Source organism: Schistocerca nitens, chromosome 9 (genome assembly GCF_023898315.1).
Source record: "Schistocerca nitens isolate TAMUIC-IGC-003100 chromosome 9, iqSchNite1.1, whole genome shotgun sequence".
Taxonomy (NCBI): Eukaryota; Metazoa; Arthropoda; class Insecta; order Orthoptera; family Acrididae; genus Schistocerca; species Schistocerca nitens.
Window position 1 is genome coordinate 35174577 of NC_064622.1, and position 144179 is coordinate 35318755.

General features: G+C 43.8%; 1 protein-coding gene across 1 annotated transcript; it reads left to right on the plus strand.

Annotated features, from left to right (window-relative positions):
• Window positions 1-2956: 2956 nt before the first annotated feature.
• LOC126203543 (U-reduvitoxin-Pr21-like) lies at window positions 2957-120429 on the plus strand. Its single transcript, XM_049937867.1, has 4 exons — window positions 2957-3071; window positions 45694-45813; window positions 61439-61624; window positions 116902-120429. The coding sequence occupies exons 1-4, from the start codon at window positions 2957-2959 to the stop codon at window positions 117033-117035; spliced, it is 555 nt and encodes a 184-aa protein (XP_049793824.1). The 3' UTR covers window positions 117036-120429.
• Window positions 120430-144179: the final 23750 nt, after the last annotated feature.

Genomic DNA, 144179 nt, shown 5'->3' on the forward strand with positions numbered 1-144179 from the left:
TCGAACATAATACGTGTTCCAAGTTTCTACAACTGATCGACGTTAGAGATATAGGTCTAAAGTTCTGCAGATTTGTTCGACGTCCCTTCTTGAAAACGGGGATGACCGGATCCCTTTTCCAATCCTTTGAGACGCTACCCTCTTCTAGAGTCCTACGGTACACCGCTGCAAAAAGGGGGGAAGTTCCTTCGCGTACTCTGTGTAAAATCGAACTGGTATCCCATCAGGTCCAGCGGCCTTTCCTCTTTTGAATGATTTTAATTGTTTTTCTATCCCTCTGTCATCTATTTCGATATCTACTATTTTGTCATCTGTGCGACAATCTAGAGAAGAAACTACAATGCAGTCTTCGTCTGTGAAACAGCTTTGGAAAAAGACATTTAGTATTTGGTATCTCGTTCGTTAGTAGAGGAAGAATGGGTAGCTTTGAGGAATGAAATTATGAAGGCAGCAGAGGATCAAGTAGGTAAAAAGAGAAGGGCTAGTAGATATCCTTGGGTAACAGAAGAGATACTGAATTTAACTGATGAAAGAAGAAAATACAAAAATGCAGGAAGTGAAGCAGGCAAAAAGGAATACAAACGTCTCAAAAATGAGATCGACAGGAAGTGCAAAATGGCTAAGCAGGGATGGCTAGAGGACAAATGTAAGGATGTACAGGCTTATCTCACTAGGGGTAAGATAGATACTGCCTACAGGAAAATTAAAGAGACCTTTGGAGATAAGAGAACCACTTGTATGAACATCAAGAGCTCAGATGGAAACCCAGTTCTAAGCAAAGAAGGAAAAGCAGAAAGGTGGAAGGAGTATATAGAGGGTCTATACAAGGGCGATGTTCTTGAGGACAATATTATGGAAATGGAAGAGGAGGTAGATGAAGATGAAATGGGAGATATGATACTGCGTGAAAAGTTTGACAGAGCACTGAAAGACCTGAGTCGAAACAAGGCTCAGGGAGTAGACAACATTCCATTAGAACTACTGAAAGCCCTGGGAGAGCCAGTCCTGACAAAACTCTACCATCTGGTGAGCAAGATGTATGAGACAGGCGAAATTCCCTCAGACTTCAAGAAGAATATAATAATTGCAATCCCAAAGAAAGCAGGTGTGAACAGATGTGAAAATTACCGAACTATCAGTTTAATAAGTCACAGCTGCAAAATACTAACCCGAATTCTTTACAGACGAATGGAAAAACGAGTAGAAGCCGACCTCGGGGATGATCAGTTTGGATTCCGTAGAAATGTTGGAACACGTGAGGCAATACTGACCCTACGAGCCGGCCGTGGTGGTCTCGCGGTTCTAGGCGCTCAGTCCGGAACCGCGCGACTGCTACGGTCGCAGGTTCGAATCCTGCCTCGGGCATGGATGTGTGTGATGTCCTTAGGTTAGTTATGTTTAAGTAGTTCTAAGTTCTAAGGGACTGATGACCACAGATGTTAAGTCCCATAGTGCTCAGAGCCACTTGAACCATTTTGACCCTACGACTTATCTTGGAAGATAGATTAAGGAAAGGCAAACCTACGTTTCTACCATTTGTAGATTTAGAGAACGCTTTTGACAATGTTGACTGGAATACTCTCTTTCAAATTCTAAAGGTGGCAGGGGAAATACAGGGAGCGAAAGGCTATTTACAATTTGTACAGAAAGCAGATGGCAGTTATAAGATTCGAGGGGCACGAAAGGGAAGCAGTGGTTGGGAAGGGAGTGAGATTGGGTTGTAGCCTCTCCCCGATGTTATTCAATCTGTATATCGAGCAAGTAGTAAAGAAAGCAAAAGAAAAATCGGAGTAGGTATTAAAATCCACGGAGAAGAAATAAAAACTTTGAGGTTCGCCGATGACATTGTAATTCCGTCAGAGACAGCAAAGGACTTGGAAGAGCAGTTGAACGGAATGGACAGTGTCTTGAAAGGAGGGTATAAGATGAACATCAACAAAAGCAAAACGAGGATAATGGAATGTAGTCGAATTAAGTCATGTGATGCTGAGGGAATTAGATTAGGAAACGAGACACTTAAAGTAGTAAAGGAGTGTTGCTATTTGGGGAGCAAAATAACTGATGATGGTCGAAGTAGAGAGGATATAAAATGTAGACTGGCATTGGCAAGGAAAGCGTTTCTGAAGAAGAGAAACTTGTTAACATCGAGTATAGATGTAAGTGTTAGGGAGTCGTTTCTGAAAATATTTGTATGGAGTGTAGTCATGTATGGAAGTGAAAAATAGACGATAAATAGTTTGGACAAGAAGAGAATAGAAGATTTCGAAATGTGGTGCTACAGAAGAATGCTGAAGATTAGATGGGTAGATCACATAACTAATGAGGAGGTATTGAATAGAATTGGGGACAAGAGGAGTTTGTGGCACAACTTGACTAGAAGAAGGAATCGGTTGGTAGGACATGTTCTGAGGCATCAAGGGATCACCAATTTAGTACTGTAGAGCAGCGTGGAGGTTAAAAATCGTATAGGGAGACCAAGAGATGAATACACTAAGCAGATTCAGAAGGATGTAGGCTGCAGTATGTACTCGGAAATGAAGCAGCTTGCACAGGATAGAGTAGCATGGAGAGCTGCATCAAACCATTCTCAGGACTGAAGACCACGACTTCAACAACATCTAGTTCGCTAATCATTACGGTTCCTATCCAGCTTGCCTACCACGACAGTTGCCACACTGCTCTGTAGCCCAACTTTCCTTACCGTTGTGCACGAATTCGTACAGAACGCCACCGAAAACAGAGTGCAATGGTCGCAGGGTTGCGCAGCGCTGGGTACCGTCGCACCGCAGTAGGTGAAGGGCGGCGTTTGGCGCAGTGGTCCAGCCGGCAGGTGCGGCGTGCGGTTGCCATGGCGACGCCCGGCTGTCCCGGGGCCGCTATCGACTGGGGGTCACGTGGTGGCGCGCCGGCCCTCAAGTAGGGCGGCCGGGCCTCTGGGCGGCCAGTCCAGCCAGAGATGAGCCGGGGCGCGCGCTGCGTGCCGCAGCTGCCGCTGCTGCTGCTGCTGCTGTCGCTGTCCCTGCTGCTGGTCACTGCGCTGGCGTCCGCCGACACCGCTGGGCAGACGCAAGGTGAGCGCACTGCCGGTTGCCGGTGTTTGCCTCCACAGCCAGTGTCTAGTGCTCGACGCACAGTAGGAAGGAACTCATTGACTGGAATGGAATTCTCTTTATTGATGAGTACTGCTCTACAACCATCGAAGATGTGTCTAGAGACACAACGGACAGTACCATTGCGGCGGCGCGGTTCCTTCCCTCCCTTTACGACGAACCTGCACCTACCTGTGAACATTGTCTCAGCAGATCATCAGCGGGAAAGCCGAGTGAAACATACTGTACTTCGACGTGAAACAGGCTGCAATTAAAGTCACTAATCTACGTTTCGGGAGAAAGTTTCACGCGAAATGAAAGGTTGGAAATTTTGTACTCAATTAATATATTCTGAAACTTAGGTGAACAAGTATCACTGCCAAGCCCGTGCTAGTCTTAACACAGTCACTCGCAATCCCTTTCACTCACGTTAGCAAGTTTCTGGTGTTGCATTTCCCGAAAACGTAATAGCTACAGAAATACGGATTGTTTTTGATTGAGAATGCTCGACAAATTTTAAGTCTATAGGTACCTAATGCAGTCACAGTTTTCAGCCACCGACCTGCTCAATACGCCACGCTGAATTTATGTCTTTTCTCGTCACAAAATTCACTTAAAAATTCCGAAATTTCTACTCACCCCATAGGAATAATTATGCCGTCACTTTACAACACTTTTGGTGTATGAAACACTGCAGGATCCGGGAACTTATCATTTCCATCGGAACTACTACTACACACATCCGAACTGTTTCATGGCTAGGCTTCAACTCTTTTCTAGAATACTCTAAGCCTTCTCTACCAGCAGAGAAAGGCGCGCGAAGAATATTGCTTTACCATTGATCAGTTTACTCAACAGCCAATAGCAAAACAACATTCTCCCGCGTCAATCGGCGCTTTCCATCAATAACCAATCGCAAAACAGTAAACCTAACGACTGCACTTTTTACCGACGTAATCATCTAATATGCTGAAATTTTGTTTATGCATAAAGTTATTTTTCTCTGCCTCGTGATGACCGAGTGTTTTGTGATGTCCTTAGGTTAGTTAGGTTTAAGTAGTTCTAAGTTCTAGGGGACTGATGACCATAAATGTTAAGTCCCATAGTGTTCAGAGCCATTTGAACCATTTGAACCATAAAGTTATTTACTATTGTTATTTATACCTGAATCAACTTTCCCTTTACCATAAACTTACTTTACAAATCTATTCTACAAAAATCCCCTTTGTCCACACCCACACTTCTTCAGAAATGTTCCCACACTAAATTCCACTACATAACTCGTTAAACAATTATCTTCATATTAACACGCATCATTCTTACTCCTAAAACACATTTACAACATTTTACATACACAAAAAGACGTAATAACACTTTATGAAAATACTAGAACAGTTTATGAAAAACATTCTATTACTCTAGTGCACTCCAGTAGGCACAGTCGAACCTAAATCACAGTCCCCTATCCAGTACTGTCCTCTATCGGGTGATACATAAACTACGTGCGCGTCCGGTCTCGCGTCACCATCTGTCACTATCCAGCTCTGAGACACATCTCCCACTTAACCGCCTCCAAGATAGGATCTGTAAACGGCGCTACGCCTCAGGGGCATACCAACCTGACTGTTGCCCGGCATACGGCCCGACAAGCACGAGTGATGGTCTGGGGTGCTAGTTGTTTTCATAGCAGGAACCCTTTAGTTGTCATTCGCTGCATCCTTGGAAAGAATGGTTCGTCCATGATGTTCTACACCCTTTTTTGTTACCCTTCATGGCAAGTTACCCTGGATTTATATTTCAGCAATGCCCGCCCGTACACGGCGAGAGTTTGAAATGCTTGTCTTTGTGCTTGTCAAATCCTACCTTGGCCAGGTGCCCCAACCAGCCAGGGTTTTAAATTATCTAACGCGCTAACTGGACAGAATCTGGCATGTCTTAAGGACATCCAACACTTCTATCAATTAATGCCAAGCCAAATAACTGCTTGCAAAATGGCCAAAAGTAGACCAACGCGTTGTGGAGCTCTTTCTCTTTCTCTTTGTTTATCTGTACATGTACATCACATCTACTGATCTCCGTCACATTCGGACAATTGCTTCCTTCTGTGTCTTTTTTTCTCTTGGGGACTATTGAGCCTGGAGACTGATTCGCTGTGAAACATTCTAAAGCCAAGATCGCATAAATATTTCTTTATTTACAACAATCCGTTCCGACAGACTTTGCTGTCATTTTCGTGTCTTCAAAAAATTACCGTACAGAATATGTTCATTTTGAGTTGGACCTCACGGCAAATCGTTATGTAGATTAAACTTATCAAATTATACGAAGCTCTCTCTTAAATAAAACATTTAAAATCAAGTGGCGCCTAGTAGGCGTGGGCATATACATATCCGCAAGCCTTTACAGAATGTCTTTACGTCATAAAAAAACGTTATACAATTCAACACATAGTAGCACACCTGCTAACGTTAGCCGAACGTGTTCCAACCACTGAAGTTCACGTTAGACAGGTATAACGTACAACCCCAGACTAATCTGTCCTCTTTAGGCATCTTAATCTCTATATCTCTCCATAACTATTGCAACCTACTGCAGCCAATCTTTGGCCTCTCTCTTTAGTTCCTCTCTCACCTCATCTGAATGTGTCCATTCAACCGATCTATTTTTCTCCTCAAATGCATACACAACCTCTACGTCAGTTAACTCCGATTTACCCGTCTAATCTTCAGCATTTTTCTGCAGCAACTAATTTCTGCAATAGAGTGAGCTTCGTGAGGCCAACTAGCACAGCTTCTGAAAACATTGCTCTTGCGAAACCCAACTCGCGCTTTCCTCACGTGACGCCCTGAAAGCCACGAAACGAGTCGGTCAGGTGGGTGCAGTATTTCTTTACTTTCAAAAAACATTTGACTCGGTGGCACACCGACGCACATTAATAAATGTCCCAGGAGAAACAAAATTTGTGACTAGATTATTTCTCGGCACAGAGGGCGCAGATTCTTATATCAGATGGAAAATCATCGACAGAAATACGAAATGTGTACAAAAACAAACCGAACTTCAGCCATACTACATTAACTGCTTATTGTACAACAGTTGAAGCACTGTCCCCCTCAAAACAGTCCACTCTAATGACAATACACGTTTCCCATCGTTTCTTCCACTTTTCTAAAGCCTCCTGGAACGCATTTCTGGGACGGCATGCTGGATTCTCGTCACATTGCTCTGAATCTCCTGTATGGTCTGGAAACGACGCCCTTTCAAGGTGGATTCGAGTTTGGGAAACAGGAAAAATTTTACTGAGGCGAAGTCCGGAGAATACAGTGGATGGGGCTGAACGTAAACGTGAGGTTTTACTAGATACATGCGGAAATGGGGTGACGCGTGGGTCTGGGACAGCCAAGTCTCGTTTTCCCACACGTCAGGCCTTTTTCTGTGCATAGCATCTCTCATGTGCGCTAGGATTCGTCAGCAATTTCCGGTATGATTTCATCCAGTCACTATACAAACTTTCTCGAGATGGTCATCATTCTTTGATGTGGAGGGTCGTCCAGACGTTGGATCGTCACCAGCCGACATTTTTGCTCTGTTGAAAACGATTGAACCACTCATAGCATTGCGCTCGTCCCATACAGTTCTCCCAGTATGCTTGCCTAAGAAAGGTTTGTCAGATTTGTGGCAAAACTTCACACACACGCAAACAAACACAAACACACTTTGTTCTTCAAGCTCTTTCTTATCACTTTGACAGCATTGCCCAAACTTGCTCTATCGCGCTCCCTCTTATAGCTGATACGCTATTTCAAAAGTTCAGTTTTATTTTGAACCGACCTCTAAGAAGTAACTTCAGCATGCCCTAGAGAGTGTTGGGACCCATGCAGTTCATACTGTGCGCCAGTCATCTAGTCGAGAATACTGACATTCACCTGTCACTTTTCCCGCGTCTTACAGTCATATACAGGGTGGTGAAAATAAAAGTGGCCCTGGGAACAGAGTTCCAGGGTAAAATGAAACACTTTAGAGGAAAGGAAATGTAGAACTCACTATAGCAGATGTTAAAAGCGACCACCATTCATCTCTTGGCACTTCTGGACCCTGATCAGCAAGCTGCTGAGGGCGGATCGAAGCTAGACTGCTGCAGTCTCATCCGAAACGATCTGCTGAAATCCTTGAAGACTATGAGGGTTGTTGCGATACACGTTAGACCTGAGCCCTCCCCCCCCCCCCCCCCCAACACGAAGTAATCGCACACTGACAGATCTGGTGCCCTGGGTGGCCAGCTAGGGCCGCGACCGGGCTGACCTCTGCTAACACCTCTATTAGGCGTGAGGATTTTGTAAATGTGCTCCAAGGTTAAGCCGGCTGTATGGCCGATGGCTCCATCCTGTTGTAAGTAACTGTAGATCTTTCCTTTCTCCGTTAATGCTGCCGCAAATGATTTCATAATGTTGGCAACGTAATGCTCCGACGTCAGAGTCTGATGAAAGAAGAAGGGACCCGTAATGCGGAATGAAGACACTGCACACCAAACCTCAATCCTCTGATCTTGCAGTGGTGTTTCGTGGATGTTATGCGGATTCTCTGCTGCTCAGAACATGTGATAGCATGTGATATTGTTAGTTGACACAACCAATCAGGTGAAACTAGGCTTTATCAGACATAATGAACAGATCACGTCGAAGCCGTTCATTGTTATCTCAGCGAACAGCCGCCTCCACAACTGGATGAGCTGAGGAGCATCTGCTGGTTTTGATGCGTGAACAACAGACACTTGGTAGGGATACAGTGCAGGTCCAGGTGGAGTATTCGTCCTCATGGTCGATGTGGTATGCCTGTCTCTTTCGACAGGAGTCGGGTTGACTTGGTAGGACTCTGAAGCATTTTCTGGTGAACTGCAACCTCGGTGTGCGGGCACGTTTCAGGATATTTTTCTGACTTTTTTTTACTTTTATCCTGTCTGACTCCATTTTTGGACTAAGCATTGCATGGCACCCTTTGCGCTTTGACACCATTAAACTTCTCAGCAGGCAACTGACCACACCGTTTACACGATTTTGTTGTCACGTAACTTCCCACAACGAACACCCGCTGCTCCGCTGTGAATACCATCTTCCCCTTTGCACAGCCCGCACTACACTCTGAACTGGTGTGGATCACGTGGCTATTCAACACATGTTATGCGTGTCACCGGTTGTGGTTACATGCATGCATTCACGTCCAATCGTATGCGCTCGACCGGGCTACTTTTATTTGCTCCACTCTGTACGATGAAATGTTTGCTTGAAACAGTTGCACAAATATCCAGTGAGATCTTGTTAAGGTACCAAAGCTGTGTAAAGATTGGCAGCTTGCTTCACATGTGCAGAAACGTATTTTTGTGCACTGCACAAAACGCGGAGAAGCAGTACCCTATGACTACATTATCAGTACGTCACAATTAGAATCAGTCAACCCTCATTTAACTCTTTGTGGGGATATGGAATTGAACTAGGATATTGGCTCGGGCCTTGGTAAAGCAGCTGGCAGAGTTATGTTTATTGAAAGGACACTGGGAAAATGAAGTGAGTAAACAAAAGAGACTAAAAAACTCTTGTGCGTCTGGTATTACTGACGTGCGTGGATAATGAGTGCATACAAAAAACGGCAGCAGCAGTGGTCAGAAACGTTTTTGACTTATGGATGAGCACCGCGAAAAAAAAAAGAAAATACTAGTTGGCCGTCGTTTGAAGACAGACCCCAGTTATTCAACGAAAACTTACTCACATGCGAGATACGGTATTAAGTGAACAATGTGGGATATGCTACCGTTCCCTAAGTTTTGCATACAGAAGAACCGCGAAGGCAAGGTCAGGCTCATTGTGGAGCGCGCTGATGAGTTTAAACAGTCGTATGCCAGTGGAAGGGACGGCGCTCTAACACGGAGTGCAGTGCGAAGTACCATTTAGCCTGCACTACATAGTCGTCTGTAGAGTATGTATTCAAATGTGGATATCAAAAGGTGTTTTTCTCCTCTTGTTTTCTTTCCCCTTTTCTTTACCGTCCGCTTTTCACTTCTGTATATCGGTACTCTCCAGAGAAACACTTCCATCTACACGTACTTGATAACTCTGCGATCCAGAATTAGGTATGTGTTGGCGGCTTCATCGAACTACCTTCAAGCTATTTCTCTAACGCCGGCCGGAGTAGCCGAGCAGTTCCAGGCGCTACAGTCTGGAACTGCGCGACCACTACGGTCGCAGGTTCGAATCCTACCTCGGGCATGGATGTCCTTAGGTTGGTTAGGTTTAAGTAGTTCTAAGTTCTAGGGGACTGATGACCTCAGAAGTTAAGTCCCATAGTGCTCGGAGCCATTTGATTTTTTTTTATTTCTCTAACTTTCCGGAACAAACAAAAACTTCCGTGAGAGTTCTGATTCATTCATTTCATTACAATGATCATTTCTCACTACGTAGGTGCACACCAATGAAATATTTTCACTCTGTGAGGAGAAAGCTGCTGATTGAAATTTCTCGAGAAGATCCTACTGCAGCGAAAAACGCCTTTCTTTTAATGATTGCCACTTCAATTTGGCTATCATATCCATGACACTCTCTCCCCTATTTCGGGATAACTGACTTCTTTGAACTTTTTCGATGCCCCCCGTCAGTCCCATCTGATGCGGATCCCACACCGTACAGCAGTACTCCAGAAGACGGCGGACAAGCGTAGTATAAGCAGTCTATTTATTAGGCCTGTTGGATTTTCTAAGTGTTCTGCCGAGTCTCCTTTCGCAGTCTTTGGTTTGCTTTCCGCACAACATTATCAATGTGATCGTTCCAATTTAAGTGATTCGTAACTGTAATCCCTAACTATTTAGTTTAATATACGGCCTTTAGATTTGTGTGATTTATCGTGTATCCGAAATTTAGCGGATTTCTTTTAGCAATTGTGTGGACAGCTTTGCACTTTTCGTTATTTAGAGTCAATTGCCACATTTCGGAAAATGTGGTGTCTTGTCTAAATCACCTTGCAATTAGTTTTGATCATCTGATGACTTTACAGAACGGTAAATGACAGAATCATCTGCAAACACTCTAAGAGGCTGCTCAGATTGTCATCTAAATCGTTTACACGGATCAGGAACAGCAGAGGGCGTAAAACACTTCCTTGGGGAACGCCAGATATTACTTCTGTTTAAATCGTTGGCTTGCCGTCTATGAGTACGAATTGTGGCCTTTTCGACAGGAAATCTCGAATCCAGTTACACAGTTGAAGCTATAGTCCACAGGCATGCAATTTCATTAGAAGGCTCTTGTAAGTAACGGTGTCAAAAGCCTTCTGGAATTCTAAAAATATGGAATCAACTTGAGATCCCCTGTCGACAGCAGCCATTACTTCGTGAGTATAAAGAGCCAGTTGTGTTTCACAATAACGATATTTTCTGAATCTGTTTGGCTGTTCATCAATGAATCGTTTTCTTCGAGGAAATTCAGGATGTTTGAACACAGTAAATGTTCCAAAATTCTACTGCAAATCGCTAACGTATGTGCTGTAATTCAGCTGCCGGCCGCGGTGACCAAGCGGTTCTAGGCGCTTCTGTCCGGAACCGCGCGCCCTCTACGGTCGGAGGTTCGAATCCTGCCTCGGGCATGGATGTGTGTGATGTCCTTAGGTTAGTTAGGTTTAAGTAGTTCTAAGTTCTATGGGCCTGATGACCTCAGATGTTAAGTCCCATAGTGCTCAGAGCCATTTGAACCATTTTGTAATTCAGCGTAATACTCGTATTTCCTTTCTGTAGTGTTGGCATGACTTGTTCAAACTTTCCAGTCTTTAGGTACGGATCTCTGGACGAGCAAACGGTTTTGTATGATTGATAAGTGTGGAGCTATTTTATTAGTGTACTCTGAAAGGAATGGTATACAAACTTGACCTGAGGCCTTTATTGAGTTAAGCTGCTTCGCTACAGTGAGGATATATATTCTACGTTACTCATGTTGGCAGTTGTTCTTGTTTATAATTCTGGAATATTTACTTCGTCTCCTTTCTTTCTTTTTTTCAGAAAAGACTCCCCAACACTCAAACTTAAATTATATGTTAAAATATTTCTTTGAAAAAACTCTTATTTTTGCTATTGCTTATTAACATCTTATTTTCTCTCTACTTTGCTGTCCAAATATCAACACTTATCTACTCGTTTTACTGACTCTTTTCGTGATCTATTTCCCTCAGATTTGTCTTGCTTAAGGTGAATCCACTCTGTTACCTTCGTTTTGTTGATGTTCATCTCATAAACTCTATTCGTGAGACTATCAAGTTCCGTTTATGCTGCAAGCCCTTCGTGAGTGTAGAGGTCTTCATATCATATAAGACCTAAAACTCAGCATACAGTGTTAGACAAGCAGATTACTTTACGTAAACGTTGTTTCGCAACAGGAAAACGGATATAAGGCATCTGCAGCACATGAGTTCGTGAGGTTATCTCCAGGCCACAAGAAAAACTAAAAATACGTCCAGTGCGGTCTGTGTTCGCTTTACGGCGTCATAGTTTACAAACATTTCGGATGTCCTTCAGAAGCATCAGCGGTACAGTGTGCAAAGGAAGTCCACGCCAGTCGAGCAACATCTCAGTGCCCTGGGTAGGGAAACCGGATGACTGGACGTGTGAACTTTCGGAAAGCTACTGAGTCAATACGAAATAAACGTCTCTTAAGGAAAATGTGTTCCTATGAAGTTGTTAGCCAGGATTCCATACGAAAAGAAAATGTCCTGTCGGACTGGACGCAAGGAGTTATGCTATACGGACAGTCATCTACAGACGCTGAACTAACTTCTAAGGTGCTCTAGCAGGTGGGAATACGTGCTTATCATGTTATACCGCATGGCTATAATGAAACGTTCCCTGTTGAACACGTTATAACGAGGGAACTAATTACCGTAAGAGTACCAAACTTGGTAGCATTAATGTCCAGAGTATGGGGTGCATGATTTCCATGCGTCGCAGCGCCACCATCCAGTTCCAGCTACGGCCACCAGGTGCCGTGATCAGTCATCGTGATTCACAGTCCCACACACCTGACCACTCGCAGTGCACTTGTTGACGTGTCAACATGAGCTTGGACAAAAGGAGCGGGGCATTATTGGTGAAGCTCTATAATGAAAACCACAGTAATACTGCAGCTTTACTTCGAGAATATCGCCGTCTGAAGGGATTACGGAAGGCTCCTATTTCTCCACTTGCTGTGTGAAGCACAATGAAGAAGTTCGAATCAACTGGAGAACAGGGCGTCTCTCCGGGAAGAGGCCGATGACCGGTTGCGCCAAAGACGGTTGAGGAAATCGCTGTTTCGGTAGCAGACAACGCTGCGCGCAATTCCCGATCGTCAGGCAGTGCACGTGCTGTGTCACGACAGTTGAACATCCCGTGGTCCACTGTACGGAAGATGCTTCGAACCATTCTCAAATGGTATTCGTATAAGATCCATATCGTGCAGCAGATTGCACCACAGGACGCACAACGACGTGTTGACTTCGCTCTTCACTTTCTCGCAAGGATTGAAGTTGACGGGGGCTGGTCCTGCACCATCCTATGGGCAGACGAAGCTTATTTTTCTCTGACAGATAAGGTGAACACGCAGAAATGGCGAGTGTGGGTGTCTTTACCTCCAGTCAAATGGTTCAAATGGCTCTGAGCACTATGGGACTCAACATCTTAGGTCATAAGTCCCCTAGAACTTAGAACTACTTAAACCTAACTAACCTAAGGACATCACACACACCCATGCCCGAGGCAGGATTCGAACCTGCGACCGTAGCAGTCCCGCGGTTCCGGACTGCAGCGCCAGAACCGCTAGACCACCGCGGCCGGCACCTCCAGTCACTGTGCATGAAGTTCCTCTGCATGATGAACGTGTCACCGTATGGTGTGGATTCACGGCTTCATCATTGCCCCATTCTATTTTGAACTGGTTGGCGCTCAAGGACCAAAGACGTGCAGTGTAACTGGCCAGTGTTACTGCGATGTGCGGCGCCAGCATATCATTCCCGCCCTACGAGATACGCTACGAACTCAACGGTTTTCACGCAAGATGGGGCCCCACCGCACATCGCTCGTGAAGTTCACCTGCTCCTCCGAAACAGATTTGCAAATCATCGAATTATCAGGCGATCATTTCCAGATGATTGGCCGGCACGATCACCTGATCTCACTCCATGTGATTTCTGGTCGTGGAGCTATCTGAAGGGCAGCGTTTACCAGGTAGATATTCACACATGTGCTGATCTGAAGCGCAGCATACCAAGAGAAATAGCCAGCATACCTATGGACATGCTTCGTTCTGCTGTGCAGAATGCAAACCTGCGCCTTCAGACCCTTCTGGACACTGACGGGCGCCATATTTAGCACCTTTCGTGGCAGTAATGGTACCGGTATGTAATGGTACGATGTAGCGTAGCAGCGCATCAGAATTGTTTCAGTCGAATTGATTCTGCATTACTTAATGCTGCCAAGTTTGGTACTTGTACGGTAATTAGCGTCCGTGTTATAACATGTTAAATAAGCAAAGTTCAATTATAACCACCCGGAACATGAAAGACCTGGCGAATGATATTAATACCGATGTCAGGCTTTGCACAGATGATGCAGTCATCTACTAGAAAAATTTGTACGCAATAACTTTTAGTATTATCCTGTTATATCTCGACAAAACATTATTATGGGGCTAATACTAGAATTTAACTCTTAATCTATCGAAATGAGAAGTTGTGTCTATCACGAAATGATTGACTGTGGTATTGCTTGTGCGTAACTGGGTCTGACACATCATACAAATAGTTGGGAGTAACGATGTGTAGAGATATAAAGCACCGTACTAAGAGCATATAGATTCAAGAGAAGGTAGGACACTAAAAAAAAAACTAAGCTTGTCCACAAGAAAGATTGCGGACGAAACACTTCGACGACCCGTGTATGAATAGTGCTGAGGGGTATAGGTCTCATATCTGCTCTGATATGGAACATCGATAGCAGACAAAGAAGGGCGGTGTGGTGTGGATCGCCTCATGCGGGAGCGTCTAACAGAAATGATGAAAAATTTTGACATGGATATTCGAAGAAAGACACCGTACTTCTCACGGGATGCTGTTTTAATAACTTAAAGAACCGTATTTCATTACAAAACAACGAAAGTTCTCCAACGCCCTATGTATCTGCCCCGTAGGGACAGTATACGTAAAATCAGGCAAATAACATCTAGCACTGAGACGTATAAGCTGTCGTCCCCGCTTCACCCGTAACGGGGCAAGACGGGAAGTAACCACGCTACATGACACGATACGTAATACTCTCTTTTACACTTTCATTGTGATTGTCATAGTACGCAGGATATACGATAATTAAGGGCGAAAACTGACGCCGCTGAAAGTATACGATAGTAAAAACGAAATTGTTCCAAATGTTCGCGAATATGTGGTTAGGACAACCATCAGTCACCCTCTAAACAGTCTGGGAAGCTACTTTTGTGTTACTTTCCCTCCACGTTTAAACGGTTCTGTTTAATCATCATTTTGTTGACTAATACTGACAAGACAAACGAAGTATCTGTGTAGCTATATTCTTATGTATTACTTCAAAGAATATTCTTTGCATGGTGTGGAAGCTTGCTTTCTCTTTTTGCACAGTACCTATTGTAATCCCCTGTTTGCTTTGCATTAAGAAGCGTCGTAACCTTGTGAAAGTCGCAGGTTCTCAACACGACACGTCTGATACTTTGTGACAACCCGTGTTACCAGTGTTACGAAATTACTGAAATGAGGGGCACCGCATCATTCCCGTTCTCACATGCGAGAGCCAGGAAGACATGGAAACATAAAATCCACTTGTGAAATGATTTGTCCGATATGCGATTTTGGCGAGGCGCAACCACTCGGCAAGAGCGCTGAGCGATAGCATATAAATGGGATACGTCTCGAACATTCGTTATAGGTGGTTTAATAACGCTGCTGACAGTTCAGTTTGTACAGAGAGAGGTCAGCTGACGTATCGTCGGAAACCGTGTCGTAAGGAAGTCCACGCAAACTCAGCGGGATATGTATGAAGAAGCAAAATAGGCGCTTCATTATCGTACTAGACATTTCGTCATTTTACAGAAAATCACGAGAATTTAAAACAAGTATCCGAACTCCGGTGCTCCCTACCCCGATTCCTTGCCTACATCTGCGCCTGTGAGAACAGCACTCACTCTATTTGACTTCATGTCGAAGCATTCAGTGTAGTCAAAAAAATGGTTCAAATGGCTCTGAGCACTATGGGACTTAACATCTTAGGTCATCAGTCCTCTAGAACTTGGAACTACTTAAACCTAACTAACCTAAGGACATCACACACATCCATACCCGAGGCAGGATTCGAACCTGCGACCGTAGCAGTCCCGCAGTTCCGGACTGCAGCGCCTAGAACCGCACGGCCACCACGGCCGGCTCAGTGTAGTCACTTTCGATTCATTTGGTTTTAGTCATTGTTGTTTCGTTTACTCGCGATAATATAACTCACATCTTTTTATTTTTTAGCATAAATACTGATACAGGTCGACAGCAGTTATCTGGATCTCATGCTGGGAAATGGATTAATGTTCCTTATAAAAGCCACTTGGAAATTAAAACAGTGTGATGTTATGAAAGTGTAATATTAAATTGCAGTCAGTTCCTCAACAGGCGTGGCTCCAACTTTGACACATGATGAGCGAGATGTTTGGAATTTCATCTAGAACACTGACGCAAAGACTGGTGACCAGAAACTACACGCCACCACCTCTGCTCCCCTGGCCGGTCAAATACTGACTGTGAAAGTTTCATCCATCACCAGTATTCGAACCGGCGTACTTCCGAATCGAGCTCCAGCGCACAGGCGAGCGTTAGCGACCTCGTCTACGGCGGCGAGAGAATCTTAGTTTACAGTATAATTAATAAATGTAGCCAAAACGCAAATATAATCTGTTACAAAGTTCACCTACGGAGAAGTAGCAATTGCCGAGTAGAAATTAGTCCAGTTTGTTTTTAGAACTGATTTCATTGTGTGATAGCTCATGTGTTTTTAACTCGTGAGGAACGTTTATGACCGCATACTGTGCTTCATTCTGTGAGCAAGTAAGTTTAACTCGAGTAGTGGCGGCAGTCAGCGGTCCTTTGAAGCTGCTGTTGGAAAGCGTAGTTCTTGAACAGTTGCCTACACTGGAGTTGCTCAGAAACGTATTCCACATGAGTGGTAATATGCAACATAATCCAGCTTTCTTACGCTATCGTCACCAGACGAAGAGTATATGTCTCTCATGGAAAGCGTTTCGAAAAATCGATATTATTTCATCCTCACTTCTTTTTCTATGCGTCTGTTCTTGGGGTGGACTCAGCTGAGTTACGAGCAAGCAGTTTACTAAGTTCTCCCCAATTAAAAATCTGGCGGCAACGTGGGGTCTCTAAATAGCAATACAACCAGTACTCTTATAGAGAATGATTGTCGCTAAACAACTTGGCAGACATCTACGTCTATACTCTGTAAATCACTGCCTAGTGTATTGCAGAGTAGTGCTTATTGTACCATATAATGCGGTTTATTCCTCTACCGTTTCTTCCTCTACCATTCACGAATGTAGCGTGGGAAGTATGGAAGAATGAGTGCTTATACTGCGATAGTGTGCTGAAGACCACAACAACAACAACTGCGATAGTGTAAGCTGGTAGTAGAATTAAGGGGTGGGAAATGCTTTTACAGAATAGTGGTGGTGCGTTCAGATACCATCACCGACCAGGATTTGCTTTATAATGCTCCTGCACAACTGTTCCAACTATACCTCCACGACTGTGCTCTATCGCACAACTGATGCACGCACAAGTTAAATCTTACTCTAATTATTTACACTGAACTGATGACGGAGAGGGAAAACCAAAGCTTTAAGAATATTCACATAAAAATTCTGTAAATATTACATTTCAGCATGCCAACGTGGATTCGAGGGACATTTGACGTGCCTCATTTGCTGTACATGATTTCATGAATCTTTAAAGGCACGTCAAATGATTCTCTAATATATTTTATTTCTTACTTCATGACAAATCATTTCACGAAACGTTTGACCACACTTTTTCAGTTTTTTATTTATGTACTTAATCATATATGCACATACCTTGTTTTCACGATTCGCTTTTTAATCATTATTTCACGGGTTATGCATGTAGTGGCTCGTTTCTTAAGTGAACAGTTTTGTCACTTCTGGTACCACGGAATCTGAGGAAATAACTGCTACGTTTGTACGCTACATATAAAGCGAGAGGGTCACAGTTCTCCGTATTCAAAGGTAGTCGCTAACTTTCGCATGAGGCTGGTATTTTGTTAGGGTTCACTTCTTCGGTAGATAAAGTAGCTGTCGCTGATCTTAACAGCCCAGTCCTAAGACGGCCAGAGTATGTGATGAACCACCGACAACTGAGTGCTTTGGTACGTCAGCTTTCAACGAATTCTTAGAACTACTTTAACAACCAATCACGACGGCAAAACCTGAGAATTTTAAATAAAGATTTTGAGCTCTAGCAGCCGAAAACTTCCAGTGTAAATATGACTCTTCCTTCTGCTTTAAGGCTGTAGCAAATATCCTACTGATCAGACGATCACGGGTAATAATAACACCGAGTGAATCGTGTAACGGGTGCTGCAATCTTCATGATCGGGAAAGTAGCTAAAAGAATAAGCAAGCGGATGAAGAACCAACACAGTGACTGAATAAGTCTTCCGGAGACTGGAAAGAACCTAAAGCCACGAAGTATGGTACGGATATCCATTTCGACATCACAGACGTATGAAAATTATGTCGAGATGCGAAGGGTTATTCAAAAAACGGAAATATTTCAATACCGCATACACCTCTACATTTTTTCTTTATTCGTTGTACGACTGCACTGTTTGGGTCTTCAGTCATTGTCAAGTGTCTGTACAGCATTTTGTTTGTTTTGGTCATCAATCTTTTGATTGGTTTGATGGGACCCGGTAAGAATTCCCCTCCTGAGCCAACGTCTTCATCTCAGAGTCGCACTTGTAGCCTACGTCCTCACTTATCAGCTGGTCTCTTTCTTCCGCTACAGTTTTTGCGCTGTAGTACCATGGAAGACATTCGGTGATGTCTCAATAGATGACCGATCATCCGCTCCTCTCTCCTTGTCAGTGTTCACCATAAGTTTCTTTCGTCATCGATTCTGCGTAGAATCTCCGCATTCCTTACCTTATCAGTCCAACTAATATTCTTAGCACCACATCTCAAATGCTTCCATTGTCTTCTGACCTGATTTCCCCACAGTTCATATTTCATTACCGTATAATGCAGTGCTCCAAACGTACATTTTCGGAAACTTCTTCAAATGGTTCAAATGGCTCTGAGCACTATGGGACTTAACATCTGAGGTCATCATCCCCTAGAACGTAGGACTACTTAAACCTAACTAACCTAAGGACATTACACACATCTATGTCCGAGGCAGGATTCGAACCTGCGACCGTAGCGGTAGCGCGGTTCCACACTGAAGCTCCTAGAACCGCTCGGCCACAGCGGCCGGCTGTAATTTCTTCCTCAAATTAAGGCCTGTGATTAATGGTAGTAGGCATCCCTTGGCCAGGAACGCCGTTTCTGCTAGAGCTAATCTGAGGGTGGTGTAGGGGTGCCGGCACGGTAGCTCAGCGTGTTCGGTCAGAGGGTTATCTCCCTCTGTAATAAAAAAAACTGAGTTAATGGATCAACGATGAACTGAAATGGGTGTCTTACGACGTCCGCCCCGAGCAGATGCAACGGACAAAAGCGAACAAAATGAGTTTTTTTTTAAAAAAAAAACTGGGTTGCGTCTTTGATTGATAATCAAAAATGTATTCCGTCACGGGTTCGCATCCTGCCGCTGATTAAATTTTGATAAATAATCAGCATTGGCGGCCGAAGACTTCCGGCATAAGAAGTCAAAGAGGACGGAGGAGCGGACAGAGGTTCAGGGACTCTCTTGTCCTAGGGGTGGGAAATTGCCCCTAAGGGCGGAAGAATCAGCAGTGACCAACGGCATGAAAATGCAGAAGGCAGTGGAAACCACTGCATTAAAGACACGTAACGTGTACTCACATTACATGTGGCTTGTAATTGAAGAAGTGTTATGATGATCTCTCCATTGACAAAAGATTCGGGAATAGTCCCCCATTAGATCTCCGGGAGGGGACTGCCAAAGGGGAGGTTACCATGAGAAAAAGATTGAATAAGCAACGGAAGGATAGCGTTCTACGAGTCGGGGCGTGGAATGTCAGAAGCTTGAACGTGGTAGGAAAACTAGAAAATTTGAAGAGGGAAATGCAAAGGCTCAGTCTAGATATAGTACGGGTCAGTGAAGTGAAGCGGAAAGAAGACAAGGATATCTGGTCAGATGAGTATAGGGTAATATCAACAGCAGCAGAAAATGGTATAGCAGAAGTAGGATTAGTTATGAATAGGAAGGTAGGGCAGAAAGTGTGTTACTGTGAACAGTTTAGTGACAGCGTTGTCCGTATCAGAATCGACAGCAAACCACCATCGACAGCGATAGTTCAGGTACACATGCCGACGTCGCAAGCTGAAGATGAGAGATAGAGAAAGTGAATTAGGATATTGAAAGGGTAATATAGTATATAAAGGGGGATAAAAATGTAATACTCATGGTGGACTGGGATGCAGTTGCAGGGTAAGGAGTAGAAGAAAAAGTTACAGGAGAATTTGGGCTTGGGAAAAGGAATGAGAGAGGAGAAACACTAATTGAGTTCTGCAACAAGTTTCAACTAATAATAGCGAATACCCTGTTCAACACTCACAGGAGGGGGAGGTGTACTTGGAAAAGGCCGGGAGAAACGGGAAGATATGTTAGATTACATCATGGTCAGACAGATTCCGAAATCAGATACTGGATTGTAAGGAGCAGGTATAGAGTCAGATCACAATATAGTAGTGACGAAGAGTAGGCTCAAGTTCAAGACATTAGTCAGGAAGAATCAATACGCAAAGAAGTGGGATACGGAAGACTAAGGAATGATGACAAACGCTTGAAGTTCTCTAAGGATATAGATACAACAATAAGGAATAGCTCAGTAGGCAGTACAGTTGAAGATGAATGGACGTCTCTGAAAAGGACCATCACAGAAGTTGGGAAGGAAAACGTAGGCACAAAGAAGGTAACTGCGAAGAAACCATGGGTAACAGAAGAAATACTTCAATTGATCGGTGAAAGGAGGAAGTACAAAAAGGGTCCGGGAAACTCAGGAATACTGAAATACAAGTCACTGAGGAATGAAATAAATTGGAGGTGCAGTGAAGCTAAGACGAAATGGCTGCAAGGAAAATGTGAAGACATCGAAAAAGAAATGATTATCGGAATGACAGATTCAGCTCACAGGAAAGTCAAAACAGCCTTCGGTGACATTAAAAGCAAGTGTGACAACATTAAGAGTGCAACGGGAATTCCCTGTTAAATTTAAATGCAGAGAAGGTAGCGGATAGGTGGAAAGAATACACTGAAAGTCTTTATGACAGGAAAGATTTGTCTGATCTGATAGAAGAAGAAACAGGAGTCGATTTAGAAGAGATACGGGATCCAGTATTAGAATCAGAATTTAAAAGAGCTTTGGAGAACTTAAGAACAAATAAGGCAGAAGGTATAGATAACATTTCATCAGAATTTCTAAAATCATTGGGGGAAGTGGCAAAAACGACTATTCACGTTGGTGTGAGGAAGGTATAAGTCTGACGACATACCATCTGGTTTTCGGAAAAGCATTATCCACACAATTCCGAAGACGCAAGAGCTGAAAAGCGCGACAATTATCGCTTAACAGCTCATGCATCCAAATTGCTTACAAGAATAATATACAGAAGAACGGTAAAGAAAATTGAGGATGAGCTAGATGACGATCAGTTTGGCCTTAGGAAAGGTAAAGGCACGAGAGAGGCAATTCTGACATTGCGGTTAATAATGGAAGCAAGACTAAAGAAAATTCAAGACACGTTAATAGGATTTGTCGACCTGGTAGAAGCATTCGACAATGTAAAATGGTGCAAGATCTTCGTAATTCTGAAAACGGTAGGGGCAATCGATAGGGAGAAACGGGTAATATACAATATGTACAACATCCAAGAGGGAATAATAAGAGTGGACGGCCAAGAACGAAGTGATCGTATTAGAAAGGGTGTAAGACAAAGATGTAGCCTTTCACCCCTATTGTTCAGTCTCTACATCGAGGAAGCAATGATGGAAATAAAAGAAAGGTTCAGGAGTGGAATTGAAATTCAAGGTGAAAGGATATCAGTGATACGTTTCGCTGATGACATTGCTATCCTGAGTGAAAGTGAAGAAGAATTAAATGATCTGCTGAACGGAATGAAGAGTCTAATGAGTACACAGTATGGATTGAGAGTAAATCGAAGAAACACGAAGGTAATGAGAAGTAGTAGGAATTAGATCAGCGAGAAATTTAACATCAGGATTGCTGGTTACGAAGTAGATGATGTTAAGGAATTCTGCTACCTAGTCAGTAAAATAACCAATGACGGACGGAGCAAGGAGGACATCAAAAGCAGACTAGCACTGGCAAAAAGTTCATTCCTGGCCAAGAGAAGTCTACTAATATGAAATATCGGCAATAATTTCAGGAAGAATTTTCTGAGACTGTACGTCTGGAGTACAGCATTTTATGGTAGTGGAACATGGACTGTGGGAAACCAGAACAGAAGAGAATCAAAGCAATTGAGATGTAGTGCTACAGACGAATGTTGAAAACCAGGCGGACTGATAAAGTAAGGAATGAGGAGGTTCTGCACAGAATCGGAGAGGAAAGGAATATGTGGAAAACACTGATAAGGAGAAGGGACAGGATGATAAGACATCTGTTAAGACATCAAGGAATGACAGTACTAGAGGGAACTGTAAAGGGCACAAACGGTAGAGGAAGACGGAGATTGGAATGCATCTATCAAATAATTGAGGACGTAGGTTGCAGGTGCTACTCTGAGATGAAGGGGTTAGCACAGGAGAGGAATTCGTAGCGAGCCACATCAAACTAGTCAGAAGAATGATACCCCAAAAAAAGTGTTTCTGTACGTGTGTCTGTCAGGTGGAAAGGGACACCACAGTATGCTTCGTTTGGTCTTCTGGCATTCACCATATTTTTGTTGTGTAAACTCCTCATACGTCTGTGGAAAACGAATGTCTTTTGGGAAGACAGTTGGCCAAATGATTCTAGTTAGTGCCTGAAGCACCATATCTCAAATGATTCTATTCTCTTCTATTGTGCTTCTCCCACAGAGCATGCTTTATTACCATAGAACGCTGTGAAGCAGACAAACATTCTCAGAAATTTCTTCCTCAAATCAAGGTCTATGTTCGATACTAGTAGACTTCTCTTCGCCAGAAATGCCCTTTTTCCAGGGCTAGTCTGCTTCTGATGTCCTCATCTACATCTACATCTACAAATATACTCGCTAGCCACCAAGCGGTGAGTCGCGGAGGGCACAATTTGCACTACTTTCATATTAAGTCATGTTAAGTACGATAGTTCATAGCGCCATTTGAATTTGAACAGATAAAATGCCAGAAGGTAGCTTACATTTAGCTTTAGCAGTAAGTGCGTTAAAATCTATTCTAATAAAATACAGGGCGCCAATGAATTAAAGAAGGCCAGAGAGCGCTGAATAAATAATGCGTCAGACAGGTAGGTTATAGAAAAATTTGACAGAAAGTAATGTGCATAAACAAGACAGCCACGATACTCCGTAACGCAGCGAGTAGACAACAAAATTACACCACTGGCCATTAAAATTGCTACACCACGAAGATGACGTGCTACAGACGCGAAATTTAACCGACAGGAAGAAGATGCTGTGATATGCAAATTATTAGCTTTTCAGAGCATTCACACAAGGTTGGCGCCGGTGGCGACACCTACAACGTGCTGACATGAGGAAAGTTTCCAACCGATTTCTCATACACAAACAGCACTTGACCGGCGTTGCCTGGTGAAATGTTGTTGTGATGCCTCGTGTAAGGAGGAGAAATGCGTACCATCACGTTGCCGACATTGATAAAGGTCGGATTTTAGCCTACCGCGATTGCGGTTTATCGTATCGCGACATTGCTGCTCTCGTTGGTCGAGATCCAATGACTGTTAGCAGAAGATGAAATCGGTTGGTTCAGGGAGGGTAATCCGGAACGCCGTGCTGGATCCCAACGGCCTCGTATCACTAGCAGTCGAGATGACAGGCATCTTATCCGCATGGCTGTAACGGATCGTGCAGCCACGTCTCGATCCCTGAGTCAACAGATGGACACGTTTGCAAGACAACAACCATCTGCACGAACAGTTCGACGACGTTTGCAGCAGCATGGACTATCAGCTCGGGGTCCATGGCTGCGGTTACTCTTGACGCTGAATCACGGACAGGAGCGCCTGTGATGGTGTACTCAACGACGAACCTGGGTGCACGAATGGCAAAACGTCATTTTTTCGGATGAATACAGGTTCTGTTTACAGCATCATGATGGTCGCATCCGTGTTTGGCGACATCGCGATGAACGCACATTGGTAGCGTGCATTCGTCATCGCCATATTGGGGTATCACCCGGCGTGATGGTATGGGGTGCCATTGGTTACACGACTCGGTCACCTCTTCTTCGCATTGACGGCACTTTGAGCAGTGGACTTTACATTTCAGATATGTTACGACCCGTGGCTGTACCCTTCATTCGATCCCTGCGAAACCCTACATTTCAGAACAGCAAATCGAGAGCAACGGCCAAAAACACTAGCAAGACATGAAAGGAACCTGGATGCAGTGGATAACACCACAGTTAAGAATCAAGCTACTGCCTGTTACAAAAAAGAGTCACCGTGAAGTCGGCTATACAGACACAGAGTGGTTCCCCGAATACTCTCGCTTCCTCCAGCGATAGAATAGCTGTCAGTTAACCTCCAGCCGACGTGAATTGTCCAATTACACTCTCCAGGCTAGGCAGCCGCCTTCCACTTTTGTGCGGCCAAACAGAGCGTTCACAGGTCCTCGGAAGTCCTGGAACCTCCAACTGCCAACACCGCTGTCAGCAACTCGCTTCCACATCGTTAGCTCAGCACGCTCCTGTATCCCTATCCGTCACTGCTTATGCGCCATCTTACGGATAGGGATCCTACACTTCCCCAGTAATGGGCCAGAGACAATGACAGAGCAGATACAATCAATACTTGAGCGCCTAGGGTGTTGCGTGAACGTGACACGAACATTTACCAGAAACATGTCGTGAGGTACTGATGTTAGCATGAATCTGTCGGTTTCTAGTGCCACTGGAACAAAATTTTCCACACAAAGACTCATCACTACTACTGATAGCAAAAAATGGTTCAAATGCCTCTAAGCACTGTGGGACTTAACATCTGAGGTCATCAGTCCCCTAGACTTAGAACTACTTAAACGTAACTAACCTAAGGACATCACACAAATCCATGCCCGAGGCAGGATTCGAACCTGCGACCGTAGCACCAGCGCGGTTCCGGACTGAAGCGCCTAGGAGCGCTCGGCCACAGCGGGCGGCTTAGTAATAGCACTGTACCTGGTGTGACATACATTTTGATCTGTACCTCGCAAGCCATCTCATGTTATGCAGTGGAGTTGAATGAGCACCTCGGTAACACATCCACACCTACTAAACGAAATGCGATTCTCTTCTTCAAAAAACGGTTCGAATGGTTCTGATCACTATGGGACTTAACGTCCGAGGTCATCAGCCCCGTAGAACTTAGAACTACTTCAGCCTAACTAACCTAAGGAAATCACACACATCCATGCCCGAGGCAGGATTCGAACCTGCGACCGTTCACCAGCGCAGTCCCGGAGTGAAGCGCCTAGAACCGCTCGGCCATTCCGGCCAGCTTCTCTTCTTCGACAGGAAATTTTGTGTTGTGGGCATCCACTGCTGTGCAATCGAACCACGATGAACAAGACTGCTTAAGCTGTACGATAAATCTTTGCATTATTTCTGATCCATATCTGGATCAGAAATAAAAATTTATTATACAACTGAAGCTGTCTTATTCGTCATAGTTCTCTTCTTTGGGTCTACTACATAGATTATATACGGCAAGGGTCGCAGAATGGCGAGAAATACTGAAGTATTGGTCAAACGAGGGTTATGTAAACTGTCTCATTTGTGAGAATTATTCAAATGAATCTCAGTCGCTTCTGCCTTTCCGAGAATTAGTTTCATGTGGTCGTCCCACTTTAAATCTCTCTTTTCACATGCTCAGAAATATTTAATCTCCATTGGAGAGTTTCCACATGTCAGCACGTTGTAGGTGTCGTCACCTGCGCCAACCTTGTGTGAATGCACTGAAAAGCTAATCATTTGCATATCACAGCATCTTCTTCATGTCGGTTAAATTTAGCGTCTGTAGCACGTTATCTTCGTGGTGTAGAAATTTTAATGGCCAGAAGTGTATTAGATTACAGAAAACCTTTGTGTAGGAAGTATAATGCAGACAAATTTTGTACTGGATACGTTGTAGCTGGAGGCCACGGTTTTCGAGTTATTCAAGACGAACGCATTTGAAGGTTACTTTGTACGTTTTTCTCGAATAAGACGATAACTACAGCCTGTAGTGAAAGCGTACCCCACTACAATATTTAATTAAATTAAATTTCCTACAGAAGGTCCATTTTTCTGTAGGTGTAACAGTTTGCTCATAGCGAGCGAGAGAATATGAAAATCATGCTTGTGGTGTTTAAAGACGATGCACCTTGCGCAAAACCCATCGTTAAGTGCAGCCGTGTATATTGTGGACGACTATAGCGCTGATACATTTTCTTGCGATGCAACCATTTGAAGAGTTTTCTCCTTTAAGACTCGTATCAGTTCCTTCGTTACAGCCACTGGTGAGTCGGGAAACGTATTGTCATGAGAGCAGGCGCGTGTATCAGCCAGGGAAGAAACGTAACAGTCACCAGTTCGCCCAGGGACTGAGAAGTTGGAAATTTGTTAGGAGGGAGAAATGGGTGTAGGGACGGTATCCTCACACGTGACGCAGGACAGACGACAGATCTCACGGTAATCAGAAACGTAACAGGAGAGATCACGGCTTAGGCGTAGCATTGCGTCCTAAACCGGGAACTCGCGAATTCGTTTTTTATGACGGGCCATTAGCAGCAATAAAAGGGCGACGGCAAGTGAGCCATTACAGCCGGCGCGGGTAGGACGGGTAGTGCAGCGGGCGCTGCCTCTGGACGTAGTCCTGCCCCCCGGTCAGGACTATTCTGGGACTGACGGTGACGCTCACACGTGAGTCACTCCGACTGTCCCTCGAGAACTGTGTCCGCAGCAGCCATCTGCGGTCACCAAAACCTCACCACCTCTACAACAAGACTAGACGATTGCACTGTGCTGCAGCTTCAGGCAGTTTGCTGTTCTGTAGAATAGTTGCCTGCAGACCGAGGGTTTATTTGCTTTCATTCGGTGCGGTTGTAGGTTGTCGTGTCCACAATGAAAAGTAGAATCCTTGAGCTACACTACTGGCCATTGAAATTGCTACACCACGAAGATGACGTGCTACAGACGCGAAGTTTAACCGACAGGAAGATGATGCTGTGATATGCAAATGATTAGCTTTTCAGAGCATTCACACAAGGTTGGCGCCGGTGGCGACACCTACAACGTGCTGACATGAGGAAAGTTTCCAACCGATTTCTCATACACAAACAGCACTTGACCGGCGTTGCCTGGTTAAACGTTGTTGTGATGCCTCGTGTAAGGAGGAGAAATGCGTACCATCACGTTGCCGACATTGATAAAGGTCGGATTTTAGCCTACCGCGATTGCGGTTTATCGTATCGCGACATTGCTGCTCTCGTTGGTCGAGATCCAATGACTGTTAGCAGAATATGGAATCGGTTGGTTCAGGAGGGTAATCCGGAACGCCGTGCTGGATCCCAACGGCCTCGTATCACTAGCAGTCGAGATGACAGGCATCTTATCCTCATGGCTGTAACGGATCGTGCAGCCACGTCTCGATCCCTGAGTCAAGAGATGGGGACGTTTGCAAGACAACAACCATATGCACGAACAGTTCGAAGACGTTTGCAGCAGCATGGACTATCAGCCCGGAGACCATGGCTGCGGTTACGTTTGACGCTGAATCACAGACAGGAGCGCCTGCGATGGTGTACTCAACGACGAACCTGGGTGCGCGAATGGAAAAACCTCATTTTTTTCGGACGAATCCAGGTTCTATTTACAGCATCATGATGGTTGCATCCGTGTTTGGCGACATCGCCGTGAATGCACATTGGAAGCGTGTATTCGTCATCGCCATACTGGCGTATCAGCCGGTGTGATGGTATGGGATGCCATTGGTTACACGTCTCGGTCACCTCGTGTTCGCATTGACGGCACTTTGAACAGTGGACGTTACATTTCAGATGTGTCAAGACCCGTGGCTCTACCCTTCATTCGATCCCTGCGAAACCTTACATTTCAGCAGGATAATGCACGACCGCACGTTGCAGGTCCTGTACGGCCTTTCTGCATACAGAAAATGTTCGACTGCTGCCCTGGCCAGCACATTCTCCAGATCTCTCACCAACTGAAAACGTCTGGTCATTGGTGGCTCCTCACAATACGCCAGTCACTACTCTTGATGAACTGTGGTGTTGTGTTGAAGCTGCATGTACACGCCATCCAAGCTCTGTTTCACTCAATGCCCAGGCGTATCAAGACCGTTATTACGGCCAGAGATGGTTGTTCTTGGAACTGATTTCTCGGAATCTATGCACCCAAATTGCGTGAAAGTGTAATCATATGTCAGTTCTAGTATAATATATTTGTCCAATGAATACCCGTTTATCATCTGCATTTCATCTTGGTGTAGCAATTTTAGTTGCCAGTAGTGTAAATACGGTCCCCTATTATCTGATATTTATTCTTGGTTCTTACTAGTTTTTGGTAAATATCTTAATTAAAGCAGTAATACGGCAGCCCTTCATTTGCATTCAATATGCACGTGGATGGACATATAGGCTCAGAAACTAAGTTAACGTCTTGCTTCCCTGTTTTTAATCTTGCGTAATTTTATTCTTCTTTGCAATAACGTGGTAGTTTAGTGGCGTACGCTTCTCAGACAGACACTCGACGGATGTATGTTATTGAAGTTTCTTAGATTATAACCACATTTTTTACAGTGTCTACGGTTCTTTTTGCCGTAGTGCCTCATCCCCTGCACTATTCGCCCCAATGCTCTGACGTTTATTGTTTGTTGACGACTTCCCCTCCCCTTGGGGTTGGGTTATGTGACAACGAACATTGGGGGTCTCTCCGCGTGAATATCAATGTGACTGCAAGTAGTTTTATTTAGGTGTACTCTTAATTGCAGCACTTATTCAATATTTTCATGCGAGAGATATTCTGAAAGTAAGGAACGATAGGTCGGGAAAAGGAAACCACTGTGAAAATCAAAACAGTTTTATTTGCAACACTTAACTACTGCTTCCAGCTACTTATCTCCATAGACGTTTGTCATAGCGTTGTACCAACATTCCAATACCCTTGTTACAGAAGGCAGCCACCAGTGCTTTCCGCCAATTCTCTACTCTGGTCTACAGCTCGTTGTCTGTGCAAAAATGTTGTCTTCATAGCCAGCGGTTGGTGTGAGCACAGATGAAACTGAGAGGGAGAAAATTACGGGCTTTATTGTGGGTAATCAAACATTTCCAACTGAAAACGATTCAGGAGCATCTTCATTGCCCCTGCAGAATGCGGCTGAGAATTGTCTTGAAGAAGAAAACGCACGACAGTTATGTAACGTTGGCTGCATAGCTTCAGGCGAAAGTACTCACCAGACCCTCGTACTTGGCGGGAGACACTATTGTTCTAGGTGTCTTTATGTGCTCCTCGTGTACTCAGCACTAATAAGAACGACGTAACGCGATCGACGAGCATAGGAGAGACACTGCCCAAATCACCTGTGCAAAACTTCATCGGATTTTCACTGTCGTTCCATTTCGCGACCGATCGATCCTTACTTTCCGACTAACCCTCGTTTGTATGTTACAAGGATGCTTTCTTTCATACAGGATGAAAAGTATTTAAACCGACAAACTCTGGGAGGTTGTAGGGGACATCAAAACAAATATTTTTTCCTTAATGCCATTTTTTCCTATGAGGATTATTTAAATCGGAGGAGGCCGTACTACGCTCTTCGGTTGTTAGAGGCTGTATTGCGATCTTCAGTTGTTAGAGGGCGTGTTACGCTCTTCAGTTGTAGGCAACAGCTGTCCATCAGTGCAGCAGTGCATTGTCTCTGTTTACTAATGGAGCGATACACCTGGAGTGAGTACACTGGTATGGTTGGTGTGTACTACATAGCGCACCACAGCGGACGAGCTGCACAGCGGGTTTGTCAACAACAATATCCTAATCGCCGTATTCCGCATCATACAACCTTTGCTGCTGTGTACCAACTTCTGCGTCATTTAGCAGTTTACCTGGAACAGTCCTTCGAGAGCAATTATTACGTCCACTTCACTTACAGAGTGTTCACAACCTGGAACCAGTTGATTATCCACCCCTGTGGTACCTGGAGCCGTGTGAAATGCATCCTAGATTTCCATCCTCTGTGTTGTTTACCGATGAAGCAACGTTCGGGCGTGAAGGAGTCTTCACCACGCACAATTCGCATGTTTGGAGTGAGGATATCCCACATGTCACAGTTGCTAGCGCTCATCAAATGCGGTTCTGCGTTAATGTGTAGGTCACTGTTGTTGGGGACTGTTTAATTGGGCCGTATCTGCTACCTAGGCCATTAAGTGGCAGGCACTATTACAAATTTCTCGCCAGAGCATTGTCAGAATTGCTGGAAGACGTCCCACTCCCAACAAGACAACGCATGTGGTTCCAACATGACGGGGAGCCGGCACATTTCAGTCGTCGTGTGAGTCGATTCCTGGACCGACGGTTCCCAGAAACGTGGATTGGCAGAGGTGGTCCTGTACCATAGCCTGCTCGATCCCCAGATATGTCCCCTCTGGACATTTTTGTGTGGGTACAGATGCGCAACCTTGTTTACGCAACTCCTGTTGCATCAGAAGAGGATCTGGTTGCCCGGATAGTAGTAGCAGCAGGAACAATTCAGGATACTCCTGGGGTTTTCGCCCATGTTAGACAGAACACGATCAGACGGTGTAACTTTTGTTTACGTGTCAATGGAGGCATTTTTGAAAATCTTCTGTAATTGAAATTGGGTTGTGTCAATGAGTTGTCTAGTGGTCATAAAAATGGAAAGTGTTTGTTGGTTTAATTAATTTGCCGCCAGAGAAATCTTCCTCTACCAATTTAAATACTCCTCATAGGAAAGAATGACATTAGGGAAAAATTATTTGTTTTGATGTCCCCTACAACCTCCCAGAGTCTGTCGGTTTAAATACTTTTCACCCTGTATGTAGAGCCATCTGTTGATGCTGCCTTAACACAGTGAAACGAGTGTCAAAAAATTATCATTTAACAGCTGTTTGCGGTTTATTCAAGTTTGTATCACTGACGCTTGTCTGGTTACACCGCCAAATCCCGGGTGATCGGCACAGGTTGGCTCTTGCGAAAGACTTCGCGCTCTTTCACTATCCGTCGTAAGGACATGGTGGTTGGGTGCCGCTCCCTTGTACGGAAAGCGACCTAGTCCTGGAAGAGCTGCCGCCGCCGCCGTGGTAGGTGAGAAGCAGCTGTGTGCGCACCGCGTGACTCCGCAATCAATATGGTTCCAGGGCGACGCGGCAGGGCCCAGGGGCAACACGGCGCCAACACACTGCCAGGCCCGCTCGCTTCATTCATTCCTCCATTCACACACTGTGTTTCGTGATTTCCACCAGCAAGAAGAGCGAGGCAATTTCTACTTTACTTTCAAAGTTGATTCAATGAGGAAGATGGTACTGCAGTTCCTCTATTAAATCGTCGCATGAACCTCAAAATGACAGATATGCTGTCAAGTGACTGCGATCTAGAAAATCGATTGAAATTGATCAACAGAGAAAAGGTGAGCGGGATACCTACACGATTCTTCATGAAGCATGCCTAAGAATGTACTCCTCTTCTAGCAGCAGCGTACAGTAGGCCGTTCGAGGATCGTACGTGTACACCAGTTTGTTTGGCTCTTCAGCGTATAATCCATATACCATAACGAGTTGCGTCTAATAAGAAAGAAACATCAAAAGTACATTACCTAACTAAACGAGTAATACAGTATATCTCTCGTTTTTGTTTAACTTTACTTGAGTGTTCCGGACATACTAGATTAATTAGTGGCCCTCGAACACAGGAGGAACAGAGCCGATGAGTTTACGAAAGCACTGTCACTCTTTGTACTACAGCAGCATCTTATTTCCTTGACTAAACAGTTAAGCACGCTCTTCCTTTCACAACTAAACAGTTGAGCCCGTTCTTCATTTCACTAGCTGTAGGCTCTTTTAACACAGACATGGACATCCATGCAGACTAAAAGACTGAAGTTGCTCCTATATGGACATCCTAGCTTCTAGTTACTTCGCTGTTAACAGTTTCGCGTGGTTGTCATGCTGCTGTCGCTCCTTTTTGCCCAGAGAGTCTTTCGGAAAAGCGCAGTCTGTCGTATTCTTTTACTTCACTGAAGATATTACAATCCGATCACTCAGTTAAGAGATTTTCTATTTTTCTGACTTAACACTATTACTGTTAAATTGTCCTAAAACAAATAAATGTTATGCAATTACAGTTTCAAATTTGGTACACTTGAAATTATCTGACCAAAATTGTATCCATTTATTCAGTGAAAGTATCGTTGGTAAGATTGTTCTAAATTAATTATTCAGCAAACCTCCATCTGACTGCGTCTGTGAACTTGTCTCTTGCACACATTCATTTTGCCAGAAATGCAACATGTATTTGACTCAGCAATAAAATTTAAGAGAATAATGGCATTAAGATGGTACTGGAAAATTAGCTTTTGGGCCTGATGTTTACTTGGTTCTTTCATTGGTGGGTAACTGTACTCTACTACTCATTTTCATATTCAATTTAAGCAAAGTATTTGGATTATGATTCAGGCTCTTAGATTTAAACACAGTGTTGATCTCAATATATATATTGTTAAAATTTTAAGTCATACACAAAACCTACCGTAGCACGAAATACTCTTACAAAAATTTTACCAAACGCTTACTGTGTCAAACCTTGGACATACAAATCCTAAGTCTGAATATTATCTAACAAAACCAATTTTAAATCATTATATATCTTCTCTCATTTACGTGCTAAGATTTGGTCTGGGGCAGCGAGCGCGACCTACCTTACAGCTGTCACCACACGTCTGCTTTCTCTGGGCACCTACCTGCGACCCCTCGGTTTTTACTGCGTGTGCCCAGCTCTCTTAACCAACAAAGAACCTCCTACTCAAAGAAATTATACTCGTTCCACCTTGCTGTTGGCAACTACCGACTATTTTCTGCAGCTACCCTGATCAGACCTTAGCACATACCTTTCACACTGATTCTGTTGTTTGCCAAATGTGTTAGAGGGCATGAAACCAGTGCATACACTAGCACTTGGTAGACATTCCTGAACTGGTTGAGTGGACCAATTTCCGACCTGTTCCGTTGCATATCGATATGAGATGGAACTAAATGTGAGAACTGTGTAGTGAAGGCGAGTGGTCGACTTCGGTATATAGGGAGAATTAGGAAAGAGTGGTTCACCTGTAAAGGAGACCGCATATGTAGGACGCTGGTGTGGTCTGTTCTTGAGTACTGCTCGAGTGTCTGGGATCAGTACCACCTCGGATTGAAGGAAGTCATCGAAACATGTTGACTGGAATACTCTCTTTCAAATTCTGAAGGTGGCAGGAGTAACATACAGGGAGCGAAAGGCTATTTACAATTTGTACAGAAAGCAGATGGCAGTTATAAGAGTCGAGGGACATGAAAGGGAAGCAGTGGTTGGGAAGGGAGTGAGACAGGCTTGTAGCCTATTCCCGATGTTATTCAATCTGTATATTGAGCAAGGAAACAAAAGAAAAATTCGGAGTAGGTATTAAAATCCATGGAGGAGAAATAAAAACTTTGAGGTTCACCGATGACATTGTAGTTCTGTCAAAGACAGCAAAGGACTTAGAACAATAGTTGAACGGAATGGACAGTGTCTTGAAAGGAAGGTATAAGATGAACATCAACAAAAGTAAAACGAGGATAACGGAATGTAGTCGAATTAAGTCGGGTGATGCTGAGGGAATTAGATTAGGAAATGAGGCACTTAAAGTAGTAAATGAGTTTTGCTATTTGGGGAGAAAAATAACTGATGATGGTCGAAGTAGAGAGGTTATAAAATGTAGACTGGCAATGGCAAGAAAAGCGTTTCTGAAGAAGAGAAATTTGTTAATATCCAGTATAGATTTAAGTGTCAGGAAGTCGTTTCTGAAAGTATTTTTATGGAGTGTAGCCATGTATGGAAGTGAAACATGGACGATAAATAGTTTAGACAAGAAGAGAATAGAAGCTTTCGAAATGTGGTGCTACAGGAGAATGCTGAAGATTAGATGGGTAGATCACATAACTAATGAGGAGGTATTGAATAGAATTGGGGAGGAGTTTGTGGCACAACTTGACAAGAAGAATGGACCGGTTGGTAGGACATGTTCTGAGGCATCAAGGGATCACCAATTTAGTATTGGAGGGCAGCGGGGAGGGTAAAAATCGTAGAGGGAGACCAAGAGATGAATACACTAAGCAAATTCAGAAGGATGTAGGCTGCAGTAGGTACTGGGAGATGAAGAAGCTTGCACAGGATAGAGTAGAATGGAGAGCTGCATCAAACCAGTCTGAGGACTGAAGACCACAACAACAACAACATCGAAACAATTCAGAGGCGAGCTGCTAGATTTGTTGTCGGTAGTTTCGAACAACACTTAAGTGTTACGGAGATGTTTCAGGAACGCAAATGGGAATCATTGGAGGGAAGGCAAAGTTTTTCGAGGAACGCTGTTGAGAAAATTTAGAGTATGGGCATTTGAAGATAAAATACTGGAAACTGGGGCTCATACCGAGGCATATAGAGAGTCGTCTTCCCTCGCTATATCTGCGAGTCGAATAGGAAAGGAAATGACTTGTAATGGTACAGGGTACCCTCCACCAAACACCGTACGGTGGCTTGGGGGGGATCTAGGTAGATGCAGTTGTAGAAGACATTTGATGAAAATTTTATTTACGTAGGTTTCTGTTTCATTACATGACTGCTTACCATTAAGACTGCTGAGTACCAAGCGTGAGTGCATCAATGAGGTACTGTGTGGTAAAATGCAGTACGTAGCAAACTGACTCTCGTTCTCGAGGACTCGGTTTCGAATTGTCTATCCAGAATATACGTTTAGAGTTAGGTCGTTTTCCATGAGGCGAATAGTGGAAACGTTCCTGTGTAAAGGACGGAATTTCCTCACCAACCGTTGCCCATCATCTCTGTCTACACTCATGTATCCCCAAGATACTGCCCAATGCGTGACGGAGAGTATTTCATCCCTACATTACCATTTTTGGTCCTATGCTATTCGCCTATTGAGCGAGGGAAAAAGGACAGTCTACATGCCTATGTATGCACCCTAATATCTCTTGCCTTATTCTCATCATCTCTACATGAGTTATACGAAGATGACGTCAGAATGGTCCCAGTCTTCTCTAAATTAACATGTTCGTGCGAGATGATGGCCTTCACCTGACGAACTTTATTCTACTCGCCGCCTTGCATTTGCTGACGGAGAAACTGGCTGTCTCACAACAACACCAAATGGCTGAGTGCTGCCAATACCGGATTTCTACACAGGAGCCAGCAACATGGCATGTTCGAGTCCACGCTCCTGTTTAACACTCGTGTGCCTTTGGATGCTGACACCTAGCAAGCAGGGGGAAGAGACCGGCCGACCACACGAGTACCGACACCAGGTAAATCGCGGATGGGTTATCAAGGGTCTCGTAGGATTATGAGTGCGACCGTGTGCCTCCACCAGCAAGCCCGTAATGGCCGCACCTGCTCGCCGGCATTCGGCATCGATGCCAGGCTCACTATCTTCTTCTGCGACCGCAACAATTGATTTCATTCTATGGACGCCACCTAGAATTCAGCACGCAGCTGAATGAGTCACAGACGAAGCTGGTGCGAAATAACGATGACCTGTAAACATTGTGTATAAATGACTGAACTCTAATAATATTTTACTGGCGTCGTTGAAACTTCACGAGTTCCCAACAGCTGACCGGACTGCACGCAGAGATGTCTCCTCTCGGCCCTGTGCAGCTTTTTAGGTACCCATTCATATATTGTCGATGTCGATGTGAGATGCTATAGACCAGGGCTTAACAACTGGCCGGTTTTGAGCGCGAGTACTCGCGTCTGCTCACGTACGTGCTCGCGAGCAGGTGCAAGGTCGCGGAGTAGGGAGGGAGGGGAAATGCGCGCACACGTTTGAATGTGATCTCGCGTTCTTAGCAGATTTAACTAGCCATCTGAATGCTTTGAACATTTTACTACAAGGTAAAGATCTGCTAATTACTCATTTCGTAGATCGAATACGAGATTTTAAAATGAAATTGACACTTTGGGTGAGTCAGCTGGAAACAGGAAACCTAGCTGATTTTCCTAAATTATCATCCATGCAAGATGTTCACAAAGACTGTGAACGTTATTCACATAGTTTAGTTGATCAGCGCTTTCAAGATCTGACAGCACTAGACAGTGATTTTGATCTGTTCTCTCCATATTCAGCGAATATTTAAGAGATTCGTCCTGAGCTGCAGCAAGAAATTATTGACCTGCAGTGTGACAGAGAATACAGAGACAAATTTCAGAACGAGAAAAACATTTTGGAATTCTACAGACACTTCCCTCAGGATAGATTTCCTCGTTTGCACAAACTGGCGACTACAATAATATCAATGTTCGGTTCCACGTATGTTTGTGAGCAACTGTTCTCTGCAATGAAATGTAACAAGACGCGCTTGAGAAACGCGTTGTCTGATCGAAATTTAAACTGCACGCTGCGCCTCAAATGCACAAGAACAATTACTCCGAACATAGACGCAATTGTAAAGGGCCAAAAGTACAAGTTAACCGAGAATCCCACACTTCAGTGACACCTCTTATTGTGAAACAGTTCACAAATTAATGCGAATGTAGAGGCATACACTAAGCTAATAAAATAATGTGGCACGTGTACGTTCTCCTTTATTTGTTTCATTTGTCGCAGTAATAATTCGTGAGTGATATCCCTGCAGGTGAGCGCGGATTTACATTGACTGGCGGCAGCTGTTGTGTGCCCCACGTGACTCTCCCCACTCTCCGCTCTGATCCCGTAGTGGGGGTAGCGTGCTCGCGCTGCTCCGTACTCGCGCCTTGCTGCTCACAGCTTGCTCCGCGAGCACGTATGTTGTGAAGCCCTGCTATGGACTGTCGCTACTGTTACTGTAACCCTGTACCATCAGGTTATTTCTGCTTTTTATAGGTATTATAAGTTTTCACCTTCAGTGTGAGATTCTATTTATTACATCAAACGGCAATTTCTTCCAAATCATCATACACGCCCTTACGATTTTCAGACGAAAATTCGTTTGAAGCTTATTTCGTGAGATATTTGGCCCGGTCACGATCAATGGACCACCCTGTATGTTGACGAACGTTAGCGTTGTTGTCAAACTGTGACTGGTTATCGACTACCAGTTTCACAGCAGACTAAATACACTACACTGTGAATCTGTTGTCAGCATGCCCCACCCTTTAAAAAGCCACCCTGAACGAGAATCTACATCGGGTACCTCTTATAATCCCCCACGCATGCTTCTACGCAACGAACACTTTCTTTTTCGAAGGAACAGTTGCTCCAGAAAATGATGCCAGAAGACACTACTGAGTAAAAAATTCCCTGTCTGACGAATAAAGCTAAACACCCAGAAGACACGATTGGCTGTCAGTATACCTTCGTACACGTACACACCGTCAATGGGTATGTAAGTGGTTAGAACTGCAAGTCTTGTGATAACATAACGACCATGAGAGTGCGTGGATGTCGTTGGTGGTTAGTATTCTGGGGCGTGAACAGCGCCAGATGGTAAGTGTTTGCTGTGAAGGACACGGAGTTGCTGCGTACTCGTGTGAAACAGCATTATCAGCACCTGACAGAGTTTCTTGGTCTCCATTTGGCTGGCTTCTCGAATCAAGCATTATCCAAATTTGTGGCCAGCGGTTATACTGCGTGAGGAAGTGAGGAGATCGAAACTCCTCGCCGAGGTTCCAGTCGATCACGTTCGACCAACAACAGGAAGGATTGCCGTATTGTGCACCAAGCACGTTGTAACCCCTTCACAACTGCACCTGTCTTTCATGAACAAGCAATATATTCCCTGCAGCCGGACTGTGGAAATACCGTTCAGTGCGAAAGCTGTCATTAACACCGCAACACTATCGGCTGTGATTGCAGTGCTGCCGTGACCAGGAAGCACGGACTGTTGATGAATGGCGTCGCTTTGTGTGCGGCTATGAATCGCGGTTCTGTGCTACGCTGGATGACCGTCGTTGGCGAGTTAGGAGACGATCTAGGGAGAGGCTCCAATCTGTCAGTGTCTTGGAGATGAGCAGTGGTTCTAGTCTCGGCCTTATGTCGTGGGGAGCCCTCGGGCATGACTTCAGCTCACGGCTAGTGGTGATTAAGGGGACTCTGACGACACAATGGCGAGTTAACAGACACTCGGAGTGCTCTTATGTCAATCTCATGCAACAGTATATTGGTGCCATTTTTCAACAGGACAATACTCGTCCACATTTGGCACATGTGTCAATGAACTGTCTACCAATGTTTAGATACTCCCTCAGCCACGAAGATGCCAGTCCGAGGTAGAAAATGCGTTGCGCTTGATCGGGAGTCAAGTTCTTCTCAATGCCAGTATCCAGGATCAGTTTGACCAGTTATATTAGTTATGGGCCACTTTGCCTCAGGATAGGGTACAACGGTTTTATGACGTGTTTTACAAACGAATCAGTGCATCCAGGCCAGAATGGGTGTAATGTGATGCTGATCAGTGGGTTTATATTGTCTAGTTCTTTGTAAATTTGGCTCGATTTTGTAATTACTGAAATAAATTCACACACCCTACTCAACCTGAAAAGTTTCATTTTTATCCTGCTTCGACTTTTATGTCAGGCACTCTACGATAAGCAAGAGACGCGAGGAACGTGCTTCTTTTGGAAAAACAGGTACTTCTGCTTCCCTGGCCTACGACTTTGTCTGACATGTCTGGCATATGACTGGGCTACAGCTTATCCTTTGCGGTCTTCCATAAAAACAGTGCAGATTCCTTGTGGTCTTACAGGATTCTGGGACCGTGCCCTGTACCACTTTCATTCGATACCGCGACTTTTTGAAGCTATGATCGGTGTTTAAAGTCCTCATCATTTGTTTTTTCCCTCCAGTCATGTATGTGTTGTACCAATTTATCAGTAAGCTTTACTGACAGTCAGTAGAATTGCTCTGGCTGACACGTCACGCAGTGAGTTGCCTTATGGATACACTAGTACCTACGTGTACAAAGCCCTGAGCTAGCGCCGGCTGATCTCTGAGACAAGTTATAACTGATGTTGCCTGTCGTTTACTAAAAATAACTTCATTAATATGTAGTGGCGTTACTGGTTGCCGGCAGCTGTGGCCGAGCGGTTCTAGGCGCTACAGTCTGGAACCGCGCGACCGCTACGGTCCCAGGTTCGAATCCTGCCTCGGGCATGGGTGTGTGTGATGTCCTCAGATTAGTTAGGTTTAAGTAGTTCTAAGTTCTAGAGGACTGATGACATCAGAAGTTAAGTCCCATAGTGCTCAGAACAATTGAACCATTTCGAACCTCCCTCGTGCGTGGGTTTGTGGGTGTTGTCCTTAGCGTAATTTAGTTTAAGTTAGATTAAGCAGTGTGTAAGCTTAGGGACCGATAACCTCAGACGTTTGGTCCCATAGGACCTTACCACAAATTTACAAATTTTTCGTTAAAGTGACCCCACGTTTCTTCTATGAGAAAACGGTTTTTTTCCCAATAAGACAAGTATCAACGGTAGTCTGAAGCCATCTGCAGTGCCACAGACTATCAGCATTGTTGCAGCTCCACTTGTCACGACGGCAAAGACAGGTACGTGGGCAGTGGTGAATTCTATGTCAATATTGGGCACAGGAGTAACCCAATGTAGTCTTTTCAGATTTGTACTGCTTCCGCGTACAGGGTCACGATGTAGCAGTCCATGAGCTGAGGCTACGAGGAGAAGGAACGGTGTCTGTTTGCGTACATCACTTCAGTACGGGCTTAGTGTGTGCCATAATGGTGTGCGGTGGCGTTTACCCCATATAATCACCTTTGATTCACATAGCCGATTAGCCGATAACTTAGGCAACAGCTGTTAAATTCCAGTTTTTTTTTTTTTAAAAGAAAGGCCAGTATCTTTGATTTACCTCTCTGAAGTTGTGGCCTATCAATGTAATTCGACATGTTGTTATATGTGATGTCCTGACCCACATCGATTAGGAATATGTCCGACTATTGACCTGGTCAGCACTTTCTTCACATGTCTCACCTACCGAAGACGTGTGCTCGTGGGTTACGAAGAGACTATCACGCACTCACTCGTTATCCACTATCAATAACCATCTGCGGAATACAGGTTAAGTGGTGCGATATGACGCAACCACGTGAGTTACTGAACTGTCCCCCTCTTTTATAAATAAAAATATAACACGAAAATGTGAAACCACCTGGAGGCTAATCTGTCTATAGACGTGCATTGATTTAGGATTAATTTTCAAACAGGTTAAATACAGCCCAAAAACAATCACGAACACAAGAGAAAGGACAGGTGGTTCAAGTGGCTCTGAGCACTATGGAGCTTAACATCTGAGGTCATCAGTCCCCTAGAACTTAGAACTACTTAAACCTAACTAAGCGAAGGACATCACACACATCCATGCCCGAGGCAGGATTCGAACCTGCGGCCGTAGCAGTTGCGCGGTTCCTGACTGAAGCGCCTAGAACCGCTCGCCCACCCGGGCCGGAAGAGAAAGGACAAAATTACGTTGAAAGTCGGGAGTGAATAGAAACATAAGCTAGAGACAACAACTTTAAATTTCCCATCATATAAGTAGCTGTGGGCAAAAAGCATTGATAACTACACAACCCGAGGCTTCAAGTTATACCAACAGCGGTCATCTGCCACGCCGTGAACACGCTGATTACATGAAAAGTATTCACAATTGCGAACAAAGACAAAAATCAACTGCAGAATGGAATGACGACAACGGAAGTATCTGCCGGACGGGGCTCGAACCCGGATTTCCCGGTTATTGCGAGCGGTCGCCTTACCACTTGGCTACCCGTGCACGACTCACGGCCAGACCCGAACTTCCATAAGTCGTCAACCAGGTGTCTACGACCTGTATTCGTACATCCATTATGTATATTCCCGTACAGGTCAGACGCTGTACTTGAAAGTGGCTAGCCCGGTATCGGCAGAGAAATATGATATGCTCTGATTACAGGTACAGGGAAACTTCTGAAAGAAGGAACATATATAACAACAAAAATAATCATTTCATTAAGTCCGAGATCGGGATTGTAACATACTGCCAATAAGTATTACTAAAATTATTTTCGTAAGTAAGAAAACATTAAAAGCTAACTAAAAAAAATACTTTCGTCATCAGTGAATGGCGCCGCGAAGTAACTCGGCAATTACTTCACTTAAAATGGCAACACACACTCCAGCAGTAAGTGTCCAATTACAAACCATTAGTGAACGGTTGCTGTGATAAGCACATGCGCCAATGACTGCAAATATAACGTCATTAAACAAGAGTCAATTTTCGTTGAATTCGGCTCGCTTAAGACAACCCACTAAAACTGGAAATCAGACAAAAGGTTTAAAAGGAACTTTACACAAACATGAAAATAAAATACTTTTTTGAAGGGCAAGAAACACATTGATGTACGAAATTAACATACCTCTAGTAAAGCAGAGTGCTGTTAGAAGAAGGGCAAAACACACTCAGCAATTAAAGCCCAGTCAATGAACAGGGTTTGCAGATGCCCGCCTGCATCATGCCGAAACAAAGCTGAATTCTGTCGACCCACATGTTATAACTTTCCATCAGCACATAGCGCCTTTGTAATGTGGCACCAACTAAAGTCGCTTAGCATTGACTGTATTCCATTTTTGGCGATCCAGAAAATCCCCACCGCCCAGTTGGTTACAATGGCCAGGTCGATCGGCTGCAACAAAGAAATTCGTAGACGCTGTATCTCCATGTAAGGCCGTACACGACGGCTTAACGCCACACCGTTGCTTGCTTTCCACTCTTGTGCACTGCAAGTTTTAAGACCATACCACCTCGTGACTGGCGTAAACTCAGCTTCGACGAAGCACTGCAATCTGCTCAGTGGCAAACCATCACATTCCCTTGCTCGTCCCTGATTGTCTACACCTGTCTGCGCTTTCTTCCTGTAAGCTTCGGTGCTGCAAGTGCGCGAGCGATATATCGCATATCGATAGCAGGACTCTCTGCAACTGACCACAGACCGTCTCATTATCAAAGCTCGGTTTGCCTCGTTTCTCAGTTACCCCCAAATCACTCACATGTTTCATCATGTACCATTCCAACTACTATGGTTACTCAAATTGGCTAAAATATAATAAGTTTTTTGCTTGGTCATCTTCTGCAACAGCTGTTAAAATCAGTTGTTATTGGTTGTTTCCTTTTGAGTTTACTGTCCTTTAATATGTCGAACGAAGTCTTTCACATCAACCGCTGCTAGCAGGAGGGAAGAAGCAGTGGTTTGGAGAATCTGTAGAGAAACACCGTAAACAAAACAGTGTTTTTAATTTAAGGCAATCAAAAATGTACAAACATATGGATCCAAAAATCTCGGGTGAACAGCCTGGTATGAGTGTGCATAGGACACAATATTTCGGCAGTCGACCACGTTGCCGTCATCAGGTGCGCTGATGTACTGAACGGCGGTGTATGTATAGGACAATCCCCCTCGCGCTCCTCCCTCAGTAGGTGCGGTCCGCGCCCCGCGCGCGGTCGATGTATAGCGTCCGTTCTCCCGCCGTCTGGGCGCTGCGTCCTAGGTCTTCTCGTTCAGGAGGGTCTGCCGGCACCGCTCTCGTTATTCTTCCCTCCTGCCCCGAAGTCGGTACACTCTGGGAAATATCCTTTTTCTTCTAAATCAGGTTGATCGCGGGTTCCCACGCCTTGCCAAGGATGTAACCGCTGTCACGATTTAGTTGTGGCTCCCTTACTCTGATCTCTACGGCTTCTTTGATGACACAGTCCCAGTATTTGGAAGTCTGTGTCAGGACTTTGGTTTGGTCATAATCCGTGCTGTGGAGTTCCGACAGGCAATGCTCAGCGATGGCCGACTTACTGGGCTGTTGCAGTCTAGTGTGCCGTTGACGTTCTCGGCATCGGTCCTCAATGGTACGAATGGTCTGCCCTATGTATACACTCCCGCATTGGCAAGGTATCTGATAAACCCCTGATTTTCGTAGACCAAGGTTGTCCTTGACACTACCGAGAAGGCTCTTGGTTTTGGTTAGAGGACAGAAGATGGTTTTCACTTGGTGTTTACGTAAAATGCTTCCAATTTTTCCGGATAAGGCCCCACGAAACGGAATAATAGCCAAGGCCGCCTCCTCCTGAGGTTCATCCTCAGTTACTACCCGTGCTGCAGGTGTGGGATGTAGAGCCTTCCGAATTTGCGCTTCATTGTAACCGTTCGTCCGAAACACGGTCTTCAGATGGTCCAGTTCTTGCTGGAGACTGTCCGTGTCGGAGATGGTGTGAGCTCTGTGTACAAGAGTGTTGAGCACGCCGTTCTTTTGTGCCGGGTGGTGGCAACTATCCGCATGTAGGTACAAATCGGTGTGCGTCTTCTCCCTTTACACGCTGTGGCCCAAAGTGCCGTCAGCTCGTCTTCTAATCAAAACATCTAGGAAAAGGAGCATCCCATCCGTTTTGATCTGCATGGTGAACTTAATATTGTCGTGTCTGGAGATGAGATGTGTGAGGAAGTCTCCCAGTTTATCTCTTCCACGTGGCCAGATAACGAAGGTATCATCCACATATCTAAAGAACCAGATGGGTTTTAGATGTGCTGATTCAAGAGCTTCCTCCTCGAAATGTTCCATGTACATATTTGCGACAACGGGTGAGAGAGGACTGCCCATGGCTGCTCCTTCTGTCTGCTCGTAGTATTCACCATCAAATAATAAGTAAGCTGATGTCAGAACATGTCTGGAAAAGTTGGTGGTCTGTTCGTCAAATTTCTTGCTGATGACTTCCAAGGATTCTACTAACGGAACTTCAGCGAATAGAGATACCACGTCGAAGCTCACCAGTATGTCAGATTCCTTAAGCGTTACGTTGTTGATGCATCCCAGGAAATCCACGGAGTTACGGGTATGGTGTGTACATCGCTCAACGTAAGGGCTAAGCAGTTGTTTGAGGTGCTTGGCGAGAAGATACGTTGGGGCACCAATATTGCTGACAATGGGACGTAACGGAATCGATTCGTTGTGCACCTTCGGCAGTCCGTAAAGTCTAGGAGGAACAGCAGCGCTCGGGCGTAGCTTCTTGGTAATCTCGTCAGGGAAGCCGGAATCCTTGAGAAGCGCCAGAGTCGCCTCTCGACCCTCTTGGTAGCATCGGTGTCAATCTTGCGGTATGCGCTGTCAACAAGTAGGCCCCACATCTTCTCAGCATAATCCTGGTTCAAATGGCTCTGAGCACTATGAGACTTTACTTCTGAGGTCATCAGTCCCCTAGAACTTAGAGCTACTTAAACCTAACCAACCTAAGGACATCACACACATCCATGCCCGAGGCAGGATTCGAACCTGTGACCGTAGCGGTCCCGCGGTTCCAGACTGTAGCGCCTAGAACCGCTCGGCCACTCCGGCCGGCACATAATCCTGTCGGGATAGGATAACTGTTGCGTTGCCCTTGTCTGCAGGGAGCGGTAGGGGGTTTTTTCCTATATATAAATGGCGCCGGCCCGCCGCCGGTCAATGCATCAGCGCACCTGATGATGGCAACGTGGTCGATTGCCGAAATATTGTGTCCTATGCACACTCATACCAGGCTGTTCACCCGAGATTTATTTCGTCATGAAATACGCCTGGAGAAACTGAAGACTCACATCATAAATATCCAGTTTGCAGATTAGCCACGGAAGATGATTCATAAATAAAAGCGAAAAGCGTCTTGTCTAAAATTCTCTTTAATTAAATTGCAGTAGCCTCGAGACGGAAAAACAAATTATAACTAACAAGGGAACCTCCCCATCTCACCCCCCTCAGATTTAGTTATAAGTTGGCACAGTGGATAGGCCTTCAAAAACTGAACACAGATCAATCGAGAAAACAGGAAGAAGTTGTGTGGAACTATGGAAAAAATAAGCAAAATATACAAACTGAGTAGTCCAATGTGCAACGTAAGGAACATCAAGGAGCGTCTGAGGTTAGGAGCCCCGTGGTCCCGTGGTTAGCGTGAGCAGCTGCGGAAAGAGAGGTCCTTGGTTCAATTCTTCCTTCCAGCGAAAATTTGAGTTCTTATTTTCAGACAATTATTATGTGTCCCTCCGTCCGTCTGATGCGACTGTGAAACTGTAGCTTTCATTTGTTGCAGTTTATGTGTCAAACTCTTATATTTTCATCACCTTTTTGGGAGTGATTATCACATCCACAAGAAAACCTAAATCGGCAAGGTAGAAGAATCTTTTTACCCATTCGCCAAGTGTACAAGTTGGGTGGATCGACAACATATTCCTGTCATGTGACGCACATGCCGTCACCAGTGTCTTATACAATATATCTGACGTGTTTTCCTGTGGAGGAATCGGTAGACCTTGCGACCAAATATTTTCGGTTCCCATTGGAGACACACGTTCTGTCGTCTACTAATCTTACGGTTTTTCGGTTCGGTCACAAAACACGGACACTAAACTTATTACAGTGAACAGAGACGTCAATCAACAAACGGGTTGATCACAACTTTGCGAAAATAAGAGAAATAAACTTTTCACTCGAGGGAAGATTTCTCGTTTCGCAGCTGCTCACGCTGACCACACAACCACGGCGCTGCTGAGCTCAGAGTATCCTTGATGTTGCCTATCTTGCACATAGACTATTCAGTTTGTATATTTTGCTTATTTTTTTCATAGTTCCACACAACTTCTTTCTGTTTTCTGGATTGATCTGTGTTCAGATTTTCAAGGCCTATCCACTGTGCCAACTTATAACTAAATCTGAGGGGGGTGCGATGGGGAGGTTCCGTTGTAAGTAAAATATCATTGTTTGTTACCCTCTTGGTGTCATAGTTTTAGTGGCCAGCAGTGTATTCATAATAAACATTAAAATTGTGAGATTTGCCAGCACGAGCACGCACGCACGAGAGCTCGGTTTTGGCGCGCGGTCATGTGAGGTGAGGGAGGGTCGGCAGCTGGTGAAGCCGGAGGGCATGTTGCAGCGTGGCGGTGCGCGCCGGGCGAGGCCTTCCTCACGGACGACCAGTGCGCGGTGTGCATCTGTGGCCGCGACGGCGACCGCAGCACCGCCTTCTGCGCGCGCCGCCGCTGCCACAACGACGGTACGCAAGCCGGCGCCAGCTGCCGCGGCGCATGCAGCAGAGGGGCCCCGGGCGAGCTGAGCTCTTCCTGCCTCACTCTGCAGTCTTGCAGTTGTGTCTGTTCTGACAAGTGCATGAAGAACAACTGCTACGGAACGTCTACCCGTCCTTCTTGCCCTTTGTCTTCAGGAATGATGGTCATCACAGGAGCATGTCGCTTGTGCGATACGTGGCTAAGTACCTGACACTGATTCTGATTCTGAGATGTCGTTAGTGTCTAAGCACCATACTTGCTGAAAGTGCCGCACTGGAAGCTGTGCACAAATTACGGCCTCTCCTGTCCATGAGATTCAGTGCCACCTGGCACCGTGGTGGTCGCGTGACACGGCAAGGAGACGTATTCAGGGTGGTCCATTGATCGTGACCGGGCCTAATATATCACGAAATAAGCGTCAAACGAAAAAAACTACAAAGAACGAAATTTTTCTACCTTGAAGGGGGAAACCAGATGGCGCTATGGTTGGCCCGCTAGATGGCGCTGCCGTAGGTCAAACGGATATTAACTGTTTTTTTTTTTTAATAGGAACCCCCATTTTTATTACATATTCGTGTAGTACGTAAAGAAATATGAATGTTTTAGTTGGACCACTTTTTTCGCTTTGTGATAGATGGCGCTGTAATAGTCACAAACATATGGCTCACAATTTTAGACGAACAGTTGGTAACAGGTAGGTTTTTTAAAATTAAAATGCAGAACGTAGTTACGTTTGAACATTTTATTTCGGATGTTCCAATGTTCTAGGCACTACAGTCTGGAGCCGAACGACTGCTACGGTCGCAGGTTCGAATCCTGCCTCGGGCATGGATGTGTGTGATGTCCATAGGTTAGATAGGTTTAATTATTTCTAAGTTCTAGGCGACTGATGACCTAAGAAGTTAAGTCGCATAGTGCTCAGTGCCATTTGAACCATTTTGTTCCAATGTGATACATGTACCTTTGTGAACTTATTTCTGAGAACGCATGCTGAAACAGCGTCAGTTCCTGTAAATACCACATTAATGCAGTAAATGCTCAAAATGATGTCGGTCAACCTCAATGCATTTGGCAATACGTGTAACGACATTCCTCCCAACAGCGAGTAGTTTGCCTTCCGTAATGTTCGCACATGCGTTGACAATGCGCTGACGTATGTTGTCAGCCGTTGTCGGTGGATCACGATAACAAATATCCTTCAACTTTCCCCACAGAGAGCAATCCGGGGACGTCAGATCCGGTGAACGTGCGGGCCACGGTATGGTGCTTCGACGACCAGTCCACCTGTCATGAAATACCGCTTCAACCGCACGCGAGCTATGTGCCGGACATCCATCATGCTGCAAGTACATCGCCATTCTGTCATGCAGTGAAACATCTTGTGGTAACATCGGTAGACTATTACGTAGGAAATCAGCATACATTGCCCCATTTAGATTGCCATCGATAATATGGGGGCCAATTATCCTTCCTCCCATAATGCCACACCACACATTAACCCGCCAATGTCGCCGATGTTCCACTTGTCGCAGCCATCGTGGATTTTCCGTTGCTCAATAGTGCATATTATGCCGGTTTACGTTACCACTGTTGGTGAATGACGCTTCGTCGCTAAATAGAACGCGCGCAAAAAATCTGTCATCGACCCGTAATTTCTCTTGTGCCCAGTGGCAGAACTGTACACGACGTTCAAACTCGTCGCCATACAATTCCTGATGCATAGAAATATGGTACTGGTGCAGTCGATGTTGATGTAGCATTCTCAACACCGACGTTTTTGAGATTACCGATTCTCGCGCAATTTGTCTGCTACTGATGTCTGGATTAGCTGCGACAGCAGCTAAAACACCTACTTGGGCATCATCATTTGTTGGAGGTCGTGGTTGACGTTTCACATGTGGCTGAACACTTCTTGTTTCCTTAAATAACGTAACTATCCGGCGGACGATCCGTACACTTGGATGATGTCGTCCATGATACCGAGCAGCATACATAGCACATGCCCGTAGGGCATTTTGATCTCAATAGCCATACATCAATACGATGTCGACCTTTTCCGCAATTGGTAAACGGTCCATTTTAACACGGGTAATGGATCACGATGCAAATACCGTCCGAACTGGCGGAATGTTAGGTGACACCCCGTACTTATACGTTTGTAACTATTACAGCGCCATCTATCACAAAGCGAAAAAAGTGGTACAACTAAAACATTCATATTTCTTTACGTACTACACGAATATGTAATAAAAATGGGGGTTCCTATTTAAAAAAAAACAGTTAATATCCGTTGACCTACGGCATCGCCATCTAGCGGGCCAACCATAGCGCCATCTGGTTTCCCCCTTCAAGGTAGACGAGTTTCGTTCTTTGTAGTTTTTCCGTTTGATGCTTATTTCGTGAGATATTTGGCCCGGTCACTAACAATGGACCATCCTGTATAAGCGCAGCAGAGAGGAATGGAGAAGCTATCTAGCGACGATACAGGCAGCAAATTAGAAGTCCGCGGAGTCGAGCCACTTTGACCAGAAGCGGAGTGGTGCCTGGTAAGCAGCGTGTCGTAAACGGTGAAGCTAGTTGGCTGCTCGCGAGCTGCTATCCTGAGCATGCGTGAAAGGTGAGTGGAGGAAATGTGAACGGGGAGTCGGCGGCAACATGTTGGGCGTCCGTTACTCATCACGGAATGAGGAGGTCAGATCCTCGCTCGCTCTGTAAAGCAGGACAGGCGACGATCTCTGCAGATCTGACGACGAAGTACAGTGCGGGAGCAGACAAATATGTTTCGAAGTGCACTGTTTAGCTCACATTCTTGAACATGGGGCTGCTAAGGAGACTCTCCTCCCTCCCCACCCCCCTCCGCGTGTTCCCTTCTTGACGCAATGACACCCCGTCAGTTACGTGTACACTGGGCTCGGTGTCAACGAGAATGGACGTGTCGGTCAATGGAAACGTATTGCTTGCTCGGATGATTAGCGTTTCTTGAATCACCAGTTCGATATTCGTATCTGGATACGTCATCATCCAAGCAATCAGCTGCTCGAAACATGCAGTGCACCACGGACGCAGGCAGGTGTGAGGCAATATTATGCCACAGCGACTTTACCTGCGTTTCTATGGGACCTGTGGCAGTAATGTAACTCACCATGACTACGTGCGAACCAGATGCATCCCATCCAGCTAGATCTCTGACAGTGATGGCAGCTTCCAGCAGGGTAACTGCCAGAGTCACAAGGCAAGAACACTGCTGTGACGAATGTGATAGCGAACTCAGGTTGAGGCCTTGGACACCAAATCCGCTTGATCTGAGTCCAGTGGAACACATCTGGAATGCTATCGGAGGCCAGCTCCGCGCCGATAAACCACCGCCCCGTAATCTGCTATAGCTGCCTGACATGTCCCTATAGACATCTGTTGGCAATTGCCTCCGGAAACCCATCAGGGCCTTGTCAAATCAACGCCAAGCAGAATCGCTGCTGTAATGCGATCCACAGGTGGAGTAGCACTCTGCTTAGCAGGTGAACCTAATGCCGTGTCTCAGTAGCATATCATTCCTGGCTGGAGACGTTGACTCGTTGTTTGCTATTGCGAACGCCAGAGCAAGTTTCTGGTATCTGGGGTGGAAAAGCTCTTCCTTAGGCTGGTGACTGTGGTTCAGTCCGTACTATTTCCAAATGCTCTCTGGTAAGGGCCTATCACGCTGCAAGTGATGGCGTGTCTGTCCCTTACTTATTGGAAAAAGTCCAGACAGTACTACACCAGTGAACGCTTCCTCCTATCACAGAAAAGTCATTCCTGTCCAATCATGAATATTTACTGCGATAAATGCGAGAAAGTATCTCCCAAAGTCTGATAGTCCGCCACACTGTGCATTTAGTTCCCAGTGGAAGGCTTTCTCGGGAGAGCCAAAACATCTGATTGAAAGTTTCTGGAAAAAATGACACAGTATGAAATACCAAGAACTTTTGACGTCATCTACACTCCTGGAAATGGAAAAAAGAACACATTGACACCGGTGTGTCAGACCCACCATACTTGCTCCGGACACTGCGAGAGGGCTGTACAAGCAATGATCACACGCACGGCACAGCGGACACACCAGGAACCGCGGTGTTGGCCGTCGAATGGCGCTAGCTGCGCAGCATTTGTGCACCGCCGCCGTCAGTGTCAGCCAGTTTGCCGTGGCATACGGAGCTCCATCGCAGTCTTTAACACTGGTAGCATGCCGCGACAGCGTGGACGTGAACCGTATGTGCAGTTGACGGACTTTGAGCGAGGGCGTATAGTGGGCATGCGGGAGGCCGGGTGGACGTACCGCCGAATTGCTCAACACGTGGGGCGTGAGGTCTCCACAGTACATCGATGTTGTCGCCAGTGGTCGGCGGAAGGTGCACGTGCCCGTCGACCTGGGACCGGACCGCAGCGACGCACGGATGCACGCCAAGACCGTAGGATCCTACGCAGTGCCGTAGGGGACCGCACCGCCACTTCCCAGCAAATTAGGGACACTGTTGCTCCTGGGGTATCGGCGAGGACCATTCGCAACCGTCTCCATGAAGCTGGGCTACGGTCCCGCACACCGTTAGGCCGTCTTCCGCTCACGCCCCAACATCGTGCAGCCCGCCTCCAGTGGTGTCGAGACAGGCGTGAATGGAGGGACGAATGGAGACGTGTCGTCTTCAGCGATGAGAGTCGCTTCTGCCTTGGTGCCAATGATGGTCGTATGCGTGTTTGGCGCCGTGCAGGTGAGCGCCACAATCAGGACTGCATACGACCGAGGCACACAGGGCCAACACCCGGCATCATGGTGTGGGGAGCGATCTCCTACACTGGCCGTACACCACTGGTGATCGTCGAGGGGACACTGAATAGTGCACGGTACATCCAAACCGTCATCGAACCCATCGTTCTACCATTCCTAGACCGGCAAGGGAACTTGCTGTTCCAACAGGACAATGCACGTCCGCATGTATCCCGTGCCACCCAACGTGCTCTAGAAGGTGTAAGTCAACTACCCTGGCCAGCAAGATCTCCGGATCTGTCCCCCATTGAGCATGTTTGGGACTGGATGAAGCGTCGTCTCACGCGGTCTGCACGTCCAGCACGAACGCTGGTCCAGCTGAGGCGCCAGGTGGAAATGGCATGGCAAGCCGTTCCACAGGACTACATCCAGCATCTCTACGATCGTCTCCATGGTAGAATAGCAGCCTGCATTGCTGCGAAAGGTGGATATACACTGTACTAGTGCCGACATTGTGCATGCTCTGTTGCCTGTGTCTATGTGCCTGTGGTTCTGTCAGTGTGATCATGTGATGTATCTGACCCCAGGAATGTGTCAATAAAGGTTCCCCTTCCTGGGACAATGAATTCACGGTGTTCTTATTTCAATTTCCAGGAGTGTATACTGGTCGCGAATGCCCGTGTGCTATTGTGATAATGCGTTATTTAAAAGTTAATTACTGCAAATTTCAATTTACAAGGTACGAAGCATAACACAACACAGGCTTCATTACTCAGGGTACGATTGTGGGGGAGCAGGTGACAGCCTGGGTAACGTCCTCGCAGAGGAATTCTGCTATTGCGTTCATCCGATATGTTATGAAGTGCCAAGTGTGTATTTGTCTCGTCTCGAAAACCGTGACAGGTGCTTGTACTATACTCCATTAAAGAAGGAAGTTTCTGTCTTCATTTAGGGAAACATATGAGGTAAATAAAATTACACAGAGCACTACCACTTAATTCTTTTCTACATTATTGCTCACAAAACACGAAATTTGGTGTGTCCATTAACATATTACGTGATTCAAATTCTCAGATTACTCATCCTAATATGGTGATCCCATTGATATGCAATTTGTACATCTGAATACGTGACTAAGCAATATTACCAAGCTACTTTTAGTTTATCATATTCATGAAGCAAAATGAAACTGCTGTGGATAAGTGACAGCGAACGTGATAGGAGAGGGCAAAGAGACTTGGGGTAGGGTGACATGGTGAATGGGAGAAAGGAAGAGAGGAAGAGAGAGAGAGAGAGAGAGAGAGAGAGAGAGAGAGAGAGAGAGAGAGAGAAAGAGAGAGAGAGAGAAACAGAGAGAAAGCTGCGAGACGGGATGCAGATGACAAGTGAACACGTATCTACAACGGAGGGAGAAGCCGTAACCACAGAGACCTCTAGACGGAATATCTGTTGATAATGACTCTGTAGAGCTTTCATTGTCCTGTACCAGTCTGACGACGTGTGATTTCTGTCAGTCCCACAAATATGTGTACAGGCATTAACTCAGTAGCACCTTTTTGTAGGTCTCAAAAAAACCATTTACTCACACGTCGAACACACTCGATTTTGTTCGTGTTTGCAGCTCTCTGTGGCTAAAACATTCGTTCAAGGATGTTCAGGATTCCCTTTACATCAGTAGCCGATGATCTTGCAACGAGGGGTAACGGCACGTTCGCGGTTCGTTTTGTAATAGCTTGTTTCCCAGACGGCCATGCGCATGTGCCCACGGTCACGTACCAAATAGACGAGGCGATTCACGAATAATGGTTGGTTAGCTTTCACAATGAATCTTAAAATACTCCGGGAATACGAGTACATATCGCATACATGTTCAGAGCCAGAAATGGACTGCGAAGTGCTCAAGTGACAACTGTTTCGTGGAAAATTTGGAAATTTGTGGTAAATTCCTATGGGATCAAACTGCTGAGGTCATCGGTCCCTAGGCTTACACACTATTTAATATAACTTCATCTGACTTACGCTAAGGACAGCACACATACCCATGCCCGAGGGAGGACTCGAACCTCCAACGGGGGCAGCCGCGCGAACCGTGACAAGGCGCCTGAGACCGCGCGGCTACCCCGCGCGGCTTTTTGGTGGGCCCCTGCAATCTCCTGTCGTCTCTGACAACGGAATTCTTGACTTATCTGGCCGGACAACGTCTCTCCAGTCCCAGGAATGCGGTGTCTTCGTTAACGTGTGCTGTTAGCGCGTCCTCCTCCATTTGTTCCAGCCATACGCCACCACTGAGAAATGTCACTGCAGGGACTGCTCCAACGTGTTCTGCGTATTCCAACGCACAGAGTTCTACGCAGACGTGTTCCGGCGAATGCGTTGTCACCGCTCGGAGATGATGCCTTCAGGAAGGACAACTTTGATATTGGCAATCGAGGAGTAATGCAACTTGTAATGTTCTACGAGTTTTCCTCCAAACATAATTTCCGAATACTTCTTGGATTTCAGATGAAACAGAGTCAGAAGAGGCCAGATGAAACACCATTTACGCAGTTCCAGTGACACTTGTTGATCTGCGCGGTTTCCATCACAAAATGTTCTACTGCCACCTAGAAAACTGATGCTATTCTGCTTTGAATGAAAAATTATCGTTTTACATGTCTTTACGATATGCAGTAGTGAGTGAAGCATACTTTCATATCTTCGAGTCATAACTTAAAGAAAAGTAAAAGTTCTGTAACGTTTTCACTAAGGCAAATTGGACTAATATCTATTTATCGCTTTTAACTAAGGTCTATCTTTCAGCGCCTTGACTTATTGTTTAACAAGCTTGTGGTGCTTAACAAGTTTAATTAAATGAATCTTCTACAAACTCCTTAGTACAGCAATGAACAAACATACTTTTGTGTCTTCTATTAATGGCTTTCCTTCTTCTCAGCTTGAACGACACTGTAGCGTGCATGTCATATGTTTCCCCTTATTCTGGCGAACTATTGCGCTTGTGCTGTTTACAGAAAATGGGAATGTAAGACAGGAAGTTGGTCTTTGGTAGTCTGTATTCCTTAGTTATCAATTACAATGTTGTAAACGTCAATTTAAATATATTTGACACAAATTTTCTGCAAGATTTCGAATCACTCTGACTGGCTTGTTACTGTTCAATGAGAATTGCACATGTGTCACAGATAATGAGTTTGCGGAAAATTATTTCTATTAAAAGAATGAATTATAATGTCTTAGAGATAAGCTACTGAAATGAACTAAAATCGAAATAAATATAATTGTACCAATCGGTTCTGTTACTTGCAACATTCTACTACAGAAGTTATGTATTCAGCAAATATCTTTCGGAATACTCCCAGTTTATATATTACTTATACGACTGGGAAGAACTTAGAATGGTCATTCCAAACCATCAGCCACTGGGTCTTTCCGAGTAATCTAGCGTAAACAAGTAATGTTGTAAGGAGAATGAAGAAAGCAGCTACAAATAAAGTATTAAATAGCATGCAGAAAAATTTTGAAATGGTTTCGGGAAAAAGCTTTAAGATGGAACAGCCAAAGTTGATACAAATTTGCTCCTTCGAGAATATACTATTCCCACTTCCCCGCCGGGCTGGCCGAGCGGTTCTAGGCGCTACAGTCCCGAACCGCGCGACCGCTACGGTCGCAGGTTCGAATCCTGCCTCGGGCATGGATGTGTGTGATGTCCTTAGGTTAGTTAGGTTTAAGTAGTTCTAAGTTCTAGGGGACTGATGACCTCAGAAGTTAAGTCCCATAGTGATCAGAGCCATTTGAACCATTTGTTAAAGTTAACTGCAAGGTGTCTGGCCGGCGTATTATCGATTCAATACCCCCCAGCTTTCTTTAACTCACTAGTGTCTTCTATACTATTACAATAGTGTTTAACGCACTTACTGTTAAAGCTAACCGGAAGCTACATGTCCGGCCTGTTATCTATTCAGTACTCGCCAACATCTGCTTTCATGCCTCACAGCTTAATTTCTACAGACATGATTTGATTCAATTTGACCACTTATCGGACTGACAACAATATTTAGATAATGAAATGTTATAAATATTCTGTCACACTCAGATCATTTATAGTAGTTACAAATAAAAGTTTGTTCATAAATAAATAAGCTAGTATTATCATGCAAGTGCTCTCGTGTTAAATGACGACGACTTTTCGTTAATTATTGGTGCAAAAATTATTTACGTCTTCTTGACAGAAGCGTCCTTCGGTTCTCTTTTTAGTTCCGGTGTCCTCTAACACACGTGATCGACCACTTTTAAACTTTGGTAACAAGAAGTGTTGAGGAGAAAATAGGTTCCAACTATTCATTAAAAATGCAAGGCTGTATATGGAAGAGGCAGTACCTACACAATTTGATAAAATTGAAATTCAATCCACCTCTCCTACTGAAATTAGGAAAATAATAAATTCACTCAAAAATAAAAGCTCACATGGAATTGATGGCATTTCCAACAGAGTACTAAAAGCTTGTTCCCAACAAATAAGTAGGATTCTCAGCCACATATGTAGTAGCTCGCTGAAACAGGGAATTTTTCCAGATAGACTGAAATATGCTGTTGTTAAACCATTGCATAAAAAAGGAGATAGATCTGATGCTAACAACTACCGCCCAATCTCACTTCTGACAGCTTTATCCAAAATTCTAGAAAAAGTAATGTATTCAAGAGTAGCATCACATGTCAAAGTGAAGTACTAACAAAATGTCAATTTGGTTTTCAGAAAGGCTTTTCAACAGAAAATGCTATATATGCTTTCACTTATCAAATATTAAATGCAATGAATAAACGAACATCACCCATTGGGATATTTTTCGATCTCTCAAAGGCTTTTGATTGTGTGAATCATGAAATTCTTCTAGATAAGTGTAAGTATTGTGGTGTGAGTGGGACAGTGCACAAATGGTTTAATTCATACTTAACTGGAAGAATGCAGAAGGTTGACAATTAACAGTACAGAGTCCGCATTGGTCGTATTTTTTTTGTTTTATTATCCGCAAAATCGATTTTCACTCACTTAGTGACCATCCTCAGTGCTGTAATATACAATTAAAATTGGTAGGCACTGGTATCAACAAGCTTAGAGCGAGTTTATGTGATCTCTCTAAGCTTGTTGATACCAGTGCCTACTAATTTTAATTGTATATTACAGCACTGAGGATGGTCACTAAGTGACCGAAAATCGATTTTGCGGATAATAAAACAAAAAAATACGACCAATGCTGATTCTCCTTCCAGTTATATCCATTATCTGGTCGTGGTGTACAGAAAACTCCATGGAGTCGCCAATCAGTACAGAGTCCTCTAACTGGGGATGTATCAAGAATGGTGTCCCACAGGGTTCAATCTTGGGTCCCTTATTGTTCTTAATATATATTAATGACTTGCCACTCTATATTCATGAAGATGCACAGCTAGTTCTTTTTGCTGAGGATACATGTATAGTAATCACACCCTAGAAGCAAGAATCAGCTGAGGAAAGTGCAAATAATATCTTTCAGAAAATTATTAAGTGGTTCTCTGCAAACGGACTCTAACTAAATTTTGAGAAAACACATTTTATGCAATTCTGTACAGTAAATGGCATACCACCATTGATGAATATAGACTATAAACGGAAGTCTGTTGATAAGGTAGAATACTCAAAATTTCTTGGTGTGTGCACTGATGAGAAATTGAATTGGAAGAAACACATCGATGATCTGCTGAAACGGTTAGGTTAAGCTACTAATGCTATTATGGTTATTGCAAATTTTGGTGATAAACATATCAGTAAATTAGCCTACTATGCCTATTTTCATTCAATGCTGTCATATGGCATCACATTTTGAGGCAATTCGTCATTAAGAGAGAAAGTATTCATTGGACAAAAGCGTGTAATCAGAATAGCAGCTGGAGCCCACCCAAGATCACCTTGCACACATTTACTTGAGGAACTCGGGTTATTCACAGCACCTTCGCAATTGATATATTCATGACATAATTTGTCATTAATAACCCAACCCAATTCAAAAGTAACAGTGAAGTGCATAGCTACAACACTAGAAGAAAGGATGATATTCACTATTCTGGATTAAATCTCACTTTAGCACAGAAAGGGGTGAATTATGCTGCCACAAAAATTTTTGGTCATTTGCCAAATAGTATAAAAAGTCTGACAGATAGTCAACCAACATTTAAAAGCAAATTAAAAGAATTTCTGAATGACAACTCCTGCTACTCAATAGATGAATTCTTAGAAATGAAGTAGTAACTGTAAAAAAAATTTTTTTAATAATTTTGTGTAAAGAAAACTTATCTTAAAGTAACACATTCCACATCATAGCGAAATGTCGTATTCATGATCTATGGAGCAAGGATTAATGTATGTATGTATGTATCTAGAATCGATTATTAATAGCATTTGTAATCAACATATAAATAAAATTACTGGCAAAATGGTGAACAGTTCATTAAATAATGACACAAGTATGTCAATATGCGAGGTGTTCACGCTGAATTCATATGCTGGGTAATGTTCTGACAAATATTTGCACAATACCGAAATGTAGAAGACTTCATAAGGTAACAAAAAACAGATACAGATACTTTCTGAGATGATAGCTATCGTCCCCATGTTTATTAGGGTTATTTGCTTGTTTCATTGCCCCCTACTTATCCGTTTCATTTGCACCTATAATAGACCAACTGTATATGCGTACTAGAGACGAATGGGGAACCATTATAGCGACTTCGATAAATGGTAGATAGTTACGGCCCAACACCTGGGAATGAGCTTCTTGGAAATAGCGAAATGGGTTGGCTGTTCGCTTGCAACTGTCTCGGTGTCTAAGGAAAGTTGTGCAGCGACAGTGAGACCAGGCCTAGCGACAACGTGTTGAAGGTACCTACTCCGTAAAGCAGGGCAGAGATGTCCTGTGGTAGATCGGATGAGATTGTAGACAGGCACAAGTGTTTTAGATCACACCATTCACCGCACATCATTGAACATCTTGCTCAGCAGAAGATGATCCCTGTGTGTTCCAGTGTTGGTCCATCGACATTTCAGTTACAACTGCAGTGGGCACAGCATCATCGTGATTGAACCATGAATGAATGGAAACCTGTCGCCTGTTCAGATGATTCACGTTTCTTGTTACACCAGGTTGATGGTCGTTTTCAGATATGCTGAAACTTCTGTGAACTGCTACTCACGACAAGCACGGCACACCAAAGGCACAGGCTGGTGTGAAGGCAGTATCACATGATGGGAGAGATTCATCTCAGCTTCAGTGGGATCTGTTGCAGTAATCGAAGCCACCATGACACTTGTGTGGTATATATACGAGGGTCGGAACTTAAATAGTGGCAACTATATATTCACGACTGATCCAAAAGAGCTACATGTTTGCACCTGTTACTGTCCTTCAAAGTAGTCACCAGCGTTGTGTAGAACCCGCTGCCAGCGATGTGGAAAGCGTAGTATACCGTTAGCAGGGGCTGTTCTGTTGATGGTGTGAACGGAGCGGTCTAAAGTTATGGTAATTATCGTGTACGACTGTGATGGTGTTATCCTAACGCATTACGTTCCTCCACGGCAGACCGTCAATACACAGTATTACTGTTCGTTTTTGGAGCATCACCTGCGACCAGCTTTGCGAAAGAATCGGCGACACTTTCTGCGCCCCCCCCCCCCCCCGCCTCATTTTGCACGACAATGCGAGGACGCATACAGCGCGATCTGTGGCTGCTCTGTTCGGTCCATGGGACTGGGAAGTACTATACCATGCATCATGCTCCCCGGATTTAAGTCCTTGTGACTTTTATTTGATTCCGAAGATGAAGGAACCATTTCGTGACATTCGCTTCAGAACTGTTCCAGAGATTCGACAGGCAGTAAAGCGCTCCATTCGCACCATCAACAGAACAGGCTCTGCTAACGGTATACTACACCTTCCACATCGCTGCTGGCAACGGGTTCTACACAACTCTGGTGACTGCTTTGAAGGACAGTAACAGGTGCAGACATGTAACTATTCAGTATCGGTTGTGAATAAATAGTTGCCACTATTAAAGTTCAAACCCTCGCATACATAGTTTGTGAAAGCTAAGATCGCTTCATTTTAAGACCTTTATTCCAATAACAAGTTTCGACGGAATCGTGCTGTCGTCTTCAGACTGGCATTACACATAGCATGTATTTTCACATACATGTATCGTTGACATTTTGAGAGCAAAGTGTAACTATGTTAAAGAACTAATAATTGGAATAAAGGTCTTAAAAATCAAGTGACTTTGGCTTCTACAAAAAATATGTAAAAACAGAGTTCGCCCCAAGAACATGTGTAAATTACATACCTCCGGGCTGTTTGGACATGAATGCAGTCACCTGCGTAGCATCATGTCTGTGATGACAGGGATGGAATCTTCCAAGACGATAACTGACAGTATCAGAAAGCCCGAACGTCGCTACACTGATTTGAGGAGAGTAATAATGAAGTTGATGTCTTTGCCACGAAATTCACCTGATCTGAAACTGATGAAAAACGCGCGGGACGCTATCAGGCAACAGTTGACACTCACAAACCACTGGCCTGTAATGTTGTTGTTGTGGTCTTCAGTCCTGAGACTGGTTTGATGCAGCTCTCCATGCTACTCTATCCTGAGCAAGCTGCTTCATCTCCCAGTACCTACTGCAGCCTACATCCTTCTCAATCTGTTTAGTGTACTCATCTCTTGGTCTCCCTCTACGATTTTCACCCTCCACGCTGCCCTCCAATACTAAATTGGTGATCCCTTGATGCCTCAGAATATGTCCTACCAACCGATCCCTTCTTCTAGTTAAGTTGTGCCACAAACTCGTCTTCTCCCCAATTCCATTCAATATCTCCTCATTAGTTTTGTGACATACCCATCTAATCTTCTGCATTCTTCTGTGGCAGCACATTTCGAAAGCTTCTATTCTCTTCTTGTCCAAACTATTTATCGTCCATGTTTCACTCCACACAAATACTTTCAGAAACGACTTCCTGACACTTATATCTATACCCGATGTTAACAAATTTCTCTTCTTCAGAGAAGCTTTCCTAGCCATTGCCACTCTACATTTTATATCCTCTCTACTTCGACCATCATCAGTTATTTTGCTCTCCAAATAGCAAAACTCCTTTACTAGTTTTAGTGTCTCATTTCCTATTCAAATTCCCTCAGCATCACCCGATTTAATTCGACTACATTCCATTATCCTCGTTTTGCTTTGGTCGATGTTCATGTTATATCCTGTAATATGTATAGGAGTTGTTTAATCTTGGGTAAACATCTGATGCCACATAAATCTAGAAATCAGTCAAGGACCTGCCGAATCCATGCCCTGTGTAATCACTGCTGGAGCGCGTTGTGAAGGTGGACCAACAAGTTATTAAGTAGGTGGTCGTAACTACTTAGATCGTGAGTGTATGTTCATTTACTCGGTGCTCCTCTTCGTTTTGCCAGTTTAAAAATTTGCAATATTCTTCACAAAGTACTGAGATTAGTTTTTGTTCTGTGAAATCTTCTTGCTATGGTCCTGAAATTTATTTCTTACGAAATACGCTTAACATTCCAGAAAGAGATTTTCACTCTGCAGCAGAGTGTGCGCTGATATGAAACTTCGTGGCAGATTAAAACAGTGTGCCGGACCGAGACTCGATCTCGGGACCTTTGCCTTGCGCGGGCAAATGCTCTACCAACTGACTACCCCTGCACGACTTACGCCCCATCCTCACAGCTTTACTTCTGCCAGTACCTCGTCTCCTACCTTCTAAACTTTACAGAAGCTCTCCTGCGAACCTTGCAGAACTAGCACTCCTGAAAGAAAGGATATTGCGGAAGCATGGCTTAGCCACAGCCTAAGGGATGTTTCCAGAATGAGATTTTCACTCTGTAGCGGAGTGTGCGCTGATATGAAACTTCGTGGCAGATTAAAACTGTGTGCCGGATCGAGACTCGAACTCGGGACCTTTGCCTTTCGCGGGCAAGTGCTCTACCAACTGGGCTACCCAAGCACGAATCACACCGCATCCTCACAGCTGTACTTCTACCAGTACGTCGTCTCCTACCTTCCAAACTTTACAGAAGCTCTCCTGCGAACCTAGCAGAACTAGCACTCCCGAAAGAAAGGATATTGGGGTGACATGGCTTATTCACAGCCTAGGGGATGTTTCCAAAATGAGATTTTCACTCTGCAGCGGAGTGTGCGCTGATATGAAACTTCGTGGCAGATTAAAACTGTGTCCCGGATCGAGACTCGAACTCGGGACCTTTGCCTTTCGCGGGCAAGTGCACCTTTCTTGCAGGAGTGCTAGTTCTGCAAGGTTCACAGGAGAGCTTCTGTAAAGTTTGGAAGGTAGGAGACGAGGTAGTGGCAGAAGTACAGCTGTAAGGATGGGGCGTGAGTCGTGCTTGGGTAGTTCAGTTGGTAGAGCACTTGCCCACGAAAGGCAAAGGTCCCGAGTTAGAGTCTCGGTCCGGCACACAGTTTTAATCTGCCACGAAGTTTCATATGTCAGGTTTTTTATCGTAGCACAGATGTCGATGTGTCTTGGCGAGTTGTGTGTGCACAGTGGGGGAGGGGGCAGTCTGACAGGTACTCAGTAAGATGTGCAGCAGCTGTACCTATTTTCTAGATGTGGCTTGGTGAATTGTTTGTGACAGTGGAGGGTCTGGCAGATGCCCAGTAAAATATGCAGTGGTTGCACCCCTTTTGTAGATGTAGCTTGATGAGATGCCTCTGTCCATTGGGGAGCGGGCGTCCATCAGCTGCCCAGTAAGATGTGCAGTGGCTGCGTCCATTTCACAGATGTGACACCGTGACTTGTGTGTGTGTACAGTGGCGGGCAACGCGCTCGGCGCCTACGAGGAGACGTGCCGGCCCGGGAAGGTGTTCCGGCGGGCGTGCAACTACTGCGTGTGCCCCGGCAGCGGCCTACGCAGCCGCGCCACGTGCACCACCAGACTCTGCCAACTGCCGACGCCCGCCGCCGCCGCAGCCGCCGCGCATCGCCGCTTCAGGAGGGGTGAGGCCTGCCTCTCAGAGCGCGAGCGTGCCCCAACTGTCGGCTCATTAGTGATTCAGTCAACAAAGCTTCCACCCCACGACTTCTATCTAAACATCCAAGTCCGTCCTATCTTGACAACATCCTAGAATACTTCTGACTAACAAGGAGACGGCACGACCGTGGGGTCGGGGATTTGTCCGCAATTTTGTGTGGTGAAAGACGACCCCTAACACCTTACGTGGTTAAAATATTAGGACGCACTACCCGGAAAATCCCGGGAAAAATCGGTCCAAAATTTCTTAGGTGCTGCATCAGTATAAAATGTTTGTCCAATGCCGAGTCGCCGTTTGGCCTACATGGTTACCGTTCGAACCGTTATGCCATTGGTCTCTGGTTCGATTCCTCCTCCCGCACATTTTTTTCTTCTATTGCTTGTAAAATTGCAAAGCATTGTTACAGAAGAATCGTGACATTAATTCCCGTGAAGATTGTATAATAATTCATTCTATAATTCACCATCAATTATCTTCACCAAAATTCTGAGACATGATTCAATATTCCTGGATTGCCTCAAAATTATTAGAAACTCAAAACATTTTCGTAAATGTAAATGAGACATGTTTTGTACAGATTTATTGTAAACGCCCTGTGACTGTAAAAAATCCGCTTTCATATGTTGCGCAACATGTCGCAAAAACTATTGCTTTGTTTGTTTTTACGATAATTACCACTGCCGTTCTTATTTATAATTATTATATGTTTCCCAATCGACTTTGCTATTCTGACTAAAAAACCCAATGTTTCTCCTCACATAATTTACAATGACAAATGGAAAACCTACCGCCATGAATTGTGTTGTTGGACAAAAAGAAAATAATTTTTATTCAATAATGTAACTAATTTGTTAAAGATAATGTAGGTTTGGGAAACTTTCTGAATAATTGGTGGAATAAGAAAAGAAAATGAAACAGAAGAAAAAAAGTGCCGGAGAAGGAATCGAACCCGAGACGTCTGGCGTAAAAGTCCGAGCCCTAAACATCTAGGCCACACGGCGCCTCTCCAATACGCTAACATTTTATACCCATACGGCACCTAAGAAACTTTGCATAGATTTTTTCCCGGGATTTTCCGGGTAGTGCGTCCTAATATTTTAACCACGTGAGGTGTTAGGGGTCCTCCTTCACCACACAAAATTTCTGTCAAATCCCCGACCCCAACGTCGTGCCGTCTCTTTGTAAGCCTCGGACATTACATGCTATGTCAACCGCACTAATAACCGTCCAACAGAAGCCCTACAATGGTCTGAAACTTCTAACTGCTAGAAACATGGATTGGATCTATGCACCATTCTGCTCATGTACTTATCATTGATCTGACCCACTCTCGACTATGCCAACGACACGTGCCATTCCACTCAGATGTTACTGTTGTTGTTCTGGTCTTCAGTCCTGAGACTGGTTTGATGCAGCTCTCCATGCTGCTCTATCTTGTTCAAGCTTCTTCCTCTCCCAGTACCTACAGCAACCTACAGCCTTCTGAATCTGTTTAGTGTATTCATCTCTTGGTCTCCCTCTACGATTTTTACCCGCCACGCTGCCCTCCAATACTAAACTGGGGATCCCTTGATGCCTCAGAACATGTCCTACCAACCGATCCCTTCTTCTAGTCAACTTGTGCCACAAACTCCTCTTCTCCCCAATTCTATTCAATACCTCCTCATTAGTTATGTGATCTACCCATCTAATCTTCAGCATTCTTCTGTAGCACCACATTTCGAAAGCTTCTATTCTCTTCTTGTGCAGACTATTTATCGTCCACGTTTCACTTCCATACATGGCTACACTCCATACAAATACTTTCGGAAACGACTGCCTGACACTTAAATCTATACTCGATATTAACAAATTTCTCTTCTTCAGAAACGCTTTCCTTGCCATTGCCAGTCTACATATTATATCCTCTCTACTTCGACCATCATCAGTTATTTTGTTCCCCAAGTAGCAAAACTCCTTTACTACTTTAAGTGTCTCATTTCCTAATCTAATTCCCTCTGCATCACCCGATTTAACTCGACTACATTCCATTATCCTCGTTTTGCTTTTGTTGAGGTTCATCTTATATCCTCCTTTCAAGACACTGTCCATTCCGTTCAACTGCTCTTCCAAGTCCTTTGCTGTCTCTGACAGAAGTACAATGTCATCGGCGAACCTCAAAGTTTTTATTTCTTCTCCATGCATTTTAATACCTACTCCGAATTTTTCTTTTGTTTCCTGAAACCTTAAAATATTCTTGCGCCACGCACTCCATCTTACTTACTATGTCCGCTCTCTCTCCCACATTCGGATCCCTTACCAACTCATCCATTTCCTCTCCCTCCTCATTGCCATTTAAAATCTTCATATTTCCTTGACCGTACTGCCACCCACTCTACTAATAACCAAACCATAAACGCTGTCTTGCCAATACGAAACCAACCCTACGACAGTATCTCGGCTCCCTCGACATTCATTGAACTTCCACAGGTTCCCCTTCTCAGCTACAAAATCCATCCTGACATTTATCCTTCCTACCCAATCTAACACATTCTTTCCTAGCCTTTCTCATATTAGGTACCCTTCTCCTTTCCGTTTCTGCATAACTATTGTCTGGCCTCCATTGTAGACACCACTGTTCCAAGTTCCATATCTCTTGATATTTACTCATCCGATGATTCTATCCACCAACTCCATCAACATCCCATGTCTAGCGCCCAGTTTACCTTTTCCAGTGCGTTACACAACTTAGAATAGCGAAGTAGTTCATTCTTCTTGTAAAATTTTCCACTAACTTTTTTATTTGTAACTCAATAATGATTTTCTATGTCTTCAATGTACAATCATACCTTACAATAATTTTACAAACTATTCTTATATTACCGTTTCATTTCGTTTGTGCTGTGCTTTTGTATTTTTATAAATTTAGCTCAAGACCGGAAATGCACTGCTGCCAGCCCATTCTCATCCGTTCTGGTTATGAAGAAACAAGCTATTTACTACATTTCCTGTTTGATTAAAATAATTTCGTGAGTGGGCAATAATGTACTTAACCTATCGTGAGATCATGCAACTTTCTTCCATCTAATTGCACATTGCCATCTTGTTCAAAATCTCTACATTACTCGCATCATATACTCGTCTATATCCCTGCTGACAAGACACCTTGGTTTCCGAACTGATAATGTACGGTACGAACACTTTTTGTGACCACTGTAGACAGAGAAAAATTGCTTCATTACGCACAAACAGTTGGTTGTACATAGGGGCAGAAAAACCAGCAACAACAGAGGAAGAGCTTTCAACAGTAACGCTGTGTGTAATCTTTCATAAAACATAAAAGATAAATCGTATATAAAACCTCAAAGCACAGTCAAAATTATCTGATTTCCGTATTTAAATAAGCTGGTATGTTGGTAGGAAAAACTGATAAAAGAATAAAAATACAATAACTGTTTTTTGTGGATTGGTGAGTTATCCTTTTGGAACGTCAATTGAAGAAATTTGTTTATCTGCATATCTCTGGTTACTATTACGACTAGTGATGAAATATTCAAAGTCAGAAATTGTTATGTAAGGCCAGTAGATACTGGAAGAGATTTTAACAGTTTTTAAAAGTTATGTTGAGACTGTCACTTTACATTAGCTTCCCCTAGTTCCCTTCAACCACCTGTTGTGTACCAAAATATAATAGTGGTGGTCAACTGAATCTTCTTTCTTTTTTCATTTACGTTCATCAGAATATGGCGCTATTCAGACTTGAATCACTTGCATGTAACAGCAAACGTAATTCTCTCCCACACAATAAAGAAATACCTTTTGTCGTTCTTTTTTTGCAAGCTTAATATGTTAATTTTCATTTGTCCTTTATAAGTGAAAACTGATAAAAATATTTGGTGTCTGTTAAGCTATCTGAGTTAACAAAATTACCACAGTGTGCTTACTGTTAACTAATTTAAAACATAACGCCTTCAAAGAAAAAAAAGTTCGCATTTCTTAATGTACTATTTCTTCATAGTAGTTCAAACTGGTGCGCAAAGAACTTAAATTTCTCATTATCTTCTTGGAAATGATATTTAAAGCAATAAAAATTGCAGAACTGAATAAAAGCTTTCAGTTGGCATTAAATTTACACTACAAACTATGACCCTATAGTCAAATGGACAGGTATACATATAAAATCAGGTCCTCCATAGCTAAATTCGAAAACTTCTAGCTTTTTCTAACCAAAATTATTCAAACAAAAGTCTTAGTGACATCCACTAAACAATACCTCATCACAAAATTACCAATATTTCATACAGGGCCGGCCGATGTGGCCGAGCGGTTCTAGGCGCTTCAGTCTGGAACCGCGCTATTGCTACGATCGCAGGTTCGAATCCTGCCTCGGGCATGGATGTGTGGTATGTCCTTAGGTTAGTTAGGTTTAAGTGGTTCTAAGTATAGGGGACTGATGACCTCATATGTTAAGTCCCACCGTGCTTAGAGCCATTTGAACCATTTTGAATCATACAAAAAATATCATTAATATTACCTCTACACGGCGTAGGAACAGTGAGTACCGAGGCCTCCATTACATTATAAACATTTTACAATGTCATTTTTACAGTAAAACAATTTCTGCCGGCCGAAGTGGCCGTGCGGTTAAAGGCGCTGCAGTCTGGAACCGCAAGACCGCTACGGTCGCAGGTTCGAATCCTGTCTCGGGCATGGATGTTTGTGATGTCCTTAGGTTAGTTAGGTTTAACTAGTTCTAAGTTCTAGGGGACTAATGACCTCAGAAGTTGAGTCCCATAGTGCTCAGAGCCATTTGAACCATTTTGAACCAATTTCTTAGATACGTTACAAGCGCATTCATTTGTGTGTAAACGTTCACAGTTCATTTAAATATCAAATTTGAGTGGAACATTGCAGGCATCTGTTGCCCAGGAGCGAACTTAACAGGCCGTCGAGGTGTCAGTTCTCATTGTACCATATCCCCAGCGTCAGCCGTCTCCCATACGTAACTATGCGTCGCCGAAAAAGAACAAAAATCAGGTTATCAATAAAATGTCGCTCACATAGTATTATTCAGTTAATGGTAGAGAAAGTGAAGGTACTAAGAATGATTTGAATCCTTAGCTCTGCTGTTATTATTTACCATATTATTTACCTATCACTGAACCTTATTTCAGAGCTTCTTGTGAAATGGAAGAAACGTGTATTTGAGGCGGTACTTTTACTGAGAAATTTTGTGTAGGGAAGAGTGCCCTTTCAAGGGCGTATTAACACATTGGGATTCATAACATGAGTGGTAAAAGTTTAGAATTTATGATATTTTTTAGCTAATAATAATGCTGATAATAAAGGAGCATAAATCTAGAAAAACTGTTGAAGATAAGAATAAAGAAACTCAATAAACAAAATAAGACAATATTCTATAATTATGCCATATACTGTACAAGTGTTCACCAGTCCTCAGACTAATGCTGGACCTGTAAAACTCCAGTCACAACACCCTAAGCACTTTATTTTGAGACTCTAACCACATGGATTGCCAGATGATCAACAACACGATGTCTGAACAAAACTTATCAAGTACACATAACTTAGTGTGTTGCAGCCAGGTCTACCTATGTTACAGTAATTAGAATTTTAATCAGCTCACAAAAAGAATACGCCCCATTGTAACAGCACAGATTGCGTACTGCAGTGGAAGAAATAAAAGAAAATCTAAATTACGATAAGTCTAGTCCATGCAGTCAAGACGTTCCAAGGTGAAGTGCAAAGAATAGGAAAGCCAGAAGATGTAGATGAATGCATGGTTCCTCACGTTGAAAAGTGGATGTTTTACATAGAGAGTGTTGGCCAATGAAATGTGCGTATGTTCTCGAAAACTTTGGAAATCTCGAGGAAGACAATACTGCACAGAAGAACGGAAACGATATTCAACGTGAGGGGAAGTTCTGTGAAGAGAATTAATATTTTTGATAGACTATGTAAGAGACGAAAATATCTTGGAAGAATTTTCAAAAGAAAAGTTTATTCAGTTGTCAAGTGATGTTCAAGAAAATACCACTTTTTTTCTTTCTCAGATGTTAATGACTTTAATTGATATATAATTTTTTATTTATAAAAATTTACCGGAGATAGTATCCATGTTTGAATATGAGTGACTCGTAAAACTTCAGAGAGTTAATTTTGCTTAAAACATGCATTTGACTCTGCGCCATTCAACGACTTTACAAAGCAATACCCGCAAGTGACTAAGAAAGCTGCCAGACCAGCACTGATCCCTTGTATAATGATGCGTGAGCTATTTTCAGCTTACAGAAACACGAGAAACAAATTTCGGATTGCACTGACTGCTGAAAGAGAGGTCAGAATTCAGCAGTCTGACGACGTATCACACTAATTACAATTACTGTTGAAATGCGAAAGTTGTTCGATGATCTACATTCATAATGGCACTTGGACCCGACGCTCCGTCGCTAACACAATGAGGGGAGGGGCTGATCTAATTAGCTTGCCTTGTCCAGGACGTTCTGTGCTAATTTATACACAGTGACCTCTTACTGGCTGCTAAGTCTCGAGTTTTTGCTTACACTGACGTTGACAAAGCTGGGTTATTTGTAGAATTTAATATGGTCAGTGGTCCTGCTACTTAACTGTTTCACGGTACTCACGGGCCATACGTTTGAACTGAGTACACTAGCGCTGAATAAACAAAAAATAACTGAGTGTCAGTCGAAAGCACTCTGACACTCTGAGACCGTTTTCTGTTTTTTCCGCTGCTTGCATTACCCTCTTTTGCGGCGTGTCCTTCCTTTATGCAAACGGAACAGAACTTAAAACAACGTACATCTATACAGTCGTGCCTTCTGCTGGTGCCACCTGGAGTGTTTGGTGGATCTGCTTCGGCAGGTAAAGTCACTTTTTATAAAACGAAGCAATATCAGTGTATTCCATTATGTAAGGTGGCAGGGGTAAAATACAGAGAGCGAAAGGCTATTTACAATTTGTACAGATACCAGATGGCAGTTTTAAGAGTCGAGGGAAGCAGTGGTTGGGTAGGGAGAGAGACAGGGTTGTAGCCTCTCCCCGATGTTATTCAATCTGTATGTTGAGCAAGCAGTAAAGGAAACAAAAGAAAAATTCGGAGTAGGTTTTGAAATCCATGGAGAAGAAATAAAAACTTTGAGGTTGGCCGATGACATTGTAATTCTGTCAGAGACAGCAAGGGACTTGGAAGAGCAGTTGAACGGAATGGACAGTGTCTGGAAATGAGGATATAAGATGAACATCAACAAAAGCAAAACAAGGATAATGGAATGTAGTCGAATTAAGTTTGGTGATGCTGAGGGAATTAGATTAGGAAATGAGACTCTTAAAGTCGGAAAGGAGTTTTGCTATTTGCGGAGAAAAATAACTGATGATGGTCGAAGTAGAGAGGATATAAAATGTAGACTGGCAATGGCAAGGAAAGCGTTTCTGAAGAAGAGAAATTTGTTAATATCGAGTATAGATTTAAGTGTCAGGAAGTCATATCTGAAAGTGTTTGTATGGAGTGTAGCCATGTATGGAAGTGAAACGTGGACGATATATAGTTTGGACAAGAAGAGAATCGAAGCTTTCGAAATGTGGTGCTACATAAGAATGCTGAAGATTAGATGGGTAAGATCACGTAACTAAGGAGGTGGTATTGAATAGGATTGGGGAGAAGAGGAGTTTGTGGCACAACTTGACTAGAAGAAGGGATCGGTTGGTAGGACATGTTTTGAGCCATCAAGGGGTCACCAATTTAGTATTGGAGGGCAGTTTGGAGGATAAAAATCGTAGAGGGAGTCCAAGAGATGAATACACTAAACAGATTCAGAATGATGTAGGTTGCAGTAGGTACTGGGTGATGAAGGACCTTGCACAGGATAGAGGAGCATGGAGAGCTGCATCAAACCAGTCTCTGGACTGAAGACCACAACGTATACAGTGATATTCTGTACAATACTGTGTCATTATTAGTAGCTGTTTGAGAATATTTTTCTACATTCTAACCAACACCTCACACAGATCACTCACCCTGCTACGCATCGTGGTGTTTCGAAACTTATGGAGGGTGGTGTAGGTACGTCGCAGAATCCACTAACAATTATTTTGAATTGATGGTAGATTCCATGTACGAGGTTTGTCCGGAAAATACGTATGAAAGTTGAATAATGTCTTTATGTTACAAGTTGCAGTCACCGCCAGATGGGACTACTGCTGTAATCAATCCCATCAACGCTCAGTTCGAGTCCGAGCACTCTGCGTGAAGGTGGGAGTGTGCGGCAGCTTGTTGACATTTACCCCTTTCACCTGCCGTCGGCATGGAGCTCTCTCTGATTGAGGAACAGCGCGTCAACATCAAGTTTCTTGCAAAGCTAGGTAAGAATGGCCGTGAGATTTTTGAGTGTTTGAAACAGGTTTACGGAGACAATTCTCTGAAGGAACCAACCGTGAACAAGTGGTTAAAAAGGTTCCGGGATGGCCGAGAAGAAGTGAACGATGACCCTCGCCCAGGACGCCCGTCGACATCGAGTTCCGATGCAAATGTTGAACGAATTCGGGCTTGTGTTCTTAAAGACCGTAGATTGACAGTCATAATGATTTCTGACCAGCTGTCAGTCCCCAAAACAATCGTCCACGAAATCCTGACACAAAAACTTGAAATGAAGAAATTGTGTGCGAAAATCGTACCGAAGCCCTTGACGCCAGAACAGAAAGCAAAGAGGGTTGAGTGCTGCGAGGATTGTTTGGATGCAGAGGAACGAGGGGACTTTCTCAACCGAGTCATCACTGGAGACGAGTCCTGGTTTTACGAATTCGATGTGGAGCTCAAATCTCAAAGCAAGGAATGGAAACTAGCAGGAGAACCGAGAACAAAAAAAGTCGCGAAAATCAAGGGCCAACGTGAAGACAATGTTGATTGTTTCCTTTGATTTTAGGGGCATTGTTCACAAGGTATTTGTCCCTCCCGGCCAGAGAGTGAACGTAAATTTTTACGTTGAAGTTCTGAAACATCTCAGAGCTCCTGTGGCCCGAGTTGGACCGGAGTTGGCAAAAGGGGGCGACAATGCGCCCGCTCACACGTCGCTCGTTGTGCGCGAGTTTTTGGCCCGAAGCTCAGTCACCGTGACAGGCCACCCGCCTTATTCACCCGATTTAGCCCCGTGTGACTTCTTCATGTTCCCGAAATGCAAAAAGGTGCTTCGGGGGTGGCACTTGGGAGATGTGGAAGCCATCACGGCGAAAACGACACGGCAGCTGAACAACATCACAGCTGAAGGCTTTCAGCAATGTTATCAACAGTGGAAACGGCGTTGGCAGAAGTGTATGGCGTCTCAGGGCGAGTTCTTTGAAGGAGACCATATTGCAGTACCCTAATTATTTTAAAATAAAGTTATTATTCAACTTTTATACGTATTTCCGGACAAAAACCTCGTATTTCGAGTACGTTCGAAACGCTCAAATCGAAAGCAGTGCAGGGGCGTTTTCGAGAAACTGCTGTCAGCATGAGGAGAGACTCGCTCCTGGGGTAACATCGGCAGCCGCTATTGTGCGTCACTGGGTGACTACCCAGTCGCACCTCTCCCGGACCGCCGCCGCAAATGACTGCCAATTGAGGCGCGTTACTGCGGCCTGGGGGGACGCGCTGCTGACGTAACGCGGCTCGGCCCCAGCGTGACGGGCTGCGACCGTTTCAAGGCTGCCGACCCATCGGGGCGTCGCAGACTTTGGCTTAATCCATCTACCGTATGCTGCGCGGCTGAGGGTACCCTGTGCCACTGCTGTACTCTGTTCATCATCTACATCTACATCCATACTCCGCGAGCCACCTGACGGTGTGTGGCGGAGGGTACCTCGAGTACCTCCATCGGTTCTCCCTTCTATTCCAGTCTCGCATTGTTCGTGGAAAGAAGGATTGTCGGTATGCCTCTGATTTTATCCTCAAGGTCTCTTCACGTGATATACGTAGGAGGTAGCAATATACTGCTTGACTCCTTGATGAAGGTATGTTCTCGAAAAGTTCGACAAAAGCCCGTACCGACCTACTGAGCGTCTCTTCTGCAAAGTCTCCCACTGGAGTTTATCTATCTTCTCCGTAACGCTTTCGCGATTACTAAATGATCCTGTAACGAGGCGCGCTGCTCTCCGTTGTATCTTCTCTATCTCTTCTATCAACCCAATCTGGAACGGATCCCACACTGCTGAGCAGTATTCAAGCAGTGGGCGAACAAGCGTACTGTAACCTACTTCCTTTGTTTTCGGATTGCATTTCCTTAGCATTCTTCCAATGAATCTTAGTCTGGCATCTGCTTTACCGACGATCAGCTTTATATGATCATTCTATTTCAAATCACTCCTAATGCCTACTCCCAGATGATTTATGGACTTAACTGCTTCCAGTTGCTGACCTGCTATATTGCAGCTAAATGATAAAGATACTTTCTTTCTATGTATTCGCAGCACATTACACTTGTCTACATTGAGATTCAATTACCATTCCCTGCACCATGCGTCAATTCGCTGCAGATCCTCCTGCATTTCAGTACAATTTCCCATTGTTACAACCTCTCGATATACCACAGCATCATCCGCAAAAAGCCTCAGTTAACTTCCGATGTCGTCCACAAGGTCATTTATGTATATTGTGAATAGCAACGGTCCTACGACACTCCCCTGCGGCATCATAATACGAGGGTTATTCGGAAAGTAAGGAACGACAGGTCACGAAATGGAAAATACAGTTAAAATCTGATGAAACTTTACACAAATGAGTTGGGCACTGTGTTTAGTACGCCCGTCGATCACATCATGTCACTCTTTTCAGTTCTGAGCTCACAGTGAGAAAGTAAAGATGGCTAGAAATTAGCGTCTCCCGCCAAGTATGAGGGCCTGGCGAAAGATTTCGCCTGAAGCTATGCAATACACGGAACACAGGTGTCATGCGGTTCGTTCTACACGACAATTCTCGGTCGCACTCTGCAGGGGCAATGAAGATGCTCCTGCAGCGTCTTCCACTGGACGTGTTTGATCACCACAATGCAGCCCGTAATTGGCTACCCCTGAGATTCATCTTTGCTCAAATGAACCGCTTTCTATGAAGACAATATTTTGAAACAGACAACGAGCTGCAGTCCAGAGCAGAAAATTGTCCAAAGCACTCGTGGCTGTCTTCTGCAGGGAGGTCAGTTGATCGTGACCGGGCCAAATATCACACGAAATAAGCGCCAAACGAAAAAACTACAAAGAACAAAACTTGTCTAGCTTGAAGGGGGAAGCCAGATGGCGCTATGGTTGGCCCGCTAGACGGCGCTGCCATAGGTCAAACGGATATCAACTGCGTTTTTTTAAATAGGAACCCCCCAGTTTTTATTACATATTCGTGTAGTACGTGAAGCAATATGAATGTTTTAGTTGGACCACTTTTTTCACTTACTGATAGATGGCGCTCTAATAGTAACAAACATATGGCTCACAATTTTAGACGAACATTTGGTAACAGGTAGGTTTTTTAAATTAAAATTCAGAACGTAGGTACGTTTGAACATTTTATTTCGGTTGTTCCAAAGTGATACATATACCTTAAGATATTTTAATGTTTTGACAGCCATCAATGTTTTCCTTGATCACGCTTTAACTATGCAGTTTTTATTTCGAAAATCGTGTACTCTTACAGTCTCTGTACCGTTGTGCTCTGACTGTCGCGCTGTTAATACGCAGCGTGAAAATGGCCTAGGCCGCTTCCTGTTCCGTAGTGAAACGTGCATGTGGAACACGGTTAAAAAGTGCCGAGAAATAGGTTATTCTTAATATTTTTCATAAATTTACAAAGAAAATTCGGCTATGGGAGGAACTGTATCTCATACATTTCAGAAACAAACACGCATTGAATGTATAGCGGAATCGCTATCGCAAGACATTGATAACCTTGTGTAGTTCACAGATCACTTGTTCAAGTCTCGCCATAGTGACTTTTTTCGTTGAATTTAAAATACCTACATCTCGTAACTGTAAAATTCATCAGCATTTTTATGAACAATGCACGTCTTCTTATTTATAATTAGATAATGCACGCGCAGTTCCTGTTTTCATTTCAAAAACAAATTTTTAATTTTCGATAGAGTGTTAATAAAGGTTGTTCAAATTAAGGAAACGGAGCAGTTTAATTCTTTAGAGCAAAAGTGAAAAACCGAGTACTCTTTATTTGGAATGTGTCTATTGTTTTATACACCAGATGTAGTCTCACAGGAACCAGAGCGTCGTAGAAACACGAAACGATCATTTTCACAGCATCGAGCACATTATACAAATGCTGCATTTTTACATTTACCACTGTACCATTACAATATAAACCCAACAGAACTGATCTGGAGCCAAGTTAACGGATTTGGCCCGAGAAATAACAAAACTATTAAGCTACCGGACGTAATGGAACTAACGCACGCAGCGTTTTCAGATGTCGCTGTCGAACGCTGGCGGGATACAGAACGGCACGTCGTAAAAGAAGGGGAGAAAATGCGGCGCCTGCGTGGATTCGTGGATTCTGTTGTTGATCGACTCGTTATCACCGCAGCAGATGTCAGTTCCAGAACTGAAATATATTTCTCAGATTTCGATAAGGAAGGCACTAAGAGATTACCGGACGACTAACTGTAATTAGTACCTTCAGTGGCTTCAGTATTCAACTCTCTCAGAAAAATTATCCTGAATTTAACCTACAATTTTCATTATTCTTGTTGGTACGCAAGTTGAGAACGATAGAATTTTCTGCTTTCCGTCTGGTCACCTAAGAAGCGCGCGGTAGTGCTGGTGTTTTGCCGAATATTATTTCATTCTCTTTCAAAATTAAATGTCTTTCGAAGCTATATTGTTTCTTTGCTCATCTCTTTTTACGTCTGAACTGCAACTGGTCACATCATCGCTTTTATTTGGACTCGTTGGCTGGGCAGTATTGTCCAAGTTTAATGCACCGGTAAAGCTGTTGTCCTACATCTACATCTACATCTACATGGATACCCTGCAAATCACATATAAGTGCCTGGCAGAGGGTTCATCGAACCACCTTCACTAGTCTCTATTATTCCAATCTCGTATAGAGCGCGGAAAGAATGAACACCTATATCTTTACGTACGAGCTCTGATTTCCCTTATTTTATCGTGGTGATCGTTTCTCCCTATGTAGGTCGGTGTCAACAAAATATTTTCGCATTCGGAGGAGAAAGTTAGTGATTGGAATTTCGTGAGAAGATTCCGTCGCAACGAAAAACGCCTTTCTTTTAATGATTTCCAGCCCAAATCCTGCATCATTTCTGTGACACTCTCTCCCATATTTCGCGATGATACAAAGCGAGCTGACTTTCATTGAACTTTTTCGATGTACTCCGTCAGTCCTATCTGGTAAGGATCCCACACCGCGCAGCAGTAATCTAAAAGAGGACGGACAAACGTAGTGTAGGCAGTCTCCTTAGTAGGTCTGTTACATTTTCTAAGTGTCCTGCCAATAAAACGCAGCCTTTGGTTAGCCTTCCCCACAACATTTTCTGTGTGTTATTTTCAATTTAAGTGTCCGTAATTGTAATACCTAGGTATTTAGTTGAATTTACGGCTTTTAGATTAAACTGATTTATCGTGCAACCGAAGTTTAACGACTTCCTTTTAGCACTCATGTGGATGACCTCACACTTTTCGTTTTTTAGGGTAAACTGCCACTTTTCGCACAATTCAGGTATCTTTTCTAAATCTTTTGCAGTTTCTTTTGACCTTCTGATAACTTTATTAGTCGATAAACGATAGCGTCATCAGCAAACAACCGAAGACGGGTGCTCAGATTGTCTCCCAAATCGTTTATATAGATAAGGAACAGCAAAGGGCCTATAACACTACCTTTGGGAACGCCTGAAATCACTTCTGTATTACTCGGTGACTTTCCGTCAATTACTACGAACTGTGACCTCTCTGACAGGAAATCGCAAATCCAGTCACATAACTGAGACGATATTCCATAAGCACGCAATTTCACTACGAGCAACTTGTGTGGTACAGTGTCAAAAGCCTTCCGGAAATCCAGGAATACGAAATCGATCTGAAATCCCTTGCCAATAGCACTCAGCACTTCATGTGAATAAGGAGCTAGTTGTGATTCACAGGAACGATGTTTTCTAAACCCATATTAACTGTGCGTCAATAGACCGTTTCCTTCGAGGTAATTCATAATGTTCGAGCACTATATATGTTCTAAAATCCTGCTGCATATCGATGTTAACGATATGGGCCTGTAATTTAGTGGACTACTGCTACTACCTTTCTTGAATATTGGTGTGACCTGTGCTACTTTCCAGTCTTTGGGTACGGATCTTTCGTCGAGCGAACGGTTGTATATGATTGTTAAGTATGGAGCTAATGCATCAGCATACCCGGAAAGGAAGCTAATTGGTATACATTTTGGACCTGTAGACCTGCTTTTATTAAGTGATTTCTCTCACTACTCCGAGGATATTTACTTTTACGTTATTCATGTCGGCAGCTGTTCTCGATTCGAATTCTGAAATATTTACTTCGTCTTCTTTGGGAAGGCATTTAGGAAGGCTGTGTTTAGTAACTCTGCTTTGGCAGCACAAAATGGTTTAAAATGGCTCTGAGCACTATGGGACTTAACATCTCTGGTCATCAGTGCCCTAGAACATAGAACTACGTAAACCTAACTAACCTAAGGACATCACACACATCCATGACCGAGGCAGGATTCGAACCTGCGACCGTAGCAGTCGCGCGGTTCCGGACTGAGCGCCTAGAACCGCTAGACCACCGCGGCCGGCTTTGGCAGCACAGTCTTCCATAGTATCTACATTGCTATCGTGCAGTGAAGGCATTAATTGCTTCTTGCAGCTAACATACTGCATTATCGCTCAGCCTATGTGGGTGTAACCCGACATAAAACGTATCCTTATGATCGTTCTTGAGTGTACTGTACACAGCTTGGCTTCCGCTCCATGTGAAGACTGAAGCAAACGCGGAGAAATTGTGGTGTAATGTTTACACCAGGTTTATTACGAGGGCTATTCGGAAAGTAAGGAACGATAGGTCGCAAAATGGAAGCCGCAGTGAAAATCAAAACTGTTTTATTTGCAACGGTTAGCTACACCTTCCAGCTACTTCTCTACGCAGTCGCCGCTCAGACTTAGACATTTGTCTTAGCGTTGTACCAACATTTCAATTCCCTCGTTATACAGGGTGGTCCATTGGTCGTGACCGGGCCAAATATCTCACGAAATAAGCGTCAAACGAAAAAACTACAAAGAACGAAAATAGTCTAGCTTGAAGAGGGAAACCAGATGGCGCTAAGGTTGGGCCGCTAGATGGCGCTCCCATAAGTCAAACGGATATCACCTGCGTTTTTTTAAATAGGAACCACCCAGTTTTTATTACATATTCGTGTAGTACGTGAAGCAATATGAATGATTTAGTTGGACCATTTTTTTTCACTTTGTGATAGACGGCGCTGTAATAGTCACAAACATATCGTTCACAATTTTAGACGAACATTTGGTAACAGGTAGGTTTTTTAAATTAAAATACAGAACGTAGGTACGTTTGAACATTTTATTTCGGTTGTTCCAATGTGATACATGACCTTTGTAAACTTATCATTTCTAAGAACGCATGTTGTTACAGCGTGTTGTTGTTGTTGTGGTCTTCAGTCCTGAGACTGGTTTGATGCAGCTCCCCATGCTACTCTAACCTGTGCAAGCTTCTTCATCTCCCAGTACCTACTGCAACCTACATCCTACTGAATCTGCTTAGTGTATTCATCTCTTGGTCTCCCCCTACGATTTTTACCCTCCACGCTGCCCTCCAATACTAAATTGGTGATCCAATACTAAATTGGTGATCCCTTGATGTCCCACCAACAGATCCCTTCTTCTGGTCAAGTTGTGTCACAAACTCCTCTTCTCCCCAATCCTATTCAGTATCTCCTCATTAGTTATGTGATGTACCCATCTAATCTTCAGCATTCTTCTGTAGCACCACATTTCGAAAGCTTCTATTCTCTTCTTGTCCCAACTATTTACCGTCCATGTTTCACTTCCATACATGGCTACACTCCATACAAATACTTTCAGAAATGACTTCCTGACACTTAAATCTATACTCGATGTTAACAAATTTCTCTTCTTCAGAAATGCTTTCCTTGCCATTGCCAGTCTACATTTTATATCCTCTCTACTTCGACCATCATCAGTTATTTTGCTCCCCAAATAGCAAAACTCCTTTACTTATTTAAGTGTCTCATTTCCACATCTAATACCCTCAATATCACCCGACTTAATTCGACTACATTCCATTATCCTCGTTTTGCTTTTGTTGATGTTCATCTTATATCCTCCCTTCAAGACACCATCCAATCCGTTCAAATGCTCTTCCAAGTCCTTTGCTGTCTCTGACAGAATTACAATGTCATCGGCGAACCTCAAAGTTTTTATTTCTTCCCAATAGATTTTAATACCTACTCCGAATTTTTCTTTTGTTTCCTTTACTGCTTGCTCAATGTACAGATTGAATAACATCGGGGAGAGGCTACCACCCTGTCTTACTCCTTTCCCAACCGCTGCTTCCCTTGCATGTCCCTCGACTCTTATAACTGCCATCTGGTTTCTGTACAAATTGTAAATAGCCTTTCGCTCCCTGTATTTTACCCCTGCCACCTTTAGAATTTGGAAGAGAGTATTTCTGTCAACATTGTCAAAAGCTTTCTCCAAGTCTACAAATGCTAGAAACGTAGGTTTGCCTTTCCTTAATCTTTCTTCTCCCCCCATGAACCATGGACCTTGCCGTTGGTGGGGAGGCTTGCGTGCCTCAGCGATACAGATGGCCGTACCGTAGGTGCAACCACAACGGAGGGGTATCTGTTGAGAGGCGAGACAAACATGTGGTTCCTGAAGAGGGGAAGCAGCCTTTTCAGTAGTTGCAGGGGCAACAGTCTGGATGATTGACTGATCTGGCCTTGTAACATTAACCAAAACGGCCTTGCTGTGCTGGTACTGCGAACGGCTGAAAGCAAGGGGAAACTACAGCCGTAATTTTTCCCGAGGACATGCAGCTTTACTGTGTGATTAAATGATGATGGCGTCCTCTTGGGTAAAATATTCCGGAGGTAAAATAGTCCCCCATTCGGATCTCCGGGCGGGGACTACTCAAGAGGACGTCGTTATCAGGAGAAAGAAAACTGGCGTTCTACGGATCGGAGCGTGGAATGTCAGATCACTTAATCGGGCAGGTAGGTTAGAAAATTTAAAAAGGGAATTGGATAGGTTAAAGTTAGATATAGTGGGAATTAGTGAAGTTCGGTGGCAGGAGGAACAAGACTTTTGGTCAGGTGATTACAGGGTTATAAATACAAAATCAAATAGGGGTAATGCAGGAGTAGGTTTAATAATGAATAAAAAAATAGGAGTGCGGGTTAGCTACTACAAACAGCATAGTGAACGCATTATTGTGGCCAAGATAGACACAAAGCCCATGCCTACTACAGTTGTACAAGTTTATATGCCAACTAGCTCTGCAGATGATGAAGAAATAGATGAAATGTATGACGAGATAAAAGAAATTATTCAGGTAGTGAAGGGAGACGAAAATTTAATAGTCATGGGTGACTGGAATTCGTCAGTAGGAAAAGGGAGAGAAGGAAACATAGTAGGTGAATATGGATTGGGGGGAAGGAATGAAAGAGGAAGCCGCCTTGTAGAATTTTGCACAGAGCATAACTTAATCATAGCTAACACTTGGTTCAAGAATCATGAAAGGAGGCTGTATACATGGAAGAAGCCAGGAGATACTGACAGGTTTCAGATAGATTATATAATGGTAAGACAGAGATTTAGGAACCAGGTTTTAAATTGTAAGACATTTCCTGGGGCAGATGTGGATTCTGACCACAATCTATTGGTTATGAACTGCAGATTGAAACTGAAGAAACTGCAAAAAGGTGGGAATTTAAGGAGATGGGACCTGGATAAACTGAAAGAACCAGAGGTTGTAGAGAGTTTCAGGGAGAGCATAAGGGAACAATTGACAGGAATGGGGGAAAGAAATACAGTAGAAGAAGAATGGGTAGCTCTGAGGGATGAAGTGGTGAAGGCAGCAGACGATCAAGTAGGTAAAAAGACGAGGGCTAATAGACATCCTTGGGTAACAGAAGAAATATTGAATTTAATTGATGAAAGGAGAAAATATAAAAATGCAGTAAATGAAGCAGGCAAAAAGGAATACAAACGTCTCAAAAATGAGATCGACAGGAAGTGCAAAATGGCTAAGCAGGGATGGCTAGAGGACAAATGTAAGGATGTAGAGGCTTGTCTCACTAGGGGTAAGATAGATACTGCCCACAGGAACATTAAAGAGACCTTTGGAGAGAAGAGAACCACTTGTATGAATATCAAGAGCTCAGATGGAAACCCAGTTCTAAGCAAAGAAGGGAAGGTAGAAAGGTGGAAGGAGTATATAGAGGGTTTATACAAGGGTGATGTACTTGAGGACAATATTATGGAAATGGAAGAGGATGTAGATGAAGACGAAATGGGAGATAAGATACTGCGTGAAGAGTTTGACAGAGCACTGAAAGACCTGAGTCGAAACAAGGCCCCGGGAGTAGACAACATTCCACTAGAACTACTGATGGCTTCGGGAGAGCCAGTCATGACAAAACTCTACCATCTGGTGAGCACGATGTATGAGACAGGCGAAATACCCTCAGACTTCAAGAAGAATATAATAATTCCAATCCCAAAGAAAGCAGGTGTTGACAGATGTGAAAATTACAGAACTATCAGTTTAATAAGTCACAGCTGCAAAATACTAACGCGAATTCTTTACAGGCGAATGGAAAAACTGGTAGAAGCTGACCTCGGGGAAGATCAGTTTGGATTCCGTAGGAATGTTGGAACACGTGAGGCAATACTGACCTTACGACTTATCTTGGAAGAAAGATTAAGAAAAGGCAAACCTACATTTCTAGCATTTGTAGACTTAGAGAAAGCTTTTGACAATGTTGACTGGAATACTCTCTTTCAAATTCTGAAGGTGGCAGGGGTAAAATACAGGGAGCGAAAGGCTATTTACAATTTGTACAGAAACCAGATGGCAGTTATAAGAGTCGAGGGGCATGAAAGGGAAGCAGTGGTTGGGAAAGGAGTGAGACAGGGTTGTAGCCTCTCCCCGATGTTATTCAATCTGTATATTGAGCAAGCAGTAAAGGAAACAAAAGAAAAATTCGGAGTAGGTATTAAAATTCATGGAGAAGAAGTAAAAACTTTGAGGTTCGCCGATGACATTGTAATTCTGTCAGAGACAGCAAAGGACTTGGAAGAGCTGTTGAACGGAATGGACAGTGTCTTGAAAGGAGGATATAAGATGAACATCAACAAAAGCAAAACGAGGATAATGGAATGTAGTCAAATTAAGTCGGGTTATGCTGAGGGAATTAGATTAGGAAATGAGACACTTAAAGTAGTAAAGGAGTTTTGCTATTTGGGGAGCGAAATAACTGACGATGGTCAAAGAAGAGAGGATATAAAATGTAGACTGGCAATGGCAAGGAAAGCGTTTCTCAAGAAGAGAAATTTGTTAACATCGAGTATAGATTTAGGTGTCAGGAAGTCGTTTCTGAAAGTATTTGTATGGAGTGTAGCCATGTATGGAAGTGAGACATGGACGATAACTAGTTTGGACAAGAAGAGAATAGAAGCTTTCGAAATGTGGTGCTACAGAAGAATGCTGAAGATAAGGTGGGTAGATCACGTAACTAATGAGGAGGTATTGAATAGGATTGGGGAGAAGAGAAGTTTGTGGCGCAACTTGACTAGAAGAAGGGATCGGTTGGTAGGACATGTTTTGAGGCATCAAGGGATCACAAATTTAGCATTGGAGGGCAGCGTGGAGGGTAAAAATCGTAGAGGGAGACCAAGAGATCAATACACTAAGCAGATTCAGAAGGATGTAGGTTGCAGTAGGTACTGGGAGATGAAGAAGCTTGCACAGGATAGAGTAGCATGGAGAGCTGCATCAAACCAGTCTCAGGACTGAAGACCACAACAACAACAATCTTTCTTCTAAGATAAGTCGTAAGGTCAGTATTGCCTCACGAGTTCCAGTATTTCTACGGAATGCAAACTGATCTTCCCCGAGGCCGGCTTCTACTAGTTTTTCCATTCGTCTGTGAAGAATTCATGTTAGTATTTTGCAGCTGTGGCTTATTAAACTGATTGTCCGGTAATTTTCACATCTGTCAACCCCTGCTTTCTTTGGGATTGGAATTATTATATTCTTCTTGAAGCCTGAGGGTATTTCACCTGTTTCATACATCTTGCTCACCAGATGGTAGAGTTTTGTCAGGACTGGCTCTCCCAAGGCCGTCAGTAGTTCCAATGGAATGTTGTCTACTCCGGGGGCCTTGTTTCCACTCAGGTCTTTCAGTGCTCTGTCAAACTCTTCACGCAGTGTCGTATCTCGCATTTCATCTTCATCTACATCCTATTCCATTTCCTGAAGTACATCGCCCTTGTATAGACCCTCTATATACTCCTTCTACCTTTCTGCTTTCCCTTCTTTGCTTAGAACTGGGTTTCCATCTGAGCTCTTGATGTTCATACAAGTGGTTCTCTTATCTCCAAAGGTCTCTTTAATTTTCCTGTAGGCAGTATCTATCTTACCACTAGTGAGATAAGCTTCTACATCCTTACATTTGTCCTCTAGCCATACCTGCTTAGCCATTTTGCACTTCCTATCGATCTCATTTTTGAGACGTTTGTCTTCCTTTCTGCCTGCTTCATTTACTGCATTTCTATATTTTCTCCTTTCATCAATTAAATTCAATATTTCTTCAGTTACCCAACGATTTCTACTAGCCCTCGTCTTTTTACCTACTTGATCCTCTGCTGCCTTCACTACTTCATCCCTCAAAGCTACCCATTCTTCTTCTACTGTATTTATTTCCCCCATTCCTGTCAATTGTTCCCTTATGCTCTCCCTGAAACTCTGTACAACTTCTGGTTCTTTCAGTTTATCCAGGTCCCATCTCCTTAAATTCCCACCTTTTTGCAGTTTCTTCAGTTTTAATCTACAGGTCATAACCAATAGATTGTGGTCAGAGTCCACATCTGCCCTTGGAAATGTCTTACAATTTAAAACCTGGTTCCTAAATCTCTGTCTTACCATTATATAATCTATCTGATACCTTTTAGTATCTCCAGGGTTCTTCCATGTATACAACCTTCTATCATGATTCTTAAACCAAGTGTTAGCTATGATTAAGTTGTGCTCTGTGCACAATTCTACCAGGCGGCTTCCTCTTTCATTTATTAGCCCCAATCCATATTTACCTACTACGTTTCCTTCTCTCCCTTTTCCTACACTCGAATTCCAGTCACACATGACTATTAAATTTTTGTCTCCCTTCACTATCTGAATAATTTCTTTTATTTCATCATACATTTCTTCAATTTCTTCGTCATCTGCAGAGCTAGTTGGCATATAAACTTGTACAACTGTAGTAGGTGTGGGCTTCGTATCTATCTTGGCCACAATAATGCGTTCACTATGCTGTTTGTAGTAGCTTACCCGCATTCCTATTTTCCTATTCATTATTAAACCTACTCCTGCATTACCCCTATTGGACTTAGTGTTGATAACCCTGTAGTCACCTGACCAGAAGTCTTGTTCCTCCTGCCACCGAACTTCACTAACACCCACTATGTCTAACTTTAACCTATCCAATTCCCTTTTTAAATTTTCTAACCTACCTGCCCGATTAAGGGATCTGACATTCCACGCTCCGATCCGTAGAACGCCAGTTTTCTTTCTCCTGATAACGACATCCTCTTGAGTAGTCCCCGCCCGGAGATCCGAATGGGGGACCATTTTACCTCCGGAATATTTTACCCAAGAGGACGCCATCATCATTTAATCATACAGTAAAGCTGCATGCCCTCGGGAAAAATTACGGCTGTAGTTTCCCCTTGCTTTCAGCCGTTCGCAGTACCAGCACAGCAAGGCCGTTTTGGTTATTGTTACAAGGCCAGATCAGTCAATCATCCAGACTGTTGCCCTTGCAACTACTGAAAAGGCTGCTGCCCCTCTTCAGGAACCACACGTTTGTCTGGCCTCTCAACAGATGCCCCTCCGTTGTGGTTGTACCTACGGTACGGCTATCTGTATCGCTGAGGCACGCAAGCCTCCCCACCAACGGCAATGTCCATGGTTCACTATGTGATCAAAAGTATCCGGACACCCCCAAAAACATACGTTTTTCGTCTTAGGTGCATTGTGTTGCCATATACTGCCAGGTACTCCATATCAGCGACCTCAGTAGTCATTAAACATCGAGAGAGAGCAGAATGGGGCGCTCCGCGAACTCACGGACTTCGAACGTGATCAGCTGACAGGGTGTCACTTGCGTCATACGTGTGTAAGCGAGATTTACACACTCTTACATGTCCCTAGGTCCACTTTTTCCGATGTGATAGTGAAGTGGAAACGTGAAGGGACACGTGCAGCACAAAAGCCTACAGGCCGACCTCGTCTGTTGAATGACGGAGACCGCCGACAGATCCCTTCATGCCTCAGAACATGTCCTACTAACCAGTCCCTTTTTTTGTCAAGTTGTGCCACAAAGTCCTCTTTTCCCCAATTCTATTCAATACTTCATCGTTAGTTATGTGATCCATCCATCTAATCTTCATCATTCTTCTGTAGCACCACATTTCGAAAGCTTCTATTCTCTTCTTGTCTAAACTAATTATCGTTCATGTTTCACTTCCATACATGGCTACACCCCTGACACTTAAATCGATACTCGATGTTAACAAATTTCTCTTCTTCAGAAACGCTTTCCTTGCTATTGCCAGTCTACATTTTATATCTTCTCTACTTCGACCATCATCAGTTATTTTGCTCCCCAAATAGCAAAACTCCTTTACTGCTTTAAGTGTCTCATTTCCTAATCTAATTCCCTCAGCATCACTAGACTTAATTTGACTACATTCCATTATCCTCGTTTTGCTTTTGTTGATGTTCATCTTATATCCTCCTTTGAAGACACTGTCCATTCCGTTCAACTGCTCTTCCAAGTCCATTGCTGTCTCTAGTAGAATTACAATGTCATCGGCAAACCTCAAAGATTTATTTATTCTCCATGGATTTTAATACCTACTCCGAATTTTTCTTTTGTTTCCTTGCTCAATATACAGATTGAATAACATCGGGGAGAGGCTTACAACCCTGTCTCACTCCATTCCCAACCACTGCTTCCCTTTCGTGCCCCTCGACTCTTATAACTGCCATCTGGTTTCTGTACAAATTGTAAATAGCCTTTCGCTCCCTGTATTTTACCCATGCCACCTTCAGAATTTGCAAGGGAGTATTCCTGTCAACATTGTCAAAAGCTTTCTCTGAGTCTACAAACGCTAGAAACGTAGGTTTGCCTTTCCTTAATCTTTCTTCTAAGATAAGTCGTAAGGTCAGTATTGCCTTACGTGTTCCAATATTACTACAGAATGCAAACTGATCTTCCCCGAGGTCGGATTCAACCAGTTTTTCCATTCGACTGTAAAGAATTCGTGTTAGTATTTTGCAGCTGTGACTTATTAAACTGATAGTTCGGTAATTTTCACATGTGTCAACAACTGATTTCTTTGGGATTGGAATTATTATATTCTTCCTCAAGTCTGAGAGAATTTCGCCTGTCTCATACATCTTGCTCACCAGATGCTAGAGTTTTGTGAGGACTGGCTCTCCCAAGGCTTTCAGTAGTTCTAATGGAATGTTGTCTACTCCCGGGGCCTTGTTTCGACTCAGGTCTTTCAGTGCTCTGTCAAACTCGTCACGCAGTATCATATCTCCCATTTCATCTTCATCTACATCCTCTTCCATTTCCATAATATTGTCCTCCAGTACACCACCCTTGTATAGACCCTCTATATACTCCTTCCACCTTTTTGGTTTCCCTTCTTTGCTTAGAACTGGGTTTCCATCTGAGCTCTTGCTATTCATACAAGTGGTTCTCTTTTCTCCAAAGGTCTCTTTAATTTTCCTGTAGGCAGTATCTATCTCACCCCGCGTTAGATAAGCTTCTACAGCCTTACATTTGTCCTCTAGCCATCCCTGCTTAGCTATTTTGCACTTCCTGTGGATCTCATTTTTGAGACGTTTTTATTCCTTTCTGCCTGCTTCATTTACTGCATTTTTATATTTTCTCCTTTCATCAATTAAATTCAATATTTATTCTGTTACCCAAGGATTTCTACTAGCCCTCGTCTTTTTACCTACTTGATCCTCTGCTGCCTTCACTACTACATCCCTCAGAGCTACCCGTTCTTCTTCTACTGTACTTCTTTCCCTCATTCCTGTCAATTGTTCCCTTATGCTCTCCCTGAAACTCTGTACAACCTCTGGTTTAGTCAGTTTATCCAGGTCCCATCTACTTAAATTCCCTCCATTCCCTCCTTTTAGCAGTTTCTTCAGTTTTAATCTGCAGTTCATAACCATTGAGTAGTCCCCGTCCGGAGATCCGAATGGGGGACTATTTTACCTCCGGAATATTTTACCCAACAGGATGCCATCATCATTTAACCATACAGTAAACCTGCATGCCCTCGGGAAAAATTACGGCTGTAGTTTCGCCTTGCTTTCAGCCGTTCGCAGTACCAGAACAGCAAGGCCATTTTGGTTAGTGTTACAAGGCCAGATCAGTCAATCATCCAGACTGTGGCCCCTGCAACTACTGAAAAGGCTGCTGCCCCTCTTCAGGAACCACACTTTTGTCTGGCCTCTCAACAGATACCCCTCCGTTGTGGTTGCACCTACGGTACGGCCATCTGTATCGGTGAGGCACGCAAGCCTCCCCACCAACGGCAAGGTCCATGGTTCATGGGTGGGGGGGTCGCTCGGTGTAAGGAGCATTGGACGATTGAACTGTGTACAAATTTAGTGTGGAGTGACGAATCACGGTACACAGTGTGGAGATGCGTTGGGAGGGTGTGGGTATGGCGAATGCCCTGTGAACGTCATCTGCCAGCATGTGCAGTACCAACAGTAAAATTCGGAGGCGGTGTTGTTATGGTGCGGTAGAGTTTTTCATGGAGGGGGCTTGCACCCTGTGTTGTTATGCGTGGCACTATTACGGCTCAGGGCTACATTGATGTTTTAAGCACCTTCTTGCTTCCCCTGTTGAAGAGCAATTCGGGATGCCGATTGCATCTTTCAACACGATCGTGCACGTGTTCATAATGCACGGCCTGTGGCGGAGTGGTTACACGACAATAACATCCCTGTAATGGAGCGGCCTGCACAGATTCCTGATCTAAATCCTATAGAATACCTTTAGGATGTTTTGGAACATTGACTTCGTACGCGGCCGCACCGACCGACATCGATACCTCTCCTCAGTGCAGCACTCCGTGAAGAATGGGCTTGCCATTCCTCAAGAAACTGTCCACCACCTGACCGAACGTATGCTTGCGAGAGTGGAAGCTGTCATCAAGGCTAAGGGTGGGGCGACACCATTTTCAAATCCAGCATAATCGTTGGAGGGCGCCACGAAATTGTATGTCATTTTCAGCCAGGTGTCCGGATACTTCTGATCACATAGTGTAAGTAGGACCCACTTCCACGAGCGTACAACACTAGTGTACGTGTGCTACGGCTTCTGACCAATCATCGCGTTTATGTTTGTTTACATCAGGTTTATTCTTACGATAAACAGAGTATAGGCAGTACCTTTCCTGTGCCACTCGCAAACAGAGCGAGGAAAAATCGCCTTTAAATTTGCCTCGTATGATCCGTTATTTGTCGTATCTTATCTTCGTGGTCTTTACCCAATCTGTGTGTCGGCGACAGTAGAATCGTTCTTTAAATCTTCTCAATAGTGTTTCTCGTAAAGAGCGTCGCCTTCGCTCCGCGGATTCCCATTTGAGTTCCCGAAGAATCGCTGTAGCACTTGAGTATTGCACAAACCTACCGGTAACAGAACTAGCAGCCTCCCTCTGAACTGCTTCGGTGTCTTCCTTTAACCGGACCTGGTGCGGAATCCAAACCCTGAAGCAGTATTCAAGAAGAGGTCGCACTAGCGTCCTACATGTTGTTTCCTTTACAGATGAACCACGATTTCCTATAAATCTCCCAACAAGCATTAGGAACGACGAAATACGTTTGAAGTTCCCTACGGCTACAGATACAGCAATAAGGAATAGCACAGTAGGCAGTATAGTTGAACAGGAATGGACATCTCTTAAATGGGCAATCACAGAATTTGGAAACAAAAACATAGGTACAAAGAAGGTAAATGCGAAGTAACCATGGGTAACAGAAGAAATACTTCACTTGGCTTATGGGAATAGGAAGTGTAAAAAAGGTTCATAGAAATTCAGGAATACACATACAAGTCACTGAGACATGAAATAAATAGGAAGCTAAGACGAAACGGCTGCAGGAAAAATTTCAAGAAATCTAAGAAGAAATGAGTGTGGTAAAGACTGGCTCTGCATTTAGAAAAATCAAAATAATCTCCAGTGAAATTAAAAGCAAGAGTGCTAACATTAAGACAGCAATGGAAATTACACCTCATTATCACACGAGAGAGAGGATGCGTCGAAGTACACCGAAGGCCTCTAAGAGGGGGAAGATTTGTTTGATGTGATAGAAGAAGAAGCATAGGTCCATTTAGAAGAGATAGGGGATCCAGTGTTAAAATCAGAATTGGAAAGAGCTTTGGAGGACTTAATATCAAATAAGGCAGAAGGGATAGATATCATTACATCAGAATTTCCAAACTCATTGTGGAAAGTGGCAACAAAACGACCATTCACGTTGGTGTGTAGAATGTACGACTATGAGTGTGTAGAATGTATGTCTGACTTCCTGAAAAATATCATGCACACAATTCCGAAGACTGCAAGCGCTGAAAATACCGAGAATTATCACACGTACAGCTTAACAGCACATGCATCAAAGTTTCTGACAGAAGAAGGGAAAAGAAAATCGAGGATGTGTTACATGACGATCAGTTTGGCTGTAGGAAAGGTAAAGGCACCAGAGAGGCAATTCTGACGTATCGGTTGATAATGAAAGCAAACTAAAGAGAGATGACACTTTCATAGGGTTTGTCGAAGAGGAAAAAAGCGTTCGACAGCGTAAAATTGTGCATTTGTCGAAGAGGAAAAAGCGTTCGGTAGCGTAAAATGGTGCAAGATGTTCGAAATTCTGGGAAACATAGGGAGACGGGTAGTATAAAATGTACAGGGTGTTTCAAAAATGACCGGTATATTTGAAACGGCAATAAAAACTAAACGAGCAGCTATAGAAATACACCGTTTGTTGCAATATGCTTGGGACAACAGTACATTTTCAGGCAGACAAACTTTCGAAATTACAGTAGTTACAATTTTCAACAACAGATGGCGCTGCGGTCTGGGAAACTCTATAGTACGATATTTTCCACATATCCACCATGCGTAGCAATAATATGGCGTAGTCTCTGAATGAAATTACCCGAAACCTTTGACAACGTGTCTGGCGGAATGGCTTCACATGCAGATGAGATGTACTGCTTCAGCTGCTCAATTGTTTCTGGATTCTGGCGGTACACCTGGTCTTTCAAGTGTCCCCACAGAAAGACGTCACAGGGGTTCATGATGGCGAATAGGGAGGCCAATCCACGCCGCCTCCTGTATGTTTCGGATAGCCCAAAGCAATCACACGATCATCGAAATACTCATTCAGGAAATTAAAGACGTCGGCCGTGCGATGTGGCCGGGCACCATCTTGCATAAACCACGAGGTGTTCGCAGTGTCGTCCAAGGCAGTTTGTACCGCCACAAATTCACGAAGAATGTCCAGATAGCGTGATGCAGTAATCGTTTCGGATCTGAAAAATGGGCCAATGATTCCTTTGGAAGAAATGGCGACCCAGACCAGTACTTTTTGAGGATGCAGGGACGATGGGACTGCAACATGGGGCTTTTCGGTTCCCCATATGCGCCAGTTCTGTTTATTGACGAAGCCGTCCAGGTAAAAATAAGCTTCGTCAGTAAACCAAATGCTGCCCACATGCATATCGCCGTCATCAATCCTGTGCACTATATCGTTAGCGAATGTCTCCCGTGCAGCAATGGTAGCGGCGCTGAGGGGTTGCCGCGTTTGAATTTTGTATGGATAGAGGTGTAAACTCTGGCGCATGAGACGATACGTGGACGTTGGCGTCGTTTGGACCGCAGCTGCAACACGGCGAACGGAAACCCGAGGCCGCTGTTGGATCACCTGCTGCACTAGCTGCGCGTTGCCCTCTGTGGTTGCCGTACGCAGTCGCCCTACCTTTCCAGCACGTTCATCCGTCACATTCCCAGTCCGTTGAAATTTTTCAAACAGATCCTTTATTGTATCGCTTTTCGGTCCTTTGGTTACATTTAACCTCCGTTGAAAATTTCGTCTTGTTGCAACAACACTGTGTTCTAGGCGGTGGAATTCCAACACCAGAAAAATCCTCTGTTCTATGGAATAAACCATGTTGTCTACAGCACACTTGCACGTTGTGAACAGCACACGCTTACAGCAGAAAGACGACGTACAGAATGGCGCACCCACAGACTGCGTTGTCTTCTATATCTTTCACATCACTTGCAGCGCCATCTGTTGTTGAAAATTGTAACTACTGTAATTTCGAAAGTTTGTCCGCCCAAAAATGTACTGTTGTCCCAAGCATATTGCAACAAACGGTGTATTTCTATCGCTGCTCGTTTAGTTTTTATTGCCGTTTCAAATATACCGGTCATTTTTGAAACACCCTGTATAAAAGAGCCAAGAGGGCATAATAAGATTGGACGAGTAAGAACGAAGCGCTTGATTAAAAAGTGTGTTAGACAAGGATGTAGTCATTCGCCCCTACTGTCAATATGTGCATCGAAGAAGCAATGATGGAACTAAAAAATATAGGTTCACGAGTTGGGTTAAAATTCAGGGTTTATGGATATCAAAGATACGATTCTCTAATGACATTGCTGCCCCGAGTGAGAGTGAAGAATTAGATGATCTCCTGAATGTAATGAACAGAGTAATGAGTAAAGAATATGGATTGATAGTAAATCAAAGAAAGACGAAAGTATGAGTAGTATAAGAAATGCGTACAGCGAGGAACTTAATATAAAGACTGATGGTCAAGAAGCAGATTAAGTTAAGAAATTTTGCTTTCTAGGCAGCAAAATAACCCATGAAGCACGGAGCAAAGAGGACAGCAAAAGCAGACTAGCAATGGCAAGAGGGCTTTCCTGGCCAAGAGAAGTCTACTAGTATTCATCATAGACCGTAATGTGAGTAAGAAATTTCTGGGAATGTACGTTTGGAGCGCGGCATTGTATGGTAGTGAAAGGTGGACCATGGGAAAACTGGAATAGAAGAGTGACGAAGCATTTGAGATGTGGTGCTACAGACAATGTTGAAAATTAGGTGAACGGATAATGTAAGCGATGAGGAGGATCTGTGCAGAATCGGAGAGTAAGGAAATATGTGGATAACACTGCCAAGAAGAACGGACAGGTTGACAGGATACGTGTTAAGACATTAGGGAACGACTTCCATGGTACTAGAGGGAGCTGTAGAGCGCAGAAACTGTTGAGGAAGGCAGATATTGCAACACATGCAGCCATTAACAGAGGACATATGTTGCAAAGTGCTACTCTGAGATGTAGAGGTTAGCACTGGAGAGGAATTCGTGGCGGGCCGCATCAAATCAGTCAGAAGACCGATGAAGCAAACAAAAAAAGAAAACCGAAGTCAACGATTCGCCTTCACTACCAGTCCTCACACGCTCGTTACATTTCATATCGCTTTGCAATCCTATACCCAGATATTTAACCGGCGTGAATGTGTCAAACAGGAAGTGCTGTATCCAAATATTATGGGTTTGTTTTTCCCACTCATCCGTATTAACTTACATTTTTCCACATTTAGAGCTTGTTTCCACTCATCAAACCAACTAGAAATTTTGTCTATCTACTATCATCCTAAAGTCAGTCATCTTAAAGGGAACCTCCCCATCGCACCCCCCTCAGATTTAGTTATAAGTTGGCACAGTGGATAGGCCTTGAAAAACTGAACACACATCAGTCGAGAAAACAGGAGGAAGTTGTGTGGGACTATGAAAAAATAAACAAAATATTCAAACTGAGTAGTCCATGTGCAAGATAGGCAACATCAAGGGAGTGGGCGGTCAGGGGCACCGTGGTCCGGTGGTTAGCGTGAGCAGCTGCCGAACGAGAGGTCCTTGGTTCAAGACTTGTGAAAACTGCAATTTTTTATTTTCAGTCTGACAAACTCTTACGTTTTCATCGCTTTTTGGGAGTGATTACCACATCCACAAGAAAACCTAAATCGGGCAAGTTAGAAGAATCTTTTTACCCATTCGCCAAGTGTACAAGTTAGGTGGGTCGACAACATATTCCTGTCATGTGACGCATATGCTGTCACCAGTGTCGTATAGAATATATCAGACGTGTTTTCCTGTGGAGGAATCGATTGACTTATGACCTAGCGATCAAATGTTTCCGGTTCCCATTGGAGAGGCACGTCCTTTCGTCTACTAATCGCACGGTTTTGCGGTTCGGTCGCAAAACACAGATACTAACCTTATTGCAATGAACAGAGACGTCAATCAACGAACGGACAGATCATAACTTTGCGAAAATAAAGAAATTGAAATTATCACACGAGGGAGGACTTGAACCAAGGTCCTCTTGCTCCACAGCTGCTCACGCTAACCACGGGACCACGGCGCTGCTGAGTTGAGGCTATCCTTGCTGTTGTATATGTTCCGCGTGGACTACTAAGTTTGTATATTTTGCTTATTTTTTCATACTTACACACAACTTCTTCCTGTTTTCTCGACTGATCTGTGTTCAGTTTTTCAAGGCCTATCCACTGTGCCAACTTATAACTAAATCTGAGGGGGGTGCGATGGGGAGGTTCCCTTGTTAGACACCTCCCGGTAGCCGCGCGGGATTAGCCGAGAGGTCTGGGGCGATGCTGTCATGGACTGTGCGGCTGGTCCCGTCTGAGGTTCGAGTCCTCCCTCGAGCGTGGGTGTGTGTGTTTGTCCTTAGGATGATTTAGGTTAAGTAGTGTGTAAGCTTAGGGACTGATGACCGTAGCAGTTAAGTCCCATAAGATTTCACACACATTTGAACATTTTTTGAACCTCCCGGTACAATACAGAATCAGCAGCAAACAACCACCGATAGCCACCCACCCTGTCCGCCAGATTATTTACCTGTATAAAAAATAACAGCTTCTCTGGGGCATTCCTGACGATAGCCTTGTCTCTGATGAACACTCCTCGTCAAGGACAACATACTGGGTTTTATCACTTAAGAAGTCTTCGAGCCATTCCCATATCTGGGAACATATTCCGTATGCTCGTATCTTCGTTAACAATCTGCATTGCGGTACCGTGTCAATTGCTGTTCTGAAATCCATAAAAACAGAATCTGCCTGTTGCCCTTCATCCATAAAAGGGCAAGCTGAGTTTGACACAAGCGGTGTTTTCTAAGACCGTACTGATTCGTGAACATGGGCCTTCCATTCTCGAGGAAATTTAATGCATTCGGTTTCAGAATATATTGTACAATTTCTCAGCAAACTGATGTTAAGGACATTGGTCTGTATATTTACTAGTCAATCCTCTTATCCTTCGGGGAGACACTCGAAAAATCCGCGATTGGCGCAGCATCCCACCTCATGAAAAACTCATAGATGTCTGACTACAGGTGTTGGACAAAAATATGGAAACTCTGGGAGAAACGCACGGTTGATCACAAATGCAGATTCTAGCCGAGTCTACAGGTTGCGCTGCTGTATTTGACCACGAGCAGAACCTGTGCAGCGACCTGAATATGTCGCAAGCGTCAGTCGTAGTCAGAAAGATCCTTAGACGCCAGAAAGGCATCTGGCCGAGATGGTATCCCCGTAAGATTTTATGTTGACTATCCTACAAATATAGCACCATTCTTATCCGCCATCTATCAGAGATCATTGGAACGGCGGAAAGTTCCACGGGACTGGAAGAAGGCCCAGGTCATAGCAATCTATAAAAAGGGTAGAAAATCGGATGCACATAATTACCGGCCAATTTCACTGACATCGATTTGTTGTAGAATCATGGAACATATTTTGTGTTCAGACATAATGACCTTTCTAGACTCTGAGAAGCTCGTCTGCAGAAACCAGCACGGTTTTAGGAAACAGCGGTCATGCGAGACACAGCTGGCCCTGTTTGTGCATGATATACAACAGGTTCTAGATACCGGCTCCCAGGTTGATGCCATATTTCTGGACTATCGAAAGGGCGTGCGACTCTGCCCCGCACAAGTCCGCTGCTTTATTTACATAAACGATCTGGTTGATGGTATTGACAGCGGCCTTAGACTGTTTGCCTATGATGCTGTAGTCTACAGGAAAGTAGTATCACACGAAAGTTGTGAACAAATTATTGAAGGTTTGCAGAAAATAAATGCGTGGTTTAATGACTGGCAGTTATCTCTCAATATTAGTAAGTGTAATCTACTGCGTATAACAAGGCGAAAATCCCCATTAATGTATGAGTACAAAATAAATGATCAGTCTTTGGAAGCGGTAACCTCAGTCAAGTATCGGGGTGTTACTATTCGAAATTATCTGAAATAGAATGATCAGATTACAGAAGTAACGGGTAAGGCGGACTCTAGATTGCGGTTTATTGGTAGAATCCTGAAGCGATGCAGTCCTTCAACAAAGGAAATAGCTTACAATACGTTATTTCGTCCAGTCTTATTTTTCGTTTGTATGGGACCCTTACCAATTGGGTCTGATTCAAGAGACTGAGAAGGTCCTAAGAAGAGCGGCAAGATTCGTGACGTACATTTAGCCATGGCGAGAGCGTTACAAATCTCATAGAAAGTTTGAAGTCGGACACACTTGCAGATAGACGACGCGCTAAACAGAAGGGGCTGCTCTCTAAATTTCGAAATACAATCTTCACCTAGGATGTAGAGCATACATTATACCACCAACTTTTAAATGGCGTAATGGTCATAATTAAAAGATGAGGGAAATAAGAGCTCGTACTGAGGCGTTCAGACAGTCGTTTATCCCTCGCGCGATCTGCGACTGGAACAGAGAGGGGGAATATAACTTTGGCGCGAATTGTGCCCTCCACCACATACCGCTTGGTGGCTAGCGGAGTATATATGTAGATGTAGATGTAGGAAAGTGTTTTGTCTGGTCGTGAGTGCACTGTGCCGAAGTTGAGTAAACTTGAACCCGAGCATGTTGTTGATGCTCGTACTGCGGGTGCGTCCGAAATCGAGCGAGCCTAAGTGTTTGGGGTTCAAAGAGGCAACGTATCGAAGTTTTATACCGCAGCCAGGGAAAGCGGAAAATCATCACCCGCTAAGTCACAACGCGGCCGAGCTTACGCTCCCAGACCAAAACGTGGCAGGTTCTCGGTGATGATGTGGCAAACCACACTGTGCTGTTCTACATCTACATCTACATCCATACTCCGCAAGCCACCTGACGGTGTGTGGCGGAGGGTACCTTGAGTACCTCTATCCGTGCGAGCCATGGTTACTTTGCAAGGTCTCATTACTACCAAACATTACGTGACCATTTTCGCTGGTCAGGGCCATACCGTGGTACAGTGTTTGTTCCCCAGTGATGATGCTGTGTTCCAAGACTACAGGGCTCTTGTTCACAAAGCTCACATCGCGCAGGTTTGGTATTGTGATCGCGTAGATGATTTGTCGCATCTCCCCTGGCCACGATAATCACCATATCTCAGTATTATTGACGATTTGTGGTCTGCTTTGGAGGGAAAGGTACATGATCGCTATCCAGCTCTAGCATCATTACCTGAACTTCCCTCTTTTTTTTTTTTTTTTTTTTTGCAGGATGAGTGATATAAGATTGCCTTGAAAACCGTGCAGGGCCTCTATTTATCCATGCGTTTTTGGTGTCTCCATGTTTTGACCACCCCCTGTAATATGTACAACGGTATATAATGCTAATTCTTAGTGTTCTCCTGATGTGTCGCGGACAGCAAGCGAATAGAAACTGAGACGACTTGTCGCTACGATCGACTTATTTTTATTGGACAGTTTTGGGCTGCATTGATTGCCACCTTTAATATCCCGTCGTTAATCGCCGCATAGATTCTGTTACACAATGCACCTCACATTCCTATTCTCTTTAATGTTCTATGTCACTTTTGTTAGTAAACATGACGAAATACCGTATAAAAATCTTGACATGGTAGCCAAGCTTACTTTAGCAGTGTTTAACAAAACACTGTCCTTGATGTTAGTTATTGGGGTACATATAGCTGTACCAGTTCAAAATGGCTCTGAGCACTATGGGACTCAACTGCTGAGGTCATTAGTCCCCTAGAACTTAGAACTAGTTAAACCTAACTAACCTAAGGACATCACAAACATCCATGCCCTAGGCAGGATTCGAACCTGCGACCGTAGCGGTCTTGCGGTTCCAGACTGCAGCGCCTTTAACCGCACGGCCACTTCGGCCGGCAGCTGTACCAGTGCCTATCTAAGTTTGGTATACGACAGGATGTATACGATGTGTGCCTGACCGTGGATGCTGATGTAGTGCTGCCAATGTAGTTACTGATCGTGCTCCAGTCTTACCCCCACGCAAAGATAAAGAAGAATAGCCCAGATCTGGCCGTCCACACTAGAGGATCACCGCGAACGGCACGCACGTTAAACAACACGAGCACATCTGTTTCTTATGTTGTTGTTGTTGTTGTGGTCTTCAGTCCTGAGACTGGTTTGATGCAGGTCTCCATGCTACTCTATCCTGTGCAAGCTTCTTCATCTCCCAGTACCTACTGCAACCTACATCCTTCTGAATCTGCTTAGTGTATTGATCTCTTGGTCTCCCTCTACGATTTTTACCCTCCACGCTGCCCTCCAATGCTAAATTTCTGATTCCTTGATGCCTCAAAACATGTCATACCAACCGATCCCGTCTTCTAGTCAAATTGTGCCACAAACTTCTCTTCTCCCCAATCCTATTCAATACCTCCTCATTAGTTACGTGATCTACCCACCTTATCTTCAGCATTCTTCTGTAGCACCACATTTCGAAAGCTTCTATTCTCTTCTTGTCCAAACTGGTTATCGTCCATGTTTCACTTCCATACATGGCTACACTCCATACAAATACTTTCAGAAAAGCCTTCCTGACACTTAAATCTATACTCGATGTTAACAAATTTCTCTTCTTCAGAAACGCTTTCCTTGCCATTGCCAGTCTACATTTTATATCCTCTCTACTTCGACCATCATCAGTTATTTTACTCCCTAAATAGCAAAACTCCTTTACTAATTTGATTGTCTCATTTCCTAATCTAATCCCCTCAGCATCACCCGATTTAATTTGACTACATTCCATTATCCTCGTTTTGCTTTTGTTGATGTTCATCTTATATCCTCCTTTCAAGACAGTGTCCATTCCGTTCAGCTGCTCTTCCAAGTCCTTTGCTGTCTCTTACAGAATTACAATGTCATCGGCGAACCTCAAGTTTTTATTTCTTCTCCATGGATTTTAATACCTACTCCGAATTTTTCTTTTGTTTCCTTTACTGCTTGCTCAATATACAGATTGAATAACATCAGGGAGAGACTACAACCCTGTCTCACTCCTTTCCCAACCACTGCTTCCCTTTCATTCCCCTCGACTCTTACAACTGCCATCAGGTTTCTGTACAAATTGTTAACACCCTTTCGCTCCCTGTATTTTACCCCTGTCAACATTGTCAAAAGCTTTCTCTAAGTCTACAAATGCTAGAAACGTAGGTTTGCCTTTTCTTAATCTTTCTTCTAAGATAAGTCGTAAGGTTAGTATTGCCTCACGTGTTCCAACATTTCTACGGAATCCAAACTGATCTTCCCCGAGGTCCGCTTCTACCAGTTTTTCCATTCGTCTGTAAAGAATTCGTGTTAGTATTTTGCAGCTGTAACTTATTAAACTGATAGTTCGGTAATTTTCACATCTGTCAACACCTGCTTTCTTTGGGATTGGAATTATTATATTCTTCTTGATGACTGTGGGTATTTCGCCTGTCTCATACATCTTGTTCACCAGATGGTAGAGTTTTCTCATGACTGGCTCTCCCAAGGCCGTCAGTAGTTCTGATGGAATGTTGTCTACTCCCGGGGCCTTGTTTCGACTTAGGTCTTTCAGTGCTCTGTCAAACTCTTCACGCAGTATCTTATCTCCCATTTCATCTTCATCTACATCCTCTTCCATTTCCATAATACTGTCTTCAAGTACATCGCCCTTGTATAAACCCTCTATATAATACTTCCACCTTTCTGCCTTCCCTTCTTTGCTTAGAACTGGGTTGCCATCTGAGCTCTTGATATTCATACAAGTGGTTCTCTTTTCTCCAAAGGTCTCTTTCATTTTCCTGTAGGCAATATCTATTATACCCCTAGTGAGACAAGCCTCTACATCCTTACATTTGTCCTCTAGCCATCCCTGCTTAGCCATTTTGCACTTCCTGTCGATCTCATTTTGGAGACGTTTGTATTCCTTTTTGCCTGCTTCATTTACTGCATTTTTATATTTTCTCCTTTCATCAATTAAATTCAATATTTCTTCTGTTACCCAAGGATTTCTATTAGCCCTCGTCTTTTTACCTACTTGATCCTCTGCTGCCTTCACTACTTCATCCCTCAGAGCTACCCATTCTTCTTCTACTGTATTTCTTTCCCCCATTCCTGTCAATTGTTCCCTTATGCTCTCCCTCAAACTCTCTACAACCTCTGGTTCTTTCAGTTTATCCAGGTCCCATCTCCTTAAATTCCCACCTTTTAGCAGTTTCTTCAGTTTCAATCTGCAGTTCATAACCAATAGATTGTGGTCAGAATCCACATCTGCCCCTGGAAATGTCTTACAATTTAAGACCTGGTTCCTAAATCTCTGTCTTACCATTATATAATCTATCTGATACCTTTTAGTATCTCCAGGATTCTTCCAGGTATACAACCTTCTTTTATGATTCTTGAACCAAGTGTTAGCTATGATTAAGTAATGCTCTGTGCAAAATTCTACAAGGTGGCTTCCTCTTTCATTTTTTCCCCCCAATCCATATCCATCTACTATGTTTCCTTCTCTCCCTTTTCCTACTGACGAATTCCAGTCACCCATGACTATTAAATTTTCGTCTCCCTTCACTACCTGAATAATTTCTTTTATCTCGTCATACATTTCATCAATTTCTTCATCATCTGCAGAGCTAGTTGGCATATAAACTTGTAATACTGTAGTAGGCATGGGCTTTGTGTCTATCTTGGCCTCAATAATGCGTTCACTATGCTGTTTGTAGTAGCTAACCCGCACTCCTATTTTTTTATTCATTTTTAAACCTACTCCTGCATTACCCCTATTTGATTTTGTATTTATAACCCTGTAATCACCTGACCAAAAGTCTTGTTCCTCCTGCCACCGAACTTCACTAATTCCCACTATATCTAACTTTAACCTATCCATTTCCCTTTTTAAATTTTCTAACCTACCTTCCCGATTAAGGGATCTGACATTCCACGCTCCGATCCGTAGAACGCCAGTTTTCTTTCTCCTGATAACGACGTCCTCTTGAGTAGTCCCCGCCCGGAGATCCGAATGGGGGACTATTTTACCTCCGGAATATTTTACCCAAGAGGACGCCATCATCATTTGATCATACAGTAAAGCTGCATGTAAAGCTGCATGTCCTCGGGAAAAATTACGGCTGTAGTTTCCCCTTGCTTTCAGCCGTTCGCAGTACCAGCACAGCAAGGCCGTTTTGGTTAATGTTACAAGGCCAGATCAGTCAATCATCCAGCCTGTTGCCCCTGCAACTACTGAAAAGGCTGCTGCCCCTCTTCAGGAACCACATGTTTGTCTGGCCTCTCAACAGATACCCCTCCGTTGTGGTTGCACCTACGGTACGGCCATCTGTATCGCTGAGGCACGCAAGCCTCCCCACCAACGGCAAGGTCCATGGTTCATGGGGGGAGGGTTTCTTATGTATTGTGTACTATTAGTTAAATATGAAATAGGACAACTCAGGACTGCAAATCCTGTCGAAGTATTACAACTTTCCCAGCAAATTCATAAACAAAGAATACTTTCTCTAAAATAACCATTTATGTAACAAAAGAAAAACCTGTATTTCATCAAAGCTGATTCCCTAAGAATGTCCAAATGTAATAAATCAATAATCTGATAATCCATTTGTCGCTCTTCATACCTGTTAGAATATTGTAAGCGTTTTCATACATACTTTTCGAAATTATCAGAAATCTTCTGTGAGACATAAAGTATATAATTTCTAATACCTTAAATAAACAGTTTCCAAAATAGAACATCTAACTGTAAAACTTTATTTCAAAACTAATTTCATTGAGAATAAGATCTCACAGCCAAAAGTCGTGGTTTTACCTATTGTTTTAAATACTAAGATTAACTTTGTCTAAAGTCATTGTTGCAAAGATCATATATCTTTCTCTGGCCAGCAGTACGAGTAAGAACAAAACGTAACTGTGAGACTAAATTTGATTAAATAGTAGATGAGACCAGTTACAACAAACTAGTTTCCAGAGATGTGACCTTCTCATCAATTACAACATTGTTACAAACTTAACAAATGTTACTCTCCTTAATTAAGATCAGATACGTCACTCATAACATTTTAAAACGTTTTTACAAAGGCAAAAAATGTTACTCTCCTTAATTAACATCGAGATACTTCTCTCATAACATTTTAGGCGATTTATCATTTGGTTTTCACAGACATTAAATGTAGATGGAATGTATTCTGGTATGCAACAAATACAAGCTACTGGTGTACTCTAATGACAGGTTCTGTTTTTCACGACAGTTCATTAGAAGCTTTGCAGATTACTCACTAGATGGCGTGATCTTTTTATGCAGATATTTCGTGCTCATGCAGTGCTTTACTGTTTACAAGAGTAACTAGAGCTCTTGTATAACATTTTTAAATATCAGTGTAACAAAACAAAATAAAAATTGTGGGGCTGTGTGTGGTAGATGTGCTACCGCCTGTAGAATAACGTACGATAGGTCAAGAACTAGACAATGGTATAGGGCAGTTGAATGTTCCGAGAAAGAATGCAGCTCATTTTAAATAAATGTAGTTCTGTAAGCATTCAGAACATAAAAGATTGTAGCATGTTTTAATGTACCAATTTGTCGCCATTCAGTATAATAGCCCATTAATGATAATTAAACGGAATGTCTCGGAAACTGCCGTTTGAATAAATAAACAAAAGAAATCGCAACAGGGGCTATGGAAGTAATTATTCAGTATTTTACGGAATTACTTCTGTTGAAGACCCTCAAAATCATCATCAATATAAACAAAATTTTGTTTAAAACTCTTCTGCATAACCATCGTCCCCGTCGATATATTATAACACGAAAAGGAAGGTTCTGTGTTTCTGTATCAAGTAGTGAAATTGCTAACAGAGACTGTCCACTACTCAACCAACAACTATGTAGCGACCAAAGCAGTACCTGAAAGTAAATTTTCGACTACCTGTGTGGCAAGTGCTGCAAACAGCAAACGTCATTCCCTGATATCTTTATGTATGTGCTATCATTCTGTCCATTCTTATTGTTTCTGTTTTCCACATTTCCCTTTTCTCGAAGATTCTGAAGTGAACGTCCTCATTTGTTATCCTATCAGTACCTTTAATTTTCAGCTTCCCTCTGTAACTTCTTGTCACTAAAGCTTCGACTCTCCACTATTCCGAGTCCCCGCAGTCCAGCATTCGTTTCTATACAACGCTGTGTTCCTGACGTTGATTTTTAGAGATTTCTTTCTCAAATTCAGGCCACGTCTGATGCTGGTAAACTTCTCTTTTTTCTGGTGATACTTTGCCTCTTATGGCGCCCTTGCTGAGTCAGTCACTAGTGTGGATAACTTGCCTCATATTACAGCAACGGGTTCCATCACCCCATAAGAATTATCCGTAAATACATTTGCTGGTGTACAACCTGTTCTCTCTACATCTCTCTATTTCGCGCACAGTGTGTTGACTTCATTATTTTTGACTTCCTGGACCAGATGAAATCATATGCAGTTTCCGATGTTTCCAGCCGAATGATTTCGCCCAAAACGCGCAAATTGCACTCCAAACTTCTGAAGAATTTACGGACAGCGGATTCCTGCAGCAGAGTCCTCCGCTAAGACCTTGTATCTCGTGCATTGCCTGTAGTAGCACAGGGAAGAAATACACTACTGGAAATTGAAATAAGAACACCGTGAATTCATTGTCCCAGGAAGGGGAAACTTTATTGACACATTCCTGGGGTCAGATACATCACATGATCACACTGACAGAACCACAGGCACATAGACACAGGCAACAGAGCATGCACAATGTCGGCACTAGTACAGTGTATATCCACCTTTCGCAGCAATGCAGGCTGCTATTCTCCCATGGAGACGATCGTAGAGATGCTGGATGTAGTCCTGTGGAACGGCTTGCCGTGCCATTTCCACCTGGCGCCTCAGTTGGACCAGCGTTCGTGCTGGACGTGCAGACCGCGTGAGACGACGCTTCATCCAGTCCCAAACATGCTCAATGGGGGACAGATCCGGAGATCTTGCTGGCCAGGGTAGTTGACTTACACCTTCTAGAGCACGTTGGGTGGCACGGGATACATGCGGACGTGCATTGTCCTGTTGGAACAGCAAGTTCCCTTGCCGGTCTAGGAATGGTAGAACGATGGGTTCGATGACGGTGTGGATGTACCGTGCACTATTCAGTGTCCCCTCGACGATCACCAGTGGTGTACGGCCAGTGTAGGAGATCGCTCCCCACACCATGATGCCGGGTGTGGGCCCTGTGTGCCTCGGTCGTATGCAGTCCTGATTGTGGCGCTCACCTGCACGGCGAAAAACACGCATACGACCATCATTGGCACCAAGGCAGAAGCGACTCTCATCGCTGAAGACGACACGTCTCCATTCGTCCCTCCATTCACGCCTGTCGCGACACCACTGGAGGCGGGCTGCACGATGTTGGGGCGTGAGCGGAAGACGGCCTAACGGTGTGCGGGACCGTAGCCCAGCTTCATGGAGACGGTTGCGAATGGTCCTCGCCGATATCCCAGGAGCAACAGTGTCCCTAATTTGCTGGGAAGTGGCGGTGCGGTCCCCTACGGCACTGCGTAGGATCCTACGGTCTTGGCGTGCATCCGTGCGTCGCTGCGGTCCGGTCCCAGGTCGACGGGCACGTGCACCTTCCGCCGACCACTGGCGACAACATCGATGTACTGTGGAGACCTCACGCCCCACGTGTTGAGCAATTCGGCGGTACGTCCACCCGGCCTCCCGCATGCCCACTATACGCCCTCGCTCAAAGTCCGTCAACTGCACATACGGTTCACGTCCACGCTGTCGCGGCATGCTACCAGTGTTAAAGACTGCGATGGAGCTCCGTATGCCACGGCAAACTGGCTGACACTGACGGCGGCGGTGCACAAATGCTGCGCAGCTAGCGCCATTCGACGGCCAACACCGCGGTTCCTGGTGTGTCCGCTGTGCCGTGCGTGTGATCATTGCTTGTACAGCCCTCTCGCAGTGTCCGGAGCAAGTATGGTGGGTCTGACACACCGGTGTCAATGTGTTCTTTTTTCCATTTCCAGGATTGTAGTTTAGAATACAATGACTGTGTTTGCTGTGAGACTCACGAACATTTGTAAGATAGAGAATGATACTATGTGGAAACTTTGTTTTAAAGATAAATTCGTTTTAATTTTATTTCAGTGCAAAACTCTTGTTGCAGCCGCAGTAAGCTGGAGGCCTCGTCTGAAGATGGAAATTCTACCGACGACTGAATTTCTTATGAGAGATTGTCCTGGAAGGAAGGAGGATTATCTGTCGTGAATCTGTCTAGTTCCTTGTTTGTAAAACTGACAAACTCACAATTTTCTGTTGATGCTAGTGGGTGGAGTGGTAATAAGGGGAAAATGTGGATTTTTACAACTAGACTACTCACTATTGTGGTGTATGCAAGGTGCAGATGTCTGGTTATTGAAATCCTAAGTAGATACCACACGCAGTGGCTAAGTCTGCAGGGATAACGCCTGGATTACTCTAACTGATTTTGTGTTGTCACCATATTCACACCTTAAATGTGGCGTCAGTTCTAACACCAAGCTTAAGTACTCGTGGAGTTGGTGCGACTCACATGGCCGATATTCCTGTTATTTCGTGACTATCTACATAGACGAGTCTAATTGTGTCTGGTGAGTCAATGTGTTATCCGGCGGTGTCTACGGAGCCTCCCCAAGGCCTCCACTTCGTGGCAGAGGATACTTGTCACCGTACCACGTGTTAGGGTTTCTTACCATCCCATTAGAGCAAGGGCTGCGGGAAATATGAGGACGTGAACGCCTCTGTACATCTACATCTACATCCATACTCCGCAAGCCACCTGACGGTGTGTGGCGGAGGGTACTTTGAGTACCTCTATCGGTTCTCCCTTCTATTCCAGTCTCGTATTGTTCGTGCAAAGATAGGTTATCGGTATGCCTCTGTGTGCGCTCTAATGTCTCTGATTTTATCCTCGTGGTCTATTCGCGAGATAGACGTAGGAGCGAGCAATATACTGCTTGACTCCTCGGTGAAGGTATGTTCTCGAAACTTCAACAAAAGCCCATACCGAGCTACCGAGCGTCTCTCCTGCAAAGTCTTCCACTGGAGTTTATCTATCATCTCCGTAACGCTTTCGCGATTACTAAATGATCCAGTAACGAGGCGCGCTGCTCTCCGTTTGATCTTCTCTATCTCTTCTATCACCCCTATCTGGTACAGATCCCACGATGGTGAGCAATATTCAAGCAGTGGGCGAACAAGTGTACTGTAACCTACTTTCTTCCTTTTCGGATTGAATTTCCTTAGGATTCTTCCAGTGAATCTCAGTCTGGCATCTGTTTTACCGACGATCAACTTTATGTGATCATTCCATTTCAAATCACTCCTAATGCGTACTCCCAGATAATTTATGGAATTAACTGCTTCCAGTTGCTGACCTACTATTTTGTAGCTAAATGATAAGGGATCTATCTTTCTATGTATTCGCAGCACATTACACTTGTCTACATTGAGATTCAATTGCCATTCCCTGCAACATGCGTCAATTCTTTGCAGATTCTCCTGCATTTCAGTACAATTTTCCATTGTTACAACCTCTCGATATACTACAGCATGATCCGCAAAAAGCCTCAGTGAACTTCCGATGTTATCCACTAGGTCATTTATGTTTAGTGCCGCAGGTTCGAATTGCGCTTCGAGCATGGTGTGTGTGATGTCCTTAGTTAGGTTTAAGTAGTTCTAAGTTCTAGAGGACTGATGACCTTAGAAGTTAAGTCCCATAGTGCTCAGAGCCATTTGAACCATTTATGTATATTGTGAATAGCAACGGTCCTACGACATTCCCCTGCGGCACACCCGAAGTCACTCTTACTTCGGAAGACTCCTCTCCATTGAGAATGACATGATGCGTTCTGTTATCTAGTCCAATCACACAATTGGTCTGATAGTCCATATGCTCTTACTTTGTTCATTAAACGACTGTGGGGAACTGTATCGAACGCCTTGCGCAAGTCAAGAAACACGGCATCTACCTGGGAACCCATGTCTATGGCCGTCTGAATCTCGTGGATGAATAGCGCGAGCTGGGTTTCACTCGATCGTCTTTTTCGAAACCCGTGCTCATTCCTACAGAGTAAATTTCTAGTCTCCAGAAAAGTCATTATACTCGAACATAATACGTGTTCCAAAATTCTACAACTGATCGACATTGTGTACATCTGTTTGACGTCCCTTCTTGAAAACGGAGATGACCTGTGGCCTTTTCCAATCCTTTGGGAAACTGCGCTCTTCTGGAGACCTACGGTACACCGCTGCAAGAAGGGGGGCAAGTTCCTTCGGGTACTCTGCGTAAAATCGAACTGGTATCCCATCAGGTCCATCGGCCCTTCCTCGTTTGAGCGATTTTAATTGTTTCTCTATCCCTCTGTTGTCTATTTCGATATCCACCATTTTGTCATCTGTGCGACAGTCTAGAGAAGGAACTACAGTGCAGTCTTCCTCTGTGAAACAGCTTTGGAAAAAGACATTTTGTATTTCGGCCTTTAGTCTGTCATCCTCTGTTACAGTACCATTTTGGTCAAAGAGTGTCTGGACGTTTTGTTTTGATCCACCTACCGCTTTGACATAAGACCAAAATTTCTTATGATTTTCTGCACAGTCAGTACATAGAACTTTACTTTCGGATTCATTGAACGCCTCTCGCATAGCCCTCCTCACACTACATTTCGCTTCGCGTAACTTTTGTTTGTCTGCAAGGCTTTGGCCATGTTCATATTAGCTGTGAAGTTCCCTTTCCTTCCGCAGCAGTTTTCTAACTCGGTTGTTGTACCACGGTGGCTCTTTTCCATCTCTTACGATCTTGCGTGGCACATACTCATCTAATGCATACTGTACGCATGTGTTGCCAGCTCCGACGGAGCGGCACGCGGGGGACCTTAGTTTATTCCTAGCTTCCTAACATACGTAGTACCGGATCCGGAAACTTCCTAAGAGGCTTTCGCGGGATAGTTGGGATCTATCTCGAGGCGACTGCCTGTTCAGGTTTCTCAAACATCTCTGCGATACTATTCCACCAATCAATAAGACTTGTGACGATTCGTGCTGGCCTTCTTTGCACACGTTCTATATTTCCCGTTAGCATCTCTTGCCACAGATTTCACACGACTCAGCAATATTCTGTTGATTGGTTGATTGATTTTGGAAAGGGGATCAAACAGCGAGGTCATCGGTCCCATACGGTTAGAGAAGGATTGGGGAACGAAGTCGGCCGTTCAAAGGAAACATCCCGGCATTTGCCCGAAGCGATTTACGGAAATCACGGGGAACGTAAATCAGGGTGGCAGGACGCGGGTTTGAACTGTCCTGCTCCCGAATTTCTTTGGGTTGCTGCATAACTTCGTAGCGTTTTTGTTTTGCACCCTCATGTTGAGGTTGCTACTGGTGTATTTATTGATTGCCGTTTTTTTGTTTGTGTTTCACTGTTGGTATTTGATTTTACATATTGTCACTTTGGCATTCGGAGATACAACGTGTGATCAAAAGTATCCGGACAACCTCAAAAATATACGGTTTTCATATTAGGTGCATTGTGCTGCCACCTACTGCCAGGTACTCCATATCAGCGACCTCATTAGTCATTAAACATCGTGAGATTGCAGAATGGGGCGCTCCGCGGAACCCACGGGCTTCGAACGTGGTCAGGTGGTTCGGTGTCACTTTTGTCATACGTCTGTACGCGAGATTTCCACACTCCTAAACATCCCTAGGTCCACCGTTTCCGATGTGACAGTGAAGTGAAAACGTCAAGGGACGCGTTCAACACAAAAGCGTACAGGCCCACCTCGTCTGCTGACTGACAGAGACAGTAATGTGTAATAGGCAGAAATCTATCCAGACCATCACACAGGAATTCCAAACTGCATCAGGATCCACTGCAGGTACTATGACAGTTAGGCTGGAGGTGAGAAAACGGATTTCACGCTCGAGCGGCTGCTCTTAAGCCACACATCACGCCGGTAAATGCCAAACGACGCCTCCCTTGGTATAAGGAGCGTAACCACTGGAAGATTGAACAGTGGAAAAACGTTGTTTGGAGTGACGAAACACGGTACACAATGTGCCGATCCGATGGCAGTATGTGGTTGTGGCGAATACCCGGTGAACGTCATATGCCAGCGTGTGTAGTGCCAACAGTAAAATTCTGAGTCGGTGGTGTTATGGTGCGGTCGAGATTTTAATGGAAGTGTTTGCACACCGTGCTTTTTTGCGTGGCACTATCACAGCATAGAGCTACATTGACGTTTTAATCACCTTCTTGCTTCACCTGTCGAAGAGCAATGCGGAGGTCGCGATTGCAACTTTCATCACGTACGAGCACATGTTTATAATGCACGACCTGTGGCAGAGTGGTTACACGACAATAACATCCCTGTAATGGGATGTTTTGGAATGCCGACTTCGTACCAGGCCTCACCGACCAACATCGATGCATCTCCTCAGTGCAGCACTCCGTGAAGAGTGGGGTGCCATTCCCCAAGAAACCTTCCAGCACCCGACTGAATGTATGCCCGAGAGTGGAAGCTGTCATCAAGGCTAAGGGTGGGCCAACACCATGTTGAATTCCGGCATTACCGATGGAGGGTGCGACGAACTTGTAAGTTATTTTCAGCCATGTGTCCAGATATTTTTGATCACATAGTGTAGTAAGTGGAGCTGTGGATACTAGAAAATAGCGTGCCAAGTGGATGAAATCGAAACACTTCCGATATATTCTTCGGTCTGAGTTCATAGAAGGGTGACAACAGCATAAGAAACCAGAAACATTTGCACCCTGGTTGGGAATAATGCCTTGTCATGAAAACGGTTTTCTCGTTTTAACGAAGATCGCTCTGACATTAGTGACTCTTCGTGTTCAGGAATAGTGAAGGAGAATATATTGTTGATGACTCAGGTCTATGTTACGAGTGTCTCTTGTGTTTATTAAACTTACTCATAAACGCTAGAACTTATGCACCAACCTAATAGTGCGGCTCGCACGAGTGCTGTGTACCGAAACGGCTTTGTAGAGAAATTATATTTCTCCGGAATCTGGCAAGTGAATCGAGTCTTGCAGCTGCTTTACCCGTGACTGAGTTAATGCTATTATTCCATATCTATGCGTTCACTGATTCCATTTGTGACACGCCGATGGTGTAGTTACAGAATACTACCTTATCTCGTTTTGTAAAGTACACAATTTTATATTTCTGAACACTGTGTTCCCACATACCTCCAAGGAGCATGTCTCCACTTAGTTCTACATCTTTCAATGACTCGTCATCCAGAATAGCGTGCTATGTTCAGTCAAATGCTTTTGGAAAGTTAAGAAATACTGGACTTCCCTGACTGCCTCGATTGGTAGTTTTCTAGATGTCTTGTGTTGGGTTACTCATGACTGATGTTTTCGGAATCCATGGTAGCTGGTATGGAGGTCATTCTGTTAAAGTACCACGTTACGTGTGAGTTCAGAATATCTTCTAAGATTCTATAATAGATGGACGATAGTTTTGTGTATTACATGTGTTACCCTTACCGTAGCCCGACTAATCTATGCTTTCTTTCAACTAATCGCCACATTTCTTCGGTCGACAATTCTACTGTACGTTACCGTTGGAAAGGTGCAATGTACTATCATGCGCAAAAGTATCCGAACGACCTGAATTGTGATCAGCCTGATTTGCATGCAACCAACATAACGTAGCTGTCTAGCGGGTCCTCTAATCGCCTTGCGGTACGTCGTTTCGACTGTACAAAATGGATACCACGAGAGACCACTAGACAACACTCTTCTTTAAGGCAATCAGTGCGATGCAACATCACACCATGATACTGCAAAAACTGGAAAAACACGTAATTACAGATGAGTTAGTCCCTAACGCTTGTACAGGTTACAATGATTTTCAAAAGCGTTCCCATCTCATTACAATCTGAAACAACTAACTATGGCATATAAACTATGTAGCAATCCAATGTAAATGTTTGCATGAATAAGATTTTCTGAGACAATGTATGGACTGATAAAAGTCTATGACAGTTTGAAGTATTTTTCCTCTGTATAAGGCTTTCCCGCATCTGCTAAATGCCCCTGTGACGATTGGTTTTTGCATAAACTGGTCTTTAAAGGAACTAGTTTAAGAAAACGCGATAAACAGCGGTAAAAGCTCTATAGAAACCACAATATTAATGGAGTATAATCAGTAACGTCGCTATACTAATTATTCATGAAGTATTATTTGCCTACATGTTTGAACTATAAATGACATGACGAAATTTTTTGTTCTGGATCTGGACAGAAACCCAGCAAACATAGCCACTACTAACTAAAATACCGTTCTCCTGAAGAATATCGTGCCAAATTCTGTCCAACTGGCACGTTACATCGTCAAAATCCAAAGCTGACTCGAGGATCCTGCCCATAATGCTACAAACTCTCTCAGTTTGGGGGAGATCGGGCGATCTTGCTGGCCAAGGAAGGGTTTGGCAAGCACGGAGAATGGCAGTAGAAACGTACACCGTGCGCAGGCGGACATTGTTTTAAAGTACCCCTTGTGGGACGGTGCACACAGATAACAGGTAGGTGGCCAGGTAGAAGTGAACAATAGAAGTTTATTGCTATAAGCAAGAAGAAAGCATGAACAGAAGAATATTGCTGTCCATGGATCAGCACGGTTTTAGAAAGCATCGCTCCTGCGAAACGCAACTCGCCCTTTTTTCACATGATATCTTGCGAACCATGGATGAAGGGTATCAGACGGATGACATATTCCTTGACTTCCGGAAAGCGTTTGACTCGGTGCCCCACTGCAGACTCCTAAGGTACGAGCATATGTGATTGGTTCCCAAATATGTGAGTGGCTCGAAGACTTCTTAAGTAATAGAACCCAGTACGTTGTCCTCGATGGTGAGTGTTCATCGGAGGTGAGGGTATCATCTGGAGTGCCCCAGGGAAGTGTGGTAGGCCCGCTGTTGTTTTATATCTACATAAGTGATCTTTTGGATACGGTGCATAGCAATGTGCGGCTGTTTGTTGATGATGCTGTGGTGTACGGGAAGGTGTCGTCGTTGAGTGACTGTAGGAGGATACAAGATGACTTGGACAGGAATCGTGATTGATGTAAAGAATGGCAGGTAACTATAAATATAGATAAATGTAAATTAATGCAGATGAATAGGAAAAAGAATCCAGTAATGTTTGAATACTCCATTAGTAGTGTAGCGCTTGACACAGTCACGTCGATTAAATATTTGGGCGTAACATTGCAGAGCGATACGAAGTGGAACAAGCATGTAACGGCAGTTGTGGGGAAGACGGATAGTCGTCTTCGGTTCATTGGTAGAATTTTGGGAAGATGTGGTTCATCTGTAAAGGAGACCGCTTGTAAAACACTAATACGACCTACTCTTGAGTACTGCTCGAGCATTTGGGATTCCTATCAGGTCGGATTGAGGGAGGACATGGAAGCAATTCAGAGGCGGGCTGCTAGATTTGTTACTGCTAGGTTTGATCATCACGCGAGTTTTACTCAAATACTTCAGGTACTCGGGTGGGAGTCTCTAGAGGAAAGGAGGCGTTCTTTTCGTGAATCGCTACTGACGAAATTTAGAGAACCAGCATTTGAGGCTGACCGCAGTACAGTTTTACTGCCGCTAACTTATATTTCGCGAAAAGACCACAAAGATAAGATAAGAGAGATTAGGGCTAGTACAGAGGCATATAGGAAGTCATTTTTCCCTCGTCCTGTTTGGGAGTGGAACAGGGAGAGAAGATGCTACATTCTGTATGAAAAAAGAGAGAGACAGAGATCGTCCTGATCTAATACGAATAATTGTCAGTCATTTAGTACAGTTCTGAAAGGTTACTCTGCAAGGACGGAGTCGGTCGCAGTCAGTACTGTTGCCTTGTTCCGGTAGCGGTGCATCGTAGAGTAATCGTTTACTCAGAATCAGACTCAGCATCAGTTTCGGAGGCCGACTGATGGAGAGCTGCTGGCGGCGGACCTATGACGGCGTCCCTGGAGTATGGGTGCCAGGTAGCGGCTGGCGTCACTTGGCTTCGCGGATGCGAAATAGTGCCGGCTGTGTCCGGAGGTAGTGGCGCCATAACGAAAGACGCTGTGAAGTCGCGTCCTTCTAGGCGGCAACCCGCAAGACTGTCCTGTGTGGCGCGTGTGCTGGGTCATCAGGCACCAGCCGTACAACGTATATCTTGCTAAAATGTACACTACTGGCCATTAAAATTGCTACACCAAGAAGAAATGCAGATGATAAACGGCTATTCATTGGTCAAATATATTATACTAGAACTGAAATGTGATTAAATTTTCACACAATTTGGGTGCATAGATCCTGAGAAATCAGTATCCGGAACAACCACCTCTGGCCGTAATAACGGCCTTGATACGCATGGGCATTGAGTCAAACACAGCTTGGATGGCATGTACAGGTACAGCTGGCCATGCAGCTTCAACACGATACCACAGTTCATCAAGAGTAGTGACTGACGTATTGTGACGAGCCAGTTGCTCGGCCACCATTGACCAGACGTTTTCAGTTGGTGAGAGATCTGGAGAATGTGCTGGCCAGGGCAGCAGTCGAATATTTTCTCTATCCAGAAAGGCCTGTACAGTACCTGCAACATGCGGTCGTGCATTATCCTGCTGAAATGTAGGGTTTCGCAGGGATAGAATGAAGGGTAGATCCACGGGTCGTAACACATCTGAAATGTAGCGTCCACTGTTCAAAGTGCCGTCAATGCGGTCAAGAGGTGACCGAGATGTGTAATCAATGGCACCCCACACCATTACGCCGTGTGGTACGCCAGTATGGCGATGACGAATACACGCTTCCAATGTGCATTCACCGCGATGTCGCCAAATACGGATGCGACCATCATGATGCTGTAAACAGAACCTGTATTCAGTCGAAAAAGTGACGTTTTGCCATTCGTGCATCCAGGTTCGTCGTTGAGTACACCACTGTAGGTGATCCTGTGATGCAGCGTCAAGGGTAACCGCAGCCATTGTTTCCGAGCTGATAGTCCATACTACTGCAAACGTTGTCGAACTGTTCGTGCAAATGGATGTTGTCTTGCAAACGTCCCCATCGGTTGACAGAGGCATCGAGACGTGGCTGCACGATGCGTTACAGGCATGCGGATAAGACCCCTGTCATCTCGACTGTCAGTGATACGAGGCCGTTGGGATCCAGCACGGCGTTCCGTATTACCCTCCTGAACCCACCGATTCCATATTCTCCTAACAGTCATTGGATCTCGACTAACGCGAGCAGCAATATCGGGATACGATAAAGCGCAATCGCGATAGGCTACAATCCGACCTTTATCAAAATCGGAAACGTGATGGTACGCATTTCTCTTCCTTACACGAGGCATCACAACAACGTTTCATCAGACAACGCCGGTCAACTGCTGTTTGTGTATGAGAAATCGGTTGTAAACTTTCCTGATGTCAGCACGTTGTAGGTGTCACCACCGTCGCCAACCTTGTGTGAATGCTCTGAAAATCTAATCATTTACATATCACAGCATCTTCTTCCTGTCGGTTAAATTTCGCGTCTGTAGTACGTCATCTTCGTGGTGTAGCAATGTTAATGGCCGGTAGTGTAATCCCAGGACGGCTTGCCATGAAGGGCAACAAAATGGGGCATAGAATGTCGTCGACGTACCACTGTGCTAAAAGGCTGCCGCGAATGGGAACCAAATTGGTCCTGCTCTGAAAAGAAAAGCTGCCCAAGACCATCACTCCTGGCTGTCGGGCCATTTAACAGACGACACTCAGGATGTTAACCCACCGCAGTCCGAGGCGTCTCGAGACAGTCTTAGGCTTGGAAACTCATTGACCAGATGCGTCCCACTTTGAACTGAGCCCCGAGGACCAGCAAAGAAGTTTCTGGAGACGCCCCAGAGAGTGGTGGTATACGAAAGTTACTTGCGCCTGCCATATGACCCGACAACCAGCAGTGATGGTCTGAGGTGCCATTTCGTTTCATAGCAGGATCCATCTGGTTCCCATCCGCGCCACTCGTACAGCACATTGGTGAATCGATGATATTTGTTGCTTTTCACGGCAAGCTATTCTGGGCGTACATTTCAGCAACGTATTGCCCGTCCGCACACGGCGGAGCTTCTACACCTAGCCTTTGTGCTTTGCAAACTCTACCTTGGCCAGATATGTTGCCAGATCTCTCTCCAGTTCCGACATCTGGAATATTATGGTGGGAGCCCTCCAACTAGCTCGGGATATCGACGCTCTAACACACCAATTGGACAGAAGTTGGAACGACATCCCTTAGGACATCCAACAACTCTTCTTGATGCAATAATTCACCAACAGCCGTATGTATTGTAGAAATATATTTTATTCTATGAACTTCTATGTGCTACCAGTTACGGCATTATATTGATGCCATCTTCAGGCCCCACTCGTCATAGCCGTAAAACCGCTATACACGGAAGGAGCCATATAGCTCGATCCGTGTACAGCTCTTGGTGGCCAGCTGGACGATTTGACTCGCGGATCCAGCTATATGGCTCCTTCCGTGTATATCGGTTTTTACGACTATGACGAGTGGGGCCTGAAGATGGCATCAATACAATGCCGAAACTGGTAGCACATAGAAGTTCATAAAATAAAATAAATTTCTTCAGTACATACGGCTGTTAGTAACTTATTGCATCAAGAAGTTCATGCCAACCGTCGTCCCACGATCCATAATGGATCAACGAAGATTCAACAAGTCCGGAAATGAATGCCAAGCTGAATAACTGCTTGCATAAGCCATAGTGTTGGATCAAAGCGTTACTGGTTAGCTTAATTTCTGAAAATCTTTCTCTTGAATAAAGCACGCAATTTGTAATAATTTCTTTGACTGTACATGAATCAAACGATTTCCGTCCGATTCGGATAATTCCTTCGCGGCGCGTCCTTTCTTTTCTTTCTCTTGTTATCTTTGAATGTGTAAGCAGCCCTCGGTAATCGCAGTTTCTGCAACTGCTGCGGCTGAGCTGCTAGTTTCTGCAGTAACGACCAAAAAATAGTGACCTCGCTGCAGTATGCTGTAGACGCGCGCGCGTTCCAAGATGACAGCATCCGTATTCACACGACTGGAGGTTTTTTTCTGATTTGACGAACACTCGGCAACCGTACTGCACTTTGACAGGTGCGCTAAATTACCCGATCTTAATCCCACAGAAAATGACTAGGTCTATTTTATACAGCGCATGAAACCTAGCAATCAACATCCCCACAATTCAGTGTATTCACGGGAGGCCATCATAGATTAAAGGTTCCTGCTGGTTATGGCATTCCTGAAGAATCTTCTCGACTCTCACTTACTCTAGGCCATTATCAAGGTTAGAACGGTGACACACGGAATTAGCGTAACGTTGCCTGTGACTGTTTTGTCCGACACGCTAGGATGCTAGGAGGACTTTGACAGTGGCGCTGCAACTGTTGTATCTCGCGGAGAAAACGTGAGCATAAGAGGGGTTAGGGTAGGTAGAGAGGAATATTGACGGTCAGTGTGCAAATATATTTTTACGTCATACGCTGCCTTTACTGTTTCTGTCTGCCTATGCCATTCGCTTTTTTTTTTTTTTTTTTTGCAGTTCTTATCGAACTTCTACGTACGATTGGAGTTAAGTTCTGGATGACATTCTTTACCTGTAACATTGTTTTAATTATTCAATAATTACACTACTGGCCATTAAAATTACTACACCAAGAAGAAATGCAGATTATACACGGCTATTCATTGGACAAATATATTATACTAGAACTGACGCGTGAATACATTTCCACGCAGTTTGGGTGCATAGACCCTGAGAAATCAGTACCCAGAACTACCACCTCTGGCCGTAATAACGGCCTTGATACGCCTGGGCATTGAGTCAAACAGAGCTTGGATGGCCCATGCAGCTTCAACACGATACCACAGTTCATCAAGAGTGGTGAATCTTGATAAAACGGGTATTCATGGGAAAAATATGTTATACTAGAACTGACATGTGATTACATTTTCTCGCAATTTGGGTGCATAGATCCTGAGAATTCAGTACCCGGAACAACCACCTCTGGCCGTAATAACGGCCTTCATACGCCTGGGCATTGAGTCAGAGCTTGGATGGCGTGTACAGGTACAGCTGGCCATGCAGCTTCAACACGAACATTTTCTGTAACCAGAAAGGCCCGTACAGGACCTGCAACATGCCGTTGTGCATTATTATACTGAAGTGCAGGGTTTAACAGGGTTCAGAGCCACGGGTCGTAACATATCTGAAATGTAGCCACCAGTGTTCAAAGTCCCGTCAAAGCGAACAAGAGGTGACTGAGACGTGTAACCAATGCCACCCCATACCATCACGCTGGGTGATACGCCAGTCTGGCGATGACGAATACACGCTTCCAATGTGCGTTCACCACTATGTCGCCAAACGCTGATGCGACCTTCATGATTCAGTAAACAGAACCTGGATTCATCCGAAAAAATGACGTTTTGCCATTCGTGCACCCAGGTTCGTCGTTGAGTATACCATCGCAGGCGCACCTGTCTGTGATTCAGAGTCAATGGTAACCGCAGCCATGGTCTCCGAGCTGATAGTCCATGCTGCTGCAAACGTCGTCGAACTGTTCGTGCAGATGGTTGTTGTCTTGCAAACGTCCCCATCCGTTGACTCGGGGATGGAGACGTGGCTGCACGATCCGTTACAGCCGTGCGGATAAGATGCCTGTCATCTCGACTGCTAGTGATACGAGGCCGTTGGGATCCAGCACGGCGTTCCGTATTACCCTCCTGAACCCACCGATTCCATATTCTGCTAACAGTCATAGGATCTCGACCAACACGAGCAGCAATGTCGCGATACGATAAACCGCAATCGCGATAGGCTACAATCCGACCTTTATGAAAGTCGGAAACGTGACGATACTGAATCTCCTCCTTACACGAGGCATTACAACAACGTTTCACCAGGCAACGCCGGTCAACTGCTGTTTGTGTATGAGAAATCGGTTGTAAACTTTCGTCATGTCAGCACGTTGTAGGTGTCACCACTGTCGCTAACCTTGTGTGAATGCTCTGAAAAACTAATCATTTGCAAATCACAGCATCTTCTTGCTGTCGGTTAAATTTCGCTTCTGTAGCACGTCATCTTCGTGGTGTAGAAATTTTAAGGGCCAGTTGTGTAATATGGTCAGCACACATCTGTTCCCGAACCTATACGGGGATGGAATATCACGTCAACCCGCTGACACTGGTACAAAGTATCCTCTGACGCGGCCACTGCAGTGCGTTGCGTTTTGTACGAGAAGAGTTGTGTGGGAGCTGGGCATCTGAAACGCACCAACTCGTAACCTGGGCTAGCATGCGGATGAAGCCGGCTGGCAACTACTCACAGCCACTAACACTTTGCTTCAGAGGCTCACACCGCACTTGCGGGGCAAGCAGTGACGTGGACAGGTGCTGACGTCGTTGCTCTTGTGTTTCAGCTCCAGGCAACGCGGAGCGCTGCGCCCCCAACATCCGCTTCATGGACGACTGCAACCTCTGCATCTGCTCCGCCGACGGTATCAAGGCCCACTCGTCGTGCACGTTCGCGCAGTGCCCCGGCAAGCCACGTTAGTGTCACTAGCCACCTCTCAAGCATCTCAGTGCCTGGACACGCCCTGTCGATACCTGTATCACGTTCCCCATAGTCACTAATGAACCACACGCAGGCACCTACAAGCATATACACACAAAAACAGATGTCCGCTGTAAAAACAAAACGTATGTACAGTGCAAAATGTTTAAAGTGAAGACGCTTAACACAAAAAATCGGTAATACGAACCAGTTATATGACCCCTACAAAATAAATTTATACATTTCCTTTCTTTTAAAACGAAACAAAACTCGTTCAAGATTTCTACTGCTGCGATATCATCCTCACCCCTCGACTCATTTTATAGTCACACCGAACAAAGAAAATAGTCGTTGCCACTGCTAACATTTTACTACTTTTCTTTGGTTACTGCTAATGACAAAACTTGTGAGTTACCTTCCGACTTCAGTGATGAGTTTGTCGACATCATTGAATACTGTAACTGAATCTTTTGTGTTCTGCGTTTTTAAATGTTGGGGCTGTAAATATACTTTTTAGACCAACGTTTGAGTAACCACGCCGAAAACAAACCGCTTTTTTGGTTAAAATCAAAATAAATCTACTTAAAATATTTGACGAAAAATGGAGGTCGAAAACGAAAATCTGTAGATAGTTTGGTTTTTATAACTCTATACCATTCACACAAATTATAAATAGGCATCAGATCATAGCAATGTTTAAGAATAGTGTGTTCAAGCAAGAAAAAAAAGTGTGAGAACAGTTAAACTCTAAGATGCCTTGCTAGTTTGCTTCAAACGAATTAGTCTCAATGGTTTTCCACATCAAAAACTTAATACTGTGAAGAAATGTTGCACTTGGAAAACAAATATGTAGCGATTTCTTTTCTTTTTCAAATTCAGATTGGTTTGAATGCTTAAAGGCAGGGTATGACACTAAGAAATTATCGCGAAGTTACATCGGGTCATTTCAAGTTTACTATGCCTTCAGTAATTAATGAGCGAAAGATGTCGTCACAGCCTACGAAACAGGTTTCGCTGTTTTGCTAGTAAAATTTCATCGTCTGAGAGACATTCACGTTTCTTTCCGTATGAACTGTTCAACAGGAAAGGACCATTCAGCCTGTTTCTTAAGGAGGTTATGACTGAGCGGGATTCTACTCCATTGGCAAACGTGCTACAGTACAGTTTTCCACAATGTGGTAAGATGGAGATCGCAAAGACCTTTCAGTTATTTCAGTTTCTATGAAGTGCTGCCTATACAGTCAGAGATCTAATTTTTGTCTCGACCATGATCCAATTTGTCTGCCAGTTGGCACGTTAGGTACTTTATTTTTCAAGTTCATAATCATAGTGACAGTTTTCTTCTTGGTAATAACTATATTAGGGAACAGTATGCTGGTTCAGTAACACATTAATCAATGACATTTTCATTTTTATTGGTATTCTGAGCGTTATACATGGATACGCAACATATGATAGTCATTTCTGAAAAAGTACTTGGGAGAGACAATAAATGCTTCAAAATTTTATATTAGTTACATACAGGTCGCAAGGTCCTATTTTCGTGTCGTGTATAAGGATTGTCATTACTAATATTGTTTCTGAACTAACTTTTTAAGCCAACACAGAAAAATATTTACAGATACAGGTGTTACAGGCCATATTTTGACATTTCTGACATTGTTTTAGACTTTCATCGACAAATTAATGTCTCTGCAGCATGACACAATAAATACAACGTCCCTTTGAATCTAGGCACAGCTGCTACGACAGAGTATTCCTAATTTGAAGGCTCTTCATTGAACATCCATGAGATGTAGTGTATTTAATGAAGCCACAGCAATCTGTCAGCATCTGTATGTGTAGGTTTTACTAAGATCTTTTTTTATACAACAAACCATTCTAAAGCGAAAACAGTTCGCTTTCAATAAGAGTAGATGAACATATAAGCCAATTAAGGCAAATGTAGACATTTTTTATTGTTTCAGGACGCAACATCATAATATGCAAGCAAATTTCAGTTCTCTCACGCTCAAATACATGCAGTTCTCAGACGCCATACACATACATTTTCACTGACAGTAAAATATTTTAGCGCAATTTACACAAAATGTTCTCTCCGTCAATGTTTAGATCCAACTATGTTCCAGACTATCTATGTATCATGAATTAATGATGAGCCACATTATTTTTCCATCAGGAGAAGATGTGGCTTTTACCAGGTAAATGGATCCTTTCACTCATTCTGAAAAGGAAGGCCATTGTTAAGTTCATTTAGCTTTATGCACTTTGCTCAATAACAGATAGAAACAATTTACAGCATAAAAACTATTACCAAATTTCGTTTAATCTGTAACTCTATATTTGTACAAAGTAATTTATATTTATACTTAAAAGTTTTGCACAGCATTTACTTGCTTCAAACTTCAATGCTATTGATATATTACGTCAGTTCCTCTCAAACGTTCCCCATAAGCGTTTCACTGTTTCTTAGTAGTGGAACACAAGAAAATATTCAGAGGTAATCAGTCCTCAGCAAAACTGCTACACACAGCACTTTTATTGGCATTATAAATTATTGCAAATGATAGCTTATGCCTGTGATAACACTAGCTTTAAAAGTGTGTAACAGCTGTTCAAAAAGTAAAATTATATGTGTAAGTATGTTAAAATTGTGTGCTACATTATAACAATCACTTCTGCACTTACAATGAACTTTTATTACCTGATGATAAAATATTTCACATCATTTGTATCATTAACCTATTTGTATAATTGTTTGGCAACAGTTTTAACATGGAAAGAAATGTGGTGGTCAGTAAACTGCATGTGACTTCAACTCAATGCATGGTGCACGACTTAACACTATAACGTAATGGGAAAGAATAACATCACATTATTTGTGGTTGCCACTGTGTTGTCTGGTGCAAATTGCAGAACAGAAGGGCTCAAGTATCATAAAATCAGGGCGATTATGTTATACTCTGCTCAATATAATAGCCAATTGGGAGCTTTAAATATAAACATATTTACAATAAAATCACTTAATATTGCTAACTATGTGTACAGATGATAATGTGTTGAAATAATGTAAAGTCTCTGAAAATACTTTTAGCTATAAATAAAGAAGGTACCCACTGCTTTTTTTGCATATCTGACTTACTTATTATTCTTATAGTATAAAGACTACACTGTCTACTAGCATTCTTGTGTGATGACTGTGAATTAAATTACATTCTGCTATAAACGTATTGCTGTAAAGAGAAAGTCTGTCAATTCCGAAATGGTACTCTTGGACGCAAAATAACTGCAATTTTTAGCACTAAGTTTTAAGATACAATAAGTTATTGTACTATCACAAAAAATAGAAAAAGTTATATTTTATTGTTTGTGGTGAAACTTTGTAAAGTTATATTATATATAAATATTATGTATAAAATGTATTAAATCACTTTGCTTAATCTGAACATTGAAGAATATGCTGCTGACCAAAGCACAAATTGTAAAAATCTCAAATTTTTCCCTTCATCCGTGCCACACTAAGCCTCAGAATTGTATTACATGGGATGGCATTCCACAGGCTACACACGATCTTCTGCATACATGTATTCATATGAGAAGATATCTTTCCCAACCACAGAATCTGGAACTCTGAAAACCCTTAGACAAAAAAAAAAAAAAAAACAAAGAGAAAAAATAGGCATAATGTAGGCTGTCATAGGTAACACAGTGGTTCTCATGGATAAACAACAGTACAGTACCAAAACTTAAGAAATCATTAAATAAAATAAAATCACAAAACTGTCAGACCAGAAACAGATTGTACTGAAGATACTAAAGACTGCCTAATGCTCTGAAACTCAGGAGCATTCTGAAAGTACACAATGAAGTACACCTATGAGGCCAGACATAAATCACAGAAAAATCCTCACATTTATCCTCACACAACAATATAAACCATGAACAGACAGAACAGTGAATAAGATGAAGCTAATAAACCATGTAAAAGATACAAACACACACACACACAATATATATAGGGGAAGGCGGGGCAAGTCGGGGAGATGGGGTAAGACGGGGAAGGGCTATAAGCTACAGTTAGAGTGCTGCCATCTGTGGATAGCTACGTCAACATCATCAATACACAGGTCCCAGTGTGTTGACATTGGTGAACCTTATTTTCGCGGCGATTACTGTGAGCTTTGCAAGGTACGTATAATTGTTATACTGATTTGCAATGTTTTACACCTTTCGAGGTCCTAAAACATGTCTTTCGTGAACATTTGTCCAGATTGTATATATAGCACTGAATAGTACGTCTTATTAACAGTAAACTGCTGTATCAGTAGTCAATGTTCACTAAATGGTGTTCATGTAGGAGCAACGTAACCTGACAGCATGGTAGGGGGTAAGACGGGGTGGGGCAAGATGGGGAGCTTCCCCGTCTCGCCCCTATTATTTGTCCAACCATTATGTTCTTATCGTCTCATGTTTCTACCTCGCTGCGAGTTTTGAGCACGTACATTATACGTTGAATACAGTTGTAAATAGAATGGTATTCGTTACTCCAACGTTCCCTAAATAATTACAAAGTATGCCTTAGGCTATATGGTGAATAAAAATACACAAAACGTGCTAAGTCAGTATTCTTGCTATGCTTTAACGGCTGACTATTGGAAATATGGTATTTACTACATAATATAGATTACCAGGAATGATCTGACTCAATAGTACGTTCCACGTGTTTTATTTCAGATGGTTCGCAAGTATCGGCGACAAGCGTCTAGGCAAGATTGGTCATTGGAGTCAATGGAAGGCGCTGTAAATGCTGTTATAGAAGGTCATATGGGTTCTTTCAGGGCTGCTCGTCGGTTCAACATGCCACAGACAACGATTGAACGACATGTGGCAAAGAAACGTGCTAATCCTGGCTATACAGTTGTGAAAAGGTTAGGACCAGTCACTAGTGTGTTTACCCCAGAACAAGAGGCAGAACTTAAAGACTACTTAACACAGATGGAAGGACAGTATTTTGGCCTAACACTTAAAGAACTTTATCAACTTGCTTTTCAGCTAGCTGAACGAAACAACATCAAACATCCATCTAATACTGCAGCCAAATCTTCTGGAAGAGATTGGTTAAATGGGTTTCTTGCACGATATCCTGCCTTAACAATACGAAAACCAGAGGCCACATCAATCGCACGAGCAATTGAGTTTAATCGAGTTGCTGTATATCGGTTTTTCGATCTGTTAGAAAGTCAATTAGACACATTCAAGTTTACGGGAGACAGAATTTTCAATTGCGATGAGACTGGTTTAACAGTCATTCCAAAAGGTCACACAAAGGTGGTTGCTTTGAAAGGGTGCAGACAAGTGGGAGCAGTTACTTCAGCAGAAAGAGGCCAGACTGTGACTGCAGAAATCTGTGTTTCAGCGTCGGGTTGCTACGTACCACCTATGTTAATTTATCCTCGAAAACGAATGCAACAGCCGGCCGCTGGTGGCCGAGCGGTTCTGGCGCTACAGTCTGGAACCGCGCGACCGCTACGGTCGCAGGTTCGAATCCTGCCTCGGGCATGGATGTGTGTGTTGTCCTTAGGTTAGTTAGCTTTAAGTAGTTCTAAGTTCAAGGGTACTTATGACCTCAGCAGTTGAGTCCCATAGTGCTCAGAGCCATTTGAACCATTTGAACGAATGCAACAAGCGTTTGAGACTGGCCTGCCGCCTGGTGCCTGGGCAGAAGTCCAAGAAACTGGTTGGGTGACGAAAGAACTGTTTTTGACTTGGTTTAAGAAGTGTATTGTATTTACTGGAGCGTCGAAGGAAAGACCAATGCTTGTCATATTGGACGGCCACAAAACGCACACCAAGAATTTAGAACTGATAGATGTGGCCCGCGAAAATAGGGTTGTCTTGTTGTGTTTGCCACGACACTGCTCACACCGTCTTCAACCATTGGACATGGCATTTATGAAACCTCTTAGTAACTTTTAAGAAGATAAAGTAAGATCGTGGCTTCGCACCCATCCTGGAAAAGCTCTTACGCTGCATCAGATCGCAAGTTTATTCGGCAAAGCCTTCATTCATTTCGCTACAATGTCCACAGCAGTGAACGGGTTTCGGAAAACAGGCATTTGGCCTGTAAACAGAAATGTGTTTCAAGAAAGTGATTACCTTCCCTGTTCTAATACAGACATTCATTAAGCTCACACATCTGAAGTTACAGAGACGGAAGACCAAATACCAGAGATGTTTTCAAGACGTGAAACACCTGAACAATTAACAACTGACTATCAAGCCTCTGTTTCGTATAAGTTTCAGGTTACCAGCCCTGAAATGGTGGTAGCTATTCCAAAAACGGATAAAAAAACCAAAAGGAAACCATCTAACGGCATGGAAAACACGTTGTATTAACCGAATCTCCTTATAGGAGTGAACTATCTGAAGAAATTAAACGAAAAGGAGTCCCCAAACGTGCTGCATGTAAACGAAAACTCTTCTCAAAGACGTTTAATAAACCTGGGATACCACCAAAAGGACATAATGACAACGAAAAAGTGACGAACGTTACTGACGTCTTAACCACCCCTTCATGCACAAGGGATAATAAACTGAGGTCGAATGACAACGAGGAAGAGAGTGAAGAATGTTTATACTGCTATGACTTCTCTGAAGGAGGCTGGATACGGTGTAGTAGCTGCGGACGCTGGGCCTACGAGACTTGTGCGGGGATAGAATGTGATGATAACGAGGCTGTCCACACTTGTGTACTATGCGAAAGCAAGAGGCCTAAATAAAACGTAATACCTGATTCTAAAATTCGCAGAACCATGTTTCGAAACCGGCCGGACTGACCGTGCGGTTCTAGGCGCTACAGTCTGGAGCCTAGCGACCGCTACGGTAGCAGGTTCGAATCCTGCCTCGAGCATGGATGTGTGTGATGTCCTTAGGTTAGTTAGGTTTAATTAGTTCTAAGTTCTAGGCGACTGATGACCTCAGAAGTTAAGTCGCATAGCGCTCGGAGCCAGACATGTTTCGAAATCTTATCGTCACATGATTTCGTTATTCAAGTCCTTATTTAAGCTTTAGAAATGAATTCATGCTAGTTCCCCATCTTACCCCGCATATGGGACAAGACGGGGAATTTGTAGTTAATGTTTCAAATCGAGATGTTTCTAACTAAGTGTAACAAGTTTGCCGGTTTCTTTGCATGCTATTGTAATTCAATTCTTAAGTTAACAAATGATAATCAAACCTATTTGAATTCGTTTATTTTTGTTCTCTTGTAAGGGTTTAAAGTTAGCTTCCCCATCTTGCCCCGCCTTCAAAAAAAAATGGCTCTGAGCACTATGGGACTTAACATCTGTGGTCATCAGTCCCCTAGAACTTAGAACTACTTAAACCTAACTAACCTAAGGACATCACACACATCCATGCCCGAGGCAGGATTCGAACCTGCGACCGTAGCGGTCGCGCGGTTCCGGACTGAGTGCCCCGCCTTCCCCTATATATACACTCCTGGAAATTGAAATAAGAACACCGTGAATTCATTGTCCCAGGAAGGGGAAACTTTATTGACACATTCCTGGGGTCAGATACATCACATGATCACACTGACAGAACCACAGGCACATAGACACAGGCAACAGAGCATGCACAATGTCGGCACTAGTACAGTGTATATCTACCTTTCGCAGCAATGCAGGCTGCTATTCTCCCATGTAGACGATCGTAGAGATGCTGGATGTAGTCCTGTGGAACGGCTTGCCATGCCATTTCCACCTGGCGCCTCAGTTGGACCAGCGTTCGTGCTGGACGTGCAGACCGCGTGAGACGACGCTTCATCCAGTCCCAAACATGCTCAATGGGGGACAGATCCGGAGATCTTGCTGGCCAGGGTAGTTGACATCTAGAGCACGTTGGGTGGCACGGGATACATGCGGACGTGCATTGTCCTGTTGGAACAGCAAGTTCCTTTGCCGGTCTAGGAATGGTAGAACGATGGGTTCGATGATGGTTTGGATGTACCGTGCACTATTCAGTGTCCCCTCGACGATCACCAGTGGTGTACGGCCAGTGTAGGAGATCGCTCCCCACACCATGATGCCGGATGTTGGCCCTGTGTGCCTCGGTCGTATGCAGTCCTGATTGTGGCGCTCACCTGCACGGCGCCAAACACGCATACGACCATCATTGGCACCAAGGCAGAAGCGACTCTCATCGCTGAAGACGACACGTCTCCATTCGTCCCTCCATTCACGCCTGTCGCGACACCACTGGAGGCGGGCTGCACGATGTTGGGGCGTGAGCGGAAGACGGCCTAACGGTGTGCGGATATCGTAGCCCAGCTTCATGGAGACGGTTGCGAATGGTCCTCGCCGATACCCCAGGAGCAACAGTGTCCCTAATTTGCTGGGAAGTGGCGGTGCGGTCCCCTACGGCACTGCGTAGGATCCTACGGTCTTGGCGTGCATCCGTGCGTCGCTGCGGTCCGGTCCCAGGTCGACGGGCACGTGCACCTTCCGCCGACCAGTGGCGACAACATCGATGTACTGTGGAGACCTCACGCCCCGCGTGTTGAGCAATTCGGCGGTACGTCCACCCGGCCTCCCGCATGCCCACTGTACGCCCTCGCTCAAAGTCCGTCAACTGCACATACGGTTCACGTCCACGCTGTCGCGGCATGCTACCAGTGTTAAAGACTGCGATGGAGCTCCGTATGCCACGGCAAACTGGCTGACACTGACGGCGGCGGTGCACAAATGCTGTGCAGCTAGCGTCATTCGACGGCCAACGCCGCGGTTCCTGGTGTGTCCGCTGTGCCGTGCGTGTGATCATTGCTTGTACAGCCCTCTCGCAGTGTCCGGAGCAAGTATGGTGGGTCTGACACACCGGTGTCAATGTGTTCTTTTTTCCATTTCTAGGAGTATATATATATATATATATATATATATATATATATATATATATATATATATATATATATATAATGCTCATAAATTAAGGATAATTGCAGAATGCATTATGTGGTGCCACGCAATGTGGCACTAAACAAAACTGGCGCTAATAGCATAGGCACATAGGGAACACACACGACACAGATCAGTAAGTCCATGGCATAGGTGATAATTTGAGAAAACCGCCCGAAACGCATGTGCTACAAAACGTCGCTGTTTCCTGCGCACGTACCCCGACTTCAATATGGGATATGATCACCATGCACACTTACACAAGCCGCACAACCGGTTGGCATACTCTGGATCAGGTGGTCGAGCAGCTGCTGCGATATAGCACCCTTTTCTTGCACCAGTGCCTGTCGGAGCTCCTGAAGTGTCGTAGGGGTTTGAAGACGTGCTACGATACGTCGACCGAGAGAATCTCAGACGTGCTCGATGGGGTTTAGATCTGGAGAACAGGCAGGCCACTCCATTCGCCTGATATCTTCTGTTTCAAGGTACTCCTCCACGATGGCAGCTCGGTGCGGCCATGCATTATCATCCATCAGGAGGAAGGTGGGACCCACTGCACCCCTGAAAAGGCGGACATACTGGTACAAAATGACGTCCTGATACACCTGACCTGTTACAGTTCCTCTGTCAAAGACATGCAGGGGTGTACGTGCACCAATCATAATCCAACCCCACACCATAAAACTACCATCTCCATACAGGTCCCTTTCAAGGATATTAAGGGGTTGGTATCTGGTTCCTGGTTCACGCTAGATGAAAACCCGGCGACAATCAGTGTTCAGACTATACCTGGACCCATCTATGAACGTAACCTGGGACCACTGTTCCAATGACCATGTGCTGAGTTCTTGACACCAGGTTTTACGGGCTCTCCTATGACCAGGGGTCAGTGAAATGCACCTTGCAGGTCTCCAGGCGAATAGACAATGTCTGTTGAGTCGACTGCTGACTGTGTGTTTGGAGACAACTGTTCCAGTGGCTGCAGTAAGGTCCCGAGCAAGGCTACCTGCAGTACTCCGTGAACGTCTGCGGGCACTGATGGTCTTCTTGTGGTGCTGTACACTGTGGACGTCCCGTACTGCAGCGCCTGAACACGTTTCCTGTCTGGTGGAATCGTGGCCGTAATCTTGAGATCACACTTTGTGGCACACAGAGGGCCAATGCTACGACCTGCTGTGTTTGACCAGCCTTCAGTCGCACTCGTACTCTCCCCACATAACGTCATTAGTATGTGTTCTTTGAGCCATTTTCAACACACAGTCACCATTAGCAGGTCTGAAAACGTCTGCACAGTGCTCTGAACGAAATAGAAGGAAGAGGTTTCTTAGAAAAAATTGTCTCGAAAATGCAGCCTACTATACTGGATGGCATAAGATAGAACAATGACACACAGAGATAAATTCACAATACAAAAACATAAAGTCCGCTTTATAGAAAGAACAAAGAGGGCAAGTAAACTTCCCAGCTATATCTATAACAGAAAAAAAAACTAAAGAGTATTTACAGGAAAACCATCACAACTGAATCATTACAGAAATTTTTAAAGAAAGATGGTAATACTGACATACATGTAAAATTCTGTCCTTTAATAACTCCAATGTAACATTTATGATGCTCTATCTGTAGGAAAGACCGGCAGAGCATTTGAGAAAAGATATAAAGAACATAAACGCATGTCCAAATATGTCACAAAGCCCTTCAACATATCCTGAGCACCTCCAACCAGAAAACCAGCTTGAGTGACATATGAAATGTAGCGCTGCAAAATTCTAAAGTCAATCAAAAGTTCATAAAGAAAAGAGAGCATCTAGCTAATGCCTCACTAGATATATGTTTAACAGAGTTATACAACAGAATAAGACACAACGTGACAGAACACTAAAATCACAAAAGGACTAATAAGCTACATGAAAGACACATATATTCTGGGGACTGTTACAACACACCTGGAGAGCTGTCACATTAACATGCAACTTCTGAGATTCAGGTGACACACCCAGATCAGATGCATTCATCAGATTAACAACGAAGTCCGATGTGCTTGCCAGTCTTGCTGTCGTTTTTAGGTGGTTTATCACATTCAGGTAGGTGAATCCTGGGCTGAAACAAATGTCTCTCTTCACTTACACAATTCACTAACATTTTGAAAAAGACGTTCTCACATTTTCATACGGACAGCTCTAGATGCAAATAGATGGGGGAAGACAAATTTCCTTCCAGGTGAGGAGGAAAGCGATGGCTACAAGAAGGGCATGTTGCCACTGTATACAACTAACACTGTCAAATCTAATATATTGACTCCATCATGATATAGGATAAAGGCCATGGAAAAGAAGAAAAAAATTGAAATACAGATGTGTTAAGATCATTAAATTTAGAAAACGTCTAATCTACAACCCCTGTCAAAGAAATGATCAAGATAATAGGACAACACACAGATTCTTACAAACACTTACCACAGGGTCACATATCAGAGTCAAGCACACACCCAAACATTACTACTGACTGCAGCTACCTAGAATTTAGTAAAGATTTCTACAAACAGGTGGAAGTATTGACAATGGGATCCCCTGAATCAAGGAATCTAGCAAAACAGTAATTATGAAAGTAGAAGAAAGAATTTTTCCGAAAATAATGAAAGGAAAATACAGTCTACTATACTGGTGGAGATATATGGATGGCATACAGTATTTGATTGACAACCCAGAAACTGGGATAAAACTACCACATGTAGAGATAAACAGGCTACATAAAAACATAAATTTACAGTAGAGAATGAACACGCAAGGCAAATAAACTTCCTAGACATATGCATCACAAAGAAAAATAACCAAGAGTATTTACAGGAAGACCACCACAACAGACACAGTACAGTATCGGTCTTCAGACTAGCCATAGTTCCATATACACGTAGCTCTCACACACGTCCTACACAGATTAAATGCAATACCGCCAAACTACCAGACATACACATCTGCAACATGGAGCCAGACACAGCAATGCAAACAGGAAAAAATGTGAATACTCAGAATCTCTAGTAACAAAATTGAATAAGAAAATCCACGAAGACATAAAAATAAAGCAGACTAAACATATAAAACAAGACACCACACAAATCCAGACACCCATAACATACACAACAAACACCTACACACCGGCAAGATCGCTACTACACAATATCTACACAATACTGAAGTTCAACATATAAGCTTTTACTCACTCTCATGTGGAAAGAAACTGACACATAGAATTGCTAAGATCCTGAAAAAACAAGGTGTAATAATAGTTTACCAAAGTAATAATTCAATACAGAAATGTTTAAAGAAATAGGATGACAATGGCATACATAAAATATCTAGCATTTATCAACTTCAGAATAAGAGTTGTGATGCTCTGTATTTAGGACAGATCAGCACATTATTTGAAAAACGGGACAAAGAGAATAAAAGAACACGAAAAGGGAAAATATGGCATCACCCATTCAAGATTTCAAGAGCTCATCTAGCAAGGAAATCACCATCGTATCATAATACAAACATACATGAAAATTATCATATTCAGAAACAAGAAACAACTCTTAACACTGCAAGAAAACTTCCACATTCAAAACGTAATCAAAGAAAGAAACTTAATAATTTACCAAACAGACATTAACAGCTAAAATTTTTTAAGGTGAGAAATATATATCAGATAAATAACAACCCCTGTCGCCGTCACAAAAAACTAGTATCATATAAATAACGTGACATACTGACTCAAGTTCACGCACCACAGTACCACAGCAAAGTACTAATTAGCGCACACGCAAGTTAGGTCGTACCACCTTCCTTAGACAAACACACACACATACACACACACATACACACACACACACACACACACACACACACACACACACTCACACACACAAATCGCAAAATGTAATCGCAGACGCTATGAGGAATAGCTGGCACTTCCACAACCACCAAAACAAAAGCCGATGGCATCGAACGATGTCTAAACGACGGTCATGAGATGTCATTGGAGCTACGAAAATATATTTTATCTCAGTGAAGCGCAGTGTACAAAAATCAAGCACAGATGTGAGATGTTTGGAAGAACTCTTCGAATGTATAAGGAAACAAGAAAGGTGTGCGTAATAATAATAATAATAATAATAATAATAATAATACAACCCTTTAGATCACATAACATCAACAGATACGAAGAAAGTAAATTGGAAAAAGAAAACACTACATGCTAAGCACCCGTATCATCTAACACAGCCACACATCGATCAAGACGCATCCAACGCATGGCTAAGAAAAGGCAATATATACAGTGAGACGGAAGGATTCATGATTGCAATACAGGATCAAACAATAAACACCAGATACTACAGCAAGCATATTATTAAAGATCCCAATACCACAACAGATAAATGCAGACTTTGCAAACAACAAATAGAAACAGTAGACCACATCACAAGCGGATGTACAATACTAGCAAATACAGAATACCCCAGAAGACATGACAATGTAGCAAAAATAATACATCAACAGCTTGCCATACAACATAAGCTAATAAAACATGTTCCTACATACAAGTATGAACCACAAAATGTACTGGAGAATGATGAATACAAATTATACTGGAACAGAACCATTATAACAGATAACACAACACCACATAACAAACCTGACATCATGCTCACCAATAAAAAGAAGAAATTAACACAACTAATCGATATATCCATACCCAATACAACAAATATACAGAAGAAAACAGGAGAAAAAATTGAAAAATACATCCAACTGGCTGAGGAAGTCAAGGACATGTGGCATCAGGATAAAGTTGGCATTGTACCAATTATACTATCAACTACAGGAGTCATCCCACACAGTATCCACCAGTACATCAACGCAATACAGCTACATCCAAACATATATATACAACTACAGAATCTGTAATTATTGATACATGTTCAATTACCCGAAAGTTCCTGAATGCAATGTAACATATACCGTACAGTTAAAAGGAAGTCACGCTTGATCAAGGTCCGCGTCACTTTCCATTTTTAACCAGACATAACGTCTGAAACAGGAAAGAGGAATAATACTGATAATAATAATTTAATATTCTTTAATAATAGAATTTCCAAACTGAAGAGGTGTTCACAATATTGGGAAACGGATTTATAAGAAATACCGTATTTTTACACTGACCACTGAAGATGCTTTTGAATAAAATGTCAGGACAGTGGCACTCACATTTTTACTTAGAAATCACAACTAGTTTCAAGCCCAAAGCCTGTTATTCAGGTAGGTAGACAGGCAGAGGCAACTGAGTAGGTAAAAGTTTATAAAGTACTTGAAAATTACATGAAATTACAGAAGAAAGGGATATTTTAAAGACCGGCGTTGCTGCATAATAAACAGAGAAGTAAAAATTAGGATTATGTAATACAAAAGATAACAGGCGACACTCAGAGACACACAAAAAAGCTAATGGTAAAACTGTATAGAAATACGATGTTTATACAACTTTGCGAACAGTACAGCAGATTTTGGGTTTTAATTTTAATTCTGTGTATAAGGAACTGGCCTAGTGTATTATCGGTTTTGAAGGCAATTTTAGGAATAAAACTGGATAACAATGTACTGAGTTCATAAGGAACATTCAGATGAAAGGGAAACGAGATGAAGTTTAATCTTTCTGCAGCACCGTCACTAAATTTGTGACTTCTACTGTTAAAAAAAAAAAAAAAAAAAAAAAAAAAGTTTAGCGTTAAGTACGTTATCGGCTATGGCGCAATTTAGTTAGTTCTTTGAGAACGAAATCTTTAGCGACGGCACTGTTGTATAAAACACGCTCGGAATTCTTGTCACTTCAGTTCAGGGTCAAACCTCGAACTTCGATTTGCTCCATCTTCACTGGCAGGAGCCGCGGAGTGTCAAAATCTGCTTCTGGATGCCCTTACTGATAAGATTTACTTAGGCTCCTGTTTTAGAGAAGTATCATTGCTTTTTGCATTTTGCTTTCATTTTCTGGGATGTCTTCTTGCTGTGGTGTGGGCTAATGTCTTGACGGGTGTGATGCAGCTGTCGAAATCGCTGCTGTGATGGCCTTTTATAGCCCAAAGGCGTCTTCTGATTGGACGTTAGTTACGCCATGCTGTCGCAGATAGTGTCAACATCTGGGCTGGTGACACCACCACTCCCGACGTAGCGTAAACATCGCGACGAATATACATGGCTCTTCACTGCATCGAGCAATCGCGGCCATGCACGGCTGAGGTTATATCCTCCGTCATTGTTGAAGGTTTTCTTACACATTCTTATTTGTACAGCTTCTTTTATTATAGAATGGCAGTATATGGGAGCCTGGGACAAAACTTATATTTCGTCAAACAGTATTTTATGTTTGTGAGACTGTGCTCAGCAACTGCGGACTTTTCCAGCTCACAACTTTTAATGTGCCGTTGATGTTCTGCACAGCGGTCGGAAACGGTGCGGATGGACTGACCGATGTAACTGCTTCCGCATTGACAAGGGGTGTTGTAAATTCGAGGGATCCTGAGGCCAAGACTGTCCTTAACTTTCTTAGTAGGTCGGAAAACAGATCTGATACTTCGTCTTCCTAGGACAATTTTGCTGGATGTAGCGTCACAGAAGGGAAGGAATGATATCGGTGGCTAATCGCATGTTGTTCAACATCTTAACATTCCATTTTCTTGGTGTGGACGCTGACTTGATATCACGTAGCCCATATTGGTTCTTCCGGAACACATACTTCAGATGATTGATTTAGAAACCCTAGTGGTCTTCCCGAAAAACTGTTTTTGCTCTGTGTACCAGTGTATTTAAAGGCGCTCTCTTCTGTACTGAGTGGTGTAAACTCTGGGCACTCAGATACAAATCAGTGTGTGTTAACTTTCGGTACGTCCATCCGATTTTCGTTGTACGAGAACATCTAAAAACAGCAGCCTTTCCTGTTTCTCTGTCTCGAGAGTGAACTAGATATTTGGGTGCATGTTCTTCATACGTTTCTGGAACTGCTCAAGAGCTTCTAAGCGATGTGTCCAGACAATAAACGTGTCGTCACCATAACGATAAAATGAAAGTGGACAAAGGGGAGCTGAAATTAATGCACGTTCGTTAGTTCTTTGATAAGTTCTATATTATGAAGGCATAATTTAAACAGCGCGGTGTAGCCGCGAGGTCTCAGACGCTTTGCCACGGTTCGAGCGGCTCGCACCGTCGGAGGTTCCAGTGCTCCTCTGGTTATGGATATGTGTGCGTTGCCCTAAGCGTAAGTTCGTTTAAGTTATAAGTAAATTACGTAGTGTGTAAGCCTATGGACCTTATCACAAACAAAACAAACAAACAAAATTTAAGACATCCTTCTAGCATTACTTGGTGAAATGCTTTTCTTTTTTTTTTTGTGCTGGGTCTCAAGAATCTTCAAAAATACTGACATCTGTTGTTACTGGCTTGCAGTAAATGCCAAACAAATGACTTTGACTGACGTTAGTAATACGTAAGGATATATTATTTTACTAAAGTTCTACGGTAGAGTGAATATAGGATGGAGTTGGTCCATCTCATGTGATAACGTTAAAAAGTCATCAACCTATCTTTCGCAAAAAAAACAATTTAAAAAATTCTTTTCAGTGGCTCTTGCAAATATTTACTGTAAAACTAGGTTTCAAGGTAATTGAAAGCTGTATTGGTAATAGTACCAGGAAATAGTAAGCCCATGGCTAGTTCTTGTTTCTGGATAAAAATTTTACTATTGAAAGGAAAGTAGTTATAATGAAGTACCAATTCAATATGTTTGACTGTTGGACTCCATTATACAGGGCTATTACAAATGATTGAAGCGATTTCATAAATTCACTGTAGCTCCATTCATTGACATATGGTCACGACACACTACAGATACGTAGAAAAACTCATAAAGTTTTGTTCGGCTGAAGCCGCACTTCAGGTTTCTGCCGTCAGAGCGCTCGAGAGCGCAGTGAGACAAAATGGCGACAGGAGCCGAGAAAGTGTATGTCGTGCTTGAAATGCACTCACATCAGTCAGCCATAACAGTGCAACGACACTTCAGGACGAAGTTCAACAAAGATCCACCAACTGCTAACTCCATTCGGCGATGGTATGCGCAGTTTAAAGCTTCTGGATGCCTCTGTAAGGGGAAATCAACGGGTCGGCCTGCAGTGAGCGAAGAATCGGTTGAACGCGTGCGGGCAAGTTTCACGCGTAGCCCGCGGAAAATTGGCTCATGCCACAACTGGAGACCGACAGCGCCGACTTCATCTTTCAACAGGATGGTGCTCCACCGCACTTCCATCATGATGTTCGGCATTTCTTAAACAGGAGATTGGAAAACCGATGGATCGGTCGTGGTGGAGATCATGATCAGCAATTCATGTCATGGCCTCCACGCTCTCCCAACTTAACCTCATGCGATTTCTTTCTGTGGGGTTATGTGAAAGATTCAGTGTTTAAACCCCCTCTACCAAGAAACGTGCCAGAACTGCGATTTCGCATCAACGATGCTTTCGAACTCATTGATGGGGACATGCTGCGCCGAGTGTGGGAGGAACTTGATTATCGGCTTGATGTCTGCCGAATCACTAAAGGGGCACATATCGAACATTTGTCATCGCCTAAATAACCTTTTTGAGTTTTTGTATGTGTGCGCAAAGCATTTTGAAAATATCTCAAATAATAAAGTTATTGTAGAGCTGTGAAATCGCTTCAATCATTTGTAATAACCCTGTAATGTATTTTTGGTGAGGTGATTGTTTTAATTACCTAAATGATTTCACCCATGACGACATTGACGCAAAGATTAGTAATATAAGGAAAAGCATATCTTAATCCTTGTAGAATGGTAATGAGTCTAATTGTCTCAGCTACCTCGAGTCAATTTTTATAGAGTAATTTTTACAAAAAAGCAAAAAGCGAATAGTTATCTAAACTCCTTGCAGATAATGATATTGACACAATTATAATTGAGGAAACACAAGCTCTAACTATGGATTACCTGCGAAAAAGTGGTAGGAATGTTAAGAAAGGTAGGAAGATATATTTGCTCAGCAAGGGTGACAGGATATGAATTTCAGAATATCTCAGCAGCCAGCATCAATTATTCGGTGATGCGGACGAAGATGAAGAGAATAAATGGAAAATATTCAAAGGCATCGTTCAATATGTCCTACACAAGTATGTTCCGAATAAGGTTTTAAGGGATGGAAAGATCCACCATGGTTTAATAGCTGTGCTGGAAAGGCGCTACGTAAACAAAGAGCACTTCATCTCAGATTCAAGAGAAGTAGAAACCTAGCTGACAACCAAAAGCTGAACGAAGCGAAGATGAGCGTAAGGAGAGCAATGAGAGAAGTGCTCAATGATTTTGAAAGTAAGACGTTGTCAACAGACCTGAGTAAAAACCCTAAGAGATTTTGGTCGTATGCAAAATCAGTAAGTGGGTCAAAATCATTTATTTCTTTTCTCAGCTACCACACCGGCACCGAAACGGAAGAAAACAGAGAGAAGGCCAAAATACTGAATTCGGTCTTCCGAAGTTGTTTCACCGCGGAAGATCGTAACACAGTCGCTCCTTTCAATCGTCGAGAGAACATCGAAATGGCAGATGTTGAGATAATCGATCGCGGAAGTGAAAAGCAGCTACAATCGGTTAGTAGTGGGAAGGCTTCAGGACCAGATGAGACACCTATAAGATTTTATAAAGATAATTGTAAGGTAACAGGGGTAATATGGACCTCTTTCAAGTAGTTCGTAATCTAAATTTAAAGCACAGAAATGGAGATAATAAGCTGTGCAAAATAGACCGGAAAATACACTCCTGGAAATTGAAATAAGAACACCGTGAATTCATTGTCCCAGGAAGGGGAAACTTTATTGACACATTCCTGGGGTCAGATACATCACATGATCACACTGACAGAACCACTGGCACATAGACACAGGCAACAGAGCATGCACAATGTCGGCACTAGTACAGTGTATATCCACCTTTCGCAGCAATGCAGGCTGCTATTCTCCCATGGAGACGATCGTAGAGATGCTGGATGTAGTCCTGTGGAACGGCTTGCCATGCTATTTCCACCTGGCGCCTCAGTTGGACCAGCGTTCGTGCTGGACGTGCAGACCGCGTGAGACGACGCTTCATCCAGTCCCACACATGCTCAATGGGGGACAGATCCGGAGATCTTGCTGGCCAGGGTAGTTGACTTACACCTTCTAGAGCACGTTGGGTGGCACGGGATACATGCGGACGTGCATTGTCCTGTTGGAACAGCAAGTTCCCTTGCCGGTCTAGGAATGGTAGAACGATGGGTTCGATGACGGTTTGGATGTACCGTGCACTATTCAGTGTCCCCTCGACGATCACCAGTGGTGTACGGCCAGTGTAGGAGATCGCTCCCCACACCATGATGCCGGGTGTTGGCCCTGTGTGCCTCGGTCGTATGCAGTCCTGATTGTGGCGCTCACCTGCACGGCGCCAAACACGCATACGACCATCATTGGCACCAAGGCAGAAGCGACTCTCATCGCTGAAGACGACACGTCTCCATTCGTCCCTCCATTCACGCCTGTCGCGACACCACTGGAGGTGGGCTGCACGATGTTGGGGCGTGAGCGGAAGACGGCCTAACGGTGTGCGGGACCGTAGCCCAGCTTCATGGAGACGGTTGCGAATGGTCCTCGCCGATACCCCAGGAGCAACAGTGTCCCTAATTTGCTGGGAAGTGGCGGTGCGGTCCCCTACGGCACTGCGTAGGATCCTACGGTCTTGGCGTGCATCCGTGCGTCGCTGCGGTCCGGTCCCAGGTCGACGGGCACGTGCACCTTCCGCCGACCACTGGCGACAACATCGATGTACTGTGGAGACCTCACGCCCCACGTGTTGAGCAATTCGGCGGTACGTCCACCCGGCCTCCCGCATGCCCACTATACGCCCTCGCTCAAAGTCCGTCAGCTGCACATACGGTTCACGTCCACGCTGTCGCGGCATGCTACCAGTGTTAAAGACTGCGATGGAGCTCCGTATGCCACGGCAAACTGGCTGACACTGACGGCGGCGGTGCACAAATGCTGCGCAGCTAGCGCCATTCGACGGCCAACACCGCGGTTCCTGGTGTGTCCGCTGTGCCGTGCGTGTGATCATTGCTTGTACAGCCCTCTCGCAGTGTCCGGAGCAAGTATGGTGGTTCTGACACACCGGTGTCAATGTGTTCTTTTTTCCATTTCCAGGAGTGTACTTGTTGTGTGTTTTGATGGGCGTTGTATTTCCGTTACGTAGTGTTTTGGTTTTCTATTAATTGCGACGAATTATAAAAGTGTGGTGATAAATGTGTAAAATTATATAATGTATTTAGATTTATTTAAATATTATAAAATGCTGTAAACGAATTGTGGCCATGTTTAGGGATTATTTTCACTAGTGTGGTGTCATGTGACCCGACTCAGGACTGTGGATATGAGCGGGAAAACGTGGTCTTTTGTCGTTGGCCGTTGTGGTGGCTAGTTGGGAGCGGCAAAGTGCCGCGAGTGCAGGCATGGACGCCAGTGTATGCGAAGGAACAAAGTGAAAGTGTGTGGGTGTGAGACAAACTGTGTACGAATTGTACCGATTATTATTTGTGAACTTAAAAATGCATGGCCACAACGTTAAAGCGTTTCTTTTGAATAAATAAGTTTCAATCTGAACATGTATAGTTCAATTCACTGCTGTTCAAAAGCCAGCCAATATCTGACTCAATAATAGGGGCGCAAATGCAACCGTTTACTACCAACCCCATTTGCAGATGAGCCACGTGAAAAATAGGTAGTAAACGAGCCCGAGTTCAGTTGCAATTGGGGGCTCGTCCGGGATAGGACTTTCTTCCACATTCCATAGTATTTCGGAATCGGACGTCCGTCTGATGTTAGCCTTTTGAACAGTCAATGTGGGGGCTCTGAGCTAAATCGGTGCATTAGCAGTACCGGAGTGTTTGAGCTGGACAAGATACTCGCTGCCCCGTGGTTACGCCGATATAAGGCCACCACGATTGTGAAGCAGTCAGTTACTCAGTCTGATGAGTCGACCAAGTGTTGCCGCGGGTAAAACAGTCGTCCGTGCCGTGTCCACGTGTTGCCGCGAGAAAAAACCGTCGTCCGTGCCATGTACATGTGTTGCTTCGGGTAAAGCAGTCGAAGCTGTATCCACGTGCTGCCGACGATCAACGCCGTCGTCCGTGCCACCGACCAACACGACTACATGCTGCCATGGGCCCACGCAACGTGTTCTCGCTCCTGATCGAGTTTGCTGTGTGTCCACGCCGCCGATTACGATTCACTGCATAGCTGTGCTGCGGAGCTCACTGCAGACGTCGCGTCACACGAGGATATAAAAGATAAGTAAAGCCAGCAGCTACATTGCAAAATCGTGCCCTTTCATTAGCCATGGCCGATGAGACGCGTGAATCTCAAAGTGAAGGTGAATCAATGAATGTTAGGAGTAACTGTAGTAGCCCTAGTATGCCAAAAGAAATAGGCTGGATACCAGGAAGTGACCTGAGTACATTTTTTGTAAAACCTACTAGTAAATTGGGAGACATAGACTCGAAAATAGGGAATATAAAAACTCCAATAGTTGGAGAAATGGATTCGAAAACAGGGGATATGGAATTAAGGCTTAGTGATAAAATAAAGACAGTGAGAGAAAAATTTGATCAGCTGATCTCAAATTCACTCAAATTACAGATGACGTCTAAAACACTGTTAAAATTGTTGAGGGAATTATTGAGAGACTTGATGAGGTTGAAAGAGGCCTAGTAGCCAAGGTGGACACTGTGCAAAGTAATCTTGTGGGGCAGATTCAGGTACAGGAACAGAAATGCACATTATTTCAAAGACAAACAGAGGCAGACATTGAATCCATTAAGATAGGAGTGCTGGATTGCCATAAGGGAATTACTGACAGTAAGAAGGAATTAGAAGGGGAAACAAATGTCTTGAGGGAAACAGTTAATACTGTGGCAGCAGGGAATGGAAATTTATTGTTGGTATATCCTCTGGGGCATGGATTTCAGTCAAAACCTTTTAGTGGGGAGAATAAATACCATGCAATTGACTTTCTAGCTGCGTGTAAGGATAACTTTGTGACAGGGATGAGTAAGCAGGCAAAAATTAAATATTTTAAGATGCAGTTGGAAGGGGGAGCTCAAACCTGGTCGAACCAAAATGATTACAAATTTTGTGATTTTAAAACCTTCGACAATCTGTTCTTGAACAAATACTGGAGCCAAGCAAAACAATTAAGATTGCAAAACGATTTTTGAATGGACCCAGTTACAAGAGTGGAAAGGAAAGTATGATAGAGTTCTGTGTTATAGAACTGAATAAATTAAATCATCTGCATAGGCCACTGGGCGTGTTAACAGAAATATCTACACTAAAAAGAAGATTACCAGATCATTTGCAATGGGATTTGATTCACAGTGCAACAGATTCAGTGGAAGAATTTCTTAATTTTGTGGATAATATGGACAGGGCATTGTGTTACCGAACTAAGTACATGGAACATAGGGAGAGTGGAAGGTATCATGAAAGGGGAAACAGTATTAATTATGAATACAGTAATAATCATAACACGTGGAGAGAAGATAGAAGTGATCAGAATAATCAGGATAGAGATTGGAGAAGCAGGCCACAAAGATATAACAGAAATTTTGGGGGAAGAAGAGACAATTTTGATCAGATGAGGAGTGATATAGAAGGTATGAGAATAGGAATGCCAGATGCAAATGGACAGGGTAGGCAATCAAAAAACTAATTGATGCCTCACTTAAGTTCCGCAGGGGGGCTGGTAATTATGTGAACAGGGCCAGACAAGGACAAGATGGGATGAGTAATAATGTCAGCAAGGAAAATAGGGAAATTGGGATGTGTCATAAGGATGCTGTCTTAGGAAATGAAAATCTATGGGGGGGTTAACAATTAGAGAAATACAGATAAAAGGTATAAGAGGAAAAAATAGAACAAGGCTAATATCAGCAATGGACAGTGTGAGTTTAACATTGATGACATGTTTAAAAGGGAAGAGAAATTACAAGCAGATGAGGGCAATATTGGTTTGTGTGCAGCAAAATTCATTGAAAGATCCGAGACAGAGGTAGTTTCATCAAAAGGGGAAACGGAAGTGGATATGGAATTAAGGGGTGATGTTCAGAGGAATAATGGATGTGCTGAGTGGGTAGAGATGTCTATTGGAAGTAGTATGGAGAATTGTGGAAAAGGTGAGGAGAGGGTTATTCAGTGTGATGTAAACGCCAATATGAGTGGTGTATTTGACAATGTGGAAAATGCTGGTAAATTACCTACTGATGATGTTACTGTGCTTGTGGGTGTAGGTGTTAACTGTGGTGGTGATAATGACTTCAATGTGGATATGGAAATCTGTAATGATATGGTGAATGTTGCTGTAGGTTGCTCAGAAGATAAAATTGAAACCTATGTTTTCTTAACAGATGTAACTCATCCACGAAAGAAGTTGCTTATAAGGCGCTTCTTCGCCCGATTCTTGAGTATTGTTCATCTATCTGGGATACCTATCAGGTAGGACTGATAGGGGAGATAGAGAAGATCCAACGAAGAGCGACGTGTTTCGTCGGGGGATCGTTTAGCTGGCAAGAGAGCATTACGGAGATACTGGACAAACTCAACTGGCAGACTTTACAAGAGAGACGTTGTGCGTTACGGAGAGATTTATTATCGAAATTTCGGGTCAGCACTTTTCAGGATTATTCAGACAACAAATTCCCCCCCCCCCCCACATACATTTCGCGTATTGACCACGAGGAGAAAACTCGAGTAATTAGAGCAAATACAGAGGCTTACTGACAATCATTCTTCCCACGCACTATTCGCGACTGGTGGACTGAGATAGTGGTACCGAAAGTACCCTCCACCACACACCATTAGGTGGCTTGCGGAGTATGATGTAGATGCAGATGTAAATACACTCCTGGAAATGGCAAAAAGAACACATTGACACCGGTGTGTCAGACCCACCATACTTGCTCCGGACACTGCGAGAGGGCTGTACAAGCAATGATCACACGCACGGCACAGCGGACACACCAGGAACCGCGGTGTTGGCCGTCGAATGGCGCTAGCTGCACAGCATTTGTGCACCGCCGCCGTCAGTGTCAGCCAGTTTGCCGTGGCATACGGAGCTCCATCGCAGTCTTTAACACTGGTAGCATGCCGCGACAGCGTGGACGTGAACCGTATGTGCAGTTGACGGACTTTGAGCGAGGGCGTATAGTGGGCATGCGGGAGGCCGGGTGGACGTACCGCCGAATTGCTCAACACGTGGGGCGTGAGGTCTCCACAGTACATCGATGTTGTCGCCAGTGGTTGGCGGAAGGTGCACGTGCCCGTCGACCTGGGACCGGACCGCAGCGACGCACGGATGCACGCCAAGACCGTAGGATCCTACGCAGTGCCGTAGGGGACCGCACCGCCACTTCCCAGCAAATTAGGGACACTGTTGCTCCTGGGGTATCGGCGAGGACCATTCGCAACCGTCTCCATGAAGCTGGGCTACGGTCCCGCACACCGTTAGGCCGTCTTCCGCTCACGCCCCAACATCGTGCAGCCCGCCTCCAGTGGTGTCGCGACAGGCGTGAATGGAGGGACGAATGGAGACGTGTCGTCTTCAGCGATGAGAGTCGCTTCTGCCTTGGTGCCAATGATGGTCGTATGCGTGTTTGGCGCCGTGCAGGTGAGCGCCACAATCAGGACTGCATACGACCGAGGCACACAGGGCCAACACCCGGCATCATGGTGTGGGGAGCGATCTCCTACACTGGCCGTACACCACTGGTGATCGTCGAGGGGACACTGAATAGTGCACGGTACATCCAAACCGTCATCGAACCCATCGTTCTACCATTCCTAGACCGGCAAGGGAACTTGCTGTTCCAACAGGACAATGCACGTCCGCATGTATCCCGTGCCACCCAACGTGCTCTAGAAGGTGTAAGTCAACTACCCTGGCCAGCAAGATCTCCGGATCTGTCCCCCATTGAGCATGTTTGGGACTGGATGAAGCGTCGTCTCACGCGGTCTGCACGTCCAGCACGAACGCTGGTCCAACTGAGGCGCCAGGTGGAAATGGCATGGCAAGCCGTTCCACAGGACTACATCCAGCATCTCTACGATCGTCTCCATGGGAGAATAGCAGCGTGCATTGCTGCGAAAGGTGGATATACACTGTACTAGTGCCGATATTGTGCATGCTCTGTTGCCTGTGTCTATGTGCCTGTGGTTCTGTCAGTGTGATCATGTGATGTATCTGACCCCAGGAATGTGTCAATAAAGTTTCCCCTTCCTGGGACAATGAATTCACGGTGTTCTTATTTCAATTTCCAGGAGTGTATATGGCTGCCATCTTAGATACTAACATGCATACGGTGTTGCCTCCCATGTAAGGAGCAATATCGAGCATGTTCGCCTCTTTTCAACAAATATAGAAAACGAAATCCATTATGTCTCGATACAGAGGGATGAGATAATATTTACAAGCAACCAAATGCGCTATGGCCACTGGATGTCCTGCCGGTTACTGTCCCCCCATGCTGGCGATTTTAATAGTCACCATGGCCATTGGAACTACGCACGTGACAATGAATGTGGTATTCTGCTCAACGACGGCGCTGGAAATAAAAATCTGTACCTGGCTTATGACGCCAAGGATTTGAGAACTTTCAGATGGGCCTCTTGGTGAAGAGATCACAACCCGGATCTCTGCTTTGTGTCTGCAGACTGCAGAGGGCACCCAGCCGCTAGTCCGCCCCCAGTAGCTGAATGGTCAACATGATGGATTGTCAATCCTCTGGGCCCAGGTTCGATTCCCGGCTGGGTTGGGGAATTTTCTCCGCCCAGGGATTCTGTGTTGTGCTGTCCCTAACATCATCCTTTCATCCTCATCGACTGCAGGTCGCCGAAGTGGCGTCAGATTGAAAGACCGGCACCCAGCGAACGGTCTACCCGACGGAGAGCCCTAGCCATACGATAAAAATAAAATAAAAAATAAAACAAAACTGTAAACTGAACGGTAGGCCGAATGTAGGAAGCGAGTAGGAGCAGGTTAGGTAAAAATCTCGGTACTGGCAGTAAAGTAAAAGTGGTTTTACTATATCTCAACACACTAATATACTTGAATACATAACTTTGTACTGAGGAGCACGTAGGTGCGAAGCCGAATGTATCAAACCTAACACAGGCAAAATCCGTAGTGGCTCGCCCACTATGACAATGAAACAATGTTGGTCGGTCGTCTGCTCGTGTAGTCCAACCTAAGAACTTGTACCTACGCCATGGCATTGTAGCTATCAATACCACATGTGTCTCAATAGCGAAATCTGCTCTGCGACGCAGATGGAATTTCCACAGTACCCTCGATTTGTGTGGTCTGTTTTACTGATGTGAAGAAGTTTATCCATTTTGGACCCAGAAAGGAACATATACATGGGTGGAATGAACATTGCGAACAACTCTACGAAGAAAATATCGACACTGGCGACAGACGATCTCCTCAGAGTCGCGACGCTGCTTGAAGATTATGATGGTGGGAGACGGTAGAAAATGTATGATGTGTGGAGTCTTTCGACACATCGAAATTACACACATAACCAGTTTGTAGTTGCCACACACTTCTTTATCAACACATTAAAACTCTGACTGGTTCCCACAGCTAAAGAATGCGTTAAGTCCAACAAACTCAGATATTTCCCAATTTGATTAACCAACATTCATTAAATAAATCAATATTCGTAAAACCATTATTAATAAAATAAAACTGCCATAACTAAACCTCACAAGCTTCATAACTGACATTGAAACAGTGTTTCATATAATTCACATCAAAACTTTACAACTACTTCTACAACTAAAAGGATCCATTAAGTCCAACAAATACAGGTCTTTCAAAATTTGCTTAGCCAACTTTCATTAGTTAAAACAATATTCATAAAACCACAATTAATCAAATCTCAAAAATGCTTCGACTAACGCAGAAACTGGTTTTGATGTATCTCAGGACCCGGCTAAGAACATTAATCCACTTAAGTCCAATAAGCTCAGACCTTCCAAAATTGGTCTTTAAAATTTCTGACGATTTAACAGGATTA

Excerpts from the sequence above, each read along its gene's own strand:
- LOC126203543 (XM_049937867.1), top strand. The coding sequence starts at position 2,957 with ATGAGCCGGGGCGCGCGCTGCGTGCCGCAGCTGCCGCTGCTGCTGCTG. Across the intron at positions 45,814-61,438 it reads CCGCCGCTGCCACAACGACG|TGGCGGGCAACGCGCTCGGC; the intron begins GTACGCAAGCCG and ends GTGTGTGTACAG. Across the intron at positions 61,625-116,901 it reads GCATCGCCGCTTCAGGAGGG|CTCCAGGCAACGCGGAGCGC; the intron begins GTGAGGCCTGCC and ends CTTGTGTTTCAG.